This window comes from Mytilus galloprovincialis, chromosome 6 (genome assembly GCF_965363235.1).
Source record: "Mytilus galloprovincialis chromosome 6, xbMytGall1.hap1.1, whole genome shotgun sequence".
NCBI classification, from domain to species: domain Eukaryota; kingdom Metazoa; phylum Mollusca; class Bivalvia; order Mytilida; family Mytilidae; genus Mytilus; species Mytilus galloprovincialis.
The window spans coordinates 13102355-13246533 of NC_134843.1; the positions used below are offsets into that span (position 1 = coordinate 13102355).

The following is a 144179-nucleotide window of genomic DNA, read 5'->3' on the forward strand; positions in this document are numbered from 1 at the left end:
TTAGGAATTAGGGGCCAAAAGGGCCAAAATAAGCATTTTCTTGGTTTTCGCACTATAACTTTAGTTTAAGTGAATAGAAATCTATGAAATTTTGACACAAGGTTTATGACCACAAAAGAACGGTTGGGATTGATTTTGGGAGTTTTGGTCCCAACAGAATAAGGGGCCCAAAGGGTCCAAAATTAAACTTTGTTTGATTTCATCAAAATTGAATAATTGGGGTTCTTTGATATGCCGAATCTAACTGTCATGACTGTGTATGTAGATTCTTAACTTTTGGTCCCGTTTTCAAATTGGTCTACATTAAGGTCCAAAGGGTCCAAAATTAAACTTAGTTTGATTTTGACAAAAAATGAATCAGTTAGGTTCTTTGATATGCTGAATCTAAAAATGTACTTAGATTCTTGATTATTGGCCCAGTTTTCAAGTTGGTCCAAATCGGGGTCCATAATTAAACTTTGTTTGATTTCATCAAAAATTGAATAAATGGGGTTCTTTGATATACCAAATCTAACTGTGTATGTAGATTCTTCATTTTTGGTCCTGTTTTCAAATTGGTCTACACTTAAGTCCAAAGGGTCCAAAATTAAACTTAGTCTGATTTTAACAAAAATTGAAATCTTGGGGTTCTTTGATATGCTGAATCCAAAAATGTACTTAGATTTTTTATTATGGGCCCAGTTTTCAAGTTGGTCCAAATCAGGATCTAAAATTATTATATTAAGTATTGTGCAATAGCAAGTCTTTTCAATTGCACAGTATTGCGCAATGGCAAGAAATATCTAATTGCACAATATTGTGAAATGTCAAATTTTTTTTTAATTAGAGTTATCTTTCTTTGTCCAGAATAGTAAGCAAGAAATATCTAATTGCAAAATATTGTGCAATAGCAAGATTTTTTTTTAATTGGAGTTATCTTTCTTTGTCCAGAATCAACTTAAATCTTTGTTATATACAATATACAATGTATATTCACTTTTTACTACCAACTGATAAATTAAAATAATCTTTACCATTCAGTGATAACAAGCAGTTTTTTTACATCTTAATATTTTATGATGTATTTAAATGAGTAGTTATTGTTGCAAACTCCATTAGAAATTTTAATTGAGATTAGTTTTGGAATAAGGGAAAGGGGGATGTGATTAAAAAAATTGGGTTCAATTTTTCTCATTTGAAATTTCATAAATAAAAAAGAAAATTTCTTCAAACATTTTTTTGAGAGGATTAATATTCAACAGCATAGTGAATTGCTCTAAGAGAAAACAAAAATTTTAAGTTCATTAGAACACATTCATTCTGTGTCAGAAACCTATGCTGTGTCAACTATTTAATTTTAGATTTAAAAAGTTTGAAGAAGAAATCTTTAATTGATTTGTATAATCTTGACATTTGTTTTGTGTAAAAAAAAAACCATGTAATGTCAAAAATTTGATCACAATCCAAATTCAGAGCTGTATCACGCTTGAATGTTTTGTACATACTTGCCCCAACTGTTCAGGGTTCGACCTCTGCGGTCGTATAAAGCTGCGCCCTGGTTCAATGTTATTATACCTTTTAAAGTGGGGGTGTACTGTGTTGCCTTTATCTGTCTATCCATCCCCAAGTTCATTTACATCACAATCTCTAGTCTTCACAAGGGAGATAATAACATTGATATGACAACATCTAGTTGTGATAAGGGAGATAATTACATTGACATGACAATATCTAGTTGTGACAATGAAGATAATAGGGCTCTTCACGGTTAGTTTGGCCATATTGGATAGGGGGCAGATTTTCATAATGGAGGTAAATATAGTGTGAAAAATATGGGAAAGCATGATTAAAACAGAGCAGTTGCTTGGAAACATGCATAGGATTTTCGCATACTTTCATACTATTTTCACCTCTTTCCAGAAAAATCTGCCCCCTATTTAATATGACCGAACTAACCGTGAAGAGCCCTATTACATTGACCTCACAATATCTAGTTGTGACAAGGGAGATAATTACATTGACATCACAATGTCAGGCCGTACGGTGACCTATAGTTGTTAATGTCTGTGTCATTTTGGTCTTTTGTGGATAGTTGTCTCATTGGCAATCATACCACATCTTCTTTTTTATATATCACAATGTATAGTTGTGACAAGGGAGATAATTTACATATACATCACAATATCTAGTCGTGACAAGGGAGGTTATTTTATTGACGACAAAATTTAATTTAGACAAGGGATATAATCAAATTGCCATAACAATATCAAATCTTCAAGAGAGATAACAGAAATCACAATATCTAATGATGACAATGGTGATAATAATTATTAGATTGAGATCACAATATCTAGTCTTGACAAGGGAGATAATTACATAAACATTTATGTAGCAAATCGTGACAAGGGAGCTAACATAGAAATGACAATGGAGAAAATTAGATGGACATCACAATATCAAATCTTGACAAGAGAGATAACAAAGAAGTCAAAATATATAGTCATGACAGATGTGAAAATCAATATACGCTACCTTTTCCTTAAGAATACAGCATTTTAAATAAGAGCAGACAGTTTGGCTTTGCAGTAAAAATAATATGTCTCTTGAAATGGTGACATGTCATTCTGTGAACTGTTTACTTGTCAACTGCAGGTTAAAAATCTGTCTCAGCATGTTGGTCAAGTACAAAGCAGAGTTTATATTCATTATCATGTTCTTGTCCTGAATATGCATTTAATTTGCCACTGGATATCAAAAAGCCATCCATCCATCCATTCAATTTTGACAAGGGAAATAATAACATTGACAACCCAGATAATGGGAGATAATTTGTACATTGACAAAACAATATCTAATTGAGACATAAGAGAAAATAACAATGTCAAATCAATTTCTATATTGTAAAAAGGCAGATCATTTTATTGAAGGGAGATAATTGCATCATTTATACCAAAGCTATTTTATGGGACATGATGTCCATGTATTGCATTTTCTGAGGTGTACAATTTCCTATCCTGTAGATTCTGTTGAGCCATTTACGATGAATTGCAGATTAACAAGAATGTGATGCAGACGATGAACGTAATCATTGAAGGGAGATAATTGCATCATTTATACCAAAGCTATTTTACGGGACATGTCCATGTATTGCATTTTCTGAGGTGTACAATTTCCTATCCTGTAGATTCTGTTGAGCCATTTACGATGAATTGCAGATTAACAAGAATGTGATGCAGACGATGAAAGTAATCCATGTTTCCCTACAGTATGCTATCAGGCAATACAATGTCCAGTAAATACAACATGATGCTGAAGTGCAAATAATTTTGACAAAAAAACACAAATGTTTAGACATCATTTTACTCTATAACCAAGCTATATACATTTAAATATATAAATAACAATCAAATAAATTTACAGTTGGAAAATCATTTCACAATTATATTACTCATTTCATTAAGAATTTATTAAGTTTAACATTTTTGTAACTACAATGAATTTTGTGAATTGCTTTGAATAGTTGTGATCTCCACTCTTTTTTTTAATATTAGCTTTTGAAAGCTTAATGTGTTGATAGTTTTACAATCATTTCTGTTGTCAGCTTTTTATCTGTGGGTTCATTTTCATAATCCAATTTACTGTTTCTTGTAATAATATCATGTTGTAATGGCTGAAATAGAAACATAAATATTGAACATAATTGTACTGAAAGATGTAGTACACAAAATCACTCTGCATACTGATGAGGGCTGTTCAATTAAAACATACATTGGACCTAGGCAAGGCACTTTGAAATCTCAACAAATGGTATGTCAGGTAGAGTGAAAATGTAGGTGAAATTCTACATTTGTCCTTATGGGTTGTTTCTTTATTATTAAAGAATTTAGAGGCCTCCCTGGCCGAGACATCTATTACTAGCCTGTCAACACCAAGGTTGTGAATCTGAATTTTGCACAGAGCAGGTGCACTGGACTCCAATCTTAATTGACCAGGATTGTCAGTTTTCCTATTGAAGGTCAGTGGTCATCTCTGGGTACTCTGGTTTACTCCACAAATAAACACTAATCAATCTTAAAGTGATAGGATTTTATAAGGAATAGAAGGAGATGTGTGCTATTCCTTTTTCATCAACTTTTGGTGGTTAAGGTAAAATCAACTCTTATTCTTTGGGGGATAATGAGGCCATGGTTTCCTCAAACTTTTGTAAGGGATCATAATGGTATCATTTCATCCAAGTTAATAGAAAGCAGTTTAAATTCAGAAAGAGCAACACAATGGGTGCCACTAGAGTAACAGACACTGCTTATCCTTCCAGAATACCTGTAGGTTAGTTGTTTTTTAAAGTTTGTGTAGCTTTTACTTCAGTTTTCTGATATGTATTTTGTGATTTTTCATTTTTCAATGCTTGCTTGATGTTTATAATTGTAAAGCTCATTTGTCCTTTGTCAAGAAACCCTACAATCTGATCAAACTTCATTATTCAGTCAAAGTTAAGCCAAAGAATAGTTATGGACCAATCTATTATATATTCAGTGAAGTTTGGATGTTTGACAAGAAACATTTACAAAATGGCTTCAACAATTAATTTGTATGAGTATTCAGCTGGTTTCATTGATGGAAGAGGCCCTACTGGCCCATCAAGAGCCCAACAGTTCACCAAGATATTTGGTAGGATTCATGTTGCTAAATCTCTAGTTTTTGATGTTTTGTTGACTGCTGGTGTTTTTTCTGATTAACCTCTATTGAAAATGTTGTTAATACTTAACGAACTCATAGATACCTTGCTATTCCTTTGAATGTTCTCAGTTTCTGTGCAAATTCATCAATATCTACAGAGTTCTCAAAATCACCAGCACATGCACAATACCTCGCCATGTTGTCCTCTTTAACCTAAATATTTAAAAGAATATTGGTTAATAAAATAAGTTGTTTCTTTAAGGTGCAGCCCCCCTACCCTCATCAACAATGAAGGTCTTTTAAATATACTATAAAAGGTAGGATGCTCATAGATTCAAAATTAACACAAAGATTTATCAAACTTGTCAAGGTATGCAGGTCAAAGTCACTTAATTGTTAACAATCAATCAGCTATTTCAGTGAAAAATATGACTGACATACCATAATACACATAGTATTTGAACATAAACTGTTTTATTCATAAACATAATGAAAAAATAAACTAGAGGCTGTAAAGAGCCTGTGCCGCTCACCTCGGTCTATGTGAATATTAAACAAAGGACATGCATGGATTCATGACAAAATTGTGTTCTGGTGATAGTGATGTGTTTGTAGATTTTACTTTACTGAACATTATTGCTGCTTACAATTATTTCTATCCATAATGAAATTGGCCCAGTAGTTTGAGGAAAATCTTTTGTAAAAATTTACTATAAAAGTGCAATAACTCCTTAAGGGGTCAATTGACCATTTTGTTCATGTTGACTTATTTGAAGGTCTTCCTTTGCTGTACATTATTGCTGTTTACAGTTTATCTCTACCGGTATCTATAAAAATATTCAAGATAATAACAAACAAGAGGCTGTCACAACGACAGCAAACCGGATTTATTAACATTTATTTGAGTATTGGCAATAATAACACAAGAACCATAACTGATGAACGGTGAAAGTGAAAATCGTCAATATCAAATTTGACCTCCATTTTGTCATCAGTATCAACATATTAAAATTTGAAAGAGCTTAGGTTGAATGGTTCATGAGCAAATGCAACAACATGAATGGAAACACCATTTTTTGATCTTTCAAGAACCATAACTCCTGAACGGTAAAAGTCAAAATCGACATTATTAAACTTGACCTCCATTTTGTCATCAGTAACAACATATTAAAATTTGAAAAGCTTTGGTTGAACAGTTCATGAGTAAATGCAAGGACACGACTGGAAACGCCATTTTTCAATCTTTCAAGAACCATAACTCCTGAACGGTAAAAGTCAAAATTGTCATTCTTGAACTTGACCTCCATTTAGTCATCAGTAACAACATAATAAAATTTGAAAAGTTTTGGTTGAACAGTTCATGAGTAAATGCAAGGACACGACTGGAAACACCATTTTTCAATCTTTCAAGAACCATAACTCCTGAACGGTAAAAGTCAAAATCGTCATTCTTGAACTTGACCTCCATTTAGTCATCAGTAACAACATAATAAAATTTGGGAAGCTTTGGTTGAACAGTTCATGTGTAAATGCACGGACACGACTGGAAACGCCATTTTTCAATCTTTCAAGAACCAAAACTCCTGAACAGTGAAAGTCAAAATCGTCATTCTTAAACTTGACCTCCATTTTGTCATCAGTAACAACATATTAAAATTTGGGAAGCTTTGGTTGAACAGTTCATGCGTAAATGCACGGACACAACTGGAAACACCATTTTTCAATCTTTCAAGAACCATAACTCCTGAACAGTAAAAGTCAAAATCGTCATTCTTAAACTTGACCTCCATTTTGTCATCTGACAGTAACAACATATTAAAATTTGGGAAGCTTTGGTTGAACAGTTCATGCGTAAATGTATAACCAGTATATTTTAGGTACAAGAATGTTAAAATGTGGAATTCAAAGATTTGTATAATTTAGTATTAGTTAAGATATTTAGCACTAGCTTAAGAAATAATTTACTTGATAAATATTTAATATAAATCTTCACAATTTTAGATAAGTGTAAAGCAAATTATTATGTAATCCTCTGAGGGCTAAATTGACAATAGAGAATTAAGGATTAAAGAAGTGTTATATATACAAAAAGGATTTCTTACTTTTTAAGATGATTTAGGTTATGTCACAAAGACTTGATATTTGGGAAATAGATAAACTAGTATTATTATGTAAATTAGCTATTTGAGTATTAATGTTATGTTAATTAAATAATGAAAAACAATATATATTAGTTGACCATGTGGTAGTAAGGGACAGTCATGTATTAGACTTGTATTCTGAGACTTGCCTTATAGTCACGTATTGGACACTTGTGTTATAGACTTGGATTTATATTAGACATACTGTTTTATTATGTCTCATGAACTTATGTGATTATTGTGATTATTGTGATTGATAAACTATTATACTGAATGCTGATTTAATAAACATTATATATTGAACTTTGAATCTGTGTTACGTTAACATGTATTCAAATGAAAGCTACCAGCTAGTTCCCCCAACCTAGCAAGATGAGTAACCAGGTCAGGAACGAGCATAGTACTGGCCTTGGTTATACGTGGCGGAGTGACCCAGCTTTCCGGTACTGAGGAGGGATACATGTAGGATGCAAACCTGAATACAAAGACAAGAGTCAGCATATCTCCATATAGGAAACAGTGCATTTTCCTGAGTGTGCAGAGGTGAGTCAACCTTTTATTTATGATCTTATATGACACCAAATCTTTAAATTTTACTTTATTTTGTGATTAAAGTTATCAAGATCTTTTAATAGGATTTTCCCTCTAAAAAGACTCAACATGTCTAATTCAGTTTATCCTGACCCCTCCTTAGCTCTAATAGCCCCCCTTTCTAAAAATATTATACATTTGCAATTAGGTAATAAAACAGTTGATTCGTTAGTTGATACAGGTGCTTCAATTTCTTGTATATCATTAAAATGTTTACAAAAATGTTTGAAAAACATCAAAATACAAAAAAGTACACAATCTGGAATTTTTACCGCTTGTGGTATGAGCTATCCTATTTTAGGAAAAGTAGATGTTGAATTAAATATAGATGATTTAATTATATATCAAGAATTAACAGTGCTTGAGAATTTGACCTTCAATATAATTTTAGGAATAGACTTTCTAAAAGCTAATAAAGCTCACATAAATTTTGAAAATAATACCTTAGCAATTCAAGAAAATCTATTGAATGTACCTTTAAATAATATAGAGACTATGAATGAACATTATGCACATGTAAAAACTATAGCAGTAGAAGTTATTCCCCACACTGTGAAATTATTATACCTGTTAGGCTTTCTGTAAGGCATCGCAATAACAGTACAGTTATTCTTGAACCAAACTTTTCAAATGATATTAAAAATTTGGTTGGTTCAAAAGTGGTAGTAAATGTACAAAATGGAAAGGCTTTGTACAGAATTCTAAATCCTACTGGATTAAGCATAACATTACATAGGAATAAGAAAGTAGCCAAGGCTTTTGAAGTAGACAAAAATGGTATTTTTGCCTTAAATGATAATGATTCAATAAATAAATCTATTAAAGTTAATAAATATCAAAATGTTGAAAAAGAGTTGGGAATAAAAATGAATGAAAACTTAAATGCAAATCAAAGAAAACAGTTAACTGAACTCTTGACAAGGAATAGAAACGTTTTTGCTAAAGACATTACAGAGTTGGGTAAAACTAGTTACCACTATCACAGAATTGATACAGGTAATGCGCCACCTGTACAATCAATGCCCTACAGGCAAACACCACAAATGAGGGAAGAAACAGAAAAACATATTGATATCATGTTAAAAAATGACATTATAGAAGAATCAAACTCTCCATGGTCATCCCCAATTGTATTAGTTCGCAAAAAGAAAAGTAATATGGATGCAAAACAAGAGTATAGGTTCGCGGTAGACTATCGTAGGCTCAATAAATGCACATTAAGGGCAAAATTTAGTATTCCTAGGATAGATGATGTTTTCGACACAGTTGCTAATTCAAAAGCTGTAATATATTCAGTACTGGATCTCATGAGTGGATTTTTTCAGACACCCCTAGATCCAGAAACAAAACACAAATCTGCATTTGTAACACACCAAGGTATTTACCAATTCAAAAGAATGAGTTTTGGGTTAACAAATGCACCAATGGCTTTTCAAATGCTCATGACAAAAGTTTTAAAAGAATTGAACTGGAAAGTTGCTTTAGTATACATAGACGACATTTTGATTTTTAGTAAAAATTTTGAAGAACATTTAAAACATTTACAATTAGTTTTTGACAAATTAAAACAAGCAAATCTTACACTTAATCCAACAAAATGCCATTTTGCAAAAGAAGAAGTACACTATTTAGGTCATATTTTGTCCAAAAATGGTATTAAAGTAAACCCTGAAAAAACATCTGCTGTGCAAACATACCCAATACCTAAAAATATAAAACAGCTTCGCAGTTTCTTAGGATTATGTAATTATTACAGAAAATTTGTGCACAACTACTCAAAAATTGTAACTCCACTTACACAATTAACTCAGAAAAATAAGAAATTTATCTGGACACAAGATTGTCAAGCAGCTTTCGAAACATTGAAGCACAGCCTTGTCTCAGCTCCAATCTTAGTGTTCCCAGACTTTGATAAACCATTTGTGTTGTCAGTGGATGCATCAGATTATGCTATTGGCTATGTTCTTGGACAACAAAATCCAAACACAAAACTTGAACATGTCGTAGCTTATGGGGGTAGATCTTTAAACAAAAATGAACAAAAATGGCACATAAATGAAAAAGAAGGGTTAGCACTAAAAGAGGGAATTAAACATTTTAATCCATATTTGGCCACAAACAAATTTACAGTTTATACAGATAATATTACAGTTCGTTGGATAGATACAATAAAAAATATACAAGGGAGACTGGGTAGATGGGCACTTGAACTTCAAGGATATGACTTCGAAATAATGCATAGACCTGGGAAGAAAAATAATGCAGATGCCCTGTCAAGAAGAGAGTATGAAAAGATAGGCCCAGAAAATTTTCCGCAGAATGAAATTGAACAAACAGTTGCAGCCATGAGCAATAAGAAGTACGAAATCATAACATTTGATTATAAAGGAGATGACGAACAGCAACCAAACATTCTTACAATAACAGATACTGGTAATGAGGATGATGAAACATTAGAAAACATTGACCCAGAACAGTTTAAGAAACGTAAAACATTTCGGCACCTTCAAAGACATTGCCCAGATTTTGTTGAAATTTTTAGTTACAAATTAGAAGGCCAATTACCTCAAGAAAGACAGAAAGCTAGACAACTGGATGCGAAAGCCTTCCATTATGAAATTGATAATGGCATACTTTATCATTTTTTTAATGCAAGGTCAAGAAGTCTACCAAAAGGCCAGAACATGGTTAAGCAGCTGGCAATACCAAGAACCCTACGGAAGGAGGTACTAGAAGCTTTCCATGATAATATTGTTGGATGTCACCAAGGAGAAGAAAGGACATATGAAGCTGTACGTCAACGATATTACTGGCCAAACATGTATACAGATATCAAGACATACATTAAGACCTGTGAAATCTGCCAAAGATCTAAAAGAAATACACACAGCCATCCATTGCCATTGAAACCAATGCCAATAGAAGAAGTTTTTTCAAGATGGCACATGGATATTTTAGAACTCCCAGAGACTCCAGAAAAATATTGCTATTTATTGTTGGTGGTTGATAGCGGATCCAAATGGTGTGAAGCTTTTCCCATGAGAACACAAGAAGCAACAGAAGTAGCCAACATCCTGTTTAGAGAGATAATTGCCCGTTTTGGTGCACCACGCTGTATTGTATCTGATCAAGGTGCCAATTTTCTTTCAAAGCTTGTTGCAGCTTTATGTGAGCTTCTCCAAATCAAACGCCACTATACAAGTTCATATCATCCACAAACAAATGCAGCATGTGAACGGATGAACTCATTCATTGTCCAATCTTTGAGAGCTCAACTGGAAAAACAGACAGATTGGCCAAACTATATAGCACCTATAATGATGGCTTATAGAATGACACCAGCTACTCAGTCTACACCTTTTCACCTTCTCTTTGGACAAGAAATGAGAGCACCTATTGATGTTGCCTTAATTCCAAAGTCAACATTGCCTAAAAACCACAGAGAATACCTCAATAAATTTATTAAGGACCTCCTATTAACAAGGGATGTTGCTGCAGAAAACACAAAAAGAGCACAAGCAAAATACAAAACACAGCATGACAAAAGAGCAGTAAAACCCACATATTTACCTGGTGACAAAGTAATGCTATTTTGTAAAAAGGTTAAAAAAGGTGAAAGTCCAAAATTAAAAGTTAGGTGGACAGGCCCATTTACAATAACAAACCTTGGACCCCAAGACTGTAATACTTTTAAGCTAAGAAGGGACAGCGATAACAAAATCTCAAAGAAATTAGTTAATGCAAGTCGTCTGAAAGTATTCAACAGTAAAACAGACCGCCCTGACTACCTCCTAGATGATAATGATGATCTATTTGAAGAAGATGAGGATGCTGAAGATGAAAATCAACAAGTCCAGAATGAAAACACAGAGAATCGAACACAAGACACAATGTCTAATTCTCAACCCAAAAATGCACCCAGGAATAATCAAAACAAAACTGATCAATCTAAAAATTCAAAGCAAAGTAAAAAAGTGCTTCCTGACAATTTAAATGAAAAGCAAAATACAAATAAAACTGCTCAACAAGCTACAACAGAAATACAAATTACACCTGATGATGTTGAAAAAATTATATCATCGGCATGGGTAAACAAGAAACTATGCTACAAAATAAAAATTAAAAACATGTCAAAAACAGAATGGGTACACCAAGATAAAATCCCAGAAAATATGAGAAGAGAATTTCATGAAAACAGAACGCATACTGGTAAAAAGAGGAAAAGACCATTACTAGAAAACAAACATAAATTTTTTGAACCTTCAAATGAACCACAAAATGTAACTGCAATAGACCAAAACAATGATGTAAAATATAAACAAAGACCAAAAATAAATTGGGATAAATTTCCAGTGCAAGCTGTTAAACTAGAAAATAACAGATTTTTTGTCAAAACCATATTGAGAAATAGTAGAATATCACATTATCAACCTTTAAACAGAGTAAATGGGGAAGATCAGCATGCTTTTACAAATTTGCTTGCTTATTTTTATGGTGACCAGTTTTATAACATTTTGTTGACCCTTACAGGGAATTCACAAACAAAAGATATGGGACCAGCATGTTTTGTTACAGGCTCTCACATTACACATTTTAAAATAGAAAATAATGTCCCAAAATGTTTCATACACTATGAGCAAAAACATATATATGATCCAGAATGGGTGCCTTTTGAAACTTGTCCCCCAGGACTTCTTAAAATTTTTCAAGATAAATATGAAGATGAGTGGATGAGATGTTATAACTAAAGATATTCAAGTAGTGTTATAAGCATTCATAAATGCAATGTAACAATGCTTATTCTTTTGTATCGTTGAAAAGTGTTATTTTTGTTCTGAATTTCTGGTTAAAGTACACAATTTTCAGAAGTTATAGTGTCTGTTAATTTAATCCTGCTGGACAAATGTATTCAATACATTAGTAGTTCTTTCTATTAGATCCTTAAATATTGCAGGTAAACGGCACATCTACTGATGTACTTTTAAACCAATTTTAATCAGATTATACAAAATGTACTTTATCAATGATACAAATAGAACTATCAAGTGGTCCCTATACATACATTGTATATAGGCATCACTATTTTTGAGCTGTGTTTTTTTATTATTATGACTTAAAAGATTTTAGCTAAAGAGATAAAATAATTAAGGAATACTTAATAAGGAAGTACAAAATAAACTGGCATACAGTTGCTAAGTATAATTTAGAAATAAGAAGAGAAAGTATAGGAAATTAAGATAAAATATAAAAGGAAGAGAATTAGAAATTCTTACATGTAGATTGTTATTTATGGTAATATTTACAAATAGGTAGTTCAGTTACTGGCCTAAAATTGTGGTATTCTTGTGAATATTTAAGAGATAAATAAAGAAAAAAAATCCCTCGATTCAAATGAATTAATTATAATAAGAGATAAGGGTTAATTGGTGTCATGTATGATTATGATATTGGTTGCACTTACATTCATGAAGTAACCTACCAATGGTGGACCCACAGATAAAGAAATGGTGGACCCACAAAATAATGAAATGGTGGACCCCACAATGATGAAATGGTGGACCCACAAAATGATGAAATGGTGGACCCCACAATGATGAAATGGTGGACCCACAAAATGATGAAATGGTGGACCCAAAAAAGATGAAATGGTTGACCCACAAAATGATGAAATGGTGGACCCATAGAAGTGACCATATTGTGCTTTTAAAAGTTAATGAAGACAAACAATGATGGACATATAATATTTTATCTAGTGAAAATTTATTTAATATTATAGGAACTAATTAGCAGAGATTTGTGATATATATAATATATATATAGTGACATTTTTATAACCGTACATGAATAGTAATGAAGATTAAGAGACAATAAAGTTAAAACTTGAACCAGAAATATATAAACATTAATCAGTAAAAACTATCAACTATGTGTTTCCCCAAAAATGATGTTAACATGGAATATGACGATTGTGCTCAAGAACAAATATATTGCCTATATATATGTATTGAATATGTTTTTTTTTAAAAACCAAAAACAAACAGTTATTATTGCTTATTGATATGTTTGCTTATGATATAATGGATATTGTTTTGTGTTTCAGTTATATTAATTAGATAATTACATACTTATGGGTTAGGCATAAAGTAATTTTATTTTTTAAGAATAATATTTATGATATGATTACTAATATTTTTAACTTGTAGCTGATGACCGATATGGATAAATCATTGATAATCTTATATTTCAGCGGTATTGTATATATATATGTTGCTATTTTTTATGCCCCTTATGCACCCAGAAATACTTCATGAAGTATGCAATGAGCTCATTGTAGTTAATTATGTAAGAGTTGGACTTGTCAATATTAGTGAACTTCAGAGAACTTCCCTGATATGGACAATCTAAACTTGACCATTCCCCAAACCAAGAACATGTATATATAGTTATATTTTATTTACAGGAATCAGTCGTGTAATTCTTGCTATATAATATATGTGTAAAATATTGTATTTTTTTATTATGCATTTAGTATTTTAATTGAAGATTGCAGGAGCAATCTTGGCGACGAAGGGAAGGGTATAACCAGTATATTTTAGGTACAAGAATGTTAAAATGTGGAATTCAAAGATTTGTATAATTTAGTATTAGTTAAGATATTTAGCACTAGCTTAAGAAATAATTTACTTGATAAATATTTAATATAAATCTTCACAATTTTAGATAAGTGTAAAGCAAATTATTATGTAATCCTCTGAGGGCTAAATTGACAATAGAGAATTAAGGATTAAAGAAGTGTTATATATACAAAAAGGATTTCTTACTTTTTAAGATGATTTAGGTTATGTCACAAAGACTTGATATTTGGGAAATAGATAAACTAGTATTATTATGTAAATTAGCTATTTGAGTATTAATGTTATGTTAATTAAATAATGAAAAACAATATATATTAGTTGACCATGTGGTAGTAAGGGACAGTCATGTATTAGACTTGTATTCTGAGACTTGCCTTATAGTCACGTATTGGACACTTGTGTTATAGACTTGGATTTATATTAGACATACTGTTTTATTATGTCTCATGAACTTATGTGATTATTGTGATTATTGTGATTGATAAACTATTATACTGAATGCTGATTTAATAAACATTATATATTGAACTTTGAATCTGTGTTACGTTAACATGTATTCAAATGAAAGCTACCAGCTAGTTCCCCCAACCTAGCAAGATGAGTAACCAGGTCAGGAACGAGCATAGTACTGGCCTTGGTTATAAATGCACGAACACAACTTGAAACGCCATTTTTCAATCTTTCAAGAACCATAACTCCTAAACGGTAAAAGTCAAAATCGTCATTCTTGAACTTGACCTTCATTTTGTTGTCAGTAACAGCATATCAAAATTTTAAAAGCTTTGGATGAACGGTTCATGAGTTAATGCACGGACAACATTTGGTTGCCGCCCGCCCGACTGCCCGCCGTACATCCTCAAATCAATACCCGATATTTTTGTCACAAAAATCCGGTTAAAAACGGCAAAATTTCCTAAAAATAACTAATTCAGGGGCAGCAACCCAACAATAGGTTGTCTGATTCATCTGAAAATTTCAGGGCAGATAGATCTTGACCTGATTAAAAAATTTACGCCTGTCAGATTTGCTCTCAATGCTTTGTTTCAGAGATATAAGCCAAAATCTACATTTTACCCCTATGTTCTATTTTTAGCCATGGCAGCCATCTTGGTTGGTTGGCCAGGTCATCAGAGACATTTTTTAAACTAGACACCCCAATGATGATTGTGGCCAAGTGTGGTCAAATTTGGCCCTATAGTTTCAGAGGAGAAGATTTTTGTAAAAGTTAACAATGTTAACAATGATGACGGACACCAAGTGATGAGAAAAGTTCACTTGTCCCTTTGTGCCAGGTGAGCTAAAAAGAATGCCTAGGCTTAGTTCTTGCCAGCTTAATCGAATATATCTGAATAGGATATTGAACGCTTTTTTGAAAAATATAATTCTATTTGTATGGCAGATATTGGTTGTTTCTATAAACTTGATTCACTTTTATAAAGTCAGGAAAATTTAGCACTTCTCATATTTTTTGTCTTTCGGCTGATGTATCATTGACATATATTGACCTTAAGAAATTAAATTGGGGTATATTACTTTGTACACTTTTGAATTTTGTAGTGCATAAATATTCCTGCCTTACTTTAAAAACAAATTACAGCCAATTTCATTGAGTGTGTAAGGAAAGGTATAATCCTTGGTTAGCTTGCTTGTTAGCTTAACTGTGAAGTCATTATTAGGTAAGGTATACTACCATGCTTTTGAAGTCTAGGTTGATTATCTGTCAGACTAGTCTACTCTTAAAGGAGGGTAGTTTACCTAACATAATAATGCCTTCACAGTTCAGCTAACAAGCAAGCTGACTAAGGATTTCAACTTTCCCTATGTAATGGTTATGTAATCTTAATATGAAAACCTTACCCCTTGACACTTAGTACACTTTAAGTCTTGTAGCACATAACCCATAGACTTCCGGTGTATGGAATCTAATAAGTTCTGTTCTATCTCTGTTATATCATAGACATTGTGGCACTGGATACAGGACCATGGACACCTGAAAAAACCATGACTTATATATATATATAACATTCTGATTGGGTTATATCATATACATTGTGGCACTGGATACAGGAACATGGACACCTGAAAAAACCATGACTTATATATAACATTCTGATTGGGTTATATCATAGACATTACGGCACTGGATACAGGACCATGGACACCTGAAAAACACCATGACATATATATAACATTCTGATTGGGTTATATCATACACATTGTGGCACTGGATACAGGACCATGGACACCTGAGAAAGGCATGACTAATATATAACATTTTGATTGGGTTATATCAAAGACATTGTGGCACTGGATACAGGACCATGGACACCTGAAAAAACCATGACTTATATATAACATTCTGATTGGGTTATATCAAAGACATTGTGGCATTGGATACAGGACCATGGACACCTGAAATAAACATGACTTATATATAACATTCTGTTTGGGTTACTGTAGATTCATTATTATTTGTTGGATACCAATTTTCGTTGGTAGAGGTAAACCACGTATTCAAATGTTCAACGAATAACATATTTTCAATAGGCTTTGTAGACAGAGTTGGCATAACCATGAAATCAAATATCCATAAATATGCAAATTTTCAGCAATCCACGAAAATAAATGAATCTACAGTATATGATAGATGTTGTGGCACTGGATACCGGACCATGGACACCTGAAAAAGGCATGACTTATATATATAGCATTCTGTTTGGTTTATATATACATTTTATACAGGACCATAAACAGCTGAAACAAGTGGCAAACATCCACTCCATAAGAACTACAGACAAAACTTAGTTCTCTAAGGATAAGAGTTATCTGCTACACCATGACACTGATAGAAAAGCAATTATGAAAACAAAAATTGGTTCTGTCAGAAAGCTGAAAACAGAGAAAACTATCTACCTAGTTCACAACTTGACTTCACAAGAAAACAATATAAATACTAATGATCCTGGTTGAAAATAGATGTAATTTTTAATTCAACCAAATATTCAAAATGTGTGTGTGTGGGGGGGGGGGGGGGGGGGGTTCTAATATACACAAGATCATACCATAACCTTGATAGTCTGACATTTGACCTCTGACTCATTATCTTACCCAGTTCCATCTTTGTTCATATATGGATCTCTACAAAGGTCAAGGTCTCTGACGTGGTTACAGTGTTTACAGATGACCTCTGTAAGGACATGGGAAAGACAAGGATCCTTGAATTGTGATTCTTCTGAAAACTCTCCAAGTCCAATCAACTTCAACAAATCTCTTTTCATCTTGGTCACTTGAAGGTTTATGTTGCTGTCTAATGACAGTACCTGTTTGATACAAAAGTTTTGATCATTAGAATGTTACAACTAACATTGATGTGGTTAAAACCTTGATATTAACTTTGTTAATGTTTGAATTGTCACCCAACAAACAATTTTTTAATAGTGGCCCGAGTGTCAATAACCACTTTCAACAATTATGTTTATATTTTAAACAAGACTGTGTCCATAGTACATGGATGTCCTACTCACACTATCGTTTTCTATGTTTAGTGGACATTGAAATTGGGGTAAAAAATCTAATGTGGCATTGAAATGAGAAATATATCATAGGAAACATGTGTACTGAGTTTCAAGTTGATTGGACTTCATCAAAAATTTATAAGGGTTCCGCGGAACCCAGTGTCTCGCCTACTTTTGCTGTTAATCACACACTCATCAAAAATGATGAAAAAAATCAATAAAATTATTCCTCTCGATACTATCTTTTGATTGTGAGAAGCTTCTGTCCAAGTTTGGTAAAAATCCAGGCTATTTTAAGAATCTTAAAAATGTTTTAAATACTTTAACTGCAGACTGTATGTTATGTTAACTGGAAGAAAAACTAAGTCCATTTATAAGTAAAATACGGGAAAAATGGAATTTTATTTTTACAAAATTTACTTCTGGATACTATCTCCTGATCATAAACAAGCTTCTGGCCAAGTTTCTTACAATTCCAGGATAGTTTAAGAAAGTTATTAAAATTTTAAAAACTTTAACCACAGAGTGAATGTAATGTTTCCTGGCAGAAAAAACTAAGTCCATTTATAAGTAAAATACGGGAAAAATGGAATTTTATTTTTACAAAATTTATTTCTGGATACTATCTCCTGATCATAAACAAGCTTCTGGCCAAGTTTTGTACATTTCCAGGATAGTTTAAGAAAGTTATTAAAATTTTAAAAACTTTAACCACAGAGTGAATGTAATGTTTCCTGGCAGAAAAAAACTAAGTCCATTTATAAGTAAAATACGGAAAAAATGAAATTTTATTTTTACAAAATTTACTTCTGGATACTATCTTATGAACATAAACAAGCTTCTGTCCAAGTTTCGTACAATTCAAGGATAGTTTAAGAAAGTTATTAAAATTTCAAAAACTTTAACCACAGAGTGAATATTTGTGGACGACGCCGACGGAATGAAGGATCGCTATGTCTCGCTTTTTCGACTAAAGTCGAAGGCTCGACAAAAACCACCTTGACTAAAAAATTTAACCTGAAGCAGGACAGACAGAAGAATGAACAGATGCACAGACCAGAAAACATAATGCCCATAAATGGGGCATAAAAATAATTCATCATAGAAGCCAAATTCAGCAATTATTGTATGAAGGGGATAACATGTCATTTGTTCTCTCAAGGCTGAATATCTATTATCAAGGCTAATATACAAAATTGAATGGTAACATAGAATTATAATTTGTTTGGCACAGGTATTTTGCAAATAGCCACAACAATGTATGTAAAGTGGGCAACTAATTTTTGAAACGAGGGAAGAGTAAGGATAAGCAATGTTTTACTGGTGTTAGGGGGAGGCAATAAAGTATTTTACCTTTCACATTGGTCTAAAAATTCAAACTTGATTTTAAGCTGTAGATGTGTCTCTCATGGTTGAAATGGAGTGCAATGAGATAAACTCTTTACCTTATATGTAGTTTTTACAAATTCTTTAATGGATTCTTTACCAATAGGTTGCATTTCTGTAAATATCGACAATGAATTTCCCGTAGGAACTCCTTTTACAGCTAAAACTGTACCACTTTTACTATGAAGTTTAGAAAAAAATTATATCCCAGAATTGAAAGTTCATATGCACTACTATTTTTTTCAAAGGTCAAAATATAGGGCTGTGCAGCATATTTTCAAAGTTTATATTCCCAGTGATCGGGAAGGACGTGCGCCCTGCGCCTATAGCGCATATCGACCAGAAATGGCACATAGAGTGACTTATGTAAGCGCCCACGTGGCGCACGATATTTTCACTTCGTTTCGATACGTTTAGATATCGTCAAATGGATTTCCGATCGTTTTCCGTGCCGCCATGTGTGTGTACACAACTGTGTAATGTTCCTCCAATGATAGGAGCACCTATATATTTTTGGGACGTCTGGGGTGTTTTCCTATGGAAATAATAGAACTATGGGATGTAACTGATTACCCAAAAAAACGTAATTAACCATCATTCATGATATGATTTTTTACTTTAAATTTGTGAAATTTAGCTAGTACAGACGAGATTTGTTTCTAATTATTATCTTTTTATTTAGTTCAGCTTGCTATTATTTTGATTGAAAACCCCAAAGCCTTTTTATGAATATAGTTTTTGTCTCCATAAAAGGCGACTAACTGTCCTTGTCACTTTTTGGTCTTTGTCTTGTTTTGACATTTTGTAAACATGCCTTCAGCGAATTGTTGTTTTGTTTTATCAATTAATGATATTCTCCACTGTTATTGTTGTCATCGTGATGAAGAAATAATAATACAAGAAGTGCAGAGAAAATGCCAGAAACGTCCTCTAATACGGAACGTCGGGAATAAGTATGGTATCGACGAAGACCCAAATTTAATGTAAACAAAAACATGAACATGAACAAGACAACAGTACCAGTAGAAACATTGTAAATAAAGGTTATCTTAAATATTGTCTGGTTTGGAAGAAGATATTTACATTCTTTGAAATTGAAATAACAAAATCACAGGCACAATATTCATGATATTATTTAGAATCATAAAGGTAAGTACCACCATCTCTTTGCCGAGATATACACTTTTTATTTTTTTCACTGTAGTCAATTCAAATGGCCCATTTATTTGACAACATGGCCCATTATTTCTTAAAATGGCCCTTAAATTTAATTTTGAGGGGCCCTGGGCCCATAGAGAAAAAATCCTTCCAGATCACTGTATTCCCCAAACTTCTAAGAGTTTAAACTTACACAAAAATTATGTGCTACCACTACCTTGACTTCAGGTTGACCACAGGTTTCAATTTGACAGTTATGCATATGTATATTTACTGGTAACATTCCCAAAATATGTCTCTACGAGATGAAACATATAGATCATATCTGGGAACCAGTACAAGAATAAAATTAATCATCTATGAATATTACATATCTCCTCAAAAGAGGCATGGTTTGAGAAACAGCTGTATTTACTAAGTGCGACCTATAGATGATTCTGAGGGTTAAGGAGTGTGCTGTTATATAATACATTTGTAACTTACCTTACATATAGCTTTTACAAATTCTAATGCTGGATTTTTAAGCTGTAGATGCGAGCCTGGTGGCTGAGGAAATTCAGCAGCTATTGTGTTTCTACTTCCTGATAACTTCTTGTTGATTTTCTGAGTAATTCTGAAAATATAAACATTAATTTTACAGAGATATGCTATCTGTGTAATGTAAGGACAGAAGTCTGTAATTGTTAACATTGTCAATAGCATTTCTAGGTCTCAGGGTCCACTTCAATACTTAATTCATAGGGGTGTCACTGGGGTCTGTTACTGCACCCTTTTCATATATTGCATATGTAAAAATGTACCCTTTTCCGATGCATTGGTTGGGTTTGATGTGGTGTGCTGTATAAATATTTTGAGAATATTTGAGAATGGGAATTGGGAATGTGTTAAAGAGACAACAACCCCGACCAAAAAGCAGATAACAGTTCAAAGGCCACAAATGGTCTTCAACACAGCGATAAAATCCAGCATACAAAGGCGGATTTTAGCTGGCCCCTAAACAAAATGTGTACTACAGTAGTTCAATGAAAATGTTAACTTACGGTGAGACTTTCAACTGTGAAAAATAAAATGGCTTTTTAAATACAATTAGAACTTTATTGACCTTATCAAATATTTCTGATAGTTTTCCGCAACTATTCATTTTTTCAAGCTGGAAAATGTGATCTATTCCAGCGGTAGTCCTATCACCTTGTAAATAGGATAGAACAGTTGAAAAGATAACAACTTACGCAAACATTTGTTGTGCTAAATCACCCTGAATGAGATCCTGAGCAAATGATACTGATGATGGTGTGGTTTCAGGTGGTACTACAGGTGTCTACAATAAAAATATGATATTATAAAGTGTTGTAATGTCATTTTTTTATTTACAATATTTATATAGCGCATTATCTAACAAGAATGTGTCCACAGTACACGGATGCCCCACTCGCACACTCATTTTCTATGTTCAGTGGACCATGAAATAGGGGTCAAAATTATAATTTTGCATTCAAATTAGAAAGATCAATCATAGGAAACATGTTACTAAGTTTCAAGTTGAATGGATTTCAACTTCATCAAAAACTACCTTGACCAAAAACATTAACCTGAAGCTGGACAGACGAACAAACAAATGGACGAACCTACGAACAGATGCAAAGACCAGAAAACATCGTAGGTAGGGCATAATTAAAATTACTCTTAGCACTTAACATAAACAATCAATAGGTTTGTATGCAGATTTCAGAAAAAACATGAAACTAAATATCCAAGACATGCAAGTTTTCCTAAATCCAAGAAGTTGGTACCAACGAAAATAAATGAATCCTTAGTAACTGTTGTTACGTCATTTGACTGGTGTATTCCCAGGTGTCATTCTTACCTGTGACTGACTGTTGTGATGTCCTTTGACATGTGTACTCCCAGGTGTCATTCTTACCTGAGACTGACTGTTGTGACGTTGTTTGACATGTGTATTCCCAGGTGTCATTCTTACCTGCGACTGACTGTTGTGACGTCGTTTGACATGTGTATTCCCAGGTGTCATTCTTACCTGTGACTGACTGTTGTGACGTTGTTTGACAGGTGTATTGCTGAAAGATCGGAGCAAGACTTGATGGTTCAGATAGTAATTTAATAATGGCTACAAAATATACAATTGGTATTGCCATAGCAACGTTACGTAATAAGTGAATGTCCCGAAGGTTTGTGCGTGACGTTCCCGGAATAATCGCAGATATTACATTCTTCCTTAACTTTGAATTAAAAAATGACTATATAAATGTAAATTAAAATGTGTAAAGTAAAGTTTGTTTACATTAATCAAATTATCACAGTCTCTGTAATGTTCACTAATGTTTTTGTAATAAAGATAAAATATAGATGTTCACTTTCTCAATTTGTATAAATTATAATAGTCTCTATAATGTTCACTAAATTGCATCAGTCTCCTTTTTGGTTTATCATCTGGTTCTTCTGCTTTATGTTTCCTGACTTTTGTGTCTGTTTTCCAAAGTTCTCTTTATCCACCCCCTCCCGCGCCTGTCTTGTGGGGGGCCCATAATTTTATATGTCCACTGCCCCCTCCCGCACATGTCTTGCGGGGGGCCCATTTTCTTCATGTTCTTGTTTCTGTTTTCAGCATACCCTTTGATTTTCTCCTTGCATTGTCTGTCTCTTTCATTTATCTCCTCATATAAGTTTGAGTGATATCTTCTATGAATCTCCTGTTTAGCTGTTTTAGTGTTTTTCTTTTTTAACTTTGTTATTTGCTCTGTTTTGTTGATGGGTGTACTAAATAAATTAACTTCTTTATTTGCTATTTGGGGTCCTGGTGTGACTTGGTAGTGGTTAAATCCCTTATCAATAGCAAGTTTCTTAGAGCTGAAAGGTGGTCCACTGTCTGGTATTCTCAACTGGTTTGTCTTTACAAGAGAACCATCAGTTCTAATCTGTATCATCCCTAGCTCAATCACAGTGGATTTGCTTAGTAAGGGTGGAGAATTTATTTTTCCTTTCACAACAATAAATCTTGTTTCTGTGCCACATGTTTTATTTCTTATTATAGTCTTGAATTCTCCCTTTATTGGTAATGCATTTTGCAATGCTTACTCTTTTCCAAAACTGGTTTACTGTATGTTTTTCTCTGAAATTTCTCAAATTGATTTTCATCCATCACATTCACATCTGCTCCACTATCAGGTCCCACCTTCACATCTACATCATCAATCCTTACTGTCACTGCTTTTTCAATGTCTCTTGTTCCTTGTATGGTTTTCACTCTTTGTATTTTGTTCAAGGGTTTGATTGTTTGTTCAAAATAATCTTCATCCTTTTTCGTAGTCTGATGTGTCTGTATTTGAATTTGTTTTATATGCCTCTTCTATTGTTTTCTTCACATTCCTTCTGTTTCCATAGTTCACAGATCTGCTCTGTTGCTGACTATCATAGCTTTCTGGGTTTCTCTTTTCTGCTCTGCAGACTGATGGGAAATGGTTGTATCTTTCACAATTTCTACATTGTTTCCCATATGATGGGCATCTTCTCTCCTGATCATGATAAAATCCACAATAACCACAATTAGACTTGGTTGTATTCTTACCATTTTGTTTAAATCTATCTTCTTCAAAATCATGTGCCCTATAGCTTGACCTGTTGCTTTGTATTTTATTTGCTGAAAGCGTCCCAATGTCTCTGGGATCTCCTTTTATATCCTTCATCTGTAAACATGTATCTTCCATCTTCCTGCTTCTTCCACAAATTTATCTAGATTCCATCCTTTGCTTATAGCCCTCTTTATCAAATCCTGATTGGTTATGGTTTGAATACAATGTTCCAATATTCTTTCCTCACATGTAGCTTCAAACTCACACTCATGTGCCTTTTCTCTCAGTCTCATTACATATGTTACTGTGTATTCATCTCTAAATGGCTTCATTTTTAAAAATAAATACCTGGCATGATGTTTGTTCTTCTATGGCAAGTAATATTTATTTAATTTGTTCTTTAATACTTTATACTCATCTTATCCTTCTTCATCTCTTAGGCTTCTTTTCAATCTTGATATATCTTTTCCACCATTAATGAGTAATGCATCCTTTTTATTTGCAGGTTCAGTTATCCTGAAATATCTAAATTCCCTCTCTATACTTTCCATCCATTCTTCCCAATTTTTTCCTGTAGATATCTGATCGTCTGACTGTATAAACGGTTGTGATCGTAAATTTCTGGTTTCCGTTTCTAACGTTATCTGCTGGGGTTCTCCTCGGTCCATAATCTCTATTTTATCTGTATCTTCTTTTAATTCCTTGTTTTAGCACTATCTTCTTTAAATTCTGTGTTCCGGTAAATTTTATCTTTATTTACGCTGCTAAACACTGCTTCCTTCTTTGTTTTTCATCCTCGTCGCTATTGAAAGATCGGCGCAAAACTTGATGGTTCAGATAGTAATTTAATAATGGCTACAAAATATACAATTGGTATCCCCATAGTGACGTTACGTAATAAGTAAATGCCCGAAGGTTTGTGCGTGACGTTCCCGGAATAATCACAGATATTACAATTGCAAGGTGTCATTCTTACCTGTGACTGACTGTTGTGACATTGTTTGACATGTGTATTCCCATGTGTCATTCTTACCCGTGACTGACTGTTGTGACGTCTTTTGACAGGTGTATTCCCAGGTGTCATTCTTACCTGTGACTGACTGTTGTGACGTCTTTTAACTGGTGTATTCCCAGGTGTCATTCTTACCTGTGACTGACTGTTGTGACATCTTTTGACAGGAGTATTTCCAGGTGTCATTCTTACCTGTGACTGACCGTTGTGACGTCTTTTAACTGGTGTATTCCCAGGTGTCATTCTTACCTGTGTCTGACTGTTGTGACGTCTTTTAACTGGTGTATTCCCAGGTGTCATTCTTACCTGTGACTGACTGTTGTGACATCTTTTGACAGGTGTATTTCCAGGTGTCATTCTTATCTGTGACTGACCGTTGTGACGTCTTTTAACTGGTGTATTCCCAGGTGTCATTCTTACCTGTGACTGACTGTTGTGACGTCTTTTAACTGTTGTATTCCCAGGTGCGTTCTTACCTGAGACTGACTGTTGTGACGTCTTTTAACTGGTGTATTCCCAGGTGTCATTCTTCTCTGTTCATCCTGCATGTTATTATATATTGACAATATGTATCCTGCTACAATCATCTAAAAGACAAAATTTTTAAACAGAACTATCAATGGCAACAGAATATCTATATAATCAATCCACTTAGCTTTTGTTATTTCAAAAATTTGTGAGCATTAAGTAATGCGATTTTTTAAAAACAATTTTGCAAGATTAAAAATTGTTGTTATTATACACATGGCAAAGGAATATTGCAACAGAAATTAAAATTAAGGGTAGTAAATCATTGACTATTTTTGTGATATTAATTCTGTTGCATATTTTGTCAGATGTATGTGAAGAATTGCCTGAATTCGACAATTAAAGTCCCAAATGTCTTCAAAAACACATAGAAAATTTTCAATATAAGCAATGTTTAATAAAATTGGATCAAAGCATTATGTAGTTTTAGTTTGATGTGTGGACAAACAGACTATCTATTGAATGCCATTACAGGTCCTTTTTATGACTGGCATATAGAAATCAACTTTCTGTTGAGTGTTCACTAATGATACCCTTCAATAAGTATTTAGTTTACAGGAAGGGATGAAAGATGGATGTGACAATGAACAACATGATGTAACAAGCTCACATGAAGATTGAATAATTTTAGGAAGCTGCTTTGTTATTCCATAGAAAAATGTAACAAATATGTCATGGGATAGACTGATCAGACTTTTATAGCTGACTATACAGTATGAGCTTTTCTCATGGTTGAAGGCCATACAGTGACCCATAGTTGTTATTTTCTGTGTCATTGGTCTCTTATGGATAGTTGTCTCATTGGCAATCATACCACATCTTCTTTTTTATATGATCAACCAGTTTAAGTCCTGTTTCAGAGTGGATGTATTTATGTGCTAGATCTTATCTCTCCCAAGTCTGATGGATACACATTTAAGTTTTGATCCTATAAATGAAGTGTTTTTTTTCTATTAAATAGGTCAATATTTATCAGTACTTACATTGAAATTTGTCTGACAAGCACCTGCTTCTGGTAAAAATTGCATGATGTTCCAGTTCATTTCTATCTCAGGCTAAAATAAGATATACATTTAATAAGATGCTGATTTTGTTATATGCAATACAATGCCTCTTTCCAACTATCTAACAACTTAGTTAATTCAAATTTGTTTAAAGTCATATGAAACGAGTGACTGGTGAAAAAATAACGTTTATCCAGTTCTTGAACCAATGCATGTATATATCATAAACTTAGTCTTCTGTGCACAATTTTATCATTTTTTTACGCAAAAATATCGTATTATCGTAAAAAAAAAATTACTCTCTGTCTGTTATGAAGTGAAAATATGGCAGCTCATTAATTGTCATGTTTTGAAGCTGTAGTTTATCGATTGTCACCTTATTGTAAACAATCAACAATGAAGCATGGATATTGAGTATGTGTATAACATGTAAAATCAGACAAAAGTTTATTTGAGTGACAGATCCATGCGTATTGCAATCACCTGATTTTTACGAGAAGGGTCACACTAAGGTCACTTTGAATACAGAAAATATGTTGGTGAATTGCTTGCTGGAAGCAAGCAATTAAAAAAAGTAAAATTCTTCTAAATGTGGACAAATTGAAGAATTTTCTTCAGAAAAATGTATATGTACATAAGTTTAATGACAACTATCCATTTTGTTATAAATAACTTATGCATCATTTTATTTTTTAATTTGATGCTTCATATGACTTTTATAAACATATGACCAATATAAATTCAATTTAAAATTCAATAACACATTTAACTAAGGTATAAAACTTTGTTTTAAGGGACTTAATGTATTTTAAAAGTCTGGTGGTAACTGTGACTTTTGACATCTACTTATTTTACACTGAGTTATAAATGTAAGGTATTTGTTCAGAAGTCATTTGAAAAAGCGCATCCTATAAAGGAAGCTGGTGTACCAACCTCATCATCTTCATTAGATTTGTTAAGGACCTCCACCTCATCGTCTGGCTTATCTGGGTCATCCTCCTCTGTATCAGTATCTTCCCTCATGGCCTCTTTATCAGGGTCTGGCTGGCTTTGTTCTAATGGTTGTTCTGATGGCAACTTTCCCTTTATACCTCCATGGTTTGCCTGAAATAAATCAGGTGCTTTATTGATTTCCAGCCTATCTCTTAAGGTAGCACAATACAAAGATTTTTCATCCCCAATCAGACATCTTTAAACTGATGTAATTCCACTCATCTTTCTTCAAATTTTATAAATGAGGTACCAAAAGAAAGAAGAAGGATTAATCTTTCAAATTGTGATAATTTCATTATGACATAATTATTACATAATTAATTGTTATGTAATTAGTTGCCATTCTGTGATGTCCATACTTGAATGAATTTAGCTTCTTTGTTGGTCATAGCATCCTAAATTTTTTTATAGATTCTTGCACAACACAGTTTGACCTCCAAAACTGTATCTCAGATTTTTCCTATTGTATTTCATTCTCTCATAAATCTTCAATGAAGTTTGCAACATCAAGTCATTAGAGACCACTAAGTTCAATTGGATATAAAATTTGTTCTATTGATGTTTTTGGAAATCTGAGACACAGTTTTGGAGGTCAAGCTGTGTTTTACAAGAATCTATAAAATATTTTGGGATGCTATGAAAAACAAAGACGCTAAATTCATTCAAGTGTGGACATCACAATATAGCGACTAATTACATAATAATTAATTATGTAATAATTATGTCATAAAGAAGTTATCACAATTTGAAAGACTAATCTTTCTTCTTTCTTTTGGTACCTCATTTATAAAATATAAAGGATGAAATGAATTACATCAGTTTAAAGTTGTCTGATTGGGAGTGAAAAAATCTTTGTATTGTGCTACCTTAATGTAATACAGATTATATGGGTACAGGATTCACTATATGTGTTTGGGTAAAGGTGTTTCAACAATTATAACAGAGCAACTAAAAGCCATAAGGAATGTTGTTTACCTTTTACAAAGCAGTGCAGAACAAGGGTACGATATACACATTCATTCCACTTAAATTTTACCTTAATAGTTCCATAAATTCAAAACAAGAAAAAAATGTTAATTTTCAAATTTCAAAAAAAAGGTGTGACCATTTCCTGGCTAAACTGTTAAGTGGGAGATTTTTGTTTGGATTTACGGTACTTTTCATGAAAATAAGTTGTAGCGTAAATTTAATTATTAAGGCTGATCACAAAAGAGACAATGAAAACTCATTCACCTGCCATGAGGAGGGATTCAAACTTTACAATCTCAGCCTTGATAGACTAGTGGTAACTGTAGATGAACTCCTTGGACTATTTGGCCAATGAGGCCCCAAGGGTAGCAAGAGGTGATTCAATAAAAAATACTTAAATCAATTACGAATACTGCACATTTCAAATGCACTGTAGAAATTCACACCTGTCAATAGTTACATATATACCTGATCTAACCATACAAGATATTCCCAACACTGTTCATAAGTCATATCTATAAGATGGAACAATTCTCTGGACTTTATGCTGTTAGTGATGTATTCAACATAGCCCAAGGCATCCACTAATCTTCTCTTCTTGGTACATAGAATCATTCTGTTGAAGTTGGCATACACTATTGTAGATCCTAACCTCTTGAACTCAGCAATTAACTGTGAAGAAAGGTTAATATTGATTAAAGGACATTTAATGTAAATACTGGTTTACCTTTATGATATAAACATATCTCCTAAAACGATTAAGGGGGCCTCGGTGGTCAAGTGGTTTAAGTAGTAACTTATGTAATCACGAGCCATTCAACACTGAAGTTGTGAGTTCGAATCCAGCTTGTGGTGGTGAACCCGACTCTAATCTTAATTGACTAGGATTGTCAGTTTTCCTATCCAAAGTCAGTGGTTTTCTGCAGACACTCTGGCTTCCTCAACCAATAATAAAGAGCTGCACTATAAGTGCATGATACGCCCGTTACCCTGTCTTTATGCTTTCAATATTTTTTTGTACATTAATTAGGCTGTTAGTTTTTCTCATTTGAATTGTTTTACACTTGTCATTTCAGGGTCTTTTATAGCTGACAGTGCGGTACCATATGAGCTTTGCTGATTGTTGAAGGCCATACGACCTATAGTTGTTAATTTTCTTTTAATTTTTAAAAGGCAGCTTACGTCAACAGATATAAACAATTCACCAAAGTTTCATAAAATTTTGTAAAAGTGTTTATGAGTGATTGTCCAAAAACTGGAAAGTCTCCCCTTTTTTAAGCATAAAAATTCATAACATGGAAACGTAAAATCTGAAATTTATAAAAATCGAAAGGGAGCTTACGTCAATAGATTTAAACAATTTAACTAAGTTTCATAATAAATGGTGGAAGCGTTTTCTAGTAATTGTCCGAAGTGTGGACGACGGACAGACAGACCGGATAGTATCAAATCTAAAATGATTCAACTTATAGAACTAAGAAAATTATTTGAATATTCCATGGATTTTAATCTTTTTTTGTTTCATGCCAATTCTGGTCTCCAAAATAAAATATCTTCTTAGGATCATAATCTTATTACAACTTCAAGTCAAAAGCTATCAAACGAAATAGGTATTATATATAATCATATATTATGTAATTAAAATTTGGTGAGATAGACATATTTGCTATTTTGATATTTGTCCAAAATTGCTTCCTTTTAACAAGTTGGAAGATAAACAATAGGTCACTCTCCTATCAAAGTGCATCGATACTTCAAACTCTGATTATAAAGGATAGAAGAATGGACACACAGACCAAAAACATTATGCCCCTAGTTAGATGCATTCTTATACCAAGTTTTCATAGCAGGGGTGTGGAAATGCTATGCCCGACTTGCCCGACTGGTACATTTGAACAACCGGACAAGTAATTATTTTTGTCTCGGTTGCCCGTGGACAAGTTAAAAAAATATACAAGAAAAAGATCAAATCCAACAAAAATATAGAATTAATTCCAAAACATATAAGGATGATTAATTTATATAAAGAAACCAATAGTCAGCGAGTAAAAACATCAATGTCCATGACGATAAATATTACATAATACCGAAATTGATAAAAAAACAAGAATGTGTCCTCAGTACACGAATGCCCCACTCGCACTATCATTTTCCATGTTCAGTGGACCGTGACATTGGGGTAAAAACTCTAATTTGGCATTAAAATTAGAAAGATCATATCATAGGGAACATGTGTACTAAGTTTGAAGTTGATTGGACTTCAACTTCATCAAAAACTACCTTGACCAAAAACTTTAACCTGGAGCGGGACAGACGGACGAACGGACGCACAGACCAGAAAACATAATGCCCCTCTACTATCGTAGGTGGGGCATAAAAATAGCTATGCGAACCCGAGTCGCGTAACATTGCATTGATTTTGTCCATTGACCCGGGATCGTCGATTAGGTTTTATCTGTTATTCACTGGAAGTATCATTACTTTAGTTTTTCTTTCGACAGTCAGATTGATAAATATTAAATATTAAAGACACCGGTCAAGCAAGACAAAAAGAGTTATGAGTCGAATAGAAAACCCGAAACGCAGATGGAGAAGAACACGTATTTTAAAAAAGATTCGGAAGCGAGAATTTCAGACATCGTGTATATTAGATTGTCCAGGCTATCTTGGATGGAAATTCGTAAAATAAATAATTTGTTGTCTTATCTATAGAAGACAGGTCAGCATCATTTGTTGTCAAAGTGGTAAATAGAAGAGACGATTGAATTACCCCTCAAGACAATTACGAAAGAAACAAAACGTGTGTCACTAGAGAGAAACACCAAAACTTCACCATGTTCACTAACTGTCCTCTTAATTTAGTATATGTACCTACTGGCTACAATTTTTATACAAAAACTGCTGTAAAATCGTCCTCTACATGTTATCTCATTGGTTGGTTTGCTGTTAGGTTTCTGTCCCATTGATGTTAACCCATTTCCTACTTTCCTAAAGGTTTACACAATAGAAACAAATGGATTTCATTTGTTTGTGATGCAAAAAAGTGCTAAGAATCATATATTCATGATATTAGCTAACAATGAAATACTTCAATATTTATTGGGACCATCAGGGCAAGTAACTTTTTTTTCCGGACAAGTGAAATTTACTGTTTTACTTGCCCAGGGACAAGTGCTCACAACAAATATTTCCACACCCCTGCATAGTGTTTGTCATTGCCAATAGGAATATTAAAATTTACCTGCATAAAGACTTTCTTCATCATATTGTGTAATGTCCTCCTCAATGCTGGATCATATAACATGGCACCAGAGGATCTCAGCCACCTACAATCATCACAATACATTAAAGGAGTTAACTACAATTAAATACTGTTAATTCAGAAATTTTGTGAAAAATTAAAACAGAATAATATTTATTTGAAATTTCATCTGAAATCCTACAAGCACCATTTTTCTGAAGATGTATTAATCAATATTGTATAATTTTCTATTGACGACTGTCAAATTCATAAGAGCATCTAACATACACAAATAATAGTCCCCTATATCCACAAATAATTACCTTCTCTATCAGAAAGGGTATTAAAACGTACTGTATAATATTGATTTTTTTCCAACAATGACAGTTTTCTCTTACCATACATTGCTTGTTTTTATATATCTATTAACATTCCAGTAACTGCTTTAGATGCATCATTAGACAGATTATTCTGCAATTGGAAGTCTTCAGTCAAACATTATTTTTGCTTATTTAGTTTGATTGCATCCTATACCTTCTATGACATTTTTGACTGAATCTTGATTCACTTGGCAGGCACTGCATAAACACCGAAAATGTGCATCAAGTCAATTTACAAGGAGCTGCAAATTTTCTGTTTTTACTTTCTTGGTTTGTATATTCCAAAACAGAATTTATTTTTCTTCCCTTCTATTTATCTGTGATTTGTACACATACCTGTAGAAATGTATTATCTGATTGTCAGCGAACACATTGTTATAATGCGTAACATCTCTCACCCAACCTTGTACCATTCCTTTCAAAATTCTATAAATAGAAACATATTAATTGATTACATGACATCCAATAACAACAAATGTTACATTTTCATCCCAGTCTTTTTTCCAATATGATGCAATATTACATTTACATCAAGCTTGGCTAAATAATTTTAATCAGAGCACGTCCATAACTTTTTAAGCATTATCACAGATATTTCCAAAATCCTTATATAAATCGGAACAATTCTACATCAAACTTAAACCTGAAACAGTTTTTTACAACTACTTCAATGTATACTTAATATTCCTACCTGAATGTTGCTGAACACAAAGCTGTTTCATCATAGCTAGCTAGATAGGTGGCAGCACCTTGTCCCTGAACCATTTCCTCTAATGAGGTCTGTGGCAGAGTATCAAAACTTACAGCACTGGCACCTTCCTGGTCATTAACATGAGCAGACTACAAGATATAAAAACGTGTTTCACAAAAAATAGCAATACTGTAAATACAGTAATTATTGTGTATATTTATTATTGTGATTTTGTCATTTTAGACTAAAATAAGATTTTAATTGTTGCAATATTGAGAAAAATCCTGTGAAATTCAAATAAAAAATTTCAAAATGCGGGTTTAAATTATTGTGATTTTAACCATGTCACATTTTTCACAATATTTTCTGAATTAACAGTACTTGATTAACCATTATTTCAATGTATTGTCTTCATGTTTATCATATTACACTTTTTTTATAAATTAAAAGCAGAAATTTAAAAACACACTATAAATGGGAGACAACTCTTTTCAGGCATTACAAAATCATTAGATTGATTTCTACCTTCCATAGTAACTTCAGTGAAAAATAAATTCAAAATGCATACATATTAAAACTCATAACTAATAAACTGCTGACTAAATTAAAAGTGGCTCTGTTCAATACATAACTGAGAAAAGTGTGATGGAAATATTTGATAGATGAACAGATCAATGGACACTTTGTGCTGGATTTAGTATATGAGAATTGTATTAGGCTCTGTTCATATGATGTTTCAGAATTATTATTATATTATTTTCTTATTATTCATGGCCTAATTCTACTGTTAAAGAATGTTTGAGTCTTCAGAGGAAATTCCCAAAATCGCTCAGATCAAAAACTTAATAAGTAAAAAGTCCTTCAACAACATTGATCCTTGTATGTTTCCTTAGCTCCACTGTCAAGTGATATAATACATACCTCTGTAATTGTTTAAACAGCAATGTCTAACTTAACACAGAGTATAATACAGTGTAAGTGTGTGTGTGTGTGTGTTTTAGACCAGTACAAATTCCTCTAAGTGTAAGTTTGTGTTTGTGTGTGTGTGTCAGTTAGATCAGTATAAATACCTCTATAATAGTATTAACAGCCAGACTAGCAATGTCTAACTCAACACAGACTGTAGGAAAAGCTCCAGGATGATTCAATTCACAACTGGTACTCTCTTCCAATTCTGTACATAGCCTGAAATCAAACAAAGGACATATAAGGTTGACTTGGTTAGTAATCATACATACAATAAACAGTACTAATTATTATTGATTGATTGTTGTTTGCTTAACATCCAGTGCAAAATATTTCATACATATTCAGGACTAGATCTTATTAACAATAAGGGGTCACACCAAAATATGGGTCGGAAATATGGTATGCCACTTGACAATAAAGTTCATTGATAGATCGGAGTGAAGTTACATAAATTCTGCATTTGCATCAAGTCAAAGCAAGAGGAGATAACTTGCCTTCCAGCTTGCAATAAACCTATGATTCTAAAGAAATATGTCTACAAATCTATAAAAAGAGTTTGGTGTGTCCTTACTTTAACTGAAAGATAAATCAGTAAAAATATTTAAACTTCTGCATAAACATAATGTTAATCAATAGACATCACACAAACTTCTGAAAAGAATTAAATAAAAGTACCTATTATCATCAGCTTCTTTACCACCAAGATCTGGTCTCTCTGTCGGAGAACACCACAGGACATGGTTATGTTTGTGTAGATGGCGGGCAAAAAATAGATCACATCCAAATAGAGTAACATCTTTGGGCATGTTACCTACTGGTATGTGAAGGTAACGGCACTGTTCCATATACCCCTGAAAAAAGTCATCTTTTTTTTAATATATCCCTCAAAAACTAATTGATTTGACATGTTTACCGTGACTGTGCCATGATTTATAAAATTAGAGTATTATTATCAAGTCTTTTTAATGTATGACTATCTGCTATGACGCCCATCTATATCATAAAGTTTGCAAATTTACCCTTAATTTTTAATATCATAAATAGATATATACCTTTATATTCATGGAAAAATTAGGTTGCACGACTCAATTATTTCCCCAAAATTAAATCACTGTATCAAAAGACAAACAAAATTCGCTACTAAGGGTAACTTTATTGAACAGCATGATCCTTTTGCCAGATGAGATTTATAAGCGTCTTTTGTAAGACTCTTGTGGTTTTAAATACATAGATATTTCATGTGGCTGCAATAAGCCCTGATCAATCAATCTTAAGCTAATTTTATGACCTAAGTTGCAAAACATTTTAGTTAGACATGTTCATTCATAAAATCTTAACTGAGGTAGTAATAACTTACATTCAAAATAATATCCACATTAAGATAATGCTGAATCATCCTTCTGCAGCCCTTCCTCTGCCAGTCCAAAACATTATATAGATCCTCCCTAAAAATATAACCAATAAGAATCAGTCAGTTTGTTCTCCTTGTACAAACAATGCTATTTATATCAATTAAGTTACCATACGGACTTCAACGTAAAGCAAGAGCTAAACTGCTTGTTTAACATGTTTGAGTGGAATTCTATGTTATATGTGATACTTTTGACAGCTGACAAGAAATTGTTTACTGCTTCTACACAGCACAAATGACAAACTCTGTTACTATGATGTAAAGTCATTTATCCATTAAAATTAGTATCCAACAGTTATGAATGAACCCACAGTAGAAGATAAGCAGGAATATGTTTTTTTTATTGATGACATAAAATTAAAATTTATTGAATAAAATTGAGAACAAAAATGGGGAATATGTCAGAGACTACAACCTGACCAAAGAGCAGACAACAGCTGAAGGCCACCAATGGGTCTTCAATGCAGAGAGAAAATCCCTCATCCAGAGGTGGTCCTCAGCTGGTCCTTAAATAAAATTGTGTACTAGTTCAGTGGAAATGAACGTCACACTAAACTCCAAAACATATTAATGAACTACAAGAGGCTGTCACAAGGACAGCAAACCGGATTTATTAACATTTATTTGTGTCCTGCCAATATCACAAGAACCATAACTGATGAACGGTGAAAGTGAAAATCGTCAATATCAAATTTGACATCCATTTTGTCATCAGTATCAACATATTAAAATTTGAAAAGCTTAGGTTGAATGGATCATGAGTAAATGCAACAACATGAATGGAAACGCCATTTTTTCGATCTTTCAAGAACCATAACTGATGAACGGTAAAAGTCAAAATCGACATTATTGAACTTGACCTACATTTTGTCATCAGTAACAACATATTAAAATTTGAAAAGCTTTTATTGAACAGTTCATGAGTAAATGCACGGACACGACTGGAAAAGCCATTTTTCACTCTTTCAAGAACCATAACTCCTGAACGGCAAAAGTCAAAATCGTCATTATTGAACTTGACCTCCATTTTGTCATCAGTAACAACATATTAAAAATTGGGAAGCTTTGGTTGAACAGTTCATGCGTAAATGAACGGACACGACTGGAAATGCCATTTTTCAATCTTTCAAGAACCATAACTCCTGAACGGTATAAGTCAAAATCGCCATTATGGAACTTGACCTTCATTTTGTTGTCAGTAACAACATATTAAAATTTTAAAAGCTTTGGTTGAACGGTTCATGAGTAAATGCACGGACAACATTTGGTTGCCGCCCGCCCGACGGCCCGCCGTACATCCCCAAATCAATAACCGACATTTTTGTCACAAAAATTCGTAAGGGTTCCACGGAACCCAGTGTCTCGCCTACGTTTGCTGTTAATCGCAGACTCAACAAAAATGAGGAAAAACATCAATAAAAATTTCCCTCTTGATACTGTCTTTTGATTGAAAGAAGCTTCCAAGTTTGGTAAAAAATCCAGGATAGTTTATGAATCTAATAAATGTTTTATAAACTTTAACTGCAGACTGTATGTAATGTTAACTGGAAGAAAAACTAAGTCCATTTATAAGTAAAATACGGAAAAAGTGAATTTTTTTTTACAAAATTTACTTCTGAATAATATCTTATGATCAGAAACAAGCTTTTGTCTAAGTTTGGTAGAAATCCAGGATAGTTTAAGAACATTATAAAAATTTTAAAAACTTAAACCACAGAGTGAATGTTTTGTTTCTGGCAAAAAAACTAAGTCCATTTATAAGTAAAATACAGAAAAGTGGAAATTTATTTTTACAAAATTTTCTTCTTGATACTATCTTATGATCATAAACAAGCTTCTGTCCAAGTTTGGTACAAATCAAGGATAGTTTATGAAAGTTATTAAAATTTTAAAAACTTTAACCACAGAGTGAATGTAATGTTTCCTCGCAGAAAAACTAAGTTCATTTATAAGTAAAATATGGAAAAGTGGAAATTTATTTTTACAAAATTTTCTTCTTGATACTATCTTATGATCATAAAAAAGCTTCTGTCCAAGTTTGGTACAAATCAAGGATAGTTTATGAAAGTTATTAAAATTTTAAAAACTTTAACCACAGAGTGAATGTAATGTTTCCTCGCAGAAAAAACTAAGTCCATTTATAAGTAAAATACGGAAAAAATGGAATTTTATTTTTACAAAATTTACTTCTGGATACTTTCTTATGATCATAAACAAGCTTCTGTCCAAGTTTGGAAGACATTCAGTATAGTTTAAGAAAGTTATTAAAATTTCAAAAACTTTAACCACAGAGTGAATATTTGTGGACGCCGCCGCCGCCGACGACGACGGAATGTAGGATCGCTTAGTCTCGCTTTTTCGACTAAAGTCGAAGGCTCGACAAAAATCTGGTTAAAAATTAAAAAACATATGTATTTTATAATACTTACGTGTAAGATTTGAAATATTCAAATTTTAAATAGAAGTTAATTATTTAACTAACTTATTCATTTATTCTTGTAAGAATACAAAACACAGTTCTTACTATTTATTTATGAAAGCGCTAATATATCGTTGCGCTCTTTTGAATTACACATTTTCCCGTGTCTGTTTTATGACGTTACGCCTTTGACGTGCGCTTCGTCGTCTAGACTTTATTTGATTACATACGGATGCACATTGTTTTTTATTAAACAGATTATAGTTGAGAACCGTTTGTTAGCAACCATTTGATATTTCATACAAATAAAAGATAGATACATGGTGCAAACTGGCATACTCATCTCTTTGCCCTTAAGTTAACCGATGTGATTCGTACATACTTGTCAGTTACATGTATAGGTACCAATGGGAAATCTAGCAGTCCAGGCATGGCTGATGTTAAGTGCTGGAAATCTGTAAAGAAAAAACAGCTTTTATATTTAAACAAGAGTGCACACACTGATAGTCCTAAATATAAAGCTTTATTACAACTGTCACATAAACTTAACATTAACCAAGAAAATAAAACAATGACCAATGAACCATGAAAATGAGGTCAAGGCCAGATGAACCATGCCATGCAGGCATGTACAGCTAACAACTCTTCCATACAACAAATTTAGTTGATCTATTGCTTATCGTTTAAGAAAAACAGACCAAAACACAAAACCTAACACTGAGCAATGAACTGTGAAAATGAGGTCAAGGTCAAATAAAATCTGCACGACTGACATATAGATCATAAAATATTTCCATACACCAAATATAGTTGACCTATTGCATATAGTATTCGAAAAACAGACCAAAACACAAAAACTTACCTATAACCACTGAACCATGAAAATGAGGTCAAGGTCAGATGACACCTGCCAGTTGGACATGTACACCTTACAGTCCTTCCATACACCGAATATAGTAGACCTATTGCTTATAGTATCTGAGATATGGACTTGACCACCAAAACCTAGCCTTTTTCACTGATCAATGAAATGAGGGCGAGGTCAAGTGAAAACTGTCTGACAGGCATGAGGACCTTGTAAGGTACGCACATACCAAATATAGTTATCCTATTACTTATAATAAGAGAGAATTTAACATTAAACAAAAAATCTGAATTTTTTTTTCAAATAGTCACTGAAACATGAAAATGAGGTCAAGGACATTGGACATGTGACTGACAGAAACTTCGTAACATGAGAGGACATTGGACATGTGACTGACAGAAACTTCGTAACATGAGACATCTATATACAAAGCATGAAGCATCCAGGTCTTCTACCTTCTAAAATATAAAGCTTTTAAGAAGTTAGCTAACACCGCCGCCGCCGGCGGATCACTATCCCTATGTCGAGCTTTCTGCGACAAAAGTTTTTCTATGTTGTGTTTTGTGTATTATTGTTTGCCTTTTTTTTTAGCCATAACGTGGCCAGTTAATTTTTGACTTTACAAGTTTGAATGTCCCTCTAGTATTCTACGCCTCTCTTTAAATGAGGTTAAGCATAATTATGTGAACCTGCCAGAAACTTTACAACTTCCAATATTAGTCCTGTTTTACTCCAATATAACAAAAGATCAGCCAATGTCATTTTGTATATCACACCCTGTATAATATATTTGAAACCTAGAAAGGTCCATTATTCACCAATATACATCTTTATACCATACCTTGTGGAGATTGAACAGCTATGAACGTTGGTCCACGTTTTTCATCTTTTTACCATACCTTGTGGAGATTGAACAGCTATGAACGATGGTCCACGTTTTTCATCTTTATACCATACCTTGTGGAGATTGAACAGCTATGAAAGTTGGTCCACGTTTTTCATCTTTATACCATACCTTGTGGAGATTGAACAGCTATGAACGTTGGTCCAAGTTTTTCCTCTTTATACCATACCTTGTGGAGATTGATTATACCATACCTTGGGGAGATTGAACAGCTATGAACTTTGGTCCACGTTTTTCATCTTTATACCATACCTTGTGGAGATTGAACATCTATGAAGGTTGGTCCACGTTTTTCATCTTTATACCATACCTTGTGAAGATTGAACAGCTATGAACGTTGGTCCACGTTTTTCATCTTTATACCATACCTTGTGGAGATTGAACAGCTATGAACGTTGGTCCACGTTTTTCATCTTTATATGATGACAGTGTTCTCTGTATGGCTCTGTACACATTTCTAACATCTTTCTCTAACTTAGCATCAAATGTATGGTGAGCCTGTGGTAAACTCTCCTCATCTCTTCCTTCAGTTACTCTGAAATATTCATTCAATTTATCAATTTTTCTTAATTCAATAAAATTCAATATCTGTGATCTTTAAGGGAAAAAAAAGGTTGAATTTTTCATGACAATATGCCTACCATAAACAAAAATATAATTGTCACTTCTGGGCACATGAGAGACTGTTTATTTTCTTATATACGTCTGGTCATAAAAAGATACTACGGCAAATGTCTTCTTATCAAAAAGATTTTTTAAACATGATTAAACTAGGCCTCATTCTAGAGTGAAATATTAATCCACTAACTTATTTCTGAAAAGAAGAGCAACTCCCATTACAGGACACTGACTGTGAATGTGAATTAGTAAGATCCTTTCTTGAATGGTTCCAAATGTATTGATAAAAAGATCTCCAATAGCAACTTTCTTCTTGTTTAAAAAAATAGCTGCAAGGAAAACTGATACTATTTTAAAAATATCTACAACAAGAGGCTGTCACAACGACAGCAAACCGGATTTATTAACATTTATTTGTGTCCTGCCAATATCACAAGAACCATAACTGATGAACGGTGAAAGTGAAAATCGTCAATATCAAATTTGACATCCATTTTGTCATCAGTATCAACATATTAAAATTTGAAAAGCTTAGGTTGAATGGTTCATGAGTAAATGCAACAACATGAATGGAAACGCCATTTTTCGATCTTTCAAGAACCATAACTCCTGAACGGTAAAAGTCAAAATCGACATTATTGAACTTGACCTACATTTTGTCATCAGTAACAACATATTAAAATTTGATAAGCTTTGGTTGAACAGTTCATGAGTAAATGCACGGACACGACTGGAAAAGCCATTTTTCACTCTTTCAAGAAACATAACTCCTGAACGGTAAAAGTCAAAATCGTCATTATTGAACTTGACCTCCATTTTGTCATCAGTAACAACATATTAAAATTTGGGAAGCTTTGGTTGAACAGTTCATGCGTAAATGCACGGACATGACTGGAAATGCCATTTTTCAATCTTTCAAGAACCATAACTCCTGAACGGTAAAAGTCAAAATCGTCATTATTGAACTTGACCTTCATTTTGTTGTCTGTAACAACATATTAAAATTTGGGAAGCTTTGGTTGAACAGTTCATGCGTAAATGCACGGACATGACTGGAAATGCCATTTTTCAATCTTTCAAGAACCATAACTCCTGAATAGTAAAAGTCAAAATCGTCATTATTGAACTTAACCTTCATTTTGTTGTCTGTAACAACATATGAAAATTTGAAAAGCTTTGGTTGAATGGTTCATGAGTAAATGCACGGACAACATTTGGTTGCCGCCCGCCCGGCCGCCCGACGTACATCCCCAAATCAATAACCGACATTTTTGTCACAAAAATCTGGTTAAAAATGACTAATACACTAAAAGATTTTGAAATTTGGCACTACTCTTTTTATCTATTTAATCTAACATAGATAATTAAAAATTTTACCTTGAATTTCTCTCAGCATTATACAAAGCTGGTAGGTTGGGCAGTTGGTCACTACGGACAGTGTCCACAACAAACATGTTACATTTCTTGGACATTGGAGAGAACAATCCAAAGATCATTTTACTTCCACTGAAATATAAATACAAGTCTTAAGTCACAAATACATAATTCGTTCTTTTTTATCTCCTTTTATCGTGTATGTTGAAAAATTAATAACACGTTTCAAAATGTTTAAATTTATGTCTTCTTAATAAAACTGCAATCTGATCATCTACATGGTTTATATCAGGAGCAATTAGAACATTAAAACAGCAACCCTCTAAAAATGCATCAATATTTGTCCATTTGCACGAGTTTTTTTAAATAGTGAGATTTGTCATTTATTTGAAATTTTAATAATTACTTTATGCAAAGACATTGAAAGTAAAAGTAAATTAATTTTTGGCTCTTATTTTTTTGTTTTCCATGAGGGAAAATGTAATTCTCGATGCACAGTAAAAATAATTCAAATTAAGTCAAGACTTAAACTTACCAAACATGATGGTATAAATACAAATGTTTCATTGATCCAGGTTGTATGTATGAGAATTGTGCCATAGTTCTGAAGTCTAGGTTCTCCATGTCAAATGTATCAGTTTCCTAGAAGTAACATATTATGAGGGTATATTATGTCATTGATGCTTGTTTAGACAAACAAGGAATAAAAGAAAGCTAATGACCTTGGATTACATTTTAATTTCATTAAGTTAAAATTCTCTTTTAATAAATGATGGTTTTCTTTCTACCTAGTTTCAGTCAGTTATATTTAAAGATTTAAAAAGAATCTTGATCACTGCAAATCCCAAAACAAATATGTGAATAAACTTGCTTGGCTTTTTTGTAGAATATTCCTATAAAAGGGAGTGTATCCCATCCATTTAAAATATGACTGAAGTAAAAGTATGGCAAACACCTCCTCAAATATTATTTCAAAATCATTTGATTTAAGAAAATTTAGATAACAAAACCCTATAGTCTCTCGGTACAAAGAAGCTACATAAGCATGACAACTTTCCCCCTCGACATGTTGTTAAGAACTGTTTTGAATTGCATGAATACAATAAAACTTAGAATTAAGTATTACAGTATAACATTTAACACATTTTACACATCAATATTTCCTCTCAAAAAATAAATTTAACAAATCTTTGTTGACCAATATTTAATCTAACTAAGAGATTGCACATGTTTATAGATAAATCTGTAAGAAGAGACAAATTAAATAATATCTATCATCCTATAACATAATTACATTCTTAACAATACGTCATAATCTGACAAGAAATCTAAAATGTGTATTTCATATTAGCCGTTGATCTGAAGCTACTAACTGTAAAATCTTATCATAGATAATTTGTTTCATTGTGATAATTATAGATTCTATTCTATTAGGTAATATTTACATTGATTTACATTTCTTCACTTCAAAAAAATATCAAATTAAAATCAGTTGGTTATATGAAATCTATTGTCAGAGGAGGACAAATATGTGAATAAGTATGCTTGTGTGGATTATTTCTATGAATCAGTATGCCACATCCTGTAAAACTTTTGACAAAGACCAACTATTATACCTACCCTTCCAGACATATATCTTGCAAAATCTCTGTTGACCGTGACAACACAACCTAATCTGACAAGAGCTCTAAACAATAAAGGCACTTGTGTTTCATATACTCCCTCTATATCAGGGGAAGACAAATCTGCACTTATTTCACTGAAAAAATAAAGGAAGAATTGGCTATATTTATCAATTTATTTTGAATAGTAATTGTTAAATCATAGATAATAGTATTACATAAAATCTTGATCATAAAATTTTCAGGGCTGTATAAAGTTTTTCATAGCTCCAGTGCAAGATTCAATGTCTAAATCATGTTAATTTTCTACCTGTCATTAAGATAGCTGATGTGTTGAAGTGTATTTGAAGCAATTGGAGAACAGTTACTTTGAAGTCAGTAAATTCTCCTATAAGAAAATTTTCTGGGTAGCTTTTTTGTAAAATTGATTATACTATAACAAAGTCTTTACTTAGAAAATTGAACCTATTTGATATATTATAATTTGTGCATTCATACTATTCAATTATATCTTAAAGGGGCACTAGCTATGATATATATAAAAAAATCAAAAGTATGATCTTTTTTGTTCAGTCATTAATGAAAGTGAAATAGTGAAATAACAATTTGCTTTTATCAGCAAAAATGATCAATTTTGTCAAATTAAGCTAATAAACATTGATAATGAATTATTCACTTGCAAGTGAATAATTCGACCTCATTAAATCCTTATTCATGTGAACTCAAATTTAACCCTGTAGAAAGAAATAGAATAACGCATGCATTGTCCGTGACGGGTATTTAAAGGAAAAAATTGTCAACATTGAAAGTGAAACTAGGTAAATCATTTGATTAACTGATTCGATCCACAGAAAACTATTCTTATAAAGGTAAAAACGATGATAAACATAAATTATTAATCTTCAATACAAAATTTAATAGACCTATAAAAATCCAATTGCACGAGTTGCCTAATCTATTTATGTTTACATCGCTTATATTGTCATAGAAGGTCAACTCGATAGTTAATTAGATGGCGTCTTGGCTAAAATTCACACGAGATCAAGCTACATCTTATTGAGACCATGTCCTGTAAATTGTTTATTTTATACTTTTGATAGTTTGGAAAAATGTTTCACATTGTTATAAATAAAATATGAGAATTTGAGTCAAATCGGTGAACATCAATTTGGCAGCTAGTGCCCCTTTAACAGTGTCAATTTTCATAGGGCTGTTTGATTAAAATATTCAGAAGACCATGATGAGATACTAAGAAATCTCAATCATGAGTGGCTGTTTTTTAACAATGAAAAGATATGAAAAATTCTTAAATTGCCTTAATAGCTGGTTACACAGTTTTCGAAGAGCCTTCCTTAAGTACCATATTTGTTTTAATGTAACAGCATTTAGCTAAATCAAAACAGAACATGCATAAAAAATCTAAAAATGTATCTACTTCATCTTTTTGCAGTAATTTACATTACATGTTTTAAATAAATCTTACTTGATGTGTTCTAGATAATCTGCCTCTGGAACAGCATATTGGTATAAATTCATCACAGGATGGGATCTAGGTAAGGTCTTCATCACTTTCTTCCATACTGAATTCAAAACATTTCAGATTAAAAGAGATATTGGCTAAATGTCAATGAGACAGCACCAAAATAACTTAAAATAATTTAAAAATTTAAAAATATTTCGTTAAATTATAACTCATTTCAATTATTGTGTTTTTTTAACTCTTTTTAGTTTTTTTAAACTTGCTATTTTCCTAAATATTATGAGCATATTTCAGAAATTAGATTGAAACATGTCAAACAGATAAACTGCTCTCACATAGTTTATGAGGGTTTGTCCTACAGCATCTTTTGAAGACAAAACAAACACTTGGTGCAAATACAAAACTTTGATTTGGTGATGTTTTTTTATATATTTAATTTGGGTGTAGAATTTGTTCCTTATACTTACATGCTCCTTCACCTTCCTTTGGAGATTTCTGGTTCACATAAAATATTCTTGGTATGTTCAGCTTCATAGCATGTAAATCATTACCAATCAAGGCCCATAACTTGTACTGTCCTGGGTGGCCTGTCTCCATCAGCTGTGGGAGTAAAAATAGAGCATGTAAAACATTACCAATCAAGGCCCATAACTTGTACTGTCCTGGGTGGCCGTCTCCATCAGCTGTGGGAGTAAAAATAGAGCATGCAAAACATTACCAATCAAGGCCCATAACTTGTACTGTCCTGGGTGGCCTGTCTCCATCAGCTGTGGGAGTAAAAATAGAGCATGTAAAACATTACCAATCATGGCCCATAACTTGTACTGTCCTGGGTGGCCTGTCTCCATCAGCTGTGGGAGTAAAAATAGAGCATGTAAAACATTACCAATCAAGGCCCATAACTTGTACTGTCCTGGGTGGCCTGTCTCCATCAGCTGTGGGAGTAAAAATAGAGCATGTAAAACATTACCAATCAAGGCCCATAACTTGTACTGTCCTGGGTGGTCTGTCTCCATCAGCTGTGGGAGTAAAAATAGAGCATGTAAATCATTACCAATCAAGGCCCATAACTTGTACTGTCCTGGGTGACCTGTCTCCATCAGCTGTTGGGAATAAACATAATTTAAATTGTCACTAGCTAGTATACCAAATATAATCCCCCAAAAATGGTAGGAAATGAAAGGATAACTTTAAGCAGAAGGATGAAAATTAGTTGATATAACAGTAATTTTCAGTAATTTCTTCAATGATCCCTTACTGCAGTTGTCATAACAACAAATTTGAACCATGAAAATTTTTGCCAGTGTTGTCTTGCTAGCATCCCCATCTTGTGGTTCAGAGCATTGGAAAACAGGTGCCTGACAGATAATAAAGTTGAACAAAGGTTAATACAAATTATCACTATTGAGCTGCTGACCAAGTATTTAGTCATTCAGATCATTAATGTTTATCATCAATGTTTACCTTTCATTCTAGCACAAATCCAAATCTTGCTGTAGAAATAACATGAGTATACAACCTAGCTAGTCCACTATATCCTACCTGAACTATCTGCCAAGGGAGGTCCATAATACTTCTTGCTGTCCTCCGTAAAAATCCACCAAGACCAGTCCTAGTAGAGGTAGCCACACCCATGGGTACATCCCCAAAGTCAATCCTCTGTTTCTTTCTATTTTGTTTATCCTTGGCCTGTAGCTGCCATTTTTTCTTGTGGTATTCCAACCAAACCTTTCGTTCATCCTTTTAAAATATAGTATCCATATTATAATTATACTATTTTAATTTTACAGAATACATAGAATTCAAATATGCAATTTTTACAGGGGAAAAAAATCAGCCAATTTTGGGTAAACCATTCACAAATTTTTTTGGGGGTTGATTTACAAACTGACAAATCATATATTCTTTCAATAGATGAACAGTTATAATATCAACTTTATTAGAATCCAGAAACTGCTTAACTTTTAATGCTAGCTTTTACTTGAGAGAAAAAAACATTTTGTATGAAAATTATAGAAAATTGTTATATTTATTGTACAATTGTTAATAATGTATAATGTGACTTATAGGTCCACAGGGTTAAGATTATAAATAATTGTTCTCATTAATACTGGATTAGCCACTGTTTCTTAAAATCACAGGTCACTTTTAAATCTTGTTTTATGTATTAAAGCTGTTTGCGTTGTTCTATGTACGTTTTTTTGAACTTCTAATCAGTGAAGCATCCTTCATATTTTATATTATATATATTGATTCAGTTTAATTATAACTGTCTGTATGTGGGTCATTCTCAGTTCAGAATTATATCTGTATATTTATTTTGCTTGAGCAGTCTTTCACCGTTAATTACTATTTTAGTTACCTTGGTATTGCCCATCGGTGGAACAGGCCCCAAGATTTCTTTCCATGTCTGACCAGACTGTGTGTCATTCTGACTTTGATCACTGTTCTCCATACTTCTTTTACGTTTATGTGATAAAGCCATTCCATTCAATGTCTGCTTTTTGCCGCCAAAATCTTCCATGTCTGCTACACCATTTGTTTGTTCACTATCATCTGCAAATAAATCTTTCTGGGAGGACGGCTGGTGCTGAAGTAATAAAAAAATAAATGAAGAATAAGTTCATTGGATACAGATGATGCCCCACTTGCATTTAACCTTATAAAGGGATATAACTCAAGAACAATAAAAGTGATGCAACCCAAATTTTAATTTTGATCTGTGTTTTGTGGTAATGAGAATTGTGTAGCAGTTTTATATATTTGGTTTTTGGAAACTAAAGTATGGAAGCTAATTATAGGACAATGGTAATACTTATTGTGGTGGGGGCATCAAAAAATGGTATTCGAATTCATTTATACAGCTATTATTTGGCGTTTAAATATAAAAATCTGCCAGAGCCAGATAGTTAGCCACTATATTTATCATATGGTGCATATTGCTTCATTGGTTGACAACCAGAAGCCCAAATTTATCATTTCATTGGTTAACTACTAGATGCATGACCAGATATATTGCTTATATATTAAGAAACCAGGTCTATCACCTAGTATATTGCTTCAATGGATAGTTTCCAGATTTATCCCTTTTATGGGAAGATTTAACAATATGAATATCATGTTGTTTTGTAGTGCCATCTCCTTTGTATCTCAGTTGTTTGAAATATTACTCAGCTGAAAATAACATTTCAAAAGTGTTATTACCTGTAGCATTTTTTTCTGAGCTGGAGCAAATATTTCACTAATTTTTTTCTGTTTGAATACATCATTTCTTTCTAACATTTTCTTGTGCAGCCAATCAGGATGTCTCACTCTTGGAACAGGATTAGATACCTAGAAAAGAAAATAATAACATATTTATGGACTGTATTCTTATTTCTATTGTCAAAGCAACAATAACAAGTTATAGATAGAAGTACATGTACGACAACTAAAGATTGAAAGTAAAGTCACCCATCTCTTTGGCCACATTGACCACAACAAATTTTTAATATCATTAACAATCACATTTCTTATGACAGGTGTGTTTACTTTAATTATTTATTAGCAGTTCCAACTTCCCAGCCTTTGTCATGGTGGACATGAATCAGGTCTTAATAGAATTGTCAGTCATGTATCAATTATTATGCCAAATTGGTCAAGACTTTGTATGGACCTACATTAAAATATGATTTTTCTTAGTTTTGTATCTTATATCTGGAACATAATATAAATATTTGGGCTGTTCTGAACTTTGTTGGTTATTGAGATAATTATGCTTTTGTTATACAAACAATCTAATCTATCTTATTTACCTGTTGTAAAGCTGCAGGAATGGTGATAATTTTCTGTATACAACCACCCAACCTCTCAAGGTAATAGTCCCAGTCTAATATCTGAAATAAAATATGAATTCACAGCATACTATTAACCTTTAAAAGCTTTATTATAATACAGGACATATAATAGTGTAGGGTGACATCATTGCCTTTGCATCAGTCTCAATCTCTTCCATATTTAGTGTTTAATCCCTGCCATATTACAACAAACTTACAATTTCCATTAGCGCCATGTGTTGCATAGGGTGCGAAACCCTGCCATTTAACCTTTCTAAATGATCCTACAGAGGCAAGAATTGTATCATTGTATCTTTTTTTATAATACATGTATTTTCTGAACTTACAGTATATGCCTTACCTAGTATAGATCAGTTGTCTTTAATCAAATCCTTACCTATCCCTACCCTGCATTAGCTACTATAGGCAATAGATCATAAACCAACACTTACATCTCTAATATCAATATCTCCTAGATCATGGGTCTTTAACCACTTGCGGAGGAAATGTCTCTTGACCCCTGGCTCTGCTTGGAATATAGCCAATGGGATAGCCCTTTCTGTAACAGGTGCTCCGTCAGGCTTTCTAGATATGACATAACGACAACTTAATCCAGCATCTTTCACCATTTGATCTCCTAAAAACTGTATCAGAAAAAAAGTAATATTGTATTTTTTATTTACCTTAAATAAGAAATAAACAATTTTAATCCATATTGTTAAAACTTTAGTAGGTTTTTCTATATGAATGGGATTTTGAATAAATAAGTATATTCACCTGCGGAAAAAGTATATTCAGCGCGCAAAATGTCGCGTGCTTTTACGTGTATAATAAAGATACAATGTTTGACGTTTAGTTTGTTTTGGTAAATAACTGTTATTTTATACATAATTTTCTCAGAAACATGGAATAAAACAATTATTGTCTTTTGATTAGGTAAATATGTGGTTTAATTGACTTTTGAAAAACCTAGTGACATTCACTTCGGCCATTCGCCTCAGTGAATACCAGTTTTTCAAAAGTCAATAAACACACACATTTACCTCATCAAAAGACAGTAATTGTATAGTATTGGGGATTAATACATAATATGTAGCTAGGTTTAGAAATTTGCCTACTGCAGGAGATAGCCTTCACAGCCAGCCCTTTTCACAGCCACACAGATATTTTTAGAAAAAAATATGTTGTAATATACAAGGTATTCTGGAGGTATTCTGGGAAAGTTACACACAAAATAATTCTCTGACAAAAGTATTATTATGATCTGTTACTACTTATTGTCATCTTCAATTGTTTGAAGGAAATTTCTACTGTTATTTCTATATTATAAATCAAATGTGCTTGCAAGGAAAAGAATGTTTGCAAATTTTTGTTGTTTACCTTTTCTAAAGGCCATCGTATATAAATGTAGCTGCTGGAATGTAAATAAATAACAGGATGATACATAAACGAATACAAAGTTTAAGAATGACATAATTACCTCAGCCAACCTCTTAGCTGTACTGATTGAGGTTGATTTCTGACTCCCATAATCCTCTAGACTCCTGGACATTCTACGATTCTCAGCGATTAGTTCAAACAGTTCAGAATCTGGCATGTTAGCTGCCTGGCTATATAGTACATCTAACCAATAGTCAGCTACTCTGGCAACAGCAGCATAACATGTCTCTAGGGAATCACCCTTTAGAAAGGCCTCAAACACAGATGACTGGAATATCTTGATTAATTGTAACTCACCATTTCTTTTTATTTCAAACCCCTATAAAAAAAGCATTCACATAAGCTGAATTCATTTAAAATAAATTATCAACCTTAAACTACATAGAAATTCATTTCAACGATAGTGAATAATTGTTCTTTATACTATTTCTTCATAATTGTTTCCTTTACAATGCTTAAGCTCAACAAGGCTACCTTGCCTTTATATTGTAAAGGAAAGGGTATGTAGTGAATATATAGGAGACATTTCATAAAATACTAGAAAATCATTAATATATCAAAGGAATATTGCTTTCATTGCAGTTCTTCATCTTGATAGAAGCATCTACAACACTCAAAAACAAAACATTACTTTTACTCAATTATAATTTCATTTCTTAAAGATCATGTGTGCAGGTTTTATTAGAGTTAACACTATTTATGATTGCACTGATTGATTGATTGTTGGTGATTAATACCCCTTTTATCACTATTGACTATATTGTCAAGTGTAGAGAACCACCAAATTTCTGCACAATAACTTTCAATTTCACTATTAAAATTGGAGCCAAGTAGTGTTGACAGGCTTTTGAAACTATTTATGTTAATCAGTCTAAAGAGGGTTATAAGATTGGGGTTATATATTAACAAGTTCTCATCCTTACTTGGTTCATTCGGCACCAGTCCTTTTGTGCCAATTACTGTTTTTCAGGGGTATCATTTGCGCCAAATTTTATTTTCAAAATGTATCAATTGCGCCAATATTCGGAACTCATTTGCGCCAATATACCTGTACATATATCTATCATAAATATTAATGATTACTATATATGTATTCTTATTTTTGCCCCAAAAGGTATCACATGTTAGGAGATATTTCACCATAAAGACGAGTTTCTGAAGAGAATTAAATGACTTAAGCAGCATTAGACAGTCAATGTACAGAGAGAGAATAAAACTTATTGCTTTGCTTAACAAAGATATGCCAACATAGAAAATAGAAGTTTTGCTCTTTATGTTTTAGCCACAAATGTTGATGACACAGAGCTTTGTTCCCACCATGCGCAGTGTTCTCCCCAGGCCGTTTTAGTGTCGCGGTACCGCGACGCTATATATTTTCACCGTGATGCTATAATAATTCCCGCGACGCTATAATTATTTTGAAGATGCTATTTTACTTGTCCTCTATTTTGAACTTTCATCTATTATTGATTATGATCATAAAAATTATATCACCTTTAATTGTAATCCCTTTAAAGTCGGACACTAAAGGCAATTAAGAGATTAAATAGCCAGGTGTTAATTGCCCTCAGGGTGATAACTGTTTGGATGCGAATATCCCAAGCTGACACTCGTGACATGACTAATACCAAGTGATCATAATTGGCTTAAGTTTATGTTTAATGCATTAAAAGCGTCTTATTCATTTACAATCTCTTGTCAAACAATGTTTATTCTCGGACTCATTTTCGTAAATTTTTCTACGGCCGCCATTGCACATTTTTGTGTAAACTACGGATCGGATCCGGACCAGATATGACAAAAATCCGCATTTTCACGATAATGACAACAGACGGACAGTAGACAGAAAAAATATACCAATAGAGAAAACTACGCATTAATAGACTATTTGTTAGATAACTTTGATAAAAATACATACTATTTTGATGTAAAGATAAGAAACAACAGGGACTAATTCATTGAGTGCCATGAAACAATGAATTTCATAAACATGATAAAAAAAATTTTAAATTGATATTTTTTTTGCTACTTTTGCTACTTAATCTTAACTTAATATAATATAAAAAAAAAATAGTTAATTTTGTGTAATAGATATTTAGTTTTGTATATATACAGGTTGCACTATAATGAACCATTCATTCATTTGACTTATGTGTTGGGTAACTGCTGAGGGTAACTGAAAGCACATATTTATTTTTATTTGGCACAATAATTCTGTAACTATAAATGAATAAAGAAAACATAAACTGAAACAACTGTTTTTGTTGTTATAGTTTAATTGTATTCTCAGTTATGAATTGAACAATATAAACTAAAACATATAAAGGAAAAAGAGCATCAACGCGACCCGACAAATGACATTAAAAAAAAAATAGTTATTTTTTTTTACGCAAAATGTGATGCTATCCAAAATTTCTGGGGAGAACACTGATGCGTATGGGCTTTATTATTATTATGAACTATTATTAACTATTTTATGGATTTCATCCTTCAATGTTTGTGTTTTTGGACAATAAAAAGAAGTTAAAAGCTACTACATCCATTAAATTGGGAAGTACCCATGCAGCAGCAGTAATAAAAACATATGTTTCAGAAAAGGAAACATGCGCCGTGTTACACTGCCGGTTCCAAGTCCGAATAAAGGAGTAAGAAAGTAATTTTCTTTTAACTGGCGCAATCGTATGTTTTATTTTTGGCGCAAATGAAACCATCTAATTTTAAAACCTGTGGCGCAAACGTAGCATTTGAGAAAAAAAGTTGTGGCGCAAAAGGACGCATTTTTGGCGCAAACGGATCTCTCCCGTTCATTCCAGGGTTACTTCTTTTATTAATTAATCAATGGTAGCTTCTTGTCCAGAAGCAAACATTAATTGTTTATACAGACAAAGAATGTATAAGTATGATGTTATCAATACACCTAATATGAAATATATCTTGAACAGTCCTAAATAGAAATGTCCCCCTAGTGAAACACATAATTGTGACATCATCAGTATTTGCCATCACTACCACATTAAAAGTAAATGAAAAGTCTTGAGTTGGCTGGTGATACATTTACAACCTTAGGCACTCAAGGTAAACAAATCACCACAAAGCTACAGAGGACCTTCCTTCTTGGAAGATGAGTAGAAAGTTTGAATTAATTTCATAAAATCTATTCTGCGAAAATTGCAGGACTATGTATAAACAAACCTTTAATTCAGCCAAAGATCCATCAAAATTGAACACAGCATATCTTTTCTTCAACTTCTTTCCTTCCTCTTTAGAAGCTGGTAATATCATGGCCTGGTATGGTCCATCCACTTCAAAGAATATAGAATTCTCATCTCTGATGGTGTAGTTCAAAGATGAGGCATCCAAAAGCTCATGGTATTGATCATTAGTGAAATGATCCTGAAAAAAATATAAATTAAAAAGTAAACAAAATGCCATATGATAATTCCTACGTAGGAGAGGGTATAAACAGATGTGGTATACTTGACAATGAGACAACTCTCTCTAAGACACAGAAAATAACACATAGTTTGTCTTTGTTTTTGGCTGAGGTGTTAAAAAATGTTCTTCTGTACAATGAAAACATTTTTTTAACAATTATAAAATTGGTATTTCCTCAAGTGTTATCTTCAACAACAAGTATAATAGAACCACCAAAATGGATCTATGGTCACTGCTTGACCACATAAAAATGTCCATACTTGTGCAATTATTTTATCCTACCAAATCGATATGTTAACTATAGAAATAGAATAAATTCTGATAATTCAATCCTTCAAGACTTAAAAATAATCAGAGATAAACATCAACCAGAAAGCAAATTAAAAATACAATTTCATTCCTAGTTTTATTGTGTTGGTAGTCTTTATTCTTCTTACTGCTTTGCTCAAACAAGAAATTCAGCATTTTCCATAAACAATGCTATTTTCAAACTTTGAAATGTGTGTATTACCTTAACCATGACATTCAGCATAGCACCTGGATAAGACACTGTGACCTTCGACTTTTTAGGATGTGTTGACTTGACAACATAGTTTTCAGGAAAGGTCGCAGGAAGGACACACCATATACCATCTGTGTCAAGTTCTAGAGGTCTCCTGTAAATAATCATAACATAACAATTTATTATCAAAGCAAACTTGTAATTTTTCAGCTTTATTGGGTTGCTTAGATGGTTTTTTATGTGTGACATTTATCCCAAACATACTTGAAATTATTTTAATATCAAATATCATATAATACGACTAAGGGTTTATTACGGTATTTTCTGCTCTTTTTCTATTAAAGTTTTGCTGTTAAATTATTATACCCAATATTTCTCCTCTATCAATGTGCAGGTTGTTTCTACTATATAAAAACATACAAGAAATTTTCTCTCATTTCCTATCAATTCATAAACCATGGTCTAGAAAAATATCTAGAAATATTTGTTGCCACCCAAAACAAAATCAAAACAAAATTGTTTCTATTCCAGCTGTTTAAACCTGTTTTGCTTGCTCATGGGTTTCTAACAGTTCATTCAAGGTAGCCTGCTGACAATAGGTAGAATGTCTGGACCGTTGTAAGTCATATGACAGCATATAAAGCTAGTACCAGAGAATCGAAAGAGTCAGTGTCTATTACCTGGGTCTATGTGAATATTAAACAAATTTAACTCAGTAGTTTCAGAGGAGAAGAACTTTATTCAAGTTAACGGACGACAACGACGGACACCTATTGATTAAAATACTCACTTGCCTTTTTAGGCCCGGTGAGCTTAAAAGGGACTTATTTCGACTATACACTGTGGTATACTCACCCAATCTGTTCCACAATTTCTCTGGCATGTGTAATGATGTTAGCTCCAGTATAACACACAATTCCAGCCATCTCCATGCTGTACCACCTAGCTCTAAAAAATTAGATCAAATTTCATCATTCTACTTGAGAGACTCAATCATTTTCATTTTTTAGACTATAAATACAAATTTAAACTTTTACATTTGTTCTATCTCAAAAAGATTTTCAGTACTACTCCTGGGACAAACTTGGACAACTTTAACATTTTGACATCTTCAGACATACAAAATTTTTACCTTTCCTCATAAAGGTTGTTTTAGTTCAAAACTGATTTACAAAATGTCACAACTAAATTATGGCTGTTATTAAAATCAATTTGAGAATGAAAATTCTTCATTTATTATCATGATTATCATTGTATCACTTAAAATGGTAGTTTTCAAAACAGAAATTTCTATAAGTTTTAATTCAATCCCGTAAAATAAACAGCCATACCCTTTTCTCATCACATAACCATAAAATGAATTCAGGATACATTTGTGAGCCAGCTGTAACGAGTCGTATAACACCACCATGCCGTTTGCTCTCTTAATCTCTGCAGCGTCACCTGACTTTTCTGCTTCAGACAACTTATTTTTCCATACTTTGGTCAACCCTTTAAATTCATAACGTCTGTCTCTGAAGGCTCGGACAGTGTCAACGTAAAATGAATTCTCCTTCTGACAAATGGTGGCTGTTCTTTCCTCCATCCTTGTACTATGTATTTTCTTGTAAGCTTTTCTACAGTACTCTGAAACAAGAATGTGTCCACAGTACACGGATGCCCCACTCACACTATCATTTTCTATGTTTAAAGGACTGTGAAATTGGAATAAATTCTCTAATTTGGCATTAAAATTAGAATGATCTTATCAAAGGGAACATGTATACTAAGTTTCAAGTTGATTGGACTTCTACTTTATCAAAAACTACCTTGACCAAAAACTTTAACCTGAAATTTGCACTATCATTTTCTATGTTCAGTGAACCGTAAAATTGGGGTCAAAACTCTAATTTGGCATTTAAATTAGAAAGATCATATCATAGGGCACATGTATACTAAGTTTCAAGTTGATTGGACTTCAACTTCATCAAAAACTACCTTGACCAAAAACTTTAACCTGAAGCCAAAAACTTTAACCTGAAATTTGCACTATCATTTTCTATGTTCAGTGAACCTTAAAATTGGGGTCAAAACTCTAATTTGGCATTTAAATTAGAAAGATCATATCATAGGGCACATGTATACTAAGTTTCAAGTTGATTGGACTTCAACTTCATCAAAAACTACCTTGACCAAAAACTTTAACCTGAAGCCAAAAACTTTAACCTGAAATTTGCACTATCATTTTCTATGTTCAGTGAACCGTAAAATTGGGGTCAAAACTCTAATTTGGCATTTAAATTAGAAAGATCATATCATAGGGCACATGTATACTAAGTTTCAAGTTGATTGGACTTCAACTTCATCAAAAACTACCTTGACCAAAAACTTTAACCTGAAGCCAAAAACTTTAACCTGAAATTTGCACTATCATTTTCTATCAGTGAACCGTAAAATTGGGGTCAAAACTCTAATTTGGCATTTAAATTAGAAAGATCATATCATAAGGAACATGTGTACTAAGTTTCAAGTTGATTGGACTTCAACTTCATCAAAAACTACCTTGACCAAAAACTTTAACCTGACATGGGACAGACAGACGGACGAACGGACGAACGAACAGACGGACGCACAGACCAGAAAACATAATGCCCCTCTACTATCGTAGGTGGGGCATAAATCGTAGGTGGGGCATAAAAACAAGAATGTGTCCATAGTACACAGATACCCCACTCCCACTATCATTTTCTATGTTCAGTGGACCCTGAAATTGGGGTCAAAACTTTAATTTGGAATTAAAATTAGAAAGATCATATCATAGGGAACATGTGTACTAAGTTTCCAGTTGATGTAACTTTAACTTCATCAAAAACTACCTTGACCAAAAACTTTAACCTGAACTTTGCACTATCATTTTCTATGTTCAGTGAACCATGAAATTGGGGTCAAAACTATAATTTGGCATTAAAATTAGAAAGATCATATCATGGGGAACATGTGTATTAAGTTTCAAGTTGATTGGACTTCAGCTTCATCAAAAACTACCTCGACCAAAAACTTTAACCGGACGGACGAACGGAGGCACAGACGGATGGACGAACGGAGGCACAGACCAGAAAACATAATGCCCCTCTACTATCAAAGGTGGGGCAAAAAAAGAAGTTAAATTGATAAAAATGAAAATATATGATACAACAGATAACATAATATCAATAAGTAACAGACTCAATAATCAACAAGCATCTGATATTCAGTAGTTGATGTGGTTTATACATGTTTCTCATTTCTTTTATATAAATTAGACAGTTGGTTTTCCCGTTTGAATGGTTTTACACTAGTCATTTTTGGGGGTCCTTTATAGCTTGCCCGTTTGGTGTGAGCCAAGGCTCTGTGTTGAAGACTGTACTTTGACCTATAATGGTTTACTTTAACAAATTGTAACTTGGATAGAGAGTTGTCTCATTAGCACACATACCACATCTTCTTATATCTATGAGCTCTTTTGAAAAACTTAAAAAGTTATCATACAACTAAATGACTATTCTGTGATACTATATATAATAGATGTTTCTGTGGGAAATTAGGATTTTCTACAGGATAGCAAATTCAGTTTCATTCAGATTTTTAAAAGATTGCAAAACTTTTCTGATAGACATTGGATCAATTCTTTTGCTGTACCTTGTTTTTCTTGATACTTGTATTAATCTAGTATTTTACCTCACATCTAATCTAATTAGTATAAATCAATTTAGTAACAATGATCCTGGTTTGACAACAATAGACCACTCAAACATTTTACCTGCCAGTCTTTTTTTCTCTATAGTAGCTTGTTCTTCTTTAGTTAGTTTATGGAATGGTCGAGGATCTCCACCAGGCATCTGGGAGGGAAACTTCTCATTTTCTAATTGTTGCTGGATTCTGTTAAACTCACTTCTAGAAGCTGGCACTGTAATTAAAGAGAATACATACAACTAATGTAAACAATTATATTGCTTTGAATATTTTCTTTTTAAACAAGATCCATAAGAGTTGTACCCTACTGTTGATATACTTTTATGGATACTAATTATCATGGATGTGATGGGTATACCTGAAACATGAATATATTTTTTCAATTAGGTACAAAGTTACTATAGACTTGAAAGCAGAATATTGCCAAAACCAAGTCAAGTATCCAAAAAAAATCTTCTAATTTTCAAACTACAAAAAAATGTACTCCAAAAAATAAATTAATTTACAGTACTGCTTTCCATCTTAAAATTCAGGTATTTTTTAATTGTTAAGGTGGTTCCTAACACTACAGGGAGATAACTCGGTAAAACCAGCTAAACGTTTTAATTACATTGTGTTGTTTAGGGAATATTAAGCTTCTCAATGATCAAAATTAGTGTTTGTCAAATTGCTATATAACCAGTGTAATTTTTCTGATAAAATGGTTGGTTCAAATTTTTTGAAATTTTTATATTTTTGTCAAAGGGTTAAAGTCTTCTTCTTCTTTATAATTCAGCACTCCATCAACATACTGATGATAACGTGCCGGGCACTGATTTTACTATGCCGCGCGTGCGTGGGATATAAATTTTATTTACAGTGAATAATACAAAAATAAAAATATAAATTTCAACATAACTTCTTTTTCTTCTGTTTTTGTACTATACATTTTGGTTAAAACTATATACATTGTGGAATTTATTTAAATGTTTAGATGTTTATTGAGAACAGATATTGGAATCTGTTCTCGGAAGCTTTCAAGAGTAGTACATTGAACTGCAGCTACTGGGAGAAGGTTCCATTGCAATATTGTTCTAGGGTAGAATGAGTACTTGTATGAATCTTTAGTGGTTTGTATGGGCCTGAAGGAGTAAATATGTGAATGTTGACGTGTTCTTGTATCAGATTGTGTAAGTAGGTCTGTCGGATATATGGCAACAAGATGATGTATAATTTTGTAGAGGAAAATGATGCGGGTTCTAATTCGCCTTTTCTCAAGTGTTGCCCAATTTAGAGTTTGTAGCATTTCAGTGACTGAGCTGGTGTTATGGTATCTGTTGCAGGTGTACCTTGCTGCTCTGCGCTGGACCATCTCAAGTTGGTGTGTTTGAGATTTGGTGTGCGGGTCCCAGACGCAGCTGCTGTATTCTAGCTTTGGTCTTACAAGTGCAATGTATGGTTTTTCTTTGACTGTTTTTGAGTTGACTTTTAGATTCCTTTTAATAAAGTTCAGCTTTTGTGTGGCTGCAGCTGTGATATTGTTTACATGTTTGTTCCATTTTAAATCAGTTTGTATAGTAATTCCCAGATATTTTGTGGATGTTTCTTTTTGAAGTACATGTTGGTGGAGAGTATAGTCAAAATTTAATGGATTTTTCTTAGTTGTTATCTGAAGGACTGAGCACTTGTCTGGATGGAATGACATGAGCCAGTCCTTCTCCCATTTTGCAGCTGAAAAAAAGTAAATACCTTATCAAAATTTTATGAAAATTAAACGAGCCAAATTAATTTTAGTGAATGTGTTGGGTACCACCTTAAGCAGCCATTAATATCATTCATTTTTTTTTTAAATTAATGCAATCTTCTGTTCACAATCATACATAAATAGTACAGTGTAACCCATGTTATCCGACACAATCAAATTTTTTCTGCAATGATAGGCATATTTTTGGACCATGAAAATGTGTTGGTTAAAGCAGGATGTTGGAATACTCAGGTTTCTGATTAGGCAGGTTACACTGTAATTTCTTTTAAAATAGGCTCCTGGTATTGTGAGAGGAAAGCTGTCAAGATTACTGTAAATTCAATACTTACTACACTCCCCTCTCCACATCCATGGCATTTTTCTCTGACACTTAGCTCCTGGTTTATTGAAATCACAGGCTGCACAAGTTGCTTCATCAACAATGGCTGGAGGCTGGAAATAGAAAACATCTCTACAGTCAAACTTAATAAAATGAACCGAAACCAAGTTTTAGATTATGGTTGTTCTACTTGAAATCATTTTATCCATTGAATTAATACAAACCATAGGCCAAGGTCAGATCATGCAAATCTTACAATGATTCCATAAACCAACATTAGTTGACTTATTTCTCATAGAAACAGAGAAACTGACGTCAACATAATCTATTAAAATGAGGTTAAGATCAGGTAACTCCAATTTCACTCAAATTTACTAATAGGAACTGCAAAACTAAGCGTACAGCAAAAATTTATCATCAGTAACTGACCTTACAGTATATTTTTTTTTATCAATATTTCATAGAAAATGTTAAATTTTAACATTGGTTATCAAATAAAATGAGGTCAAGAACAACTGAGATTTATTCCTTACATCAAATCATCTATTAACAAAAAATGTATTGTCTAGTTCCTCTACCATCTGAAATATCAGGTTTTGTAATAAATTGCTGATGTAGTATGTGCCATCAAATAGGCATACTGAAGGACTGCATCACATACAAGATCAAAATGACGGAGATAAATCAATAATTGTATTACAGATTGAAGCCTGTATAAGTCGTGGCTAACACTTTGGCATCATCAAATCTCTCATTAGGCCTAAATTAAAATATTGTTCGTTTGCCCTTTTCCGACCCTATGTTTTGAAACAGGGTAGGTAGGTAGGTAAAATATTTTATTTTTTTTCCCAAAAAAATAACTTGGCTCGGTATATTATTTGTCATGGGTAGGCAGGTAGGTATACTATTTTATTTTATAGATACAAACTCTGCATAATGTCATTTGTGTCCGTTTTGTTTTTGCAAATAAGTTTTCAGGGACTATTAGTTTTAAAAAAAATATCTCGTAGAATGTGAAGCTAATTCATATGCACAGTACTATTTTGTTTTCAAAATATCAAAATATAGTGCTGTGCCGCATATCTTCAACGTTTATATGCCTGGAACTTTGAAGAGTTTGAACTTGCACTTATATTCTGTACTACGTACCTTGTATGTTCACTTAAGATTTTCTGTAAAAGATAACTTTGTACTGATTAGATCTATGTCCGGGCAGACATACATTACTAGTAGAAAAAGTCCCTAGAGTGTTAAAAACATTGTGTGTGTCTTTGTTTCCAATTAAAATGCTACAAGACTTAAAACTCTGAAAATTGTCACGTATTTTACATCGCCTTTATAAATGATCTGTATGGACAACTTGGCGATTTTACTGCCAGATATTCTCCACTTTACAGGGTTTTGTCACTTCATATCAGATATAAATAATATAGCAGCATCGTTAACATAATCATTTGGATCACAAAAGGCCATCCCTACATAGAATAAAACATCCGTTTACAAATTAGTTTGTACACACGTTGATAATTTTGTATCAAACCAACTTATTTGTAAATGAACCCTGCTCTTATAAAGGTACAGAGTAGCGTACGTGATTTTAGTAAGCGTTCACATGCTGAACATCGATTTCAAACAAATGCTTTGAAACTTCAAATGCAGGTGTTAATGTCAAACGCTCAGGTGATACCAAACGGACTGGACCTTATACGTTAAAGATAAAACCCGAGAATTCCGGATAAAATTGTTTTGAGCGGGAAATACAAATATAAGATTTTTGGTAGGAACGAAAAAATAAATTAAAATAAAATCTTGCTGGTAAATACAAATAAAAGATTTTCAGGCGCAGCGAATTTATAGGGTCGGTCGGTAAAGGGCAAACAATCAATATTTTAATTTAAGCCTTACGTGGTACAGCTTACCTGTAGTCGATTGGTCAGGATAATATTGGGATACATAGCCCCGACATCAAGATGGTAAATAATAGGGTTCTCCAATCTGTTAGGACAGTCTCTTAACATTGACAGACGTTCTACAATATCAGCACACACTTCATCAAAATTTGTCACATATTCCATAGGGATATTTTCTTCCACCTCAATAGCATGCTTCATAGTATTTTCCACTTTGTCTATAAGATTCTGGAAAGCTTCAGGAACCTGTAAAGAGACACTACTGGAGAGGCAATGGTTCTTGTGCTTTTAAATTCATGATAATTTATACTTTCTGTTTTAAATTTTAAACAAGAATGTGTCTCCAGTACATGGATGCCCCATCCAGAACATCATTTTCTATAGTTAATGGACCATGAAAATGGGGGAAAATCTCTTATTTGGCATTAAAATAAGAAAGATCTTATCATAGGAAACATGTCTACTAAGTTTCAAGTTGATTTGACTTCAACTTCATCAAAAACTACCTCGTCCAAAAACTTTAACCTGAAGCGGGACGAACTGAATAACGGACTGACAGACGCAGACCAGAAAACATAATGCCCATAAATGGGACATAAAAACATTATGATATTTAATAACTACTAAACAGAGGCCTGAATTCCCTTGAAAGACAATGTTTACTTATTTTCCTTAATATTATGAGATAAAGTTTTAAAATTTGCTAAAATTGGATTCTTCAGGGGCAATAACCTCAATATGGATTGTCTTATTTTTCTGAAAAATCCATAGGAGATACACTGTCTGATCAACTTTACCCTATGTCAGCTCTAACTGCTTTTGTTTTTTAAAGACCAAAAAACTGCAAAATTTTAACCATGCTTGTTAGTGAATCAAATCCTTTGATACAATTTTCAAACTAGTTTCCTTTTAAAAATTTTAGGTAAGTGCGGTAACATTTAGCTAAGTTGTTTCAGGGATTTTTTTTAAAGTTTATAATAAAGGACAGCAAAGAGACAATTACAATAGATGCCAAGTGAAAGCAATAGTGTGCATGGCCTTTTAGGCAACATTTGCTAAAAAGTAAGGCATGAGAAGCCATATGCTTTCAATTTTGGCCTAAAAATACAGAATGAAACTAAATAATGTGAGAAATTTTACCATTCTAAATCTACAAGGAATATCAGCTCTAAATACTCCTGATTCTAAGGCTTCCACATGACCACCAACATAAGTTTCTGAGTCTAAAACATGTCCATCCTCAGTCAATTTGTTCCACACCTGTTCCTGTTTGTTTGGGTAGACAATGTTGGCATGGTAAGCTTGTACCATTAATAAAGCTTCACACAAAGTTCCCGATCCTTTTCTTAACACCTGTGAAAAATACGATCATTTATAGATCAATATTTACATAATACATATGTGTTTTTATTACTTTACTCTGGATTCATTCATTTTCGTGGATTGAGGAAAACTTTTTGTGGATATTTGATTTCGTGCTTTAGCAATCTCTATATGCAAAGCCTATATGAAATTTGTGATTCCCTGAACCTTTGAATTTGTGGTTAACCTGTACCCACCAAAATTGGTATCCAACGAATAATAATAAATCCATAGTATTATAGAACATAAATGAAGCTGAAACTAAGAGTGAAATTATTTTCATGTTTTAATAAAGACAATTTTTCTTTCAAACGTCTCCAAATTTATAAGAAAAAAGTTATCTTTTTCTTTAGTAGAAATGACTTTTTACAGATTCATCGCCTTATAAAATAACCTATACAGAAACTTCTTCAAAATATTATTCAAAGCTGGTTAATGACATATAACTGAAAAAAACATATCAATGAAACAAGAGTTTTAGTTGTACAGTAGCTCTCATCTCTTCGTGTACTTTTTTGTCATATAGATAATTTTTAAAAACAATTTTAAGGTGAACAGAATAAAAAAGTGCAGACTATTCATGACCCAATACGGTAGTGCTATGAAAGTTTCATATAGTTTTAATGGATTGCTTCATATTACATGCTAAACATTACAAATTTATATCCTGACGAACCTCATCTGGTTCCATAGGGATGATGGTACATAAGGCAAAAATAAATGGATGAACATATTTCATATACAGGTAGTAGGTGGCGACAGCATCAGACACAGAGTAATTAGATAACACCTGAAAATATATATATTGAAATAAGTTTATATTTCTTTTGAGTATGTAATTTATATATAAATCTTTTGTTTGAATTCTTTTATATTTTAATGTTGTCTTTTATCTCATCAAACTATTAAAGAATGATTATTTTAACAAATACATTATATCTATTTTTATCGAAATCATTGCAAACACAAATGTTTTTTTAACCACAAGTTTGACACCAGAGAAAAATTTGGAATGCATTTTAACCTATTTATAAATCTTGTGAAAACCACAAGTAAACTTATTTTGATCTTAATTGGCTGAACGATAAATTGATAAGTCATTTTCGATATATCAGTCAGTTCTCAGAAGTATACACTAAAGTAAATTCAGTAGTGTTCAAACTATTTGCTTGCTGTCAGTTAAAGTCTACATTTAGACTGTTCATTAGTTGTTATTTACATGTTTATATCAGCATCATACTAAATTGATAGAAAAGCTACTAAACAGAACTGTATTGACTGCCAGCAAATTTAACAGTTACTATCCAAAATCATACCTTGGGTTATTTATGTCAAGATTTAAATTTTGGTATTTATCTTTTAACATTCAGTATGTATGAAACTTACCTGAGGTTCTTCACTAGCCATTCTACACATTTCTTCTGGATCCAATTCAACAGGGTCATACCTAAGCTTAGCCTGAAATCATAGACATCCATTTAGAAAGACCAATCCTGGCCAGGTTAATTGATCTTACACAATTTCATCTTATGAAGTTTAAGAGTTTACTTGAAAAAAAATTATGACAAAATGGACAAAAAAAAATAGTTCCTTTGAAGACATTTCACTTTTAAGAACTGTTTAAGAATGCAGGACACATGATTGTGTTGGTACCATTATTTAAGAATTGAATGCTTCTTTTTGTAATTTCATTGGGGTGTAAAAGCGTTGACCGAAGTACATTTTGTATGAAGTGCGGAAGCGCTTCATACTAAAAATGTGTGCACGGTCAACGCTTTTACAACCCTATGAAGTTACAAAAAGAAGCATTCAATACTTATAATTACATTTTTTTGGCAATGATCATGAAAACACAAATTTTATTATTGTTTTATTTAATTCACCTGTGCACTTTATTGTGGGACCACGTGTTATTATGAATAAAAAGTTTTATTGAGCAATGCAATTGCTTACAGAATAACATGTGATGTGCAATTAGCCAATCAGAATAAAGTATCATAATGAAACATACATCTAATGTAATTATTAAGCAATGTACTGTACAACAATATATCCCGTAATTTGGGCAGTAAATACATAAATGTACCATATACTGGTATAAAGAGTATACAACAGTAATCTTACCTTGGCCACTGCTTTTAGATTCTGACTCCCCACTGGTAAATAACTGTCTCTTTTCACCCACCTAAAATATTTACAGCTGTCACAATCATTCATACAGATTTTAAAAAGTTGTCCCAGTTTACAATGTTAGGATGATAATTTATCACAATATAAGAACAAACAATGTTAATTATTTTGATTTTTAAAGAAAACTGAATAAACTATTGCAACTGAATATGTACCAGTCACTCAGAAATCAATATGAGCACAAAACAGTGAGTAAAATCGATATCTTGAAAAAGTAACTCACAAAGTCAAAGAAGTGTTGTTCTAGGTGAAAATTTATATTCTACTGGTGTTGTTATTTTGCTGTCTCAAAAGATGTTTTGCCGCTGAATTTCTTTCAAATTGTATCTTTCATAATAGGGACATATCAACAATGCAGCATCTTCTTTATTTATGAAAATATCAGAGGCATTTGTTACATAAAAAAAAAAACAATAGGCCAAAATGCAACATATGTAAACCATTCTACAATCCAGACCCTCAGTTCTGGTGTTACTTACTTGAAGCAATCCATGTGACTTGAAGGTCTAGATTTATATTCTCCCTGAACATCCTTCTGATAACCTATCTCCTGGAACATATCTATGTCATGCATGGCTGCTCGACCCTCTACAAATGGCCTGGAATACAAATTATACAACTACATGTGTACTGTAAATTCAAAAATTATTGCGTGCATTTATTATTTCGATTTTGTCATTTTAAACAAAAATATGATGTTAACTTTTTGCCATATTGAGAAAAATCCTATCCAATTTATATTAAAAAAAATCAAAATCCGAGTTTAAATTATGGCGATTTTAACCGTCACATTTTTTGCAATAATTTTTGAACTTACAGATTTAAAGTAAATTTTAAACATGTAAATATCATTATTTATAAGTGAGATTGTGAATTCAATCCCAAATGTGGTTTATCCAACTGGTCAAATAGAAATTTTATCCAAATGGGGTTCTAAATCCAACTGGTCAAATCCAATTTATATACAGAATAAATGTGACAAACTGGGTGTAGGGTTTACAAAATTTACTATTCGGTTATTAAAAGTATGAATAACTGTTGTTTTTTGTTTCATTAATTCGATTACATACCAATCAAAGAAATCTCCGTTATATGTGACAAATATATTTGGCTTTACTTCAATAATATGGTCAAAAAATCTTCTAAGAAGTGCCACCTGTAAAGACAAATAAAACAAGAATGCATGGTTGTTGTACTAAGCATACTCCCACTTACAAGCTAAACTATAACTATTCTGCTCAATAGTCCTGTAGAAATGAGTGACTAAAAATGTCAACTTCATTAAATGTATAGAAAAATTTAAAGCATTGGCAAACTGGAAAAGGGTGACTGGCAAATCCTAAGAAGTGCTGACTTCTTTCAACACATCACAATCAAGCTGCGTGTCAAAAATTTCATCATTCTGTGTTGAAGAAAAGTGAGATGAAGATATATGTAGAACAAAACGGGTTGAACACAATATATATATCCTTCTACTTACAAGAGTGAGGGTATTCTTATAATTTTAAGCTGTTGACTTTGTTTGTACTTATCCTTCTAAAATTATGAATCAGTCCCCATACCCAGATTTAATAATAAGATATAAAACAATAATTACCTCATCTGCTTCATTAAATATAATAAATGGGCCTTCAAATTCTGGTCGTGGTGTGTACTCAAAGTCCTCCACATCCTGTGACACAATTTCTCTGTTGGTTATCAGGTACCCCTGTAATATATCAAACATTTTATTACAGAGATCTGCATTTCCTTATACCTAGAAAATTGTTGTTGTCTGAATTAAACATATTTTATCACAGCATGTTAATTTTTTTGTAGGTTTCGAAACAAAAACATAAATGTTTCCTGCTGTTATTTGAGCTATAAGATTTCATTAAATTTATTTTAAAATGGACCTGGGGTTGTCAACTGTAACCTAAGTTTTTGACCTTGAACTTTGACCTAGGAAGTTGTACATACATTATGACACATCCTCTGGTGTTGGTTAATATACATGTCAAGTATAAAGTATGAAATCATAACAGTTCTCTAGATAGAGAGAAGACACAATTTGTTATGGACTGACAGACAGAGGGGTCCTAATTAAAAGTTAAGGATCTCCATGGATCTATCTTTTCTATTCCTTCCTATAACACCTACCTGACCATCTATCATATAAGATATCATCATAACTTGGTCTGTTTGTACATCAGGAAACTTTAATGGTAGTTTTGTTGTCTCTATGTCATATGCAAATACTATAGGATCCTGTGAAAATAAAATGATTCTTCCAAATTTATTTGTTGACATAAATTTCTTCAGCTGTCAGAACTTTTACATGAATAATTGATCTTGTGTAAATATAAACAAAACATTAACAAAAAAAAAAAAAACTCAATAAATTGAAAGTTAAAAAAAATAGTTTATCAAGAAAATTACAAGCCTTACACAAAAGGAAAGAAATATCAACAGCACTGCAATCTTTATTTAGTTGATTTTTAGTTTTTGTGCTTGAAGAAAAATCCCTTGCAACATTTGAGTCCTTCTTTTTGTTTAGCAACTTTAGCTCATATTTTAGTTGTTTACTTATTTGTTTTACATGTTATATATCGATTGTGTGCCTCTTTCTGGAAATTAACTTACAGGTCTATGCATGATATCTTCTCTAAGTTTAATATCTGGTGGTTGATGGCCACGTCCTCTAATGGAATACCAGTGTCCAACAAATATCTTCAAATCTATAGATACTCTGGTATGGTATGGAACATCGTATTCTCTACAAAAATATAATAGTAATACAATATTGTTCTTCCTATCTAAACATTACATTAATGGATATCTACAAAATTGTTTACTTTATATGTACATGAACTAATATCTATAATATTATGTTCATTTAGCCTTTATATTGACCAATATAAAACTGAATATTTATGTTTAATATTGGCTATCTGTCAAATCTACCATATATGTTATAAGCTATTACCTGATATCTATGATATTGTCCATTTGGTCTGTAACTTTTTTGGCCTCTTCATCTTCATCACCAATCAGAAAACTAAAATAATATTGGTAAGATTTTAATAAATAGATTTTTCGCAATAACACAACAAACTATAAAATTTGTACACTTCCATGAACCATGATATTTTGTTAGAACACTTTTTCAAGGCATTTTTTTGTTGATAAGCTTGAAATGACACACTTACATGTCTCTAATGCTCACAAATATCAACATTGTTTCAACGGATGTAGGGCAACCTATAGTAGTTAAATTCTGTGTCATTTGGTCTCTTTGGAAGAGTTGTCTCAACACACATCTTCTTCTTTTTATAGCTCACTAAAAGGTAACTGTCTAAAGGAAGACATACTTCTGTGTGTTTTTGTTCTCATTCCAAAAATTAACAGAAAAACAGCAAAAAACTATTTTAAAAGTATCTTTTTTAACCTTCACCTGTACCAGAGTTAAATCCCGATTTTCGCAACTGGAGGCAAAAACAGGAGCAATTGATTTACCTTGATAGCATGGCTGTGTAGACTTCACTTGACTTTTCCTGTTCTTACCTTGATAGCATGGCTGTGTAGACTTCACTTGACTTTTCCCTTTCTTACCTTGATAGCATGGCTGTGTAGACTTCACTTGACTTTTCCCTTTCTTACCTTGATAGCATGGCTGTGTAGACTTCACTTGACTTTTCCTGTTCTTACCTTGATAGCATGGCTGTGTAGACTTCACTTGACTTTTCCTGTTCTTACCTTGATAACATGGCTGTGTAGACTTCACTTGACTTTTCCCTTTCTTACCTTGATAGCATGGCTGTGTAGACTTCACTTGACTTTTCCTGTTCTTACCTTGATAGCATGGCTTTGTAGACTTCACTTGACTTTTCCCGTTCTTACCTTGATAGCATGGCTGTGTAGACTTCACTTGACTTTTCCTGTTCTTACCTTGATAGCATGGCTGTGTAGACTTCACTTGACTTTTCCCGTTCTTACCTTGATAACATAGCTGTGTAGACTTCACTTGACTTTTCCCGTTCTTACCTTGATAGCATGGCTGTGTAGACTTCACTTGACTTTTCCCTTTCTTACCTTGATAGCACGGCTGTGTAGACTTCACTTGACTTTTCCCGTTCTTACCTTGATAACATGGCTGTGTAGACTTCACTTGACTTTTCCCGTTCTTACCTTGATAACATGGCTGTGTAGACTTCACTTGACTTTTCCCGTTCTTACCTTGATAGCACGGCTGTGTAGACTTCACTTGACTTTTCCTGTTCTTACCTTGATAGCACGGCTGTGTAGACTTCACTTGACTTTTCCTGTTCTTACCTTGATAGCACGGCTGTGTAGACTTCACTTGACTTTTCCTGTTCTTACCTTGATAGCATGACTGTGTAGACTTCACTTGACTTTTCCTGTTCTTACCTTGATAGCATGGCTGTGTAGACTTCACTTGACTTTTCCTTTTCTTACCTTGAAAGCATGGCTGTGTAGACTTCACTTGACTTTTCCCGTTCTTACCTTGATAGCATGGCTGTGTAGACTTCACTTGACTTTTCCCTTTCTTACCTTGATAGCATGGCTGTGTAGACTTCACTTGACTTTTCCCTTTCTTACCTTGATAGCATGGCTGTGTAGACTTCACTTGACTTTTCCCTTTCTTACCTTGATAGCATGGCTGTGTAGACTTCACTTGACTTTTCCCGTTCTTACCTTGATAACATGGCTGTGTAGACTTCACTTGACTTTTCCCGTTCTTACCTTGATAGCATGGCTGTGTAGACTTCACTTGACTTTTCCCTTTCTTACCTTGATAGCATGGCTGTGTAGACTTCACTTGACTTTTCCTGTTCTTACCTTGATAACATGGCTGTGTAGACTTCACTTGACTTTTCCCTTTCTTACCTTGATAGCATGGCTGTGTAGACTTCACTTGACTTTTCCCGTTCTTACCTTGATAGCATGGCTGTGTAGACTTCACTTGACTTTTCCCGTTCTTACCTTGATAGCATGGCTGTGTAGACTTCACTTGACTTTTCCCGTTCTTACCTTGATAACATGGCTGTGTAGACTTCACTTGACTTTTCCCGTTCTTACCTTGATAGCACGGCTGTGTAGACTTCACTTGACTTTTCCCTTTCTTACCTTGATAGCATGGCTGTGTAGACTTCACTTGACTTTTCCCTTTCTTACCTTGATAGCATGGCTGTGTAGACTTCACTTGACTTTTCCCTTTCTTACCTTGATAGCATGGCTGTGTAGACTTCACTTGACTTTTCCCTTTCTTTATTTTTTCTAACAGCAGGTTGGATTTCTCTCTTTACTTTCATCAATTCTTCAGTTGATACGAATGACAACTTAAGATAAGTTCTCTTTAAACCAACTAAATGATTTGGCTACAATATAAAAATTTAAGGTAATGATTTGATTACAATATAAATTATGTCTGTTTTCTTATTCAACTAAATGATTTGGCTACAATATCAAAAACTTCTGCTTATCTAAATTATCTATAGGACTTATCTTAAAATTGTTAAAATTTTATAATCTTCTCTTGAAAATTGTCAATCTTTTCAAAAATTCTTTTCTTTTTTGACTGAATAGTTAAGTGTCAAGAAATTTGAGATTTTACTTTAACAAACATTCCTGTAACTTTTTCTCAGTCATATATGATCGTTTGTCTACCTACCAAGTCCAGATCTTCTTTCTTGACTGTTTCTACTGTGGCTATCTTGCCAACAAATTTTTTTGTCAGATAGGATGAGACTTCTCTCCCACAATTACCTCTTGCAGCCACAAAAAAATAAGGTCTGAATGGAAGGGTGGCCTACAAAAAAGAAAGTCAATGAGGCACAATATTCCGACTCCAAGCTAACCAGCCTTTGATCTTACTCAGAAATTCTGCATGCTTGGTAGAGAATCAGCAAATCGAAATTCTAAATCATTTGTTTTACCAAACTATATAGAGTGTTGAACCCACCACATCTAACACTTAAGGCAAGCATACTACTATGAAACTGATGAGGCGGATAGGATATTACTTAAACAATATCTTTATGACTATGGTGTCTTGCATATACATATATACATTAAAGCGTTTAATCCTGCTGCAAATGTTTGCACGTCCTAAGTTAGGAATCTGATGTACAGTAGTTGTCGTTTGTTTATGTAATTAATACGAGTTTCTAGTTTCTTGTTTTAAAAATTTTTTATATAGATTAGACCGTTGGTTTTCCCGTTTGAATGGTTTTACACTAGTAATTTTGGGGCCCTTTATAGCTTCTCATTCTGTGTGAGCCAAGGCTCCGTGTTGAAGGCCGTACATTGACCTATAATGGTTTACTTTTTTTAAATTGTTATTTGGATGGAGAGTTGTCTCATTGGCACTCACACCACATCTTCCTATATCTATATAAGTTATAATGAGATCATTAGAAACCTGCTGTCTTATTAATTTGGAAACTTCAGACATAACAAAATATAGTAAACAAAATCTAATGTTTATCTTACATATCTATTTGTAATCTTTGTATTTTTCACAAGCTTTAATGACTCATCTTTTGTTTGCCTTTCTCCTTTACATCATGAAGTTCCTTTACATCATGAAGTTCCTTGAGTCCACATCTCCTTAACTAATAACTACTACTATATATTAAGTTCTAATAATTGAATGTCACCTATTTAAAAATAGAAATATACATTTCAAAGGTAGAGAATCCAAAGTTCATTTTACCTTAAATCTGCCCCCATCATCTTCTAAGAAGTAATAGTCAACAGCACTTATCAACTGTTTATTCTCATCCAAGATATCAGCCTGAAAATAAAACATCAGTTCTATATACATGGCAGTGGTAATTGTCATTTCTCACTATGATAAAAAAAAAAAATACTGGATTTTATTTAGACAGTCTTTCCCTTACCTCCTGAATTACAGTCTGTGTATTTTTATAATAAGATAAGATAATCTTTTCAATGCAAACATTTAAACCTGCTGCATTTGTTTGCACCTGTCCTTAGTCAGGAACCTCATGTTCAGTCCAATTTAAATGGTTTCATACTTGTCATTTTTTGGGGCTATCTATACATTTGTAGCTTGCCGTTTGGTGTGAGCCAAGGCTTAGTCAGTAACTTAGTGTTAGAAGACATACTTTGAGCTATAATGGTTTACTTTTACAAATTGTGACTTGGATGGAGAGTTGTTTTATTGTGATTCAATATCACACCTGGGGAACTGATTCAAACATGATTTGTTAAACTTCTTATAACACTATGCTCTAGTAAATTTCACCAAAAAAAAATGTATTCTTTGAACCTCTTCTTCTTTTGAATATTTGATTTAAATTTTGATTATGTTCCTAATACCTTAAACTTGAGACAAGAAAACTATGTGACATAAAAAGTTACCGGGTGCATGTTGATAAGCCATCCCACACGTTCTTTAGGATCTTTGTAGCGTTCATATCCAAATTTTTTGTCAAGAGAATCATTCTGTTGGGATCTCAGTAATCTTTTGTCCGATTCTTGACTGTAATAAAAAAAAAGTTCAAAGTTAAGAAATAAAGTACATTACTCAGTCAAATCAAACATCACAAGTAACAAGAAACATGTACTTTTTTTTACAATACTCCACATTGACTAATGAAACATATTTATTTGTAAGTTGTTACAAGTACAATAAAATTGAGAATGGAAATTGGGAAAAAGAGAAAACAAGAAGTTGATTATAGTTGTCTAATATACTCATCCAAGGGAGATATGAAAATTTGTTCACCAAAGATATTCAAATTTCTAGAGAGCATCTGCAGATTGACTGTGTACATGTAGACAAAAGTATCAATAAAAACAAAAATTTTGTTAAAATACTTTCATGGAAAGCTAGCTTTCCGTAATTACCAGGACTCCAACTTAGGCATTTGTATTTTTCTTATCCTTCATGCAGATCTGAAGACTTGCACATGCACTGAACCAAAAGATTCCTATTGCTCTCTGCCATATTTACTTTTTTCAGCACAAATCAGGTCATTGCCAGGTCTTTTTTTTCATAAATCAAACACACTACATAAATTCAGTGTTTATTTTGAAGATGTATCTTATTAACTTCATGTATATCTTGTATATAATTCCACAAATTTTAGTTTGAATCCATACTGAATTATAGAAAAATGGGTTTGAACCAAACTCCAAACATTCCAAGATTGACTGATTCTGTTACTTTCAATTAAAAGAAATATAATCAATGAATATTTTTTTTATTTTGTTAATATAGAGTTTTGTAAACAAAATGTATGTCAATTAATTTAATCAGCTAATTATTCCATGGGTAGTCAGTGGATTGTAACAGGGTACGTCAAGAGAAGCTTGGAATCTTGATGGTTTATGTAACAAGCAATATTTGATGAATAACACTGAATAAAATTATTATGTAGTTAAAAAAAAAAGATTGACTGATTCTGTAATGAGGGATACATGAACCTAAATTGCACCCATGCTAACAACAGGTTGGGCACAAGTCAGAAAAAGTGTGGTATTCCCTGTTTTCAGTGAACATCCCAGTTATCTGGTGTTAGAAAAACCCTATTTACATTGACTTTCTTTCTTTATTTCAATTTATGGCATAAAATTTACAAAAGGACATATTTTTAATTGCTATCATAAAACATTTATATCACATAAGGCCAAATAAAAATATATGTGTGGTTCCAGTAACCCGACCGACCCTAGTTAAAACCCCCCGACCCTAGAACTTTTTTTTCATTTCTTAAAAATAAATTTTCAAACGATCAAATTTTGAGGATTGTGAATTAAAACAATTAAATTCATAGATTTCTGTCATCTGAATTTCCATCACAAGTATCTGTTATGGCTAAAATGCAAGAATTCATAACAGAATGCAACAAAATTAACTAAAAATGTATCATGGCTGTTTATTTTACAACCACACACATGTAAAAATGTTGGACTTCCGGTTGGGGCGTGTATAATAAGGGAAACAATTTCGGTAAACACACGATTCTTTTCTGGATTTTGACATTAAAAAAAAAAAAAAAAAAAAAATTGCCGACCTACCGACCCTATTTTTTAAAAGTATGTAACTGGAACCACACATATATTTTTATTTGGCCTAAAGAAGGTGTATTTCATACCATAAATTAAATAGCAAAAAAGAAGTTCCTGTATATTGTGCTTTATAACACTAGGCCAAAATTAAAAATATGTTTGTTTCCCCTCCCCCACCCGTGTCAAAAATAAGCCCCCAGGTCAAAAAATTTTTTTTCTCGAAAATAATTTGTTTCCATTTTTCATGTTTTTGGAAGGTGCTTAAAACCAAATGTACATGAATTAATAATCTAAATGAATACACTCAAATTGAGCACAAACAACTGATAAGTGGCCTTGATTGGATAAGTCAAACCATTCATGTAACCATGCTACAGTACGGCCAGAGAGTTTGCAATCGCGAACTTTTATCACCGATTTCCGAGTGTAGCGGTGTGACACCGCGAATCACGGATTCTACTCCCAATTTCCTCCAAAGATTCTCTCCCAACACCGCGTGGCTGTTAATTGGTTTATTGCCCATCGGATGAACTGAAAATTAATGACGCGTGACAACATAATCGGATTAGCCAGATTTATTACCTTTGTACATTTAATCGATCTTGATTGCACCTGTGTGCTTTAAAATACGTTATTTAAATGTCCATTCATTGTCAGATAAAAGTGTGACATTTTTATTTAAAATAAGATAATTATTCTTGTATGTATATGCCCATGTCATTGTCATATGAAATAAAACATAAAAACGTATAAAAATACGAATAAAACACTTATTTAGTATTTTCATTATAGTCCGATCAGGTCATAATTTTTGTTTTTTCAACAAAGTTTCAACAAAGATGATTTTACCACAATTAGAACCTTTTATGACCTACTCAGTGAGCAATATCCGGTTCATTAATAGTTCAATATTATATAATTAATATCAACTGGCTTAACACAAAATGATGTTTTTACGGTAATTTGTCCAATCTAAATCAAACCCTAGAGTTAATTTATCGGACCAACAAGTGAACTCTGTTACTTTCAATTTATTTTGAAATGTAAAATATTATGTTTCACTACCTCGGTAGATTACCGACTTGAAATATTTGAATTTAAAAAAGAAACTGTAAAGTGACAAATAGTTTTGTATGCAATGTGGCAGCCCTATATTCATAAATACTGAGATAATTCCCCGCCCAGACACAGCACAATAATCACAACCTTATTTAATTATATGAAGAAATAAAATCATGTGTTTTTTATCTGTTATGATCTGTTATTGATCTTTTATTATTTAAAATAAAATTGGATTGGCGCAATCCGTATTTTACTGCTCGTTAAAAGTCCTCGGCGAAATATAAAAAGAAGTATTTCAACAATTTATACTATAGAATATTAAAATGAAATTATATCGTACAAGAAAGAAATATGTAAAAAAAAATGTGGATCGGATTTTTACGATCGACACATTTTCACAGAGGATCTCTACCAACGCCCATCAGGAACTGAACGACATGCATCCTGTTTTCATCTACCATTAATGTATAGTGTTGACTATGGAAGTATAAATGATGTCCAGGTTTATGTCCTCTGTTGACTGAAAAACGTATAAATAAAAGGCTGATGTTCGTTTATTCAGAAAAGGAATAAAATTTAGAATTCGGTTAATCAATTGTAAAAGGACCTTCTAGAGCCTCAATCTTAACGCACACAAATGTCAATCTGATTACAAAGCAAGTTTAAACCTTCAATGAATTTTCCCACGGTTATCCAGAAAGGTCATCTGAGTTTACTGTTACATGATACTATTTCCCGCCAAATAAAAATCTCGTGGACAAAATTGATGTCACTATTTTTAGCATTCAATATTGTGAGCGAAGTCAAGTTCAAGTTCAACCACGCACTGTTGATCACTGAGATGCGTGTCGTCTTCCCACGGCAATTAATTGTTTTAAAAATATTTAAAGATCACTGTTCTAAATACAACACAAAAGTTTACATTCATTGTGCGTAAATGAATATTATGCAACGACGAGTTGATGCAGCTATAGAAGTATTCCTGTTGTAGCCGAAATGTATTATATCCTAAAGTAATGCTAATCGTGAAGAGAAAATGCCGTAGACTTATTAAGCATAACGAATGGTGAATAGTATTTTCTTTTTTACTTGCATATACAAGTTTTAAGACACGTAATTTTCTTTAAACTCACTGCTCACATTTTATACCTTCAGCGTTAGTTTCCGTTTATTTTCACGCAAGTATGTCTCTTTTCGTAAGTTATATCAATTGCCGATAAATAAAAAACGAGGTCATAATCAAGTATAGATTTTTTTTATAAAACTTTAATGTAATTGAAAGCATTAACAACAACGTTTTGGATTTTAAAACTTTTATTTTGTAATCGTAAAATGGAAATGGCGTAGAATTATTAGCATAACAGATAGTGAATAATATTTTCTTTTTTACTTGTAGTATAAAAAACTTTGAGACATGTAATTTTTCTTTAAACTGCCCTCATTTATTCAGCGTTAGTCTCCGTTTATTGTTGCACAATTATATCTCTTTTAGTAAATTAAATATTTATTAACTGATAAAAAAACGGAAGTCAAAATCAAATAAAGTTGTTTAAAAACTTGATTAAAATGTACAGTGTAATTGAAAGAATTAACAACAATGTTTTGCTTTTTATTTTAATCTTTCATTTGTTTCAAGCAATCAGATATAACCTGATAATCAATAGACAGGAAATACAATTGTTTAATTACATTAGAAATCTCACATACCTTGACTGTCGCGTGCCGGCATAGATCAGACGGATTAGGGCAATTAATTACCTGGTGTCACACCGCGTCACACCAGACTGGGAGAGATGTCGCTAATACAATAAACAAAAGGTAGCGGATTTACGCGGAAGTCGGAGGAAATACTCCCAAATTTCTCCGAGAATTTTGGGAGGGATGTCGGAGTTTCCTGGTGTTACACCAGGAAAAATATCGGAGTATGGAGTTTGGGATTACAAACTCCTTGGGCGTACTGTATGACATGCAGTTATAAAGAAAAAAAAAAACCTGCCTTCCTGTTCTGTTTACAAAGGATAGACCCGGGGGAGGAGAAACAGACATTTTTTTAAATTCGCCCTAGAAAACTGGGGTGTACCCTGAAAATGCTGAAAAAAGGGAATATCCCAGTTTTCCTGACTTGAGCCCAAACTGAACAACATATCTGCAAACATAGAATAACTGATATTTTGTTTTGTCCATTCATATTTATTAAACAATTTGACATTTGTTTAGTCCATTCAAATTAGTTTAACAACTTGACGTTTGTTTTGGCATGCAATGTCTTCATAAGATTTACTTTTTCCACAGTAAAATGTTGTCTGGCAATATTAAATGTGACTGTTTGGTGTATAAATAGCTATTTAAAAGGACGTGCACAATGGCAAATTAATGTTTAGTCTCTAATAAAGTTATGAAGACTTTTTTTGCATTTTGATGGCAATTTGGTTGGTGTGATGTTTACTTGGTACAATAAATGTATAATGTATAAATTTAAACTTTTAATATATTTAGCTGAATTTGTCTCCTAATGACCTTTATATGTCTGCCCCAAACAGATTGGAAACAACCCTCTATATCATGTACAGTACAGGTAGGGACTTATTTTTATGGATGCCTTAATCCGTCTAGATGTCAGACTGGTCGGACAGTTGTCCCAGTGTAATAAACACCTGCTGTGCAATATCCAAGTGGAAGGTCGTAAATCAATCTGTACCAGCTTGATTAGAATTAAATTTTACCTGTACAGATATATTAGTATTTATGGAGGATAGATAAATGTAAAATATTGTTTTGATATTCAAAGAGAAAGAATTAAAATTAAATATAAGAAATAAAATTAAAATTAAATATAAGAATAAAAATTAAAATTAAATATAATTTTATTTTTTTTATAATTTGAAAATGAAATAAAGACGATTTTTAACAATATATTGTGTTGCCAATTATTTCAATAGTTTTGTGCCAATAAACTATTTTGTATTTGTATTTGTAAACCGTAAATATTTCATCTAATTCAAAATAATAAGCCTAATAACAACCAAGACTGTTTTCAATAGAAGTTTAAATAAAATTGTTGAGACTTCAATCCCGTAAATTATACCAGTTTTCGTTGATGGTTATATCATTTCCCTCTTTTAACGTCCTGTTCCTTTATATGTTATTATAAGAAACTCAATTTTAAGTATAAGGCCAACATATCGTATTTATGAAATATGTATAGGCATTGTGAATTAAGTTATTTTCCTTTTGATACAACTTTCCCCGTCGGAGCCTCTACATCTATTCACACCTGTCAATCATTTCTCGCAAGTGAAACATTTTGGTCGGACAGATCACTCGTGCTTTCTATTTTGACATATTTCCCGTTAATCTCTTTGAAAGTAAAACAATTGGTTTCCTTTAACATGTTTAATACAATATTTATAACGCCGAGATCATATTTCGATTCCTATTTTTTTTATCTGTTTATTTTATTTAAAATTGTTGACACTCAGCCTTTCTATTTTCATGTCTGAAATATTTTATGAAAATCGCCGGTGTTATAAAGATATTTTACAAATTGTATCAAATCGATACACGAAAATCAAAGTTTAACCTTATATAGTTTATTGACTAAATGCACATTTATACCCCAATGGGATTGAAGGTTAGTCGTACTAGTCATGATCAGCTGTCTTTACTTTTTCGTCGTACTTCTAGTCATTCTAAAGCTCGCGCAGTCAGTATGATTTTTTAAATCGATGTTGTATTATTTCCGAAGTTTAAAGGAGGTCTCCAAATAGATTATTCAAATGGGAATCCGGGAAATGACTGATAAAAATAAAACAAAAAATAGTTGAAGAAGAATCGTGTTTTGATTATACATGTATGTAAATCGATTAAATTTCTATTCTGGTAAATTGATCAAGAGCCTCAAAACTAAAACACAATACTGTCAATCATTCCACATCAAATTTAATCATGAATGAATTTTCCCACGGTCGGTCAGTAAGGTCACCTGTGTTTACTGTTACGACATTTCCCGCCATATAAAAATCTCGTGCAGTGGACAAAATCGATCTTTAATATCTTTTATTAGCATTCAATATTATTGCGAGTGGAGTCAAGTTAAAGTTCAACCACGTGCACACGCTGTTGATCACTGATATGTGTATCATGGAATTGTCTTTCCACGGCAATTTTTTCTTTTAGATTACTATAAAAAATATAACATACAAGTTTCCTTTTTTACATGGATTGTGCGTAAATTAATATTATGCAATTAAGTTCGGGATTTCGGGATTAACCCTTTCGGGATCTGGGAATTCTTTTTTCGCGATGTCGGGATTTAAATTTATTTAAATTCGGGACCTTGGGACTTCGTGTTTTTAAGCCCGGGATTTCGAGATCCGGACCCATTTTACCCCCTACCCCCAAATGCAGATCAATTATATTAATTTAGCATAATGAACAAACACGGAAATCTTAAAATAAACTTATGCCCGGGAAGAATCAATATTTTCTTCTAGTGTTATTATTTGCGTTCTATTTTAGTCATACATCACCAACTTTCGGACAATATTTGTTTACAGTAAAAAGTAAAAACTACAAAGAATCATCAAGCTACTAATAATATACAAGTGTATATCTTTATTCTCATAAACCAAAATCCATGGTACAGAGATATAAACAATTAATAATATAACATATAGTCAGAATTAATACAAATGTATGATCTACAACTGTTGCTCACTGTAATTATTTTAATTTCGGAACTGACACAACAGACTGAATATTAAATACAACTTATAGAAATATTTTGCATGTGACCGCGTCAAACTAAAACGTATGCAGCAGCACTTGAGACAGCATTCTGCTAATCAACGGATTTACGTGGAAAATAAATCAGTAAAATAAAAATAACCGTAAGCTTCAAGAAATAGAATACATGTAAAAATATATATGTTTAAAAAATTTATGCAAACAAATAAGAAAAAGATACAAAAAAAAAAAATTAAACGAAAAGGAACATAAAATAAAAATAATTTTTAGGAACAAAGAAAATAAATATTAAAAGTTGAAATATCAAATCCATAATTAACAAAAATATGCTATTTTTATTAAACAAAGTTTTCTCCAGTACTTCACCTGTAAAAATATTTTATGTCAAATACGATGTAGAACTAATATAATCAATAAAGTGACTGAGAGGTTAAAATTACAGGTAATCTGATTCTGAAATCAGTGAACCGTAATTCTAGCAACACGGATTAAGATGAAAGGACCATTCACACCTGGATCTGTTGTTTAATGAACATACTACCTACCATAAAAATGTCGGATTATTCATATCCGACTAGACTGATTAAGGCATCCATAAAAATAAGTCCCTACCCGTACTGTATATAGTGATTATACCTGTATAGAGGGATAATCCTTCTTTAGAGGGATATTTTTGTTTACGCTGGATTTAAAGCAAATTAGGGCAGAATGGCATTTTCTAGTTATATTGGCTATAATCTCTAGCATTATATGCATCCACATATATGCACTCTACTAAAAATTGGGATGACCAGTTTTCTGCTAAAGTGACAAAACTTGCAATCTATTGTATACCTATCTGAACACCTGATCAACAACAAAAGGAATAGTTGACCTTTGAATTTCATATTAAATCTAACAATAGAAATTCTGTTCAGTGAGGCCATAAGTGAGTGGAATTTACCTGATCATCACTTCTTTCAATCATGGTCAACAATAGATTTTATATTTAGTCAGATAAGCAACAAGCTGGGCATATGCATATTAAATTAAGTACATCAATTAGTGCATCAACTGTTGCAGGTTACTGCCATAATAAGTAGAAAATGCCATTCTGCCCTATTTAGATTTAAATCTAAATCCAGTCTAAACAAAAATACCCCTCTATAGAGGGATAATTTTATCCCTCTATAGAAGTATTATCCCTCTATAGAAGTATTATCCCTCTATACAGGTATAATCACCATATACAGTACGGGTAGGGACTTATTTTTATGGAAGTCTTAATCCGTCTAGATATCAGACTGGTCGGACAGTTGTCCCAGTGTAATAAACACCTGCTGTGCAATATCCAAGTGGAAGGTCGTAAATCAATCTGTACCAGCTTGATTAGAATTAAATTTTACCTGTACAGATATATTAGTATTTATGGAGGATAGATAAATGTAAAATATTGTTTTGTATTCAAAGAGAAAGAATTAAAATTAAAATTAAATATAAGAATTAAAATTAAAATTAAATATAAGAATTAAAATTAAAATTAAATATAAGAATTAAAATTAAAATTAAATATAAGAATTAAAATTTAAATATATATATATTTTTTTTTTATAATTTGAAAATGAAATAAAGACGATTTTTAACAATATATTGTGTTGCCAATTATTTCAATAGTTTTGTGCCAATAAACTATTTTGTATTTGTATTTGTAAACCGTAAATATTTCATCTAATTCAAAATAATAAGCCTAATAACAACCAAGACTGTTTTCAATAGAAGTTTAAATCAAATTGTTGAGACTTCAATCCCGTAAATTATACGAGTTTTCGTTGATGGTTATATTATTTCCCCCTTTTAACGTCCTGTTCCTTTATATGTTATTATTAGAAACTCAATTTTAAGTATAAGGCCAACATATCGTATTTATAAAATATGTATAGGCATTGTGAATTAAGTTATTTTTCTTTTGATACAACTTTCCCCGTCGGAGCCTCTACATCTATTCACACCTGTCAATCATTTCTCGCAAATGAAACATTTTGGTCAGACAGATCACTCGTGCTTTCTATTTTGACATATTTCCCGTTAATCTCTTTGAAAGTCAAACAATTGGTTTCTTTTAATACAATATTTATTACGCCGAGATCATATTTCGATTCCTATTTTTTTTAAAAAAATTTTAAATTGTTGACACTCGAGATAATGCCTTTCTATTTTCATGTCTGAAATTTTTTATGAAAATCGCCGGTGTTATCAATATATTTTACAAATTGTATCAAATCGATACACGAAAATCAAAGTTTAACCTTATATAGTTTATTGAATAAATGCACATTTATACCCCAATGGGGTTGAAGGCTAGTCGTACTAGTCGTGATCAGCTGTCTTTACTTTTTCGTCGTACTTCTAGTCATTCTAAAGCTCGCGCAGTCAGTATGATTTTTTAAATCGATGTTGTATTATTTCCAAAGTTTAAAGAAGGTCTCCAAATAGATTATTTAAATGGGAATCCGGGAAATGACTGATAAAAATAAAACAAAAAATAGTTAAAGAAGACTAAATTTTGTTTTGATTATACATGTATGTAAATCGATTAAATTTCTATTCTGGTAAATCAATCAAGAGCCTCAAAACTAAAGCACAATACTGTCAATCATTCCACATCAAATTTAATCATGAATGGATTTTCCCACGGTCGTTCAGTAAGGTCACCTGTGTTTACTGTTACGACATTTCCCGCCATATAAAAATCTCGTGCAGTGGACAAAATCGATCTTTAATATCTTTTATTAGCATTCAATATTATTGTGAGTGGAGTCAAGTTAAAGTTCAACCACGTGCACACGCTGTTGATCACTGATATGTGTATCATGGAATTGTCTTTTCACGGCATTTTTTTCTTTTAGATGATCTTAGATTGCTATAAAAAATATAACATACAAGTTTCCTTTTTTACATGGATTGTGCGTAAATTAATATTATGCAATTAAGTTCGGGATTTCGGGATTAACCCTTTCGGGATCTGGGAATTCTTTTTTCGCGATGTTGGGATTTAAATTTATTTAAATTCGGGACCTTGGGACTTCGTGTTTTTAAGCCCGGGATTTCGAGATCCGGACCCCTTTTACCCCCTACCCCCAAATGCAGATCAATTATATTAATTTAGCATAAGAACAAACACGGAAATCTTAAAATAAACTTATGCCCGGGAAGAATCAATATTTTCTTCTAGTGTTATTATTTGCGTTCTATTTTAGTTATACATCTCCAACTTTCGGACAATATTTGTTTACAGTAAAAAGTAAAAACTACAAAGAATCATCAAGCTACTAATAATATACAAGTATTGCTCACTGTAATTATTTTTATCTCGGAACTGACCCAACACAGACTGAATATTAAATACAAATTATAGAAATATTTTGCATGTGACCGCGTCAAACTAAAACGTATGCAGCAGCACTTGAGACAGCATTCTGCTAATCAATGGATTTACGTGGAAAATCAGTAAAACAAAAATAACCGTAAGCTTCAAGAAATAGAATACATGTAAAAATATATATGTTTAAAAAATTTATGCAAACAAATAAGAAAAAGATACAAAAAAAAAAAAAAAAAAACGAAAAGGAACATAAAATAAAAATAATTTTTAGGAACAAAGAAAATAAATAGCAGTTGAAATATAAAAAAACATAATTAACAAAAATAGGTTATTTTTATTAAAACAAAGTTTTCTCCAGTACTTCACCTGTAAAAATATTTTATGTCAAATACGATGTAGAACTAATATAATCAATAAAGTGACTGAGAGGTTAAAATTACAGGTAACCTGATTCTGAAATCAGTGAACCGTAATTCTAGCAACACGGATTAAGATGAAAGGACCATTCACACCTGGATCTGTTGATTAATGACCATACTACCTACCATAAAAATGTCGGATTATTCATATCCGACTAGACGGATTAAGACATCCATAAAAATAAGTCCCTACCCGTACTGTAGAGGGTTTGTTCCCAACCTGCCAAATAACCTTCTGACTTCAAGCAACAATCACTTTTTAGTTATGACGTCATTTATTTTTAAAATTGTGATGTTAACGTTTATAGGAACTTAACTCACTTTAATAATGGTGGACAAATTTCCATACAACTTACAACACAACATGCACAAGGGTAAATACAAATGACCATCTATAACCAGATTTGGTATGGATTTGCTCATTGTTGAAGGCCATATAGTTACCCTTGGTTGTATTCATTATCATTCTTTAGATCTCTGATATTAACTGGTCTCCTTTTGATGAGTGATCATATGTAATTTAATCATATCGTATAAAAAGTGCAGTTTTTCAGATCTTTTGTTTATAATTTTCAGATGTAAACGATTAAAAGGCCAAGGGTATGGACAATCGGAATTCGTTAGTTTTTGTCTCTGTCTATTGGTATAGATATTTTTTACCCTCCTTCACCATTGTCTCTGTCTGATTTATAATATTTATCTGATTTATATTTCCCACTGTTCTGTAGAACCATTTTTAGGTTGTGGCGGGAGATTAACTTCGTATTTAAAAAAACGAATTTACATATTACAGATTTACTGTGATCATAGACACGTTCAGTATTGTTTTTTTCCTAATCTTAATAAAACAAATTAGAAAATTTAGCAATATCAGTATAGTCTTAGTAATCAATTGCTATTTACCACAAATTTCACTTTGCCTAAAAGTTTGTAAAATCAATAACCGTGTTAAGACCAGAGAAACTCGAACAGACGAAAATCTGAAAATGTCACTGGGAAAAATATCCAGAGTTTCAAGGTTTTTATCCAAATCCCACTAGTGTTTTTATTTAATTTACGATTTAATGTCACATAAATATTATTTCATCTCATAATCGGTGAAGTTTTGATTTTCTTTGTCAAGATTTCTACCAATGACCCACAGCACAGGCACTTGTCTCAGAAAAAAATTTCCTATATACCTTATTATAACACAAGGTACTTAACTTGCATTTTAGAAAAATGTCAGGTGGTGAAGAAGTTCTGTTATATGCCGCTTTATAGGCTGTCAACCCCGCTAAAACTTGTTATATCGTAAATCTAAATTGATTTATCTTTACAATGGTGTATAACATGCCTACATTTGTTGTCGGAATCATCCGTAGCAATCCTACCAAAGTATGTCAATCGTAATAATTTTGCAAACCGCTGAAGAATTGGCAATACACGTCCGCAGTAAATGATTTATTATAAAAATTGTTTTAAAAAAAACCTGTTAGTTTTCGTATGAATAGAACTTATCATACAGTTAGTAAAATTGTATAATATACCGTGAAAAAAATTTAACAAGTGTTGTTTGTGGTATGTCTAATAAATTACAAATTTTCCCATGACGTCAATGTCTTGCAGACTCTCTCTTGACTTTACGTATGAAATGAAACAAGATCAGATAACTCCGAGAATCATTTAGACTTTCCCATAGAATTGACCAATCGGAAACCGAGATATACAAGGAGATGTGACGCGTTTATTGCCAATTCTTCAGCGGTTTGCAAAATTATTACGATTGACATACTTTGGTAGGATTGCTATGGATGATTCCGACAAAAAATGTAGGCATGTTATACAACATTGTAAAGATGAATCAATTTAGATTTACGATATAACAAGTTTTAGTGGGGTTGACAGCCTATAAAGCGGCATATAACGGAACTTCGTCACCACCTGACATTTTTCTAAAATGCAAGTTAAGTACCTTGTGTAATAATAAGGTATATAGGAAATTTTTTTCTGAGACAAGTGCCTGTGACCCACAGGCACTTGTTTCTGTCAATATGGGGTTTTCAAATTATAGTTAACCCGTACCATTGTAAACTCGTACCACTAAAAAAAAAACTTGTACCAATGCAAACTCGTACCACTGCTAACTCGTACCAACTTATTTAAATGCATTTGATTGGTGTTTAATGATGAATATATACTGTTATTTCACTCTTAAGTCTGTAAAATGTATATAATTTGAAAGTACAATGACCAATTTATATTTATTTTGATGTTTTATTTACCACCTATACTATTACATCTAATTTTAATAAAAAAAGAAACATACTGTATATTTGTTATGCTTTTATGTTTTGTTTTTGTTTTTTCTTCATCTGTGGTCATGGTGGTTGTGAGTGTTATGTGTTAAAAATAACGTATTGTGTCACTTGTTTATGTTTGTTTTAAATATGATAGTCAGTTGCTCTGTCATATTTCTTGAATACTGTTAGTAGACTATGTTAGATCAGTTGCCCCAGCCAGTGGTCCCGTGAGAATCGTGCTATGACTGATGATCAGGCAGGCAGAGAACAAGCTTAAGTTTACAAAGAAAAAACACCATAAAGTATACATATTTTTGAATATATTTTTAATGGTACTACTTTCCAGTGGTACGACTTTACGTTGGTACGAGTTAACTTTTTTGTTACGAGTTAACATGGTACAAGTTTCCTGTGGTACAAGTTAACTTGCTTCCTTGGTTTTCTATCCATACCCGTACAAAAAAAAATCGCAATTTTTTTTGTACGGGTATGGATAGAAAACCCCATATTGACAGAAACAAATGCCTGTGCCATGACCATGTACTGAGTCCTGAATCTTTCAAGGCTCAGCTCCATCAGTAAATTAAATTGACATCTGTATCTGTAGTCGTAGTGGTACGTGTAGAATCCTGTTTAGGCTTTTATACACGATGGAGATGTCAGAAGAGCGCCGTTGTTATGGGCGGTGTTCTTCTTGTAGAGCGGTCTTAAATGCCTCTACAGAACCTGCATGCACAACTTTATCTGGTAGTTGGTTCCAGTGAAGTTGTTTCCACGAAAAATGAATGTTTATACTGTGGTTTGTTGCTGTTTGGTACTTTTAGTCCTCTGGTGTTATTGATGACTTGTCGTTCGATGATATTGTCAGTTTCACAATTTGAATACGTTTTGGCTTTTATCATTCGTTTAGGTCGTGCTGGTATGACAAAATTGTCGGCTGGCAGAGCCGGCACCAGTCCCTCAACCACCTTGTAAATCAGAAGAAGACGGAGGCTGTATCTTCTGTCCTCTAGCGTCTCCATTTCAAGTTGTTGTCTCATGTTTGTTATGTACCCTGTTTCTCGACTCCTGTAATTTTTCTTGATGAATCGTATGCCTCTGTTTTGGATACGTTCTAATTTGTCAATATCCCCTTTCATATATGGGTTCCAGATTGTTGGGCCACATTGAAACGCATCCCCCATTTGTCGGCCCAGATTTCTATTTTGTATTTTTAAACTGTAAATATGTCATTTAATTCAAAATCATAACAACCAGGACATGTTTTTATTTGCACTTGTATATGAATTTCACCTAGTTTTTGTTTTTGTTAAATTTAAAATTTTATTCATGCGCGCACTCCATAAATGTGGCAGAATAGTCAACCAGTTGACGGTGGCCGCTTACTGGAAGAAAATGTACATGTAGCCTAATTTCAGTGATAGTTTGTAGTTGTTATAGACAACTCAAGTTTGTAGTTGTTATACATGTATATACATGTATAGACAACTCATAGATTTATGCACCTTATCCCATTATTTCCTTATGTCTCAATGCTTTTGCTGTTGGAACTAATTGGTTCCTGACTTTCTGCCAATTGACCTTTGCTCAATCAGTGTAACTCTTTCATGATAAATGTACTGGAAATTGGTTCAGCACCCAGACAAACCGGCACCTGGTCAAATCAGCACCTAACATAGACAAGTGGGCACCTGCAAAAGACAATTTGGCACCCAGACAAATCGGTACCTTATAAATTATTTATCTTTGATCTAAATAGAGTGAAAAAAACATTAAAATTTCTTGGCACTGATATATTCTATTCTATATGTATGAAGGATTTTCTATAAAAATCATGGTTTATTTCCCACAAAGTCCCCTTTTTCTTTTAAATGCAATTAAACAGTAAATAATGATGCTTTTCAAGAGGTTTTCCCTTGGTATATGTACAAAACGTCCTATCTCTATTATTCATTATATTTGTTTTGTTTTTGTCGAGCCTTCGACTTAAGTCGAAAAAGCGAGACTAAGCGATCCTACATTCCGTCGTCGTCGGCGTCGTCCACAAATATTCACTGTGGTTAAACTTTTTGAAATTTTAATAACTTTTTAAAATATCCTGGATTTTTACCAAACTTGGACAGAAGCTTGTTTATGATCATAAGTTAGTATCCAGAAGTAAATTTTGTAAAAATAAAATTCCATTTTTTCCGTATTTTACTTATAAATGGACTTAGTTTTTCTACCGGGAAATATTACATTCACTCTGTGGTTAAAGTTTTTAAAATTTTAATAAGTTTCTTAAACTATCCTTGGTTGGTACCAAACTTGGACAGAAGCTTGTTTATGATCATAAGATAGTATCCAGAAGTAAATTTTGTAAAAAAGATAAATCCATTTTTCCAAATTTAACTTTTAAATGGACTTAGATTTTCTGCCAGGAAACAACTCATTCACTCTGTGGTTAAACTTTTTTAAATTTTAATAACTTTCTTATACTATTTTGGATTTGTACCAAACTTGGACAGAAGCTTGTTTATGATCAAAAGCTAGTATCTAGAAGGAAATTTTGTAAATAAATAAATCTATATTTTCATATTTTACTTTTAAATGGACTTAGATTTGCTGCCAGGAAACAACACATTCACTCTGTGGTTAAACTTTTTAAAATTTTAATAACTTTCTTATACTATTTTGGATTTTTACTTAACTTAGACAGACAGAAGCTTGTTTATGATCAAAAGCTATTTTCTAGAAGGAAATTTTGTTATCTTCCAGTTAACATTACATTCAGTCTGCAGTTAAAAGTTTTTAAACATTTATTAGATTCATAAACTATCCTGGATTTTTACCAAACTTGGACAGAAGCTTCTTACAATCAATAGATAGTATCAACAGGAATATTTCATTGATTTATTTCCTCATTTGTGTTGAGCCTGCGATTAACAGAAAGAGTAGGCGAGACACTGGGTTCCGTGGAACCCTTACGAATTTTTTTATACTATTGCAGTTTTGAAAAGTTTCGTACTTTTAATATATAAAATACTGATTAATGCATAACTACAATTGATTATGATTAAATTAAATTATGTTCATTCAAACATCAACATATCTAACAATCAATATGATTTAATTAATTGATTATTATTTTTAAGTGCCAGATTGTCTTGGTCCCGAAATGTCTGAATACTGAATACCGAAATGTCCAAAATGGCGCTGAAATGTCTTCGGACTTGAGTGCCGATTTGTCTGGTTGATGATATGTCTTGTTACCGAAATTGGTTAATGGGTAGTCCAAATAATTATGACTCTTGCAAGGCTATTTTAATTTTTTGTTTTTTTGGAAGGTGTTGCAGAAAAAAATTGAAATAGCCTTGCTAGACGTTTAATTATTTGGATTAGTGTATGGGTACAAATCAAATTGGCACATGGTCAAATCAGCACCTTTTGTAAAAGTCAAATCTGCACCTGGTTAAATTAAAATCTGTTCAAATCAGCATTGTTTTAGGTTGGATTCATTTTATTCATTACATCGTTAATTAAAAAAAAAAATAATCTTAAAATTAAACTGACAAAATGAATATTCTTATACTTAAATGTGCCTGTCATTTAAACACCACTTTGGTTAATTGTTGCTCACGTTGACAATTTTTTTCCTACATTCCTTACAAAAAAAAAACATAATTAAACATGTTATTGTATAAGCTTTGAACAAGGATTTGTATGCTTACTATACAAATCCTTGCTTTGAATAATGAATCTGATATATATATATTGTATCATCGGGTGGTGGAAACTGATAACATTTGTTTTTGAAATGTTGGGAAAATTGTGACGCAATAGGGTTTACAAAACTAAAAATGCACATTTTCAATTTTGAGAACACAACTTGCATGCAACATTTCTTGAAACTGCAATAACATGAATAATCATGCAATCTCACAATTTTTTCAAATATAATAAACAATGCAAAAATAATTGCACACAATTTTTGTCAAGCCTGCAACTTTTGTTGCAGAAAGCTCGACATAGGGATAGTGATCTTGCGGCGGCTACGGCGGCGGCGGCGTTAGCTCACTTCTTAAAAGCTTTATATTTTAGAAGGTGGAAGACCTGGATGCTTCATACTTTGTATACAGATGCTTCATGTTACAAAGTTTCCGTCAGTCACATGTCCAATGTCCTTGACCTCATTTTCATGGTTCAGTGACCACTTGGAAAAAAAGTTCAAATTTTTTGTAATGTTGAATTCTCTCTTATTATAAGTAATAGGATAACTATATTTGATATGTGCGTACCTTGCAAGGTCCTTATGTCTGTCAGACAGTTTTCACTTGACCTCGACCTCATTTCATGGATCAGTGAACAAGGTTAAGTTTTGGTGGTCAAGTCCATATCTCAGATACTATAAGCAATAGGGCTAGTATATTCGGTGTATGGAAGGACTGTAAGGTGTACATGTCCAACTGGCAGGTGTCATCTGACCTTGACCTCATTTTCAAGGTTCATTGGTCTTTGTTTAGTTATCTTGGTTAATGTTAAGTTTATGTGACAGTTGTAATAAAGCTTAGCTTTATACTTAGGACTATCAACATGATATCAATGATTAGTATAGAAGGCGAGACATTTCAGCGTGTGCACTCTTGTTACAAAATTTTTACAAACATAAGTTAGTGACACTGCATAAAGTTTAAAGCTCACACATGTAAAAACATAGATTCCACCACCTTAACAAATTCGTGGACGAAGAAAATATGAAAATTAAAATGTACAAAAACAAGTAAATTCTGTCAACATTGGTGTTATATGTTGTACCTTCTATGTGTCACAAAATAAAACCAAAATTTACCATACATAGGGTAAATGATACTTATGTTTGAATTTAATTATACTTGGTAGAATTAAGTGTGTTTCTAGAGCTGTCTTTGCATTATTTGGTTTTGGATTTCCAAACATTAGGCTGTGATAAACAGATCAACAATTTTCAAATATAGTTTGCTACATGTATGTTTAATTTTTTTATTTTCAAAATGTAATAATATTTTCTAGGTTATGTTGTTCCTGTGGAGTAACCAGACAATTCCATACAAATTCTAAACCACTTTTATTTTACGCCACTCCAAACCTCAGGTCAGTATTATTCTTTAAAAAATATATTCTAAATGTGACTTTTGATACCATTATGATAAAACAATCGACAGAAAAAATATTTGTTGAGTGACATTGGTTGTAGTTAGATATTAAAATACAGAGGATAAATTCCTCAGGCTTTTACTTCATCCCCTTTTTCCTCGTGTCAATCGAGAATGTATTACTGTAAACATGGTAAATACGAAAAAAAATTGACACTTATATATTGATTTCAATAATGCGAAAAAATACCAATCCTCCTTAAAATTCAAAAGTTCTAGAAGAAAAGACAACATCATTACCTCAAAAAGGCTGACACCATCAACAGTCCACTGAAAACTACACAGGAACACTACAGTATTACCTCTGGTGCCCTGAAAGGGTTGTACATGTAACTTTACAATCCATAACAAGGAAGAGAGAGAAACAGAAAAGTAGAAAAAAAAACAAAGTAATTTACCTGTATTGAGTTTTTCTTTTCATATGAATTGAAATGTAAAAGTGATTTAATCTAAATTGTAAGACAGATACAATTAATTAAGCTGTTAATCTTATATTGATAGTATTGAAGTATTGAAAACAGCCTTTATTTATGTAGATGCCAAGATCTGAATTGTAAGGCTGGACAATGGATATCTGAGTATTTTATTATGATCAGAATTGTTGAGGTGAACCAGTAAATAATGTTAATTCCCAGTTTTTTTTATATTTAGTCAGAACCAATCAAATCTGAATATTTTGCTTTTACCTCAATTGTAGAGATTAATCTGAGAACATTATTTATTTTACTAATCTGCTTGTAGTGCTGAACCTATGAAAAGAAGGAAAAAAGTTGACCTTTCAAAAGTCATCCAATCTACTCAACTGAAAATAAGAAAAATGGAAAGAGAAATGAGAAAAAGGGAAGAGAAATTTGGAAGGACTCTCAAACCAGTTGAAGAAATTACAGGCAATATTGCAATAAGGAGAAATAGAGAGTAAGTCTGTTAGTTACGGTATGTATATTTTACTCTTAAAAGAAGAATGAGATATTTCAATGCATTAGAGTAAATGGAGATGTTGGGTAAACATCAGTTTGACAGCAACACAACAAAATAAATTAAAAAACCTTTGTGTGCACACTCACATACCCCATGCTTTGACATTGTCACTGGGTATACAAAATGTAATCAAATTCCTAAGTACAAAGACTCATTACTCCTACAAAAGTTGTAGATTTTTTGTACAATTTGTAATATTTATTTAACATATATACCAAAGAAAACAAAAGGGATTGTTAAAAACCAAGAGTGGAGCTCAAGAATTAATAGTGATGCTAGGCATTCTAAACAAGTCCTAACTAATGACCCCTAAATCTTATTCTTTTTTATTTCAGTAAATTAAGAAGAGAATTTGAACCATTACCAGTAGAGGAAATAGAAAGGAGAGCTCTTTTAGTAAAGGAATGGGGACGTTATAAAAACCAACAACATTTTACAGAGGAGAAAGCCTTACAGAAAGCAATAAATGTCCAAACTAAAGCTTTAAATGAACTTAGAATGGAGTCAGAAGAGTTGTATCAAAAAGCAAAACAGGTAAATATTATCAGTAGGAAACTACACCTGAACTAGTTAATTCGTACTTAAGGTAAATATTATCAGTAGGAAACTACACCTGAACTAGTTAATTCATACTTAAGGTAAATATTATCAGTAGGAAACTACACCTGAACTAGTTAATTCGTACTTAAGGTAAATATTATCAGTAGGAAACTACACCTGAACTAGTTAATTCATACTTAAGGTAAATATTATCAGTAGGAAATTACACCTGAACTAGTTAATTCGTACTTAAGGTAAATATTATCAGTAGGAAACTACACCTGAACTAGTTAATTCATACTTAAGGTAAATATTATCAGTAGGAAACTACACCTGAACTAGTTAATTCATACTTAAGGTAAATATTATCAATAGGAAACTACACCTGAACTAGTTAATTCGTATTTAAGGTAAATATTATCAGTAGGAAACTACACCTGAACTAGTTAATTCGTATTTAAGGTAAATATTATCAGTAGGAAACTACACCTGAACTAGTTAATTCGTACTTAAGGAAAATATTATCAGTAGGAAACTACACCTGAACTAGTTAATTCGTACTTAAGGTAAATATTATCAGTAGGAAACTACACCTGAACTACTTAATTCGTATTTAAGGTAAATATTATCAATAGGAAACTACACCTGAACTAGTTAATTCGTACTTAAGGTAAATATTATCAGTAGGAAACTACACCTGAACTACTTAATTCGTATTTAAGGTAAATATTATCAGTAGGAAACTACACCTGAACTAGTTAATTCGTACTTACGGTAAATATTATCAGTAGGAAACTACACCTGAACTAGTTAATTCGTACTTAGAACATCCATTGAAGTTAACTTGTTTGATTGGAGAGGGATTTTTCATTTGTTGGTTTACTGATTTGCTGATCGTTGTTTTCAGATTGTCAGGATGGGGAGGGGATTTAAGTTTAAAGATTATTTTTGTTTATTCTCCCAACCTTACAAAATACATTACTGTGGATTCATAACTACATGTTGGATACCAATTTTCGCGGGTTTTGTTGGTAGAGGTGAACCACGAATTCACATGTTAAAACATCTAAATCAAATATTCACGAAAATGCAAGTTTTCAGCAATCCACGAAAATTAATACCCACGAAAATAAATGAAACCACAGTTTCCCTGAAATACAAATAATTCATATCTTCTAGCAGTCTACAATGTAGTTATATACTATTTCACACAAACATGATTTATGTATTTTTGTTCTTTTAAGATTTTGAATTTGACATATTGCACAAGACACAATTTTTATGCCCCACCTACGATAGTACAGTAGTATTATGTTTTCTGGTCTCTGCGTTTGTTCGTTGGTCTGTCCGTTTGTCCGTCCGTCTATCCTGCTTCAGGTTAAATTTTTTGGTCAAGGTTATTTTTTGATGAAGTTGAAGTCCAATCAATTTGAAATTTAGTACACATGTTCCCTGTGATATGATCTTTCTAATTAAAATGCCAAATTTTATGATCTTTTGGATAAATGCAATGTGATAATGTTTACAGTGTAATTGTGAAATTAGCTGTAATAATATATTTATCAAGTATTAAGCGTTATTTTTTTTGTATGAATGTAATGTTATGTGTTAAATCTTTGTAAATGATTTTTGTTGATTTGCCTTTGAAGGTGATATTGTAAAGGTGTATAAGATCTTTGACTGTTTTGTAGATCCATGAAGGTGATATTGTAAAAGTATATAAATCTTTGACTGTTTTGTAGATCCATGAAGGTGATATTGTAAAGGTATATAAATCTTTGACTGTTTTGTAGATCCATGAAGGTGATATTATAAAGGTATATAAATCTTTGACTGTTTTGTAGATCCATGAAGGTGATATTGTAAAGGTATTTTAAATCTTTGACTGTTTTGTAGATCCATGAAGGTGATTTTGTAAAGGTATTTTAAATCTTTTGACTGTTTTGTAGATCCACGAAGGTGATATTATTTATCAGTTTAATGGTCCCACTGAGACACCTCCTGCTGATGACTTTGATTCACCTGATGGACAATATATAGACACATCTAGAAAGTGGTAGAATTTATTTCAATAAAAAATAGGAAAAAAGTTGTTTATTATAAATTTACTACACAAATTAAGTGTAAATTATTTATAGTTCACAAAAATGAAATTTTGTATATGAATAGACAGCCGAAAAAGATCCTACAGGTTGCACCTTGTAAATACAGCTGTTTCTCAAACCACGCCTCTTTTGGGGAGATTTAGAATATTCATAGAATATTAATTTTGTTTACATACTTGTTCCCAGTTACGATCTCTATGTTCCATCTCATAGAGACATAACTTGGGAATGTTACCAGTAAATATACATGTGCAATTTGTTTATATTGAAATCTGTGGTAACCTTTTATTTGAGGTAGGGGTAGTTAAGAAAATAAGTATTAGTTTAAACTGTGAGAAGTTCAGGGCATATAAACGTTGAAAATATGCCGCACAGCCCTATATTTTGACCTTTGAAAAAAATTGTAGTGCATATGTACTTTCAATTCTAGAATAAGATTTTATTCAAAACTTCATAGTAAAAGTGGTACAGTTTTAGCCGTAAAAGGAGTTCCTATGGGAAATTGCATTGTCAATATTTACAGAAATGCAACCTACAGACCAAAAACATGAACACTTCTCAACAAATATACATAGACAAACAACACATATTCCAAGTAGTTTCAATTGGTCAAGACACAAATATGTTGAGGTTTAACCAAGTTAATGTATGTATAACATGTGTCCATGTTTCTTGGATTACTGTCTCACTGGAAAGACTTGATACCAAAAGTTTAAAATGCCAACAAAATTTTTAAGAGCACAACACAGAAAGTACAGAAAAGAGAACGGTAAAAATGTCTCTTGTTAACTATTTAAGAGAGTTATATCTTAGTTTATAAATGTTTTTTTTAAGTTAAAATCATGTTAGACAACACCTTATTTTATTCCCAATTAATAATTATAGTGAGTCTAATTGTTTTGCTATGAAGAGTGGTGTCTTCTATTCCCTGGTGAATGACAACTTGGTATACCTTAAGGTATCCATCTGCTATTTACTCTGCTACACAATCATCATTTAGGTAGTGGTTCACCTTATGTAATTACTGGTACAAAATAATTTTTGATATACAAACAGGAATACAATGAATTGTCATGGCAGTTTTATTACAAATCTCATAACTATAGTACAAAATTTCCTCAAAATCACAGACTTTCATTTTCCACTTGTATGAACTTTTAACTTCAATTGTGAGATGTCAAAGATTGATTACAATACAGTATAATTCATTATGCAAAATAATGTATTATTCTAGAGAAGATTCAAATCAGAAAGAAGATGCTTATAGATAAGATTTAGAATTTACATTCTATATATGCATACACAATAGACTAAAACATAGCATGGACATGCATATATATGTCCCATATACCTCTAATGACATTGAAAGCACCTATATTACCAATAATTCAATACTAAGTTTTATATATAGCTTGAGGCTTATTGTGAAGTATCAATGAAAGGAAACAAAAACAAATAAATTTTGGCAATAAAAAACCCCTCATTTAAAACAACAGTTGTCATCAAATTATTGCACTTATGTTTTTAAAGTTATTCTTGAACAGATGGCAATAAAATTTAACTAACAGATATACCTCTCTCATAAGTTTGGATGTTGCATGCTCAATAATATCTTACAACAGATCATTGGTTCTTTGTTGTGAATTATGCATTAAAAGTAGCAGCAGCATCAGAAAACACAAGATAATACATTTTACATTTAGAACACCCTTGAAGTTCTAGGAATATGCCTGTTATACTCTTGAAATCTAAAGATTAGGTTTCAATTTACTATTCTCAAAACGTTTTCTCATTTTGCTTTACACAGATCTGTTACAGTTTTGTTGTCATTATGACAACATAATATGCAAATATTCATCAACAGCAAAATCTCCTGTCATGTTCAAAGTTGTTAAAATCTACTAGTAAACAGGCTCCTAGAACCATCAGTTTCTTTACAATATCCAAGTCTGTTAAAACTGTAAAAAAAATAATAGAAATATCAAAAGCACACTCCGAGTTAAACTTAAAGTATATTAGTACTTGAAAATATTTTTTTGAAGTAAACTTATGTGGTGTCAGATTTTCTACTCCAAAGCAATTTACGAAAGAAAACAAATATGACAGACCTAAATTAACGGTTATCGGTCATATTTGTTTTTAGTAAATGTTGTTTTTATAAATCGGGCCATTAGTTTCTCAATTCAACTCAATTCAGTTGAGAAAGCGAAAGGACTAATTTACGAAAAACATAAACCTACAACCAATGAACTACAGGCTCCTGACTTGGGAGAGGGACATAAAAAAATTGTCCAGGTTAAACATGTTTGTGAGCGCTCAACCCTCCCCTAACCTGGGACAGTGGTGTAACGACATATATCAGAAAAAACTATAAAAATCAGTTAAAAAAGGCTTATCTTATCAGATAGATACCAAGAAATCATAAATTAAAAACACGAACAAGACCTGACAGTGTATATCTTTCCCTCATTTTAGACAAAATGATGCTAAGAACAGATCTGAGTACTAAGTTACTGACAGCTAGTTCAAAGCAAATAAAACTAATAAACCAAATCATGTTTGTAAGGCTAAACTATCAATCAATACACATCCAACCTGCAACAGATTTAGTGTTAACTAGAGGCTCTAAAGAGCCTGTGTCGCTCACCTTGGTCAATGTGAATATTAAACAATGGACACAGATGGATTCATGAAAAAATTGTGTTTTGGTGATGGTGATGTGTTTGTAGATCTTACTTTACTAAACATTCTTGCTGCTGACAATTATCTCTATCTATAACAGTACTTTCTGTGGAAAATGTTATTGAAAATCTTCAAATTTTAAGAAAAATGGGTCAATTGACTATTTTGGTCATAGTGACTTATTTTTAGTTCTTACTTTGCTGTACAGTATTGCTGTTTACAGTTTATCTCTATCTATAATAATATTCAAGATAAAAAAAAAAACAGCAAAATTTCCTCAAAATTACCAATTCAGGGGCAGCAACCTAACAACCGATTATCCAATTCATCTGAAAATTCCAGGGCAGATAGATCGTGACCTGATCAACAATTTTACTTCCTGCCAAATGCTTTGTTTTTTGAGTTATAAGCCAAAAACTGCATTTTACCCCCATGTTCTATTTTTAGCCATGGCGGCCATCTTGGTTTGTTGGCCGAGTTACCGGACACATTTTTTTAACTAGATACCCCAATTATGGCTAAGTTTGGTTAAATTTGGCCCAGTAGTTTCAGAGGAGAAGATTTTTCTAAAAGATTACTAAGATTTGCTCTAAATGCTTTGGTTTTTGAGTTATAAGCCAAAAACTGCATTTTACCCCTATGTTCTATTTTTAGCCATGGCGGCCATCTTGGTTGGTTGGCCGGGTCACCGGACACATTTTTTTAACTAGATAGGCCAATAATGATTATGGCCAAGTTTGGTTAAATTTGGCCTAGTAGTTTCAGAGAAGAAGATTTTTCTAAAAGATTACTAAGATTTAAGAAAAATTGTTAAAAATTGACTATAAAGGGCAATAACTCCTAAAGTGGTCAACTGACCATTTTGGTCATGTTGACTTATTTGTAGATCTTACTTTGCTGAACATTATTGCTGTTTAAGGTTTATCTCTATCTATAATAATATTCAAGATAATAACCAAAAACAGCAAAATTTCCTTAAAATTATCAATTCAGGGGCAGCAACCCAACAACGGGTTGTTCGATTCATCTGAAAATTTCAGGGCAGATAGATCTTGACCTGATGAACAATTTTACTCCATGTCAGATTTGCTCTAAATGCTCTGGTGTTTTAGTTATAAGCCAAAAACTGCATTTTACCCCTATGTTCTATTTTTAGCCATGGCGGCCATCTTATTTGGTTGGATGGGTCACGCCACACATTTTTTAAACTAGATACCCCAATGATGATTGTGGCCAAGTTTGGATTAATTTGTCCCAGTAGTTTCAGAGGAGAAGATTTTTGTAAAAGATAACTAAGATTTACGAAAAATGGTTAAAAATGGACTAAAAAGGGCAATAACTCCTAAAGGGGTCAACTGACCATTTTGGTCCCGTTGACTTATTTGTAAATCTTACTTTGCTGAACATTATTGCTGTTAACAGTTAAACTCTATCTATAATAATATTCAAGATAATAACCAAAAACAGCAAAATTTCCTTAAAATTATCAATTCAGGGGCAGCAACCCAACAACGGGTTGTCCGATTCATCTGAAAATTTCAGGGCAGATAGATCTTGACCTGATAACCAATTTTACCCCATGTCAGATTTGCTCTAAATGCTTTGGTTTTTGAGTTATAACCCAAAAACTGCATTTTACCCCTATGTTCTATTTTTAGCCATGGCGGCCATCTTGGTTGGTTGGCCGGGTCACGCCACACATTTTTTAAACTAGATACCCCAATGATGATTTTGGTCAAGTTTGGTTAAATTTGGCCCAGTAGTTTCAGAGGAGAAGATTTTTGTAAAAGTTAACGACGACGGACGACGACGGACGACGGACGACGACGACGACGACGGACGCCGGACGCAAAGTGATGGGAATAGCTCACTTGGCCCTTCGAGCCAGGTGAGCTAAAAAAGAGGGACAAATACCAAAGGGACAGTCCAACTCATAAATCGAATATAAACTGACAACACCATGGCTTAAAATGAAAAAAAAAGACAAATAGACAAACAACAGTACACATGACACAACATAGAAAACTAAAGAATAAACAACACGAACACCACTAAAAACTGGGGGTGATCTCAGATGCTCCGGAAGGGTAAGCAGATTCTACTCCACGTGTGGCACCCGTCGTGTTGCTTATGTGATAACAAGACATCCTTTATATTCAGAGAAAAACATGACCTTGTATAATACCAAAATCTAGTTATCAACAGATTGTTGTAACATAAAAAGTACATTTATGTAATGTTTAGTATGGTTTAATTTATTGATAACAAAATCAATATTTGTACCAATAAAAACGATATTCAAATATCTACAGTGTTGAAAAGATGCCTTGTCAGCACACATAGGCTATGGTAGAACAACATTTATTACACTGAACAGCTAAACATTATAATTACATCCATTCTACTTACACTCAACAAGGAAGTCATTTTTCAGGTTAAATAATTCAGCACCGTCAGATTTAGAATTTTTTATAATTTTAGCAACAAGATTGTCTGTAGCTGGGTCATATGCCTGAAAATTACAAATGTATATATTTATTATGATTGTTATACATAATTTCAAATGTACACATTGATGATGATGATGATTGTAATAAATAACTACAAATGTTTACATTGATGATAATTGTAATACATAATAACACATGTACACATTGATGATAATTGAAATACATTATTACAAATGTATACATTGGTGATATTAACTGTAATACGTTAATTACAAATGTATACATTGATGATAATTGTAAACCATTAATTACAAATGTATACATTGATGATAATTGTAAACCATTAATTACAAATGTATACATTGATGATAATTGTAAATCATTAATTACAAATGTACACATTGATGATAATTGTAAATCATTAATTACAAATGTACACATTGATGATAATTGTAAATCATTAATTACAAATCTATACATTGATGATAAAGAGTGTTTAAAGGGAAAGAAAATTAATTTTTCTGGGTTGTTTATAACAAAATATCCACTAGTATGATTATTTACATCGTTTGCAATGTCAGGTGCATTTCATTAAAAGTGTAATGTTAAGGGTAATTTACAGTAACAATTAATAACATTAGTTGTTAATGTCATTTTAATCACAAGATGTTAAAGTGATAAGAGTCCCCAAATGATGTAACCATAACAAGGACTTATTAATTATGTTACCTGAATTTCAACATCAGTACACCAGTTACATGTCTTCATATAACAACAGTTTGTGGTATATGTCAGTGTAGGTTCATTTTCTTTATGAGGTAATACATCAAAAATGGGATTGCAACAGGTTACTCTGTAAAATTTGAGTAGTTTGGGGTACTAGTATTACAAATTAAAATTATCAATGATAATGTCTTTAAAATCAAAGTGCATCAGACTTTTAATTGACTTAACATATCTTGGACATGCATATGATATTTGCCATTGGATATTAATTAAACACACTGTCATCAATCACTCTACTTGACTAAAGAAGTATAGTAAATTAATTTCCTTTACAGACTTTATTTCCCCAAAAAATATAGGATAACTAGCCAGCTCTTTCATATGTATCCTTATAAAAACTATACTGCAATTGCTGTGTGTCAAAAGCAAATGAGACAACTACAATCCAACAATTATGAAAAACGAGAAGATTTACCTTTCTTCTATTTTCCCCAGCCTAATGTGAGGTGGTGAGTTAACTGCCATTGAAGGAGGACCGGGTGAGTAACAACATCCACGTGAACATGTCATTGTACGGTAAAATGTAGCCACGTTCTCATCGTCACTGTTACTCATACGTAGATTCAAGTTCCTTGCAGCACCAATACATTCTCTGAACACACACATACCAGCTGTGAACGGAAAGCAAAACAATATCTTACTATGATTTGTTGATATAGTTCTACTTACTGAGAGGTTTAGCTAGCTATAAAACCAAGTTTAATCCACAATTTTCTACATAAGGAAATGCTTGAACGAAGTCAGGAATATATAACAGTTGTTTACTTTACCATTCGTTTGATGTGTTTGAGCTTTAGATTTGATGTCAGAAGAACTTTCTGTTTTGCAGTTTCCTTGAAGTTTTGCATTTTTACTTCTTTGACTTTTTGATATATACATTTTTGTTTGTTGTTCCAATCAAGCAGTAAAACAAATCAAATTTGATTAAAACTTGTTTATGACTGCATTTCCTGTCAAACAGTATAAAAGAGCAGCTCAGAGTGATCGATTATATCTGCTGAAGGCAACAGTAGTCTTACTTCAAAAGAAGCTACATGTATGTACTTACATTCCTTAATGCTGAGTATTTCATCCTGATCAGTACCAGTTGTGTATATACTAAAAGAAGCTTGTCGAGGTGTACAGCACAAAAACACTGAAAATCAAGAAAACAACACTGAACATTATTTATATGGATGACGAATGGTGTTTGGAGTTATTCCACCAGTACTGTATGTAAGTAAATTGTAACCTGAACCTAACAGTGACTTCTGGGAAAGACTGGCTGACAACCAAGAATAAAATGGTGACGTCTGGAGAGATCGGTGGCATTCAATGAAGATCGAAACAAGGGTTTGGCACCCCAACACACTGTTCCTGTGAAGGTAAACCATACCAAGCTACAACACAGAATAACGAGCAATACCCCCATGGTCTTCAAAGATGGGAGAGGAAGATAGACCCATTGAACAGGACAAAACGGTAACAACTCGGCTAATCCAACGGACTTTGGCTGGAACAACGGCAAGAAACCAAGTGTCATTGAGAAAGGTTTGCAAGAACTTAAAAGGTTTAAAGATACACCAGACAAGAACTGAGTTTGGACTTGGGAAGCAGCATGAGACGACGAAGGACTACAGCTATGAAGCACACTACATTGCAGAGGATATCTTACCTAATGAAGCTACTGAGATCAACATTGAGGAGGAGCAATAGAATCAAAACCACAGAAAACATCGACAGTACCTTCAACACGCAGAAGTAAAGAATAAACTCATCATAGATACCAGGACTAAATTTTGTATGTACGCCAGATGCGCGTTTCGTCTCCAAAAGACTCATCAATGACGCTCGAATCCAAAAGAGTTGAAAAGGCCAAACAAAGTACGAAGTTGAAGAGCATTGAGAACCAAAATTCCTAAAAGTTTTGTCAAATACAGCTAAGGTAATCTATGCCTGAGGTAGAAAAGCCTTAGTATTTCAAAAATTCAAAGTCTTTTTCAACTCTTGTGATTTTTAGGATACATCCGTCTTAACTTAACTTCAGTTGTTTTGTTTATAAAAGGATATAAGTAAAAAGAATGGACAGTCTCTATAACACGTTCATTGTACTTATAAACACTTATATCATGTTTCAAACTCAATTCTTGGTTAAGAGTGCATAGTTTTGTGAAATAACAATAGCCCCACATATGCGTGACTTCTGAGATCAACATTGTTTATGGGATGTTCCTTTATTTTTTATGGATGCTATTGTAATGATATTTATTTTATTAGGGTTAACAAAATTAATGCCATGTCGTTGTAGGAAGGTTTGATTAACGTTTAAATTAACGCTTTCAAGTAAACAGTAAAAAAACAGATAATTCTGTATTCAGATCTTTCAAAATGCCAAATCAAAAGTCTTGTTACTGAGTAAATTTAGTGCATATGTATTGTTTTTCGTTAAGAAACGGAATTGAACATTACAGGAAGAACAATAAGGTGAATGAGTGTGACAGCAACTCTTCTTCCTTTTAAAACAAACATATCCTCCATGACAACTGACAGATGCTGTGCGATTACTAATAAGAGCGATTCACCAAAGATAACGATAGAAGATGACGTAATCACCAAAAGGTAAACAATGAACAAAACTAAAAAACAGTTGTTGAACGGATTTAATATTTCGATTTGGTTATACTAATTATTCGCATACTTTTCTTTTCAAGTGCTCTAACGCAACGAACTCGATAATAATATTAAGGAAATTTTAGTTCCCGTATAATGTTTTGTAGTAATCAGTAAGCAACTGGTCTGATAAAAGTGCAATTGTACTAAAAATTTACAAGACTGATCTTTCTAGTTGTATGTAAAGCTACTGACTATATCAGAAAAAAAAACAGTTGTTATCTATTCGTTTGATGTGTTTGAGCTCTTGATTGATTTTGCCATTTGATTAGGGACTTTCAGTTTTGAATTTTCCTCGGAGATCAGTATTTTTGTGATTTTACTTTTTTAGAGATCTTTGATGAAGACCTAAACATTTCTAAACACGATCTTAGATAACACACTAACTGAATATGTACAGATCGAGAAAGATAACATTATTATCAACAATTGTATATGCAGTAGGAAGAGAACGATTTGAAAGGCACTGTGGGTACCACCAAACATAACCAACGTCAACAAGAAATACAAACATTCAGAACCGAAATGATTTCGCAAAGCAGTATAGAAGAGCAAACGAGGAGGAAAAAGAATGGTCGAATGAGCTAAGATCAATACTGAATAAAGAAGAAAAAATCTACGAAGAGCAGAAAGAATGAGGAAAGCAAGGAGAGCAAGACATTCAAGAGGGAAGAAGAGAGGAATGTGTGTTACCAACCCATACAAGTTTACCAAAGCAACACAGGACGGAAAAGGCGGGATCAGTAAAAAGCACAAAAGAGGAACTGGAAAAACATCTACAGAAACACACAGTGACGAAAGTCAGTGGGGACATCTAGGAAACTGCGAAAGGATAGTAAATGTGCCAGAAATACCAATGAATATTAATGTACCATCATGGAAAGAAGTGTCAGATGTAGTGAAGAAAGATAGGTCTGCATCATCACCGGGACCAAATGACATCCCGTATAAAGTATATTAAAACTTTCCAAAGATTTTGAAACACCTATGGAGGCTTCTGAAAGTGGTGTGAAGGAAATATCCCGTCATGTTGGCAGAAAGCAGAGGGGTGTTATATTGTAAAAGAAGCAAAACCAGAAGGCATCACACTATTTCGAACAATCTCCATAAAAAATGAACAAGGAGATATCTTTTTCTCTATCATGGCTAGAAGGATGACATCATATATGACATATAACAACTATGTAGAGGGCGGATTACCAGGATCATCAGGATGCATTGAACAAACAATCATCCTTTCACAACTGATTCAAGAGACCAAAGTGAACAAGAAAGACCTTACAGTAGTATGGTTAGATTTGGCCAACGCCTATGGCACTTTTCCTCACATGCTAATACCGGAGTCATTAGCTCATTACCATATTCTCTAATCTCTGTGGGATTTAGCTGTGGTTTACAACAAGCATATTTACAATAACAAATAATTGCAAAAAGGAATACTAGCAGTAACTTGATGTTCCATCTCAGTTATCTTGTTTGTGACGGGAATGAATATGATAATTAAATCTGGATAGAGAGAACCTAGAGGCCCCAAAACAACAACCAAAATTAGACAACCACCAAATAGAGGGTTCATTGACGATTTAACGATCACTATATATACCAAAGTCCAGGCTAGATGGTTGTTAAAGGCCTTGGAAGAGACAGTAACATAGGCAAGAATGGCTTTTAAGCAAAAGAAGTCTAGAGCTCTAAAAATAAGAAAAGGGAAGAGCACACAAAGTAAAACTGAATGTGCAAGCAGAATTCATTCAATCAATAATTGACAATCCCAACAAGTGCATAGGAAAGTGTTTTGATGACTCTTTAAGTGACAGTATCAGGAGATATGAACAACAGGTTTCAGAGGGAAAGGGGGAACATCGACAAGACAGGTTTACCAGGAAAATAAAGGCATAGATATACCAACATAGACTCCTGCCAAGGATATCATGGCCACTTATGTTGACAACAGTTGAGAAGCTTGAAAGAACCATCAACAGACATCTAAGGAAATGGTTATGTGTCCCTTCAAGTTTTACAACTGTATGACTGTACAGCAGTACCGCCAAGTTGCAACTACCGGTAACATCTATAGTAGAACAATTCAAAGTTAGCAAACTCGCCTTGTGATGACATAGAAAGAATCCAGAGATGAAAAAGTAAGAACAGCAGGTGTTCAAGTAAGAACAGGACGAAAGTGGTCAGCCTACAAAGCAGTACATTTTGGACAAAAATCGAAAACAGACAAGGAACAATTGTGAAGCAAGTAAATTACAAAATCCCAAAAGCAAGAAGAACAGCTAATAGCCTAATGTACACCGGTTTCCTTTGAAACAATCCCATACTTCTTTACAGATATGTATAACAAATACATGATACAAACTTGAATATACGGACTTGAAATTAAACTGGATAAAACTTATTTGAAAATCTAATGACAAGCAAATTATATCTCTTCCACAAATTTTCTGATGAGGTACCATAAAAACTATCGTTACTGGTCCCTATAGTAGGGCCTCCTATCTCTGATATAATACTGATATTGGCATACAGTTTATTTCTACTACCCGAAACCTTTACCGAAAATTGGAAGTTTATAATCTACTAAACATTTATTTACTTTCGGAGACACCGTATAAAAAACGTAATATAAACATGGTAAACAGATGATCTATCAAGCTGTCTCTATCTTATATTAGAACGATCAAGAGAAAAGTACAATAATTAAGAATCATATTACCCCGAGGTAAACAAAACCCTTGATATTAGACTAACGAAATTAGCTAGAGGCACATATGTCGAATACGTGTAAAGCTCAAATTAAGTAGATCTTTCATCTTTAAAGCAAATCATTCAGGATGTAACCGAAAGAGAAATGACGGAGATTTAAAAAGTGTTCTTAGCAACGTTGCTTTTTTGAAACACAACAGGTGCATGTAACAACGCAAAACAAAGCAAATAGTTGAATAATGCCTCCAATTTGAACTTTAAGAGAAAACACAAACTTCTTTTTGAACTTCTCAGTTCTGCTTACATACAACACTGAACCTGGGAACAGTATATCTATGTTCCTGACTGAACTTATGAAGACAACTTGGAGATTATCAATAAACACACTTTCTATGCCAGAATTCATTGCAGAAGAAATTTTTATAACTTGTATATATATATATATATATATATATATATATATATATATATATATATATATATATATATATATATATATATATATATAGTGCACAGGTAGCATATTGGCAGATATATATCGTGTTCGAGAAATTGATAAGATACTTATTTGATGGTTATTCAAACACACATACTCTATAACGAAGGATTTTCACATACCCCATATTCTAATATTGTTGATTTTGAATACTTAAGTATTATATTGGGACATACGACATGTATTTGATGTAAGAATAGAGTTAACTGTTTGGATTTTGATTGAAAAAGGCTTGCCTTTATATCGTTTACACACATGTAGTATCATTTTTGATAAACTTTTAAATTGTTGAAAGTTAAGTGTATAGAACCTGCAATTATATAACTTATGCATATTTTCAATTGTCATAAGACAAAATATGCAAACAATCATAATTAATATTATATCTTCAAGGTAAGATTTTATCTGTTCTTATACATAATTGCAACTGGGTTTTAGCCTGCGGTTAGATCTGCAAATGTGTCGAACTAATAAGTTGCATATTCTCAGTCTAGTCTCAAACCCCTCCCCAAAATCCCGGCTCCTCCGCAAGTGTGTGTCCAATTTCAAAATAGTTGTTTGAATGATTGATTGTTGGTGTTTTAACGCCACTTTTAAGCATCACTTTTCTGCTATTCCGTGGCGGCCAGTTTTTATTGGTGGAGGAAGCCAGAGTGCCAAGAGAAAACCACCGACCTTCAATAGGAAAATTTAACTTACAACCATAGTCAATTAAGATTGGAATTGAGTGCACTCATACGAGAGGGGTTCGAACTCACAACCTCAGTGTTGATTGCCTAGTGATTACAGTTATTGTAGTAGAACTACAAAGACCACTTGACCAACCCCTCAAGATAGTTAGATACAAGTCTACCTATACACGTCAACCCAGCCGGTACACGTAAACATATAAACATACGAACCTTCACATACATTGACATTCCGACTGACTAGAACTTCAGATAAAGTTGCGAGTTCTCTCAGGCCATTGGGCAGTTCTTTCCTGTCTCCTTTACAGGGTTGATGAGTTTCGGGCACAATGTATGCCATCTGACTGCCACACTAACATACCAATACGTGACAGCCGGCAGGTGAATTTAATTATGTGACCGTTTAATAGTCGCCGTGACAATCGGGATAGTTGAAGATTGTCACTTTACAAATCAATTTGCTACCATTCGTATAAATCATTTAATCAAATAATTAAACATTCTTAGTTGTTATTTCTTTAAACTTGTGTACATAGTTATTGACATGTGCCGGATGTAAACATTGTAAATTATATGGGAGGTAAGTCCTTTTACTAATATTATTTCCAATCGTAACTACTCGGCCATTCTCGCTACGCAGTATTTCTTCGTGCAACCAGAAAGGCCGAGTTGTTCCGATTGATATTATTTCTTGACAGTTTAAAAGGCGGCAAAGTCCAAGATGGATTTGAAAGTACAGAATAAAGCCGTTTCTTCTTAAACGAAACACATTACACCTATATTCGTTACTCTTCCACAGTATAAATATTTATGACTGTTGTTAAAATTTGTATATTGTATTTTTGTTATTCAAAGTTTACTTAGTTAGTGTTATATCTCGTCTCACTATTTTATATATATACCAGCTTTGATAAGTGTTTGGTATGACTATAAATTTTTACTTCTGTTCTCGTACTATGAACAGCAAAATTATTTATTTTGTAAAAAAATGTTTCTGTATATGTAACGGTTTATTTCTTTCTCTGTGATATTTTATCCTGAGGATAATTTGTCCCGGTAATTTTTTTCCAGGCATGGTATTTCACAGGTTGATTTTTTCCTGATGAATGAAAATCTATCTGTGTTATGCGGATAGTATATATATGTACCAGTATACATTTGCCGTACTCTATTTCACAGAACCGTGTGAAATAGAATCCCATTAACTACTATATAACTTACTCACAATCAATATATACCTGACTATAATTATAAAATGTTTCACAAAGGTAGACCAAATTTGCATAATTTATCAAAGGGAGGTAATTATGAGCAATTTATATTTTAAAGATATTAATATAATATATTTCTGAATCTATTTTATAGTGAAATTTTTCCTTGAATCTTATTTTTTATATATTCATTTATATAAAAAGATGACTTACAACTTGATTTAATAAGACAGATAACATTTCACAGGTAAAAACTATGCAGCTGTTAAACATGCTTTTGTTCCAATATATTGTTATGCTATGATTTATCTGATTTCCATATAATCAACAACTACATGTCTGTCCCCAGACAAAACTATTTATATAGTTAAAAATATCATCATAATCAAATTCTTCTATTATTGTTTAAAACAGTAGTAATGCAACTATACTTCTACCTTACTTTTAAATTTATATTTGTACTGAGATCTGAAAACAACTCACTTTTAAATACATGTATTACACTAACCTCAGTCAGGATCCTACTTCGTCAAAATTATCTCCCCATTACGCCAGTTCATTTTCACAATCGTAAAAATGGAAGCCATTGTAGCGATGACGCGCTACCAATTTTGCTCTTGGAAACCGATAAATTTATCCACATTGCACCAATACGATCCTTATATGTCAGTTATATTTTAAAAGACAAATGTATCAACTAGCTAATGAGCATCAGTTAATGATCTTGTCTGCATTGATTCAACTTAAAACTATTGTCTGATCGGTTGTTAGGTGGAATTTTCGAAAAATCATAAACATTTAAAAAAAATCTAATTAAATATTTCGTGGAAGGGCAGACTAGATTTTTTTAGTGGTTGAAGACTATAAACCCTAGTTATCACACACAAAAAATTAGAATTTTTCGAAGATATGCATTTTCATCATCCAACTTGTAAGACTGTCGTCAAGTACTTTCAGTAAAAAAATAGCTATTCGAACACACCTTCCCTGTTTGTGTGACTCATTAGATAGGTATTTCACTTGACCCATATATTTCATCTTTTAGTACTGTTATTTTTTGTGTTATAAAGTCAACCTGTAGCTTTAATTTATAAAAATGATAGAATCTGAAGCGAGACGATGTATGAAATATTCTTACTTTGAACGATATCAAGACAAAATACTCAACTCAAACACGTCCTAACATAAAAAGGTGCACTCGATTTTCTCTTTTCGATACAATTGTTACCTATTTTTTGGAATTTTTTCTTCAGTCACATAATGGAAGGGCAGACACGAAAATTACTGAACTAATAGATTGATATCTTTTCCGTCCATGGTAATTTTTTCAAAAAAATCGGAGGTTATGCATTTTTGTCATCCAACTTGAAAGATACCCATGTCGTCGACTTGATATCTAATTGTTCTGCTTAACTATGTACTAGATAAATTGAAAACTTATGCAAATGGTGTTTTTGAAATAAAACACCTCGTAGTTGAGAAGAAAATTGCAGTTTTGTTTGTTTTTATTAACTTTTTAAAAATTTGTCACTATAGTAAACAATACAGTAAACATTTATCGCCTTCTCTAATAGAGAGCTTCGATTCTTTTGTTCTATTTCAACCTGGTTTCCGACTGAACCTTATTTGATCATGATATTATTTTCACAATTATGATCTTTGAAATTACTTCTGGTTTTCTTCCCTATGTTTCATGATAATTTTCCTTTTAAAAGGATGATATTGACTTGAATATTTCAGGAAATTTTTTCAAGGATAATTTGTGAAATTATTTCCCATTATAAATCTTTTTTTTTTTTTTTTTTACAATTTCGCTTTATTTCAAATACACTTTTGTTATTTCATAGTATTTTTAAAGGATAAGTTTTTTTCTAATAACTATTTAATAAGTTACCTACCCAGATAGAATTTCACGGCAAAGGAAAAAATATCCCAGGGAAATATTTTCCTCCGGATAAAAATATGACAGCTACTGTGACATTTTTTCCTCCGGATCAAATTTCACCCGAATATAATTTTGCTTTACATATACCTTGAAAAAAACATATTTTATTCACCAGTGTACGTTATTTAATTAGTGGCATTTGTCCAAGGTTATTGTTGTGGTTCTGGTATAGTTTAACATCACCCCTTATTCTATTGATTTTGTATCAACATTATGTCATAGATCAAATGTATTCGTTCATTGTATGTTAATTTGTTTTTGTTAATATGCCTTTTGTAGTATGTGTTTGTGGTGTTACACTATTTTTTCTGGTAAGGATAAATGTTGGTACCTATTAAAACGTTTAAATCCGCGCGTTGCATTTGTTTGCACCTGTCCTAAGCCTGATGTTAAGTCGTTGTCGTTTGTTTGTAAGCATGGTTCATAAGTGTTTCTCGTTTCTCCTTTTTTTAATATAGATTAGACTGTTGGTTTTTCGGTTTGTATTGTTTTACATTAGTCATTTTTAGAGCCCTTTATAGCTTGCTGTTCGATGTAAGCCAAGGCTCCATGTTGAAGACCGTACGTTGACTTATAATGGTTTACTTTCACAAATTGTGACATGGAGAGTTGTCTCATTGGCACGCATACAACATCTTCTTATATCTATGTAAAAGTTTTTAGAATAATCGTATGTATGGCATCAAAATATATTAAAGGAGAGCAAATCATCTTTAAAATTTTGTACTGCTTAAGGTGTAAAGGTTCATAGTGTAACTTAACACAATATCTGGTAGCAGTTGGGTTACCATCAAATACGGTGCAAGTTTCCTAGTGTAAAGTAACACGAAAACTGGTTGCAGCTGGGCTACCACCATTTATTGTGTAAAGTTTCCTAGTGTAACTTAGCACGAACACCGGTGGCAGCTGGGTTGTCACCATTTCGATGTAAGCTATCCGTGATTTAAAGGGTAAACTAACAATAAAATCAACAAGTAATTGTCGTTGTTGTAGCACAATTTCTTGCGTTTGTGGATACCTTCAAAAATGAGGTTACACCAAATCTAAACTCTGTTTGACACCACAAGTCATGACTGTGACAAGCGCACCAATATCTGTGTTCTTCTGACAATTCAACACTACCACTTATAGGACTCTATCCGTTTACAAAGTTAAACTAATTTCAATAGTCACTGAATGGTCTAACTAGATGAAGGCAGTGAGAAATGAAACCTCATCGGGGTGATTAGGATTGCTATGGGGAAGACATTCCCATCTTGCTGATTAGCCTCTTGATTAATATGTAATTGACCATTGTCTTAAGTTTAATTTGGAGAAGGTATTTTACAGCTGATGAATATTGTTTCTATACTTGACTGCCAATTCTATCACTTTCAATTCCATTTGTCTTTCAAGTTCAAATAGTTTGAACGTCGGCATCGATGATATCTTCAATGCACATCTTACACGGAGGTAACACCAGGAACATATATATTAGATATACTGTTCCCAGGTAACACTTAATTCAGAACTTTTTTTAAAAAGTTGTCCTAGATATAGTGTTACTTTTGGCGTAAAATTTCATCTTTTTTTTCAGTGCATGGATGGTCAGCAGTGCCTGTTTTCACCGTTATAGTTAGAAAATTTTTCTGGTTTACAAGTACCGCCGCCATGCATGTTATATCGGCATGAGATAAGGGGAGCCTCTAGTCTTCCAAATATTTGAATACCGCCTCTATGGTGTAGTGTGCATGTTCTCACCTCGAGTGCGTTTAAATACCTATTTCCGATTAGAAGATGAAAAAGAACTGCTTTCTATTTGTAAGCACACAAGGTAAAGTACCTGCTAACCATTCTGGAACAAAAAAGCACCGCTTATCTTTCCGGAACATAACATACAATGCTACCATTCTGCGGTATTTGAGTTGCCATTTGTTCTGTTTTGTTATGTAGATATTTTTTATTGCAATGTCTTGTTATTTCTACTTTCCATTTTCGTACCTATTTATATCGTTCATGAAAAAGGCATTATCGATAAATGTAAGTTTTTAACTTTCGGAGACTCGTAGTTTGGTTGAGCCACTTCAAAACTAATTTTAGAAGGAAACATTTCAAAAACTTTGTCTTTATTGGAATGAACGAAAGTAACTAAACATAATTATTCTTCCTTGTGTTCACAAAGATATAATCAGAGACATATAATACAAGAGATTGGCAACTCTAGTAGAGTCTATATAACGGCCAATGAAATCACTTGGCTACCGGAAGTGCTTGGGATGAAGATGTGACCTGGGACGAAAATGAGCAAATTCCGCCATTGTTGTAAAGCGAGACGATACGCTTAAAGATTTTTTTTTATCGTTTATGTCCATTGTTTTCACAGCTAAAGCATGTAAGTATATTCAAAAGATACATTTTACTAATTCTATCAATTTGTTTATACTATAATGTGCTGAGATGATGATAATAATCAAATACAGACTAATTTAAAGTCGGTCCATTCAGGTTCCCCTCTTTATTGCTGTAGAACCGGTCTGGTCCACCATTTTTTTTTCGTAAAACGTAGAAATTTAAAAATGTATATACATTTTTGTAGTGATTTTCTACTCCCGATTGTTATCCCGTTAAAATGAGACTATTTTCGTATAGTTTGGTCGAATAGTGTTTTCATAAAATACCATCAAAGGGGATTTTTTTTTCGCATTGATACCTAAATCCAGCTATGAACTACCATTTTTTTTTCTTCATAAAACTTAGAAATTAACGAATAAATATGCAATTTAAAAATCTTATATTACTTCCAAATGTTATCTTGTTAAAATAAGACCATTTTCGTAAAGATCGATCCTATAGTGGTTTCTAAAAATTTCAGCAAAGGTGACTAATATTTTCATATTGATACCAAAAAACCTAGTCCAAATAAAATTATCAAAAACATATCAAAGATGATCAAATAATTGTTAAAAAAAACAAAATGTCAAACTGGTTTGGCACTTAAATGGCTTCATGGTGCCAAGAAATCTTTCTTTTGCATGATTAAAATTAAATAAATCTTCATTTTTCAAATATAATGACACATTTCTTAAACTTTAATATGAATATATGTATTAAACAGTAAATATTTAAAGATATTTCTCTTGTCATATGCTTATATATACAAACAATTGCCAACAGATTATTTGTGACATTTTGTCCTACCAAATTTGTGACTTTATGTCCTGTGGCTTTCTGTTCGTTTACCTTTTGTAAACACCTTCCCATTGGCGGATCCAGGGGGTGTTCCAGGGGTTGGAACCCCCCTTTTCTTGGACGACCAATGCATTTGAATGGGTACATGTGGTTCGAACCCCCTTTATCTTGAGTGGGGAACCCCACTTTTTAAAATGGCTGGATCCGCCCCTGCTTCCAGACCCTCATTGTAAACCCCTTCAATACCCTCATGAGATCTACAAAATATATAGAAGCAGAGACTAAATAAAGTTTATGTCAGCAACTTACATTGTATGTTCACTGTATAACGTTTAACAATTGATAAACATATCAAATATTTGTACCTAATAGCAAGCTTGAAAGGTCTATACATGACAAAAGAAATTTAAAATAGATTTAGCATAATAAAAACCTGCAGAATGTTATATGACATACATGTAGGAAGTAACGTTTAAAAGTAAGACAAATAGATGTTGTATAATAGGCTTCAAATTTCTTTTCAACTCTAAAATATATATTTTTTTTTAATTTAGAATGCCAAAGAGGAAAAGATGTAGTAAGTTAACAAAAGGAGTTAAAAAGAAAAGTAATCCTCGGCCATGGACAGCTGTTGGTACCATTATGGAGGAGATATACATGTATGTTGCCGTTCAATCCACACTGAAGATGAAAAGGTTCATCATATGTACGCTTGAATTTGATTGTCATGCCGATTGTTTTCTAGCACCAGTGGGAGGCACAGAGCAACTGATTACACAAAAAATTGAGATATTTGCAGTAAATGAGACACACAATGAACATGAAGAACCTTGCCTTTCTCCCTTTCAGACTTTATGCAATTTATTACAAGTTAGCATCACTGATACATATATCCTTAGCTGTACAGATACCGAAATTTGCATAGTTGAACTGTACCGTTTCAGTTGCAAGGAAATGAGCATAACACTCTCAGTAATCATTGACAGTAACATTATAAATGAATGTTTGATAATAAAAATATTATTTATACCTGGAATGATTTTTGTTTTCTTATATCTTGGTTTAATTATTGAAAAAGGATGGAATCATATGTAGTGATAGTCTAGATATATTGTTCTGATCACCAGTCTGACTGGTCCTTTTCATTTCAGAAGACTGGGATGTATGTCGTGTTTTTTTTACAGATGTTATTTGGTTGATTGGGAAAAAAACATAACAAAAAAAAAACAAATAGGAACAAAAAAATTGTACGGCTTGTGAAATCTATTATCATGCCTTTATTATGTTTGTGCCTTTCCAAAGTAAAGAGCATCATGCCTTTATTATGTTTTTGCCTTTCCAAAGTTAAGAGCTTGTAATTCACTTGTGGTTTGTTGCTGTATACAATATTTGGATTTTTTTGTTATTATTTTGTACATAAATCGGGCCATTAGTTTTCTTGATTGAATTGTTAAACCTTTTCATAAATAGACCTTGTATAGTTGACAGTGCAGTATGAATTTTTCTCATTGCTAAGAGCCTTATGGTTACTAAAGTTGTTAATGTCTGTGTAATTTGGTTTCTGGTGGAGAGTTAAATATTATATTGCATATACTGTACAGAAAAGAAATGTCATTCACTCGCACATCAATATGTAAAAAATATGAAATATTTGCCACTGGACGTTAGGCAACCATCAATTAAATCAGCCTGATCAACAATAAAGGTAGACACATTTTCGTGCAGTTTGTATAAAGTAAAAGAAAAAGGTATTAACTAAAAAATCAAGTCAAATAGTTGTTAAACTATTTACACATGTGCATGTCTGTTTCAAAACTAAAAGGAGATTTTAACTAGTCAAAAAGTCTATTAAAAAGAAGGGAAACATGTACATTTCAAAACTATGGCATTTAAACTGGTGTATGCTTTGAAGTCAACTTGCCATGTTAACAGAAGTATAGCATAGTAGAATGTTTATTGTTACAAAAATTGTTACATGAAAAGGCAGCAATACCTGCTGCTGTGAGTTTTTATCGTATATTTAGCAGTTCCTTACACTTAAACTATGGTTTAATCTCCTTACATTCGAGGTGAAAAGTGAGACTTATATTGCCATTTTCTATTAAATGATCATTTAATGTAAGTCCTAAATACACAATCCGTGAAAAGGAAAAACCATAAATTAACCGACAATCATAAAAAAAAACTCAATGCAAGCTCATAATGTAAATTTCGAAAAACACACTTGGAAAACAATTTACCGACAATCCCCCAAAAAAACAACTCGATACATGCCCAATTAATAATGAACACAAAAAGTAATAATTTTTTAATGATCTATAAAAATTATGAAATTTAAGTTTTTTTTCTACTCATTAATTTATTTTATATTTTGTATTTTTGGAAAAATTGTGGACACCTGTGGTGTAACAACTTCTTGTGTACCAGGTGTCAATTAAAACTCTTTTAAACAGGTTGTGATTTACCTGACCATCGAATAATTCAAGCCTAATATACATGTCACACTGTGAAATTATGTCTCCGACACAGGTGTATATTAAATAGAAACCCATTATGAAACTATCAAATAAAATGAACTCTGATACAATTTATTAAGTGTCAACTATTTAATATAGTTTTTTTTTTTAATTCAATATCAAATTATGTCTCTTTTTCAATAATACAAATAATACAAAACAAAATTAAAATGACATTGAAATAAATATTTATGCATGAACTCAAATTATTTAATTAATTATGTTAAATTTAACACTGAAACAGTTAATTTATGCTCAAACATTCACCCTTACTTCGAGTACTTTTAATACTTTGATAAAGACGAGATCTCGCGAGGTTTAAATGTGGCCGTGTGATATTACGGGATTTCGCCGAGTTGCCAATCTCTTGTATTATATGTCTCTGATATAATGTATGAGCTATACACAAAAGAATTGAGAACAAAATAGAATCACTAAATGCATATTCAATGTTGAGACTATAGTTCTGTAAAGTGTATAATGTTTCACTGACTAAATACATTTTCCTACAAAAGATTCAAGAAATGACAATAATGTCTCAGCATAAAGTAATAAATAAGAAGATGTGGTATGAGTGCCAATGAGACTTAAAAATATAGACAGCAATTATAAAAATCAACAGCAGTATCTTCGATCATGTTCAAAGTTATTAAAATCTGCCAATAAACAGGCACCTATCACCATTAGTCTCTTTACAATGTCTAAATCTGTTAAATCTGAAGAAGAAGAAAAACAAATGTTCAAAGTTATCTCTCTTTTCATATTAAAAACATTTGTGACCACAAGCTAGACAGGAGTAAAAGTCTGTATACATTTGTAGTAGTTGTTTAAAACTTTTCTCTATTATTTAAAGAAGCACACAAATATGAGATTACCAAAACTGTGGCCATTATTATATATAGTACTTTCTACTAACTCCAAGAATAATGCTAACTTAGTTGTATCACGTCAACGGTTTCAACTTTGGTTTCATTCAATTTTTGCATTTTGTTCAATTAAAATATGTATAGTAAAAGCCTTTGCGTAAAACTAAGATGATTCTACACTTGTCAGTTCTCATAAACGTTCACTACACTTATTACATTCAAGAAATATAATAATTCAGGATTTATGATTATAATGTGACTTTTAAAGTATCTTGTCTATGCATGTTATAGTAGCATTTAGTGAAAAAAATCTCCATCCAAAACACAGTGTAAAAAGTAAACCATTAACGGTCAAAGTACGACCTTCAACACGGAGCCTTGACTCATACCAAACAGCAAGCTGTAAAGGGCCATAAAATAACTGACGTAAAACATTTCAATCAGGAAAATCAACGGTTTAATCTGAATGAAAAACAAGAGCACTTATGATTCACATCATCAAACGACAACCACTGAACAACAGGTTCCTGACTTAGGACAGTGGCAAAGTAATGCAGCAGATTTAAACGTTAAAACAGGAACCAACCTTCACTCTAACCTGAAATATTAGTATAACACTACAACATAGAAAATATATAAGCGGTTTTAAAGAGACCAAACAAAACTGAAAACTTTATCAACCCTTTTCTAGCGTGAACTTTAGGTTATACTGACCTTAATGTAGTTAAAAAGATTCGTCATTTATATTAAACTGTTATTTTTAACGGTACATTTTGCTACCTTGAATTTTATAATTATTTCATGCCATTAGCAAGTGTGAGATTTGTCCATTAATTTTTTTATTGGCAGAAAAAAATATCGCAACTAGAAAACGCATGACGAATAGTCGGCATGTGAATTGGATTTTTATGTTATTTTCATACAGTTATTACAAATGTATTGCCATGCACTGTTTATTGTTAGTCTTCGACCAATTTCCAATCTAGTTTTCATGTAAGGATATACAGGAGTGTTGTTTGATAGTAATATATTACTGGTTTAACAATGAATATAGGAAGTTCACGATGTTGTATTAATATGTTACCATATAGCTTCATATGAATTGCTCGCCGCGATATAGCCTTTTTGTGCTCATGCGGCATAAAGCAACCAACAATCAATCAATCAATCATATGAATTGCAGCTAATAGTAAACAGTCTGTAAATTAAGCACTGTCTTATTGATACATATTGAATGAAAATATTTACTCATCTGATTTTGATTTTGCTTATATGCACATTTTTAACCAATCCCAAATTTATAGATTTTCTTTAATTCTTATGCTTTCTCTATATCTACTAAATGGTCTTGTTATTATAAATTAAATTCTAAATCATAAATTCTTCAAACAATACTCTGTAAAAGATTATACTTACATTGTACAATGAAATCATTTTTAAAATTACACCATTCACGACAATCAGATTTTGATTTCTTTATTATTTTAGCAACACATTCTTCTGTGCTGGCATCATGGACCTAAAATAAACGGTTAGCGAAATTATGTGCCTGTTGTGACACACGGTTGAATAGTGTGATATGATAAACAAATTAAAGGTGCATTAGCTATCAAATTCATGTTCACCAATTTTACTCAAATTCTCATATTTTGATTGATAACATACTTAAATGCATATCCAAATTATAGAAATTCTAAAACAAACAATTTACAATACATGGGTTTGGTCGTAATAACAACCGAGGTGACTTCCGAAAACCACCGACGGTCATGAAACCCAAAATGAAAATATAAATAGATAGCGAACTCGTGCAAGTAGATCTTTTAGGTCTATTTGATATCATACTATAGGTTAAAATGCTAAATAGAAGGTAACAAAAATACAGATTGAATGAGGTCAAATTATTTGCTTGAAATGCACGCTATATGCAGGTATTTCAACATTACAGAATAGTCAATTCAAAATGTCATGCATCACATATAGCTAAGTAATTTTTACTTCACAACTCACCTGAACCTAATTTTCCAAGAACTACATACTTACAGTTATTTCTAGATCAAAACAGAGTCCACATGTTTTTATGTAACAACAGTCAGTATGGTATGTGAGCAAGTTTTCATTGTCTTTATAATTTGTAGCATCAAACATCGGATAGCAACAATTTACTCTGTAATATAAGTGTTTAAAATGTATGACAATTTATACCTGCCTGCCCTCATTGTATAAAAAAATCAACGTGTGGTTGCCGGTTAACTCAGAAGATGATTGGATGAGTTTAGGGGTCATAATCTTAATCAGCTAACTGTATGATTTCAAAACATATAACAAATTCGTGAAATGGGGAAGGCACTCAAAGGGGATTTTTAATTTTAATGAAAATGAAAATTTATTTTTTAATCATTAGAGAAACAGATTCTTACATAGTTATTCGTTGATGATCGAATTTATCCAATCTCGATAGTTAAATAATAAATTTAAAATTCCTCGCCAAGGCTCGGACTTTAAAATTGATAATTTAACTATTTCGATTGGATAAATCCGATAATCCACTGGTATCAATATAAGAATCTATATATAACCATGGCGAAAACAAAACCCTTATAAAAACGTCAAGAAAGAACCATTCTAATATTCTAAAAAAAAAACAATTAGTACGTATTTACAAGTATAACCTTCCTGAAAAGGTATGGAGTGCTTCGCATCATCATGCATTACGTCAACATGACATGCTGCCATGTACAGTAGCAACTACTGTTGCTTGGGTTTTTAATACCTCTACTGTAAGCTTATTCCCCATCTTCCGTTTTCAATATATTCTACTATCAAGAATATCTGGGGTATATTCCCAATTTAATATCTCATTCTATCCCACATCATAAGGACACAAATCAGAACACTTATTTGTTAAGTAATAATTTCAACCTGACGTGATTATTGAATGAAACTAATAGCTTCGCACTGTGATGCACAGCAATAATGACATTGAAAACGACACACCAGTGACTTCCGTTAGGGACGCAATTCACATTTTAATAAATTATCCGTTATCTATGTCATCATAACTTATTTATCTGCATCAGAACAAAAAAAAACACCATTATGATCATTTAAAAGTTGAAATAATTATCACGATTATTCAGTTTTGTGGGCGGAGAAGTTGACTTATTTAAATAGACTCATTACCTTTCCTGTAAAGTTCCTATCCTGATATATGGTGGAGAATTTATGCCCATATTAGGTGGACAACAGGCAGAACCACAACACCCACGTGTGCATGTCATAGAACGTGAGAAAAATGCTACATCTTCGTCTTCGTTATTGCTCATCCGAAGCATAAGATTCCTTGCCCCTCCGAGACATTCACGGAACATGCACATACCAGCTGTTATAAAGAAAATAAACACAGACATTTAAGAATCAAATGTAAATTCTATAGCTTTTATCAAGAAATATAAAACAAACCACCACATTTACGGAACACGCACACACTGGCTATAACAACGAAGATACATCCAGACATATATGTTTTTTTTTATAGATTAGATCTTTGGTTTTCCCGTTTGAATGGTTTTAGACTAGTCATTTTGGAGCCCTTTATAGCTTGCTGTTCGGTGATAGCCAAGGCTCCGTGTTGAAGACCGTACTTTGACATATAAAGGTTTTACTTTTACAAATAAATTGCGACTTGGGTGAGAGAGTTGTCTCTTTGGCACTCATACCACATCTTCTGATATCTACATGGGTAACATCCACAGTATGCACAAACCGATTATATGTTCACAACCTTGTCTCTTGGGTTGATAGTTACTTTATTGGCAATCACAATGCTCACTTTTCCGTATATTTTATTATATAACAAATTAAAACAAACAATGCACTTCTCATTGTCTTTAACATTTACTACAAAGCAACACAACACGTGCCTTATACACTTTTTGTTTGATTTTTGTTTACGCGTATTGTAGTAATCGTCGTGTTTTTATTCGACCGTTAACAGATCGTAATATGGAATACCGCTGTTCGTCCTTTCGTCTGTCGTTTACATCTTGAACAATAACCCAACAAAGGCTTTTAACATGATTTTCATGAAACTTTGGTGAATTTATTAAGTATATATATCTATTGACGTAAGCTTCCTTTCGATTTTTATAAATTCTAGAATTACGTTTCCGAGTTATGAGATTGTATTCATCTTTCGGACAATAATATTAGAGTGGTTTAAACATATTTATTTATAGTGGATTGAGAAACAAGTTTTGCAACTTAAAATAATCCCTTTCCACTTTGCGGGTGCGAGTGCTGCCTTGCAGCGGCATTAGCCTGCTCTTTTTCGAAATCTACAAGGGTGTCTTTTACGTGGAAGATATATGGTTTTATCTAAACACGGGTCAGCCATTTATCAAGCCCTTCCGACGGACTATCATCGTTCCCTCAAGACCATACTCGCAAATGGTGTCAAGGGAGAGCCGAAAATTCAGTCCCTGAAATTTTCATCCCGAACAGGAATCGAACCAGGAACCTTTGCAGGGGCGGATCCAGCCATTGTAAAAAAAAAGGGGGGTCCCAACCCAGGACAAAGGGGGGTTCCAACTATATGTCCCCATTCAAATGCATTGATCGTCCAAAAAAAAGGGGGTTCCAACCTTCGGAACCCCCCCCCCCCCCCCCCGTGGATCCGCAACTGCTTTGTGTTAGTAGTCCCATGCACTAACCACTACACCATAGCTCTCAATGTAAGAGTGCTTTGTGCTATTTTCATGAAACTTTGGTGACAGGTTTATTTTTATATTTCTGATATGACTTGAAGAGTTATGGAACTTATTCTTTGAAAACGCAAACGACGTACCATGCGCTCATGGCACAGCTCTTTATTTCATCACTTTGTTTCTTTATTGTTTGCTCGTACGACTGATTGTATTTTGAGCTCATATACCAAGTGATTTGTTCGCACTCCTGTTTTTCATGTTAGGGCTTATTATATCCGACTGTACGGTACGGGTTTTCCCCTTATTGAAGCCCATGTGGTGGCCTATTATTGCGTGTATCTACTTCTTTTTAACTCTGGTGGAAAGTTGCCCCATTGACAATCATACTACATTCCTCTTTTTAATATAAAAGAACATGAGAGAAAAAATATTCAAAAATACGATACAAACAGAAAGTCTGAAAACAATACTTAGTCTTACATTCTTTAATGGAGAAGATTTCTTCTGGTGATGTCGTACACGTGGAAACAGTAAACGACGCTTGACGAGGTGTACAGCATAAAAATACTAAAATATAAATAAATAAATAAATTTGGTGTATTTACTGTCTTCTGATTGGTTAACTTAAAAGTATTACTTTTATTTTCAATGGTCATTTTTTTTTGGTGACACGCACACTCTGACGTTGTGTATTCATATGCCAACATGTGTGTACGTTGTTATTGTTAATATAAATACTATAAAAGTTCTTTGAGACTTATTTTTGATAGACATTTATTTAAAATGAATGGCAATAATTTATTTTGAATTTATTGAACCATAAAATTAATTTTTTGCACTTCACATTAAATAATCTGCTAATGTGGAAGAGTCAACAAATGATTTTATGGTTCAATAAATTAAAAAAAAATAATAGCCATTCATTAATTAAAGTGCAAATGAGAATATCTGACGAGGAGTACAGCATAACACATCTCTGACATGATAGGACAGAACTGACGAGGAGTACAGCATAAAACATCTCTGACATGATAGGACAAGACTGACGAGGAGTACAGCATAAAACATCTCTGACATGATAGGACAGGACTGACGAGAAGTACAGCATAAAACATCTCTGACATGATAGGACAGGGCTGACGAGGAGTACATCATAAACCATCTCTGACATGATAAAACTGGACTGACGCGGAGTACAGCATAAAATATCTCTGACATGATAGGATAGGACTGACGAGGAGTACAGCATAACACATCTCTGTCATGATAGGACAGGACTGACGAGGAGTACAGCATAAAACATCTCTGACATGATAAAACTGGACTAACGAGGAGTACAGCATAAAACATCTCTGACATGATAAAACTGGACTGACGAGGAGTACAGCATAAAACATCTCTGACATGATAAAACTGGACTGACGAGGAGTACAGCATAAAACATCTCTGACATGATAGGACAGGACTGACGAGGAGTACAGCATAAAACATCTCTGACATGATAGGACAGGACTGACGAGAAGTACAGCATAAAACATCTCTGACATGATAGGACAGGGCTGACGAGAAGTACAGCATAAAACATCTCTGACATGATAGGACAGGACTGACGAGAAGTACAGCATAAAACATCTCTGACATGATAGGACAGGACTGACGAGAAGTACAGCATAAAACATCTCTGACATGATAGGACAGGACTGACGAGGAGTACAGCATAAAACATCTCTGACATGATAGGACAGGACTGACGAGACAAAACATCTCTGACATGATAGGACAAGACTGACGAGGAGTACAGCATAAAACATCTCTGACATGATAGGACAGGACTGACGAGAAGTACAGCATAAAACATCTCTGACATGATAGGACAGGGCTGACGAGGAGTACATCATAAACCATCTCTGACATGATAAAACTGGACTGACGCGGAGTACAGCATAAAATATCTCTGACATGATAGGATAGGACTGACGAGGAGTACAGCATAACACATCTCTGTCATGATAGGACAGGACTGACGAGGAGTACAGCATAAAACATCTCTGACATGATAAAACTGGACTAACGAGGAGTACAGCATAAAACATCTCTGACATGATAGGACAGGACTGACGAGGAGTACAGCATAAAACATCTCTGACATGATAGGACAGGACTGACGAGAAGTACAGCATAAAACATCTCTGACATGATAGGACAGGGCTGACGAGAAGTACAGCATAAAACATCTCTGACATGATAGGACAGGACTGACGAGAAGTACAGCATAAAACATCTCTGACATGATAGGACAGGACTGACGAGAAGTACAGCATAAAACATCTCTGACATGATAGGACAGGACTGACGAGACAAAACATCTCTGACATGATAGGACAAGACTGACGAGGAGTACAGCATAAAACATCTCTGACATGATAGGACAGGACTGACGAGAAGTACAGCATAAAACATCTCTGACATGATAGGACAGGGCTGACGAGGAGTACATCATAAACCATCTCTGACATGATAAAACTGGACTGACGCGGAGTACAGCATAAAATATCTCTGACATGATAGGATAGGACTGACGAGGAGTACAGCATAACACATCTCTGTCATGATAGGACAGGACTGACGAGGAGTACAGCATAAAACATCTCTGACATGATAAAACTGGACTAACGAGGAGTACAGCATAAAACATCTCTGACATGATAAAACTGGACTGACGAGGAGTACAGCATAAAACATCTCTGACATGATAAAACTGGACTGACGCGGAGTACAGCATTAATAAGTCTGAAGTAATATAATTGGAATGCCAAGGAGTACAGAATGAAAACTCGGACATAATAAAACTGAACTGATGCGGAGTACAGCATTAATTTTCCGAAATAGTATAATTGGAAAGACGAGGAGTACAGAATGAAAACTCTTTGACATAATAAAATCATTAGAAGCTCTTATTGGCTTTCACAGGAAAAACTATACAGACAATGTCACTTTTGTATACATTTTCTGCCGGGATCAGCATTATTTTGAAGTCTTTTATCTTGAGAATAAAAAACCTACTAGATACCGAATGTAAGCAAAGAAAAACATTACTAATCAACAATATTCACTCGCTGGCATGTCGGGACGTCTCTAAAGCATTAACGGACACAGTTATATATTCAACGTCCAAGGTTCCAACTAATGGATTTCTACTTTAACGTAAACAACTCAGAGTTTATTCTGGTCAGTATGACTGTGTTCATTCTCCGTAATTCCCTTGATTAAAACCGATACCAAACTATAAACAGATTGTGTTGACAAAACTGATTCTGGATCATTGGCCTTCTCATTTTTCTAAACAATGACCTTGTTATACAAGATATGACTTGCATAGGTAATGACGTGGAAAAAGTCGTTTGATTTTGGAAGATGTGATTTTTTTGTGAGTTGGAGAACAAACTTAAAATAAAATATAATGAACAAGAATGTGTCTATAGTTCACGGATGCCCCAATCGCATTTACTATGTTAATTGGACCGTGAAATTTGGGTCAAAACTTAATTTGGCATCAAGTCAGAAACATCATCTCAATGAGTACATGTGTACACAGTTTCAAGTTGGTTAGACTTCAACTTCATCAAACTACCTTGTCCAAAAACTTTATACCTGACGTGGGACAGACGGACGGACGAACCGACGCACATACCGAAAAACATAACGCCTCTCTAATATCGCAGTGTGTGGGGGGGGGGGGGGGGGGGCGCATAAAAATATCCCGCCTAAGGCTATTTATTTGATAAAATTGTACTCATCACAGGAGAAAACTACAAAAGAGGACTAGCGGAACATCGCGCTTCAACTATAGGTTTGAAATCATTATATCTACAACTGACTTGTACTAGCGGAACAGCGCTTCACTGACTATAGGATTGAAACAAAAATATCTATAAACTAGTACTAGCGGAACATCGCTTCAACATTAGGATTAAAATTAAGATATCTATCAATTTGTACTACCGGAACATCGCTTCATCTATAGGTTTGAAATCATGATATCTATAAACATGATAAACTTGTACTAGCGGAACAGTGCTTCAACTATTGAATTCAAGATATCTATAAACTTTTACTAGCGGAACATTGCGAGTGAACTATAGGAGTATCTTACCAACAATGATACATATGAGCGATTTCAAGATATGATAAGCCCTGCATGAAGAATCCGATCCTGAGCCTAAACAAATGGACCTAAATACAGTGCAACATTATTCGAAGATACTGTAGTTCCAAGATGAAACAAAGCGAAAACAAAGAGACTAGTTGTGTCAACATATATATATAGATCAGGACCAAGATAGAATATAGTAAATAAATTAATGAAAATAAAACAGATTTTGTAGAATTGTTTTAACCACATACGCCTGTAATTTCAAAAAATGGGGACATGTGGGACAATCATGCAATTATATATAATTCCTATTTCCGCATTAATTTGCTATTTTTAAAATAAAAGAGAACTTTGTGTCACGCTGAAATGTAACTGATAGATAGATTGGTGGTAAGATAGTTGAACATATACCCACGCATAATTATATTCTGTTTATATATTCCTGCAATATGCCGAGACATTCAGTTTGTCATTTGACTTGTGGGGGAGGGAGGAGGTAATTAGAGAATAATTAAAATATAAATTATATAACAGTAAACATACGTTCAAAGAAGTTAACATTCCTGCTTATTTGAACTTCAGAAAGTGTTGCAAGTTCTTTCAGACCTAGTGGAAGTTCTTTCCTTGCACCTTTACATGGCTGGAATGTTTCTGGAACGACGTAAGCCATACACGTAACTGGCACAAGTTTGGACACTGAAAATTATATAAAAGATTTATAATCCAGAATGAAGCGCCATATTATATGCTAGCTCCTCACATACATCATGTAGACAGAGCGATAAACAATAACGTTTAAATGCTTTTCTAAAAAATGTAAACAAACGTGTAGTTATTGACATGTGCAGGAAGTAAACAATGAAGAGTAAGGGAGATAAAATGAAAAAGAACTAGTTTAAATGGCGGCCAATACAAATGTACTCAAGCTATGTATTGCATTGTTAACCATGCCAGTTTCGTTGAATGAGCGAAAAAACTCTCAAATGCTACCCAATTAAAATCTTTATATTACAATTCAATTTATTCAACTATTTGCTTGTTGGTATGAACATATGATACTGCATGTATAACACAATTATTAAAAAAGAGACAGATACCAAAAAAAGACATAAGAAACAAAATGGACAATACAAAAAGCAGAGACAAAAGATATCACAAGGACAATACAACATCATACGTTAAAGAAGAAACGAAAAAATATGGTAAAAAGTTGAAGCTAACAAACAAAAAACAAAACAACAGTGTATAAAGAGGGGGTATAAACAGTCATAAAACACTTAACCGAAAAATATTCTATATAACAAAATTCGGGGGTGACCTCTGGTGCTCCAGAGGATAAACTAATCCGACTTTTCTAGTGAAATTCATTCGTCGAAGTCGTCAAGTTGTTACATGTACGCAATCATCCGATCTTTAACAATTAAACTCTCCTATCGAGTGTTTCCTGAAGACTGAGTTTGATCCCGGCTGTTATGATTTTATGGATTTCTGCTGTCTCCTGACGGGCATAAGTGTCATGTCTCAAAGAATAGCAATCATTTTATAAAAAAATACAATGGGAATATCAATTTTAACATTTCAACCACGAATTATATGCATACAGACATTATCATAAATTGCATTGCAGTGCCAAATGATTTTAATGTATACTTTTTATTATTCCTTACTCATGCTTGAAATGGATTTTCGTTTGATACTTTAGGAATCGGAAGAGAACGTATTTGACTCTATATATGTACTAATGTACTTTACTTTTTCAACAAACGCTCTACAAACTGAACATTTTATTTTCTTTTGTATAATACACATATTTTCAACTTTTGATTTACATTTTGTAACCACTTTTGCTCAGTTTCATTTATTTGGCTACGTATACTTTAAAACGTTTTGAGAAAAAGTATCCACAGTCTACTCGTCTCCTTTTGTGAAACGGTGTCGTTTTTGGATTGACCTCTTTTTATTGTCTTTCATTTTTTATGAGCTACCTCTAAATATAACTTATAATGCTGGCTCTATTATGTGACTATAAAATAAAATAAACATGCAATCAGCAGTAATAATTGTTACTGGCAATTTAGCCCCAATGTCTCCCGACCTATCATTTCATGGACATTGCTTTAAACATTGTTAGGAAAAATAAATACTTAATTAACAATAAATTGATCTACTTTTATTAAGAAAACAAGAAAAAAATACTTTAAAAGCCTATCTTACGTAATTTGATAGTCGCTACCGGAAATAGAACGTAAAACATGTCCCAGAAACTGTCGTCTGCTCTAATGGTCACGAGACGGAAATGGCTTCTGTAAAATCAGATTTTGTCATCCGATACTCATGCCGTTGCATCACGAAATACAAAATTATTTATGTCCTTGCAAGTGAAAACGAAAAATAAGTTTACATATGTATTTCTCTTCCACTGGTCGAATGATTACTAAATCTGTAAAATATCGTTTTTTACGTTTAATGCATGATTTTATGGGTGTTTTTCTAAGCAAAAAACTAATTCGGGTTTTTTATTTGGAATATTTGTCTTCTTAATGGAAACAAAAGCATTTTTCTCTCACGATTCTCAAAAGTTATTTAAAGCTTTAATTTAAATTGGAACATTGAATTATGGATGTCTTTTTTGTAATATGTCATGTCACCTACATGTTCAAACCATATAAAGCAGACTTCTTTTCTTTCTCTTATGTCCCTCATATATTTTTAAATAACCGTAATTGAAAATATGTCTATCAAGAGATAATGTTTAAAGACTGAAAAGGAGAAAATTTCCGAAAGAGATATTTCGTAAAACTTAACAGAAATTTTAAACGATCACATGCATGTAATTGACAAAAAAGTGATTTTATATATTTATAGGATAGCCTTAAGTGAAAGGAACACATGTGCATTAATCCACCACAATAACCGGAAATTCTCTAAATGTCATATTGTTATGCGGTATAGTGAAAATAAAATGATTCGTGCAGATATATCATAGAGGAAAGACATCAGCCGACACACGAAAGTAAACATTATAAGGACTAGTTGGCCCATTGGCACAAGGCGCCGAGCTATGCACAGGTGGTATTGCATTGATGTCTCAATAGCTGCGAGTTAAAATTCTGCAGACTATTTTTGTTTTATCTTCAACTCTTAAACTCAACATCTTTGTATCAAATCGTATCTTATAGTTCATGTATTTCTATTTCTGCAGTGTAAAACAAATCCTTTGTAATGCATTTTCTGCGAGGGTTAGTTTAATTCTCAGCTAAAAATGATAATTTTCGCTTGGGTATCAGACGCTACTATATAACTTTATCATATATTCGGGTGTAAATATACTTTTTTATGTAATAAACCTAACAAAAAATAATAACGGGCTTGTTGCTGACTATATGTTGGGATGTGCTTTTTTGTTGACTTATGAATTATATTCTATTTATCCTTTTATGAATTTTAAATATGCAGTTTGATATATTTTATCACAATACACATTATTGTCCGAAGACGAAGTCACGATTTCAGTCTAGATTTTAAATAGTGTCTACAGGAACGTCCGCGTTATTTAATGGCATATTAATGTCATGTCTATGAAGGTATCGTCTGGACGTCTGAAAGCTATTTACTGTAAATAATAGGATGTTCTGTTTAGAATCGGAGTCACGGAACACATAAGGTCTTACCATAACATTTACAGTTATATGATTATACAAGTGTTTGCACAAGCTCTTTTTCATATATCTGTTGAATAATTTGGTAACACAAAGTAATATAACACATTTTATACAAGCGAGAGAAAAGAAAAAAAATAGGGAAGAAAAACGGTATAATGTAAGGGTATAATTGACCTGTAACTGACTATTTATTATCCGATAGCCTCAACTTTTACCTCACTGCTTATAATCCCTTAGCCTCTTAGTTGTTTACATATGCTATTACTAGTACTATGTTTGATTTGAGCGTTGCGTGCAATGTAAAAATATGAATTGTCCTTTGTCTTATGGTCGTTGTGTATTGCAGTGTCTTTTTTTCGGGGGGTGTTTGTTTTAAATTGGTGTTGATTATCTTTATATTTAGGAGATACGGTGGCCGAATGGTCTAAAAAGTCCAATTACAATATATCTATCCTGTGAGTTGAAACTCCACACGTGTGTGTGCTCAATTTCAATCTTATTACATGCATATGATTGCCAGTTTCCTGTCGAAAGTCTTGGTTCTCTCCGGCATGTACACCGGCATCCTCCATCAATACAAACTGATTTTGGTTTTGAACGTCCTTGAATATTTGTGTTCAAAATAAGATGTCTTGCAGACGTATAACAGTTTCATATGTTAGATAATGTAGATGTAATGGGGATGAGGGAGTTATTCAGCGCGAACGAAAACGTTTGACCCTTGTACATACTTCATATGCCTTTCAAAATGGTTCTAGAGTACATTTACGTTTTGTTTTACAGAGATGTTCATACCTTACCGAAAATGTCTGACAGGTTTCCGAAGGCCGTTCAGTGAGCACAAAATGTCCAGATTATAATTCTTTAAGGTTCTACCTCTTCTTCTAATAATAATAATTTGCCTACCACCCCCGGTGAATTGTCGCAAATGACTATTTACACGTGTTCAAAGGAAACACTCTACCAACATACAATGTACACAAACCCAATTAAAATCCATTGTGGTGTTATATTCAATTAAAATTGCAATGTCTAGCATGAAGCAAGTGTCTGGAAGGTGTCTTCGAGTCCTGCCAACGTGGAAGCTGTGACGACAGCAGATTACGGTGGCGGATCCAGAAATTTTCGTAAGTGGTGGCCCACTGACCCTGCCCCCTGCCCCCCCTAAATCCACCTCTGGATTGTAGTTCATTCCACAGACGAGTTGAAGATGAAAAAAATGATCGATGGTAGTTTTGTATTCACGAGTAGGATAGTAGGAATCTGGTGTCATGTCCTCTTGTTATTAATCTCTCGGTATTAAGTATTGCTTTGGTGGTATTGCAAAAATATGTTGTATTATGTGGTAGAGCATGATGGGCTTTACTTTCTTTCGGCGTTCTTGTAATGCGGGACTTTACGCATTTGGGTTACATTACTATAGTGGTTCTTTAGTCGCAAGTTACAAAGCGTGCTGCTTTTCTCTGCACCATGTCTATTTCTCAAAGGTTTTTATGAGTTATTAGGTCCTAAATAATACAAGCATACTCCACGGTCATACTACTGTGGTATAACAATATAGCATGATCATAGTTGGACAGGAGCGGATATTTATTATCAATAAAGAATTGATGTTGTTCGCTTTCTTGGTTACTGTACCCATATGATAGTTCCATGATAAGTTGTGGCTGATATTAACATGATTAAGGCCTAGGTTTTCAGCATTCGTTACTACATCTAATGTCTTTCCATATATGGTGTAGTTTGTGGTAATTGGTTTTGTTTTGATGGTTACCCGTAGTACCTCGCATTTGTCAGGCTTTAATTGCATGAGCCATGTGTCCTCCCATTTCTGTAGATTGTCTAGGTCTTTCTGGAGTAAGATGGTATCCCCCTCTTTACATATCTTTCTGTTTTACTGCAGTGTGGTGGATAAAGTCTCATTAACGGTTAAACCATATCAAATGTTATATGGCATGATATTTTAGGGAAAGGGAAGAGAGAAGCTCGGGCTGTGAAAAAGAGAATCAATAAGGAAAGAGACCCATTGAGAAAGAGAAAATTGCGAAGAAAGCTTTAAATTCTAAAAAAAATTATAGTAGAATATTTTAAATTTTTGCCTAGAAGAGATCAATTTATAGATTATATGCAGCATGCAGTACAGATATCAGATGTTGGATGTATCAATACACACCTAATCAATATTCTTAACGTTAAATCCGAGTACCCCTTGATAAATGGAACTGAAGGTATTGTCATACAAAAGGAAATGCTTGTAATCATATGTGACTATAACAGATAAACGTTTGTCTCAATGTTTTGAATTCCATTACCCTAATTTTTAGCTCACCTGGCCCAAAGGGCCAAGTGAGCTTTTCTCATGACTTGGCGTCCGTCGTCCGTCGTCCGTCGTCGTCCTGCGTCTGTCGTCGTCCTGCGTCTGTTGTCTTTAACTTTTACAAAAATCTTCTCCTCTGAAACTACTGGTCCAAATTAAGCCAAACTTGGCCACAATCATCATTGGGGTATGTAGTTTAAAAAATGTGTGGCGTGACCCGGCCAACCAACCAAGAAGGCCGCCACAGCTAAAAATAGAACATAGGGGTAAAATTCAGTTTTTGGCTTATAACTCAAAAACCAAAGCATTTAGAGCAAATCTGACATGAAGTAAAATTAATTATCAGGTCAAGATCTATCTGCCCTGAAATTTTCAGATGAATCGGACAACCTGTTGTTGGGTTGCTGCCCTGAATTGGCAATTTTAAGGAAATTTGGCTGTTTTCGGTTATTATCTTGAATATTATTATAGATAGAGATAAACTGTAAAAAGCAATAATGTTCAGCAAAGTAAGATTTACAAATAGGTCAACATGACTGAAATGGTCAGTTGATCCCTTTAGGAGTTATTGCCCTTTATAGACAATTTTTAACCATTTTTCGTAAATCTTAATCTTTTACAAAAATCTTCTCCTCTGAAACTACTGGGCCAAATTAAACCAAACTTGGCCACAATCATCATTGGGGTACCTAGTTTAAAAAATGTGTGGCGTGACCCGGCCAACCAACCAAGATAGCCGCCACGGTTAAAAATAGAACATAGGGGTAAAATTCAGTTTTTGGCTTATAACTCAAAAACCAAAGCATTTAAAGTAAATCTGACAGAAGTAAAATTGTTTATCATGTCAAGATCTATCTGCCCTGAAATTTTCAGATGAATCGGACAACCCGTTGTTGGGTTGCTGCCCCTGAATTGGTAATTTTAAGGAAATTTGGCTATTTTTGGTTATTATCTTGAATATTATTATAGATAGATATAAACTGTAAAAAGCAATAAATGTCGGCAAAGTAAGATCTACAAATAAATCTTAGTAATCTTTTACAAAAATCTTCTCCTCTGAAACTACTGGGCCAAGTTCATTATAGATAGAGATAATTGTAAGCAGCAAGAATGTTCAGTAAAGTAAGATGTACAAACACATCACCATCACCAAAACACAATTTTGTCATGAATCCATCTGCGTCCTTTGTTTAATATTCACATAGACCAAGGTGAGCGACACAGGCTCTTTAGAGCCTCTAGTTCATATATTCCAGGGATTTTTGTACTTATCTTTTATGAGGGATACAATTTCATCTTACTGTTTGCTAATACAAACTTTTTCATCCTCAAAACCTCACGTCTTTCCTATTTATCAAACGTCCATATTATACAACAGACTCATGAATGACATTTTCATTTCAATCTTGCTTTTGATTTAAACCATCAAATCCAATTTATTAAACGAAATAACAAAGTTGTTATGTGTAAAAACATGTTACAAAACGTCAAAAGCATAGAAGAAAAACATTTAAGTAAAATTAGGAAATTCTGTAATCAGATAACGCAGTGAAAAAAATTGTGGACCTACATGAAAAACCCATTGATGATTCTTATCATGCAAAGCATGGGTTTACAAAATATTCCCGGTACATACAACTAAACACTTAAATACAACAATTATAGCATTTTCATCATTTCCACCAAATACTTTGATATCTCTATAACGCGTAATTTCTACAGATTTAGAAAATAAAATTAATTAATAACTATTCCATTGACATCAATTATGGAATTATCAAGCTACTATCTATATTAAACTTTATTTAGACACTCATACATCAAAGATTTCATCGTTACCAATAACGAATTACAAATGTACTCCCATTGTAATATTTTTATTTCATTATAGAAAGTTAACTTTGAAGATGTAAATATAATTGGACTTGATAAATCTAATGTTTTCCCTAATCCACTGAACTGTACACAGTTCCGTGATGTAATTATTTGTAAAAGATTTGATTTCTATTTCTAAACGGCCATTAGGTTTGGAATAAATATTTCAATAACATGCTTACTGCACACTATATTTGAAAATGAAAGGGTTCAAAAAAGTACGAATGAATTGTCCACAGTCAACTCTCAAAGGCCATATAGAAATGGCAATACATGGTGGTTTTATTAATTAATTTTACCCTATAATTTATAACTAATGACTGCATCGACCATATCATGACATCATAACTTTCAAATTTCAACCGCTGTATCGAATTTTAATGGTTATAGTTATGATACTTTAAACAGGTACCGCTTCCCTTATGGATTTCTCAAGCTGACTTATCAAAATGCAGTCGGCACTTCTCTAACGGACTACATAAGCTGACTATCCTCATGCAGGCTTCGCTTCTCTAATGAAATTTCCAAGTTGACTTGTCCTAATGCAAATGACGCGTCTCTTATAAATTGCACAAGGTGACGTATTCTTAAGCAGGAGGCGCTTCTCTTATGGACCTTCCAAGCTGATCTGTCCGATTGCTTGTGGCTCTCCTTTTATGGATTTTCTAAGCGTACCTGTTTTTATGCAAGAGTTCAATGATAGATATTAAGGAGATGTTCTCATTATTAAGTATATATGCTTGTATAGTATGCTGATATCTTTTTAAATCGTTTAAGTATATTGTATGAAATCCTGAATTATCAGACATAGAAAAAAAAATTACATTTAAAGCTACACTAGCTGTCAAATTGATGTCACTGATTTGACTCAATTCTCATATTTGTTTTATAACAATGTAAAGCATTCATCCAAATTATAATAAATCTAAATTAAACAATATACCGGCATGGATTCGATAGTATGCAGCTTCGTTTGGTGTGTGTGTGTGTGTGTTTTTTTTTTTTAAGTCTATACGCCATCTAATCAAATGTCCGATTGTCATACAAGCTGTAAAACCATAAATACAGATATAAGTAGATAGCAGACTCGTGCATTTGGATTTTTCTACGTCTCTTTAATTTCATATTATGGATTAAACATATATGTTAATCAACGTTTTTACCTGCATAAGAATGATTTTTTGTGGATCGAATCAGTCAATCAAACAATTTAACTTTGTTTCACTTTTTATGTTTTCCTTTAAATAATTGAACACGCACAATGCCTGCGGTATCTATCTCTAGCCAAGGGGTTAAATTGAAGTTCACATGAATACGGATGCACTGAAGTCGAATTATTTACTTGTAAGTGAATGATTCATCCTCAATTTTTTTTAGCTTATTTTGATGATTAAAACAAAAGAAAATCATATTTCATATTTTCTATATATTTCGTTGCTAGTGCCCTTTTAACTTGTGATGGATAAAGTTATGAGTACCAAAAATAGAAAGAGCCATTTAATTCGTTTGAAGGTCCGACATAACAAACTATGATGTTAAAATATTAACACAAGAAAAGAAATCTGTATTATATATGATAAAACAAATATAATAGACAACATGCCTTATAATTTGTTGCAAATTAATGAAAAAATCTTATAAACATAAAAAATTCACGATATGGTCTTGCTGTTCGGTGCGAGCTAAGGGTTCGTGTTGAAGATTGTACTTTGACCTACAATGGTTTCCTTTTTCAAATTGTGACTGGGATTGAGAGCTGTCTCATTGGCACTCACACCACATCTTCTTTTATCTACTGGTAAACAATAGATCATCATTAGAAACTGATAATAGTCTGTAGTGTCGATGTTATTGCTAATGAAATAATTATTAATGAACCCCCTCTTCCGCCAAAAAAACTAACAAAAACACACCAAAGAACAAATTAGTCTTTAAGAAACCATACGCCTTCAACAGTTAGCAAATTAAGTTAATAGTATTCTATGAAGGCTCAAGGAAACCAAAATTTTAAATAATACACAAAAAAAAAAACCAACAATATAAAAAAAAGAACCTAACGATCCTAGTATAAAGGAAAATAAAATCTACTGTACAATTTCATGTATCAAAATAGATTTTTTTGCTTTCAACATGTTCACTAAAATAGCTATTTCAAAGAAGAAATCACAAAACATTATTGAATTGAAATATCACATTCAATCACAAAACATTATTGAATTGAAATATCACATTCAAGAATGATTCTTGTTCGTCTATGTTGTAATCTTTTTAACTCTTGTGCTTTTTAGTGATACATTCCTCTTAATTTCAATTATTGATACAGGTTAAGAGTTGATACAAAAGTGAAATTTTTATTATCTCACTTATAAAATCAACATTTTTCATACTTTATTATATATATATTGTATATATATATATATATTTTCATAAACGTGAACTTCGATTGATTGTTAGTCTCTATAACACGTTTCAATTATAATAATTATGTAGGTTCATGTTTCTTGGTTAAGAGTGCATTGCTTTGTGGAATTACAATAGTCCCACATATGCGTGACTTCTGAGATCAACATTGTTTATGGGATGTTCCTTTATTTTTTTTATGTTTCTATTGTAATGATATTTATTTTATTAGGGGTAACGAAATTAATGCCATGTCGCTGGAGGAAGGTTTGATTAACGTTTAAATTAACGCTTTCAAGTAAACAGTAAAAAACAGATAATTCCGTATTCAGGTCTTTCAAAATGCCAAATTAAAAGTCTTGTTACTAAGTAAATTTAGTGCATAGGTATTGTTTTTCGTTAAGAAACGGAATTGAACATTACAGGAAGAACAATAAGGTGATTGAGTGTGACAGCAACTCTCCTTTCTTTTAAAACAAACATATCCTCCATGACAACTGACAGATGCTGTGTGATTACTAATAAGAAGAATTCACCAAAGAAAACGATAGAAGATGACGTAATCACCAAAAAGGTAAACAATGAACAGAACACAAAAACGGTTGTTAAACGGATTTAATAATTTGATTTGGTTTTACCAAATATTCGCTTACTTTTGGTTTTCAAGTGATCTTACGCAACGAGCTCGAAAATGCTATTAAGGGAATTTTAGTCTCCGTATCATGTTTTGTAGTACTCAGTATGCAACTGGTCTGATAAAAATGCAATTGTACTAAAAATCGACAAGACTGATCTTTCTAGTTGTCTCTAATTCTACTGGCTCGACATTACTACAGTGCAATGTAACTTACTGTGGCTGACTTCTATCTTATAGAAGGTTGTATTACTGTCTTGATACCATAGCCATTTTACTTTAAATCACTGAGGCTGGCTTCTATCTTGTAGAAGGTTAACTTATACTACTGGCTCAATACCACTGTCATTTTACTGAAAACCACTGAGGCTGGCTTCTATCTAGAAGAAGGTAATACTACTAGCTTGATACCACTGACAGTTCACTATACATCACTGAGGCTGGCTTCAAGCTTGAAGTAGGTTATACTGATGGCTTGATACCACTGTATATATTACTGAGGCTGGCTTTTATCTTGTAGAAATTATACGGCTAGCTCTATACCACTGTCAATGCACTGTAAATCACCGAGGCTGGCTTCAATCTTGTAGAAATTATACGGCTAGCTCTATACCACTGTCAATGCACTGTAAATCACTGAGTCTGGCTTCAATCTTGTAGAAATTATACGGCTAGCTCTATACCACTGTCAATGCACTGTTAATCACTGAGATTGGCTTCAATCTTGTAGTACGTTATACTACTGGCTAGACACCATTGTCAATGCACTGTTAATCACTGAGATTGGCTTCAATCGGTTAATAGGTTATAATGCTTGCTCGATACCATTTACATAAAGCTATGAATTCTTGAGACGGTCTTCTATCGAGTAGACCATATTTTGAGCTGACTTTTAGTCCCCGTATCATGTGTTGTAGTAATCAGTATGCAACTGGTCTGATAAAAGTGCTATTGTACTCAAAATCCACAAGACTGTTCTCTCTAGTTGTCTGTAATGCTACTGGTTCGGTACCAATACAGTGCAATGTAAATTTCTGATGCTGAATTTTATCTTGTATTGGGTTATATTACTGCCTCGATACTACTGTCATTTTACTTTAATCACTGAGGCTGGCTTCTATTATGTAGAAGTTTATATTACTGGCTCGATACCACTGTTATTTTACTTTCATCACTGAGGCTGGCCTCTATCTTGCAGAATATAATACTGCTGAATCGATACCACTGATAGTGCACTATAAAACACTGAGGCTTTAATATAGTATTTGATAGCCTTTTCACTGTAATGTAAATCCTCTAGGGTGTCCCCAATTTAGTAGTCAGTAGTATTGCTGGTTCGATTCCATTACCATTGCGTAGTAAATTCACGAGGCTGTCTTTCTAGTAGTCAGTATTGGTGCATGCTCGATACGGTTACCATGTTATTGTATATTCATGTGGCTGTCTTATTTCTAGTAGTCAGTGATAATGCTGCCTTGGTACCATTACCACTGTATTGTAAATCCATAAGTAGTCAGTAGTACTGCCGGCTTGATACCATTACCACTATATTGAAAATTCATGAGGCTGTGTCCTTTTTTAAATACTCAGTAATACATCAGACACGCGTTTCGCCTTTATCAGTGACACTCGAATAAAAAATTTTTTTTTTTAAATTAAAAAGGGTGAAATAAAGTTAGAAGTACAAAAGCATTGAGGATCCAAATAAAGCTAAGGTAGCATATGCTTAGAGTCGAAAATCCTTACTATCAAATAAAGGCAACAATAGTATACCGGTGTTCAAAAGTTATAAATCGATTGAGAAAAAACAAATCCGGGTTACAGCTTAAACCGAAGAAAACACAACTATGAGAGGAAAACAAAGGAACAACAGGACCACTGAAGTGCAATAAAAATCAAACACCGCATATACATAGTAACGAACTATTTGATAAAAACTGCCATATTCCTGACTTGGTACAGGACATTTTAAGAAAAAAATGGTTGGAACCTGGTTTTATAGCTAGCCAAACCTCGCGCTTTAAATGGTAGTGTTAAAAGAATTTATCGCTAAAATGACAAAACTACAAACAGAAATACAGCACAAACACACACAAGAACACTTATCACAGAGAAACGCAAAAATTAATATAATAGTCGAGACAATAGGCAAGCTGCGCAACAACAACAAACATCTTTCATCAACGACATACCCCTCAAACAGTGACGCACTTGCTTACGTAACGAACATGAAATCTCGAAATTTATACAATTATTTAAAAAAAAAACAGTCAAAACAATTGTCATGACAATGATTGTATTGAAAGGTAATTTTATGATTATTTGAACTACAAACGATATGACATAACACACAATCCAACCAAAACCATAACAGAAACATCAAAAAAATAAATACATTGTACATGCTTGTTGAATGTACAAAATACCGAGACACATAGTATGCAAATTCACACTCGGTGTAACAGTCATATTCGGGAAAAAACTTACGTTCGGTACTTTGAAGACAGACGACATAGATGTTGAATTATAATTTAAAACGTGCATAAAATGTCATAAATTAACTAAGACACAGACATATCGTATATATGGTGTTCAAGAATATTAGAAAGTTTTGTTAGCAGTTTTTAAAATTTGTAATAATAACCATATCGGTGATAAATAATGACAAAGCAGACTTGTAGACTACTGGGCAGATGACCAACTTAGGGAGGAAATATCACCAAGAGTTGCATCGACTTGGTTGTAACCAAACCCTCAAGAGAAACCAGGATAATATTTTAATAAAATTGAGAATGGAAATGGGGAATGTGTCAGAGAGACAACAACCCGACCATAGAAAAGACAACAGCAGAAGGTCACCAACAGATCTTTAATGTAGCGAGAAATTCCCGCACCCGGTGGCGTCCTTCAGCTGGCCCCTAAACAAATATATACTAGTTCAGTGATAATGAACGCCATACTAAACTCCAAATTGTACACAAGAAACTAAAATCAAAAATAATATAAGACTAACAAAGGCCACAGGCTCCTGACTTGGGACAGGCGCAAACATGCGGCGGGGTTAAACATGTTTATGAGATATCAACCCTCCCCCTATATCTCTAGCCATTGTAGAAAAATAAGCGCATAACAATACGCACATTAAAATTCAGTTCAAGAGAAGTCCGATTCTGATGTCAGAAGATGTAACCAAAGAAAATAAACAAAATGACAATAATAATTTAGACTAAAACGAAACTCTTTTTAATATGACAAAATGTTCAAATTGTCAAACAAGTATTAATCGTAATAAATTCTTTTGAAGTGATATAGACATAAGTATAGACATATAGTAATCATCATCTCTAAAGTTCTATCAACATTCCTATATTCAGGATTATAGTTACTAATAAATTGTGTCATGAGTTTCAATGAGACAAATGTTACAATGTATAAAAAGTACGGTTTTCAACACGAACCATCGGCTCACACCGAAATGTTTCATTTAATTTTCTATTGTAATAATAATAATAGTACTATGGAGTAGACCAAATGAATGTGTCTGATCCTTTTATATGTTTAAACTAAACTACCATCCTTCTGTCAATCATGCCTTACGAGTTTTGTTACAAACCATGTACAGTAAATACTCGAGGGAATTTTCTGCATAGTGGTGATGGTTGATGCATTCATAGCTAAGTTGTATTTAACACGGGTTATTTCAGATACTAGTACGTGAAAAATTCTCAAATTAATTTCAATTCTCTTATACTTTTGATAATCAAATTCGAAATCAGTTGCTAAACGTGCATGATTAAAAAATCTTTAGGTTGACGACACGAAACTTTTTTGATGTATTGAACACTTTCGCTTCACATAAAGAAATGATAGTACCTTTTGAACAAGTATTTATTTACTTGAATTGACGATAGTGACTTCGCATATGCGGGGTTAAATCTGTTGTGTGTTGTTTGGTTTGTTATCTTTTGTTTTAGATTTGTATGGTCCTAGATTTGCATTTCTGGCACATTTAGATTTGTCAACTCAGCAGGAACCCACTATGAGGTTTTGATTTCTAGATTCGACTGACATTCACAATCAGAAGTAAAAGTCTACTATAAAGTGTAACATTAAACGAGAAGACCTCCCGAAATAAATGTTACTGTTATTATTTAGTATAATTAAGTTAGTATTTCAAAACATTGTGTAATTTGCGAGTCAAACGAAAATATTTAATAAGCATGTAGTTCATAAATTATTAGTTTATATAACAGAAAAGTACATGATTTTAAAATAAAAGATAAAATTTGTCCTTTCCTGTATAAATTGGAAATCTTTAAATAATAATGTTTTGAAATACGATTAATCGGAACCACATTTGTATATATAATACTGTGAACATTCATTTCTATTTTTGTATCCAATTTCGTGATTTGTTAAAAGATCGTTGTAACATTGGGTTTCAAATGCGATGTTTTCAGATTGGACACAACAGATAATTGTGCATCATTTACCAAAAATTTTAACAACGAAAAAAAAAACGAACTCTGGGAAATTGCAAACAGAAAGTCCCTTATCAAATTGCAAAATCAAAAGCTCAAACACATCAAATGAATGGATAACAACTGTCACATTCCTGACTTAGTACATGCATTTTCTTATGTAGAAGTTGTTATTGTATAAAAAGACACAAATTTAACGTTTAATCTTAATAAAATCTTGTAAAATTTTAACATTTAAGAACCAAGCTTTTGATGTATACAGCTTGACATATCCCCATGTTATCAAACTGCCGCCCCACATCTATTATTGTACAAATGGTAATTTATAAGAAAATGTTTTGTACTTTATTGACAGACAATTGCTACTAATGGTATTTTAGTGTATCACGTAAAATTTGAATGGCGCAGTGAAAGTAATCAATTAGTGGACATTATCTTTCTTGGATACATGATAGTTATTTACTAGGATGGTATAGTATTGCAGAATAGAACAGTTGACATCGTTAATTGTGTCATTATGTCCGAAGAACTTTTAAATTGTCGTATATATAGTACAATTGCATCGTACATTTGTATACATGCATATCAACAATGCATTTACTACTAGTATTTCAGAGAAAGGTATCTATTAAGCTATCTCTTAGGGTTATTGTTAAGCAATTCAATATTTTATTGAAGTTGTATTTTCCCAGTGATTTAGATTTGAGTATTTCTTGTCTGAGTACATCTTCTCTTGCTTGTAACTCATTTGACACTAACTTTAATAAGTCTCGTTCGTATATATTATATATCTCTGAATTTCATTTACATACATTGATGATTTAATCGTTCAGCATCCTTTCTCTGCCGCATTATATAATATCAAATAATTACAAAAGGCCTGTTGCGTAGTCTTTAGTGTTCTATGTTGTGTCTTGTGTACTTTGTCTGTCTGTTTGGTCTCTTTCGTTTTTTTTTTTTGCCATGGCGTTGTCAATTTATTTTTGATCTATGAGTTTGAATGTCTCTCTGATTTCTTTCGCCCCTATTTTATAATTCGTTTTTCTTTTAAATTGCCTACAAAGAATTTTCAAATTTCAAACTTCCATTGATAAAGATAGTATAGGTTTGTGGTTTTTGGAACACTCAAATACTGTAGGTTAAGTTAAGTTATAGTTATAAATCAAGTAAATCACAATATTTTAGTTATATTTTGACTTCTTGAGAAGCCAATCCGATTGAAACACAATAAAAATTCTACACGTTTCTTAGTATCATGATTCTAAATGACGTTTGACTTGCTACTATATCTAAAGCAAAGGTGACGATGCTGATGTGATGTCGACCTTAGATACATGCTTATTCGAGACATTGCAGGTCCCTCTGTCTTCTCAACAAAATAATGTCTAAGTTGTTTTATTTGGAAGTTTATATGCTATATTATAAAAGGCCACCAAAAGTCGTGTTTTCACTAGTACAATGAATAGAGAGAACACTATTCATGAACGACATTTTCATTTGAAATGCTGAAAACTAATTTCAATTGCCATAATTGTGTTCTGTTTGAACTAGTGTTGTACACATTGTGGGACGTTTCCATAACTGATAGAATTTCAGCTTGAGATAATTTCAAATTACTTTTTTTTCTGATTTTTACATAATTATAGATTTTTCTATAGAAATATAAGGTTTAAGAAAATTGAATCAGGGAGATTTACATGGTTTGCATTAGATTCATAATATAATTTTAGTTTCTCGTTATAAGTATGTACAAAAGTGCAAAATTATTTGAAATTTGTAATTTATTAAGCTTGAAATTCATAGATTTTGTTGGATTGAATTGAAATAAAAACATTTCCAATTATTTTCAAATCCCAGAAAATGTTACACCTACGTATAAATTAGAGAGTCTGTCAATTTAATAAGAATTTATCAGAGCTGAAAATCAATAGAATTATCTAATCAAACTTTTAGTCAGTTGTTAGATTGAAATTTAATTTTATAATTCTAGACAACACAGTACCGGGGAATAAACTTGATAAGTATTCAGTAATACATGTACAGAATCTATTGTTGAGTAATGTAACTATATGTGTCCTTATGTCAAAGTTTTGTTCTGTGTCTGTTTGGTGTCATAAATTTATGATGTAACAGTTTTTAGAAATATTAGAAAAATATTGAACATTAAGAAACTAGGACTTTTACAAGGTATTTAATCTTTTGTCGTGCCAATGAGTTAAAAGGATATATTATTATTAATATATGTGTTTTCATGCTTGTACCATCTTCACTGGTGATCCAATAGATGGATCTGTCGTAGAGTTATTACTTGTTTAGACGTACTTATATGAATATATCACACACTCTCTCTCTACATATATGTATGTGTATGTATGAAACATTTGATATAATTATATTACAGGAATGAATTTGATGTTGAAAAAATTGCGTCAAATTTATATTGTGTATTGTTTTCATGTGTGTGTATATAGTTTAGTTTTGTCGATGCATTTCCCTGACGTCAGTCTATCATTCTAATTTTTTAAATGTTATTTCAAGAACCCGATGGTAATAAACTTATATCCTAACTTAAAACTTTTAGCTTTTTAAATTACAAACTTTTTACATCTTTGACATAATCAAGGTTCCAATTTGCGAGCATTTTCTTTAATAATCACAATAGACTTCGGTTCGAACATAATTGATATGCAATTCAATATAAATGACGCTGAAACAGTGTAAAAACTTTATGACCAAAAAGGACATAAGAATGATAGCCAAATTCATCTGAGGTCAGCCTTACCTGGGAGATGAACTTTAGTTTCTCAATAATTTATTAAGTCATAGAAGGACAATTTTTAAAAAAGTTTGTTATAAATCATGACACTGTCGAAGAACTTACACATAAGCTGATTTATCTTTTGATAACTTGTCGGAAAATAGAATCATAGTTTCGAAATAGTTTATTTGTTATCACTATCTTCAGTTCTTAAACATAAAAACATTCTAAATGCTAAAGATCGACCGACAATTCTACGAGTGACTAAAATAATAACGACATTAGAAATAAAGTATTGTCGCATTTGATGTTTTTTAAATGTTTGAGACTGACAGATAATAAAATTAACGGTACCAATTTTCTTGCACCAGATGCGCATTTCGACAATACATGTCTCTTCAGTGATGCTCGTAGCCAAAATATTTGAAATCCAAAGCTTATATAAAATATGAAGAGCTATAATCCAAAAGGTCCAAAAAGTATGGCCAAATCCGTGAAAGGAATCAGAGCTTTGCATGAGGGAGATACATTCCTTAATTTATAATAATTTCTAATATTTTGTAACAGCAAATTTTAATAACACAAAAAATCCGTATTTTCATGCCAGTACCGAAGTACTGGCTACTGGGCTGGTGATACCCTCGGGGACTAATAGTCCACCAGCAGAGGCATCGACCCAGTGGTAGTAATAAAATTAACGGTACCAATTTTCTTGCACCAGATGCGCATTTCGACAATACATG

At 32.8% G+C, this 144179-nt stretch overlaps 4 protein-coding genes and 1 long non-coding RNA gene across 11 annotated transcripts; 2 read left to right on the forward strand and 3 right to left on the reverse strand.

The window, feature by feature from the left end:
* Positions 1–3323: 3323 nt before the first annotated feature.
* Positions 3324–83959, reverse strand: LOC143078980 (DNA polymerase epsilon catalytic subunit A-like). 5 transcript variants are annotated; one of them, XM_076254060.1, is made up of 51 exons: positions 83865–83959; positions 71964–72084; positions 71293–71373; positions 70249–70386; positions 69801–69955; positions 67543–67614; positions 67200–67332; positions 66717–66824; positions 66175–66285; positions 65648–65733; positions 65057–65176; positions 64512–64572; positions 63774–63845; positions 63064–63177; positions 62166–62378; positions 61035–61271; positions 59126–59228; positions 57120–57266; positions 54673–54967; positions 54197–54289; positions 53351–53495; positions 52597–52797; positions 49445–49723; positions 48417–48608; positions 47944–48024; positions 47354–47482; positions 46512–46739; positions 45692–45889; positions 44617–44749; positions 44153–44249; positions 42668–42806; positions 41583–41689; positions 41051–41179; positions 39424–39590; positions 37669–37741; positions 34814–34901; positions 34132–34307; positions 33558–33672; positions 32488–32636; positions 32133–32222; positions 31417–31501; positions 28644–28847; positions 27147–27317; positions 26193–26264; positions 25158–25268; positions 21312–21400; positions 20566–20695; positions 17132–17343; positions 15881–16013; positions 4760–4869; positions 3324–3649 (listed from the first exon to the last, which is right to left on the reverse strand). In XM_076254060.1, the coding sequence occupies exons 1-51, from the start codon at positions 83936–83938 to the stop codon at positions 3577–3579; spliced, it is 6840 nt and encodes a 2279-aa protein (XP_076110175.1). In that variant the 5' UTR covers positions 83939–83959; the 3' UTR covers positions 3324–3576. The 5 variants fall into 5 exon arrangements, with proteins under 5 accessions (XP_076110175.1, XP_076110178.1, XP_076110180.1 ...); XM_076254061.1 differs by lacking the exons at positions 3324–3649; positions 4760–4869; positions 15881–16013 and adding an exon at positions 16211–16352; XM_076254062.1 differs by lacking the exons at positions 3324–3649; positions 4760–4869; positions 15881–16013 and adding an exon at positions 16640–16703.
* Positions 83960–84123: 164 nt separating this feature from the next.
* Positions 84124–94283, forward strand: LOC143078982 (large ribosomal subunit protein mL40-like). 2 transcript variants are annotated; one of them, XM_076254067.1, is made up of 5 exons: positions 84124–84222; positions 90515–90595; positions 91399–91572; positions 91971–92169; positions 94125–94283. In XM_076254067.1, exons 1-5 carry the CDS (start codon positions 84191–84193, stop codon positions 94233–94235), a joined length of 597 nt encoding a protein of 198 aa, XP_076110182.1. In that variant the 5' UTR covers positions 84124–84190; the 3' UTR covers positions 94236–94283. The 2 variants fall into 2 exon arrangements, with proteins under 2 accessions (XP_076110182.1, XP_076110183.1); XM_076254068.1 differs by lacking the exon at positions 94125–94283 and adding an exon at positions 93867–93932.
* A 1061-nt stretch (positions 94284–95344) lies between these two features.
* Positions 95345–107291, reverse strand: LOC143078981 (phospholipid scramblase 1-like). Its single transcript, XM_076254066.1, has 6 exons — positions 106958–107291; positions 101247–101333; positions 100614–100809; positions 100142–100265; positions 99372–99474; positions 95345–96238 (listed from the first exon to the last, which is right to left on the reverse strand). Exons 1-6 carry the CDS (start codon positions 107082–107084, stop codon positions 96138–96140), a joined length of 738 nt encoding a protein of 245 aa, XP_076110181.1. The 5' UTR covers positions 107085–107291; the 3' UTR covers positions 95345–96137.
* Positions 107292–112068: 4777 nt separating this feature from the next.
* LOC143077988 (uncharacterized) lies at positions 112069–113966 on the forward strand. Its single transcript, XR_012978980.1, has 2 exons — positions 112069–112271; positions 113623–113966. It is a non-coding gene; the product is annotated as an uncharacterized LOC143077988 (long non-coding RNA).
* A 2008-nt stretch (positions 113967–115974) lies between these two features.
* LOC143078983 (phospholipid scramblase 1-like) lies at positions 115975–126160 on the reverse strand. 2 transcript variants are annotated; one of them, XM_076254069.1, is made up of 7 exons: positions 126136–126160; positions 125853–126005; positions 121637–121723; positions 119634–119832; positions 118494–118617; positions 117867–117969; positions 115975–116300 (listed from the first exon to the last, which is right to left on the reverse strand). In XM_076254069.1, the coding sequence occupies exons 1-7, from the start codon at positions 126149–126151 to the stop codon at positions 116200–116202; spliced, it is 783 nt and encodes a 260-aa protein (XP_076110184.1). In that variant the 5' UTR covers positions 126152–126160; the 3' UTR covers positions 115975–116199. The 2 variants fall into 2 exon arrangements, with proteins under 2 accessions (XP_076110184.1, XP_076110185.1); XM_076254070.1 differs by lacking the exon at positions 115975–116300 and adding an exon at positions 116741–117048.
* Between the last annotated feature and the right edge of the window lie 18019 nt (positions 126161–144179).

What these genes read in the sequence shown, in the direction of transcription:
- LOC143078980 (XM_076254060.1), bottom strand. Translation starts at nt 83,938, where the DNA reads ATGGTTCTACAGAACAGTGGGAAATATAAATCAGATAAATATTATAAA. An exon ending in GATGTGGAGAGGGGAGTGTA is followed by an intron (nt 57,267 to 59,125) that starts GTAAGTATTGAA and finishes CTTTAATTACAG; the next exon opens with TGCCAGCTTCTAGAAGTGAG. An exon ending in CTCAGAAAAAAATGCTACAG is followed by an intron (nt 46,740 to 47,353) that starts GTAATAACACTT and finishes TTATTACTTCAG; the next exon opens with CACCAGCCGTCCTCCCAGAA.
- LOC143078982 (XM_076254067.1), top strand. Translation starts at nt 84,191, where the DNA reads ATGTCACTGGGAAAAATATCCAGAGTTTCAAG. An exon ending in TACGCCACTCCAAACCTCAG is followed by an intron (nt 90,596 to 91,398) that starts GTCAGTATTATT and finishes ATCTGCTTGTAG; the next exon opens with TGCTGAACCTATGAAAAGAA. An exon ending in GCAATAAGGAGAAATAGAGA is followed by an intron (nt 91,573 to 91,970) that starts GTAAGTCTGTTA and finishes TTTTTATTTCAG; the next exon opens with TAAATTAAGAAGAGAATTTG.
- LOC143078981 (XM_076254066.1), bottom strand. Translation starts at nt 107,084, where the DNA reads ATGGCATACATTGTGCCCGAAACTCATCAACCCTGTAAAGGAGACAGG. An exon ending in AATACTCAGCATTAAGGAAT is followed by an intron (nt 100,810 to 101,246) that starts GTAAGTACATAC and finishes TTCCGTTCACAG; the next exon opens with CTGGTATGTGTGTGTTCAGA. An exon ending in AAATGACTTCCTTGTTGAGT is followed by an intron (nt 96,239 to 99,371) that starts GTAAGTAGAATG and finishes TTTTTTTTACAG; the next exon opens with TTTTAACAGACTTGGATATT.
- LOC143078983 (XM_076254069.1), bottom strand. An exon ending in AATCTTCTCCATTAAAGAAT is followed by an intron (nt 119,833 to 121,636) that starts GTAAGACTAAGT and finishes TCTTTATAACAG; the next exon opens with CTGGTATGTGCATGTTCCGT. An exon ending in AAATGATTTCATTGTACAAT is followed by an intron (nt 116,301 to 117,866) that starts GTAAGTATAATC and finishes CTTCTTCTTCAG; the next exon opens with ATTTAACAGATTTAGACATT.